This window comes from Hyla sarda, chromosome 6 (assembly GCF_029499605.1).
Source record: "Hyla sarda isolate aHylSar1 chromosome 6, aHylSar1.hap1, whole genome shotgun sequence".
NCBI classification, from domain to species: Eukaryota; Metazoa; Chordata; class Amphibia; order Anura; family Hylidae; genus Hyla; species Hyla sarda.
In genome coordinates this window covers 78,690,588-78,812,483 of record NC_079194.1, presented here as the reverse complement: position 1 = coordinate 78,812,483, position 121,896 = coordinate 78,690,588, and the positions used below count along the sequence as shown (strand labels likewise).

Sequence of the window (121,896 nt, the reverse complement as noted above, 5' to 3'; positions counted from 1 at the left end):
TATTAAAAGTGCTGGGGGGGGGGGGGGGGGCAAGATATATAGTGCTGCAGAGGGGGGGGGGGGGGTAGACATATAGCCTATATAGCTAGCCCCCCCCCCCCCCCCCCAGCACATTTATAATATACCCCCCACCGGCACATTTATACATATATACCCCCCGCCGGCCCATTTATAAATATATATCCCCCACCGGCTCATTAATAAATATATACTCCCCGCAGCGCATGTATAATGTGCCCCCTCGCAACGAATGTATAATGTGCACCCCGCAGCGCATGTATAATGTACCCTCCGCAGCACAGCGCTTCTATATACAGATGCCATCGCAGCGCTATATGTGAAATGCATTCTAGCAGCAGCATTGGCCGGCCCGATGCTGCTAATAGAAATACTTTTCATACATAGCGCTGCGGTGGCATATGTATATCGATGCGCCGGGGGGGGGGGGGGCACGATAACACTATATGTCTGTCCCCCCAGCGCCATGTATGAAAAGTATTTCTATTAGCAGCACACTATGCGGGGTATAAATATACGTCTGCCCCCAGCGCTATATATCTTGCCACCCACAGCGCTTTTAATATAGATATGGATAGATAGATACTCACAATGTTCATTTTTTAATCTCCCCCTGAGAGCCCTGATTGCCTCCTCAGTACCGTCCATTCAGGGCTCCCCGCGGAGGATTCAAAAGTGAAAGTTAAACCACACTATACATCGCAGGGTTGCGGACCATGCTGCCCGCTCCCCTGCTTAATAACTTCAGATCGCATCGGGTCTCAGAAGCGAAACCCAGTGTGATCAATCCCTCAGCCCCTGTACTACAACCCCCATCATGGAACAGACTGTTCCATGATTGGGGTAGTAGTACAAACACTAATGTAGCCTCCCCAGCTGTCTGCAGACTCCTGCAGCCGGGGAACTACTACTCCCATCATTGAAACAAGTCTGTTCCATGATAAGAGTAGTAGTAGTCCCGGCTGTGGGAGTCCGTAGGCAGAGGTGTTATGGTCATACATGAGGGATGTTATAACGGGTCTTAACGGATGAATATTTTATTCATCCGTTATTATACATCTGTTATTACACAGAAAACGGACGTGTGATAACGGATGAATGCTCATAGTGTGAAAGGGACCTTACATTTAGCTGAATGCGATAGGTAAAGAAGACTTTAGCAGATTCCAGTGTTTTTATTTTTTTATTTAATAGATGAAAACTTACAAATATAAATAAAATAAGAATAACCACAAATAAAATTATTCTTTGCGCAGACTCCGCACCATTTTGTAGAGCTTCTTTGCACTATAGGAAATGGTTTTCTTTACCCCTGAAAGTAGAAAGAAAAACTAAATTAACAGTACTTAATGTCACTGATGAAAAATGTAATATATTTATTAAGGCCCTGTTCACATCTGTGTCGGTCATTCTTTACATTGTTCTTCTCCATCAAAGAAGCAGAACAAATAATTGTACGGTGGGGAAGTAATCTTTGCCCATGTGGCGTTATGGCTGTCCACATCGGTGAGCAGCGAGACTGGAATGGCATCAAAGCTCGGAAGTAAAGGGAAATAATGGGAAAAAAAAATAAACAAATCAAAGTTTGCCCGGACTGCTGCTTTAAAGATAATCTGTAACGTTAACATACCTCCTTAAAGGGGGTCTCTATTCAGGCAGTACTTTTTGTCATAAGGGCCCGCAATAAAAAGCTGATCATTGGTTGTGCTGCTGCTTGGACCTCATCTGTAAATTTTTATAATTTTTTTAACTCAACCAAAAAGTTTGGCAAATTTTGTATCAGGTTAACATTAAAATACTAAAAAACAAAAACAACTTAACAGTAAGTGTTCAATTCTCCGGGAGAGCCACCATAAGAAAAATGAAGCATTAAATAGTTCCCATTGAAATCAACTGACTGTTGGTGTAATGCATAAACTTATTGGGTTCTTTAAAGGGTTGGGTCACATGGAACGTATCCGCAGCATATTTTACGCTGCAGATCTACTGCTGACGGACCCTACAGTGTACCAACCAACAAGAAACCCCTGCTTTGCATAGAGTCTTGGGATGCCATCATCCTTACTTTAGGCCCTAGAGAATGGGCACCAAATACAATGTCCTATAGAATGTCCTATAGCTGGCCACTGACACAGGGTTACAATTTGGATAGATGTGTTCACACGTTGCTTTTTGCGAGTCTAGAAAGGATTTCCATTGCTTTTTAATGCAGGCATTTATAACATATATTGTGACAAAGCATTTGTCTATGGCCATTATTCATCATTCAACCACTGGACATTGGGGGAGATTTATCAAAACCTGTGCAGAGTAAAACTTGCCCAGTTGCCCATAGCAACCAATCAGATCGCTTCTTTCATTTTTAGGAAGGCCTGTGAAAAATGAAAGAAGCGATCTGATTGGTTGCTATGGGCAACTGGACAACTTTACCTCTGCACAGGTTTTGATAAATCTCCCCCATAGAGTGGCTACATCACACAGATGGAGGACAAACAAGACTTGCACCACTATCTGTGCTTGTGCACAATAACGTATCTGGAGAGTGACCCGGCATTTGCCCAAAGTGCTCAGAACAACTATTATTTTATTTTATTTTTTTTGTTATGCTTTCATGGGGCATCATAGTCATTGTGTGTGTTCACCAATTACTGTTTGTACACAGACCAACAGTAAAAGGTAGTCAATAACCTTCAATAACAACACCTTATACACAAAAAATAAAAAAAGCTTACAATGTCCGAAAACAAATACTAAATCCCCTACAAGGTAAACCAAATACTGTAAACCCATAAGAAACCCTAGTCTCTATTCCCCCCCATGACTATATATATATATATATATATCTCATTGGCCTCAGTAGAAGCCCTACTGGTGTGCACACATCACCACTACAACCCTGGAGTTGGGTGAATAGGGACTGATGGGGGAGCCAGGAAGCATCAGCATGGGTGTAGGAGAGGATAAGTAACGCAAATATTACTTCTCATGGCATTTATACCACTGTAAACTGGACAATCCCTTTAAATAGATCCCATTGAGAGCATCTACCGCCCATGAGCCCCCACTCCCACAAGGTAAGCTCATTTATCTGAATAATTTAAATTAATGGTGGATGATGCGGAATAGATAAGTTGCCAATATGTTTATGTTTGGCTAAAGCAGTTCTACTAAGACATTTATCATTCTAGAAGACTAGGGGTGCTATTTTCTCTTCCTATTAGGTTTAGTTGTTAAGTCAATGTCAATCAGCTGATGGCCAGCAGGATATCATTCAAAATAAGTCAACACACAGCCATTATGTTAGGTTTCCACACAGGTTTTTTCTGGCTTTAGTTTTTTGAAAACTGCAGTTTTTGAGCCAAAGTCAGAAGTGGATCCAACAGGAGGGAGAAGTATGAGTCCTTCCTTTATATTTCCCATTCCTTTTGAATACAATTCTGGCTTTGGCTCAAAAACTGCAGTGGCAATTTTTCAAAAACATGACAGAAAAAAACTGTGTGGAAACCTAGGCTTAATGTCTAAACATTGGCACTAAAAAGTGGAAATGTCCAAAATGGGCCCAATAAACCATTTTCCCTCCACAATGTCATGTGACTAGCTAGTGTTACAAGGTATCAGGTGTGAATGGGGAGCAGGTGTCTTAAATTTGGTGTTATCGCTCCCGCATTCTCTAATACTGGTCACTGGAAGCTCAATATGGCACCTCATGGCAAAAAAACTGCTCTACATAAAGATTGTCTAGGCTATAAGAAGATTGCGAGAGACCCTAAAACTGAGTTGCAGCATGGTGGGCAAGACCATACAGCAGTTTCACATGACAGGTTCCACTCAGAACAGGCCTCAGCAGGGTCTACCATAGAAGTTGAGTGCACATGCTCAGCGTCACATCCAGAGGTTGTCTTTGGAAAATAGACGTACAAGTGCTGCCAGCATTGCTGCATAAGTTGAAGGGGTAGGGTGACAGCCTGTCAGTGTTTAGACCATAAGCCGCACACTGCATCAAATTGGTTCGTATGGCTGTTGTTCCAGGAGGATGTCTCTTCTAAAGATAAAGCACTGCAAACAGTTGGCTGAAGACAAGCAGACTAAGGGTATGGATTACTGGAACCATGTCTTGTGATCTGATGAGACTAAGATAAACTTATTTGGCTTAGATGGTGTCAAGTGTGTGTAGTGGAAACCAGGTGAGGAGTACAAAGACAAGGTGTCTTGCCTACAGTCATGCATGGTGGTTGGAGTATCATGGTCTGGGGCTTCACGAGTGCTGCCGGCACTAGGGGCTACAGATCATTGAGGGAACCATAAATGCCAACATGAACTATGACATACTAAAGCAGAGCATGATCCCCTCCTTTCGGAAACTGGGCCACACCAAACACCTCCAAGACCACCACTGTCTTGTTAAAGAAGCTGAGGGTGAAGGTATTGATTGGCCAAGCATGTCTCCAGACATAATCCATACTGAGAATCTATGGGGCATCCTCAGATAGTGGGGGAGTGCAAGGTCTCTAATACCCACCAGCATTGTGATGTCGTCATGGATGAGTGGAAGAGGACACCAGTAACAACCTGCAAAGGTCTGGTGAACTCTGGTGACACCTTGGGCCCAATTTGGACATTTCCACTAAGGTGTGTACTCCACTTTGTTGCCAAGGTTTAGACACTAATAGCTATGTGCCGAATTATATTGAGGGGACACATTAAACACAGTTATACAGGCAGTGCACTCACTACTTTCCTTTGTAGCAAAGTGTTATTTCTTATATATTTACAAATATGTGATTATATAATCTCCATCCATAGAAGAAGCAGTGGATAATGTCAAGCTTGATAATGGCAACGTAAAGGTTGCCGAAACGTAGCATCATTTGGGAGTGAATAAAGATGACTTTTGTTCACAATCTGGAGTGCCACTACTTCTTCTATGGATATATGAATTGGATCCCTGACCCGGATGAACAGCAGTAGGCACCGGCTCACAAGTGGAGTGCTGCTTCCTTGGATTATATATATGTGAGGTGGACTCACTTATGTGTGATGATGTACTACAAGAAATATCAGATGTTATATTTAACGACATTACAGCCAATGTAAATGAGGACTGGGGGGGGGGGGAGGGGGTCACAATAATACAACCCCATGTAAGAAATGACAATAAAACAAGAAGCACATTGTGTGTAATGAACAATTCCCGATAGAGGATGATTTTATGACTCATTACTTTTTACTAGACGGAGACCTCTGCCTGCAGTAAAACGCACAGAAGAACTCATGTAATTATTAAAACACATTACTTCTGACATTTCCAAGTTTTAGGGGAAATGTAAATCCTTCCTTAATGTAATAAACAATTTATAATACAATGTTTCTGTTCATGTTTTAAGACTAGAGCTAGAAGAAAGTTCCTGTCTGATCTATATTGCACACTACATGGTAATACACTGGGTTGCACAATCGACCAGACACAAATAAGCTGCAGTTGGTGGCGAAGATCAACACAAAGTGATATAGACATTCCCATTGACCTCTCCATGGAAAAGAAGAACATTGCACCAGTGCAAGCACAGAAAAGTTTTATAATGCAAATGTGTGATGCAAGTCAATGATAAGCATCTTTAGTGTTTTTATGGAACCGAAGATCTGATGTGAATGTTAGATAGATAATTATATATATCTATATCCACATATCTATATACATACACATATCCATCTATCTCTATCTATTTCTATCTCTCTCTCTATCTATTTCTAGTAGAGATGAGCGAATTTACAGTAAATTCGATTCGTCACGAACTTTATGATGACTTATCCTGCATAAATTAGTTCAGCTTTCAGGTGCTCCCGTGGGCTGGAAAAGGTGGATACAGTCCTAGGAGCCGAGAAGTTCGCGACGAATCGAATTTACTGTAAGTTCTCTCACCTCTACTGATGACAGGGAGACTGTCTGCTTCAATGGGTGGAGGGATCAATCTGCAACTAATGCAACAGCTGTAGGCACCCTGATTGAAAACCACAGGTCTTTTGTTTCAATGGGTGGGGTGGCTGATGTGTGAGAGGGAGGAAAATGGAATTGTGAGAGTTGTAGTCAAAAAAAGAAAAGTCAAACAGGAAATACTACTTCACAAAAAGCTAGCCACAGTGTTATGGTAATCTCACAACATAGACATTTATTCCCAAGACAAGTGCAGATCCTTCCTAAGCATGTCCATTACTGTCTGCCAGATACATACTAAAATCACATCATGGTGGAGAACCCCTTTAAGGTTGAAAAAAACAAAAAGAAAAAACAGAGTCCATCAAGTTCAACCTATTACCTTATTTTGTCTCTCCTTTGTTGATCCAGAAGGAGGCAAAAAACCCTTATGAGGCGGATGCCAATTGCCCCATTTCAGAGGGGAAGAAAAATATTTCCAGACTCCAAATAAAGCATGAGAATAAATCCCTGGATCAACGTTCTCAAAGCCTATAAATCTATTCTAAATAACCTGTAATGTTATTATTCTCCAGAAAAAGGTCAAGGCCTCTTTTGAACTCTTATTGTGTTCACCATGACCACCTCCTCTGGCAGAGAGTTTCACAGTCTCACTGCTCTTACAGTAAAGAACCCACGTCTGTGCTGGTGTAGAAACCTTCTTTCCTCTAGTAGAGGATGGCCCCTTGTTATAGATACAGTCCTGGGTATAAATAGGTCATGGGAGAGATCTCTGTACTGTCCCCTGATGTACTTAAACATAGTAATTAGGTCACCCCTGGGCAGTCTCTTTTCTAAACTAAATAAACCTAATTCTAATAATCTTTCTGGGTACTGTAGTCCTCCCATTCCCCATTTTACTCTGGTTGCCCATTTTTGAACCCTCTCCAGCTCCACTATATCTTTCTTGTACACTGGTGCCCAGTACTGTTCACAGTAGGGATGCACCGAAATTTCGTTCGCCAAAAACCATCAGCTGATAATGCCCTTTTCTGCATTTTCGGATGATGCATTTCCGTGGCAAAAATTTTGGGGGCGTGGCCTAAATGACAAGTCCCGCCTGCTCCTTCCCTCCACGAAGCCTCCGCCCACTCTACTGCGCTGCCAAAGTCCCGACAGCGCATCATCTACCCAAACATCTCCGCATACACCCCCATCTAAGCCCAAAAATATAGATTTTTATCAGAAAAAAATTATTAAAAGTATATAAAAAAAAACATCAGAACTAGAATGGTACCAATAAAAACTACAGATCACAGCGCAAAAAATAAGCCCTCATATATCCCTGTATACAGAAAAATTTAAAATTTTATAAAAACTATATTTAAAAAAGTGGGCAGGGCAAAGCATTTTCGGTTTTCGGCCAAGCACAACCTAAATTTTCGGTTTTGGACCAAAATTTCCCTTTCGGTGCTTTCCTAGTTCACAGTATTCTATGTGTGGTCTGACGAGTGATTTGTAGAATTATTTCCTTGCCGTGGGCATCTATGCCCCTATTGATGCCCCCCATGATTTTATTTGCCTTGGCAGCAGCTGCCCGACACTGGTCACTACTGCAAAATTTACGGTTAAATGGTCACTCTCATTAAAACAAATTTTTGCTACTGCACTCCTTATGGTAAATAAAAAAATCTTTCTAATATACTTGGTTTAACCCCTTAAGGACCCAGGGTATTTCCGTTTTTGCACTTTCATTTTTTCCTCCTTACCTTTAAAAAATCATAACCCTTTCAATTTTGCACCTAAAAATCCATATTATGGCTTATTTTTTGCGCCACCAATTGTACTTTGTAATGACATCAGTCATTTTACCCAAAAATCTACAAAAATAAAAATCAATGTGAGACAAAATAAAAAATACGCCATTTTGTAACTTTTGGGGGCTTCTGTTCCTACGCAGTACATTTTTCGGTAATAATGACACATTCTTTATTCTGTAAGTCCATACAATTAAAATGATACCCTACTTATATAGGTTTGATTTTGTCATACTTCTGAAAAAAATCATAACTACATGCAGGAAAATGTATACGTTTAAAATTGTCATCTTTTTATTTTACTGCATATGGGGCGGTATGAGGGCTAATTTTTTGCGCCGTGATCTGAAGTTTTTAGCGGTACCATTTTTGTATTGATCGGACTTGTTGATCGCTTTTTATTCATTTTTTCATGATATAAAAAGTGACCAAAAATACACTATTTTGGACTTTGGAATTTTTTTGCGCGTACGCCATTGACCGTGCGGTTTAATTAATGATATATTTTTATAATTCGCACATTTCCGCACGCGGCGATACCACGTTTATTTTTATTTACACCTTTTTTTTTTTTATGGGAAGGGGGGTGATTCAAACTTTTATTAGGGAAGGGGTTAAATGATATTTACTTTTTTTCTGCAGTGTTATAGCTCCCATAGGGACCTATAACACTGCACACACTGATCTTTTACATTGATCACTGGTTTCTCATAGGAAACCAGTGATCAATGAGTCTGCCGCTTGACTGCTCATACCTGGATCTCAGGCACTGAGCAGTCATTCGGCGACAGGAGGCAAGGTAGGAGACCCTCCTCGTATCCCACAGCCGTTCGGGATGCCGCGATTTCGCCGCGGACATCCCGAACAGCCCCCTGAGCTAACCGGCAATGTTTTACTTTCACTTTAGATGCGGCGTTCAACTTTGAATGCCGTGTCTAAAGGGTTAATAGCACGCAGCACCGCGATCATTGCCGGGCCTGACCCGCTATGACGCATGGCCACGTCGTGGCCCTGCGTTATAGAAAGGGAAAGGACTTAGGACGTACCGGTACGTCCTTGGTCCTTAACAGGTTAAAAAAAATGAACTTTTCAATGTTCTATTTGTGTTAAAAAAAATAAAAATAAAGCTGCCATTAGGTGTCTCCCTACTTGTCCAGAGCACATTTCCTGCCCATCTCATGCACAGACTTTGGACTCCTGCTGGCTCGGCAGAAGTCCAAACACAGGAAATGCAGTCTGGAGTGCTGAGGGTGTGTGTCCAACCTTATCCAATCATAGCTCTTCTCACACTTAACTTCCATATGCAGTTGGTTGCAGAGTAAGGGAGGAAGTTCTCCCCTGTATGGCTTCAGATGATGTCACACCCAATGGTTAACACCCCTTCCCAGTCTGTGAACCTGAGCAGAAAATACAGAGCAATATCAAGGTCGAAAACTAAAAAATAATAAAAATAAAGGCAGGGGGTGGTTTATCATGATTGGGGGGGGGGGGGGGGGAGTGAACTGGGAGGATTAGAACATTTATCAAGAAAATGAGAGGTGCTCTTTAACTAAGACTTCCAAGTCCTTTTCCATGTCAGTTGTCCCAAGTATTTTACCACTTAATACATAATCCCAGCCTGGATTTTTCCTCCCCATGTGCATTACCTTACATTTATCAGTGTTGAACCTCATCTGCCACTTCCCAGCCCAAACCTCCAACCTATCCAGATCAATGTGTAACAGTGCACTGTCCTCTATAGTGTTTACCGCTTTACCGAGTTTAGTATCATCTGCAAAGATTGCTACTTTACTATTCCACCCCTCTACAAGGTCATTAATGAATATATTAAATAGAATAGGACCCAAGACTGACCCCTGTAGTACCCCACTAGTAACAGTCACTCAATCAGAATAAGTACCATTAATAACCACCCTCTATTTCCTATCACTGGGCCAGTTACTTACCCACTTACACACATTCTCCCCCAGCCCCATCCTTCTCATTTTATGCACCAACCTTTTATGTGGAACCGTATCAAATGCTTCGGAAAAATATAGATAAACAATATCCAGCGATTGCCCCTGGTCCAGTCTGGAGCTCATCTCCTCATAAAAGCTGATCAGGTTTGAAAGGACCGATCCCTCCAAATCCATGCTGATATGGAGTCATACATTTATTTTTATCAAGATACTCCAAAATAGCATCTCTTGGAAAACCCTCAACAATTTACATACAACTGAGGTTAAACTAACAGGCCTATAATTCCTGGGGTCACTTTTTACCCCATTTTGAATATTCGTACCACATTTGCTGTTCGCCAATCCTGGGGAACAGTCCCTGTCCCTATAGAGTCCTTGACTATTAGATATAGGGGTCTGTCTATTACATTACTTAACTCCCTTAGAACACAGGGGTGAATACCATCTGGACCTGGTGATTTGTCTATTTAGATTTTTTGTAGGCGGCACTGTACTTCTTCCTGGGTTAGACAGGTGACCTGTACTGGGAAGTTTACCTTATCTCGCTGTATTTCACCTGGCATTTCATTTTCCTCGGTGAATACCGCTCTTTCCTTAATCCTGGCTACAATGTCTCCCTCATCACTTTTTAAAGGTCCTACACTTTCATTTTTAACCTTTTTACTATTTATATAGTAGAAAAAACATTTTGGGGTTAGTTTTAGTTTTTCGCAATGCGTCTTTCTGTCTCCACTTTTGCTGCTTTTATCAGATTTTTACATATTTTACTTTTTTCTCTACAGCTTTTTAGTGCTCCTGCACTGCCGTCCTGTTTTAGTAGCTTAAATGTTTTTTTTTTTTGTCATTTATTGCCCCCTTTACATTTTAGTTCATCCACATGAATTTTCTCTTGTTCCTGACTCTTTTATTCTCACACGATATGTACCTTTCACAGTGAGAATTTAGGATATTTTTAAAAGTCTCCCATTTAGTGTCTACACTCTTGTTTTTGAGGATTCCCCCCCCCCCAAATTTATAGCGTTAAGACCGGTAAGGGGCTTTCTGAGTTGATCAAAATTTATCCATACATTTCCAGGAACAACAACAGAGGAACAGCACAATACAAAGTTCCAAGGAAAGATGCTCCAGAATTGTTATTCAGGAAATATTATAAAAGATGGGGAGCCAATAGGTCCTCTTTTGACAGAAGTTTGAATTGGGAGTCCAGGTGCTGAGATCCACCCAACAATTGCAAAAACGAAAGAGGGGCAGCATATAGCCGAGCGCTGTTCCCATCCCAGTCAGTTCGGAGAGTGGCGCAAGCGATGTGTGGATTCACAAAGTCTATACATTTCCAATTAATCTGTACACCGCTTGCTCCACTCTCTGAGAAGACACGGATGGGTAGAGCTCTCTCACTGAATGCTGCTGCCCATTCATTTTAGTGATTGGTGGGGATCGGATTGCTGATCAAAACTTCTGACTTTTTTTTTTTTTTTTTTTACTTGGGGTTACCCTTTAAGCAAAGGCATCATTAAGATATTCTTAAACCCATAGCCCAAATAGAGATGAGAATGGGGTCAGGGGTCTGCACATCGATTTGCTGAACTAGAGTAGTATTTTCTAAAACGTGTGTCTCCAGCTGCTGCAACACTACAACTCCCAGCATGCCCGGACGGGCATGCTGGGAGTTGTAGTTTTGCAACAGCTGGGGAGACACTGTTTGGAAAACACTGAACTAGAGGCTCCAAATGAGCACAATTCCTGTCTGCAGGGTCTGTGAATTATGGCTGCGCTTGGCTCTCTTAGAAAAGTCAATAAGCCAAGAGGCCACAGACAAGCAAACATCCCCTGCAGTGCCCCCCAGCTTATATATCCAGCTAGTACACCAAAGCAACGTGCAGACCCTTACTCTTTTGTTATGTCCTTCTCGGTGATACGTTCACTGCCTTTTTCTTATACAGGTGTAGTCTTCTTCATTATAGTTGTTATATGGATACGCATTGCATTACAAAGAGTTTCTGTAAAGTGGGTGGGGATATTGCCCTGTATCGAGGCCTATCCTCATATTCACATACCCTGGTAGGGTTATACATTTTAAAGTGTTTTTAACTTTTCATTGCATGCACTTCATTGTATTTACTTGTACTGCTGAGGATTGTCTAGTCTTTTGGGATTGGTTCAGAAAGGTGCCATTGTTAAAGGGGTACTCCGCTGGAAAACATCTTTGGAGAGGGGATAAGATGTCTGATCGCGGGGGTCTTCAGCGGCAGAACCCCCGTGATCAGACATCTTATCCTCTATCCTTTGGATAGAGGATAAGAAGTTTTCCGGCAGAGTAACCCTTTAACAATGTCACCTTTCTGTACCAATCCCAAAAGACTAGACAATCCTCAGCAGTACAAGTAAATACATGACGTACATGCAATAAATGTTAAAAACACTTTAAATGGGTACTCCGGTGGAAAACTTTTTTTTTTTTTTTTTAAATAAACTGGTGCCAGAAAGTTAAACAGATTTGTAAATTACTTTTATAAAAAAAATCCTTCTAGTACTTATTAGCTGCTGAATACTACAGAGGAAATTATTTTCTTTTTGGAACACAGTGCTCTCTGCTGACATCACGAGCACAGTGCTCTCTGCTGACATCTCTGTCTATTCTAAGAACTGTCCAGAGTAGGAGAAAATCCTCATAGCAAACATATGCTCCTCTGGACAGTTCCTAAAATGCATAGAGGTGTCAGCAGAGAGCACTGTGTTCCAAAAAGAAAATAATTTCCTCTGTAGTTTTCAGCAGCTAATAAGTACTGGAAGGATTAAGATTTTTTTTTTTTTATAGAAGTAATTTACAAATCTGTTTAACTTTCTGGCCCCAGTTGATTTAAAAAAATAAATAAATAAATAAAATAAAAAAGTTTTCCACCGGAGTACCCCTTTAAAATGTGTAATGCAATATGAGGTTAGGCCTCAATACAGAGCCATATATATTTTTTTTCTTTTTTTGCACTTGCTACGTAATAGTGTCATTGTCTTTTTTAGGGACTTTTTGCCATATGCATTCCTTGCATTATAGCTTTTTTCTTGGTGTCAATTATTTAGCTGGTACAAAATAGCAATGTGCAGACCCCTCTCCTGCATACACAACTCTATGCTGAGTGCTGCAGATAGGACATATCCTAAAGACGCATCTTATGAGAGATGTGCTCCACGGCTTGGTGCACACATAGGGTGCGTTCATAATGAGTAATTCAAGAGGAATTTACTCGAGTAATTCCTCTTGAATTGTCCGCTCCAAATTGATTCACATCTCCTCTGCCCATTGACTTTAAAGGGGTACTCCGGTGAAAACCTTTTTTCTTTTAAATCAACTGGTGGCAGAAAGTTAAACATATTTGTAAATTACTTCTATTAAAAAATCTTAATCCTTCCTGTTACTTATTAGCTGCTGAATACTACAGAGGAAATTCTTTTCTTTTTGGAATGCTCTCTGATGACATCACGAACACAGTTCTCTCTGCTGACGTAATAATAATAATGCTTTATTTATTGTTGTCCTTAGTGGAATTTGAACCCAAATCCCCAGCTCTGCAAGGCAGCAGTGCTAACCACTGAGCCACCATGCTGCCCTTAGCATACGTCTGCTATGCACAGTTGCTGAAATGGACAGAGATGTCAGCAGAGAGCACTGTGCTCGTGATGTCATCAGTGTTCCAAAAAGTAAGGAATTTCCTCTGTAGCATTCAGCAGCTAATAAGTACAGGAAGGATTAAGATTTTTTAATAGAAGTAATTTACAAATATGTTTAACTTTCTGCCACCAGTTGATTTAAACGAAAAAAGGTTTTCACCGGAGTACCCCTTTAATGTTATTTCTGGTGTCCTGTTCACACTGCGGAAATTCTGCTAGCGTCTGAATTCCGTTCCGCTTGAAGAAAGAACATGTTCATTTTTCAAGCAGAATCTGCGTGCAGAATCCAATAGAAGTCAATGGTAAAAAAAAAATCTGCCCGACATAGTTTTCAAGCGGAATTCAGAAAAGTAGATTAAATAGCCTCCTCCTTCATTCCTCTTCATTTCCGCATTGGAAATTCCGCTTGATGGGGAAGGCAACAATTTCCTGACCGAAATTATTCCTCGTGAATTCCTCAGTGTGAACGCACCCATAGGGGGAGATTTCTCAAAACCTGTGCAGAGGTAAACTTGCCCATTTGCCCATAGCAACCAATCAGCTTGCTTCTTTCATTTTTAGGAAGGCCTGTATAAAACTGAAAGAAGCGATCCGATTGGTCGCTATGGGCAACTGGACAACTTTCCTCTGTCTGCACATATTTTGATAAATCTGCCCCATAGTATTTTGGTCAGTATTTGTAGCCAAAAACCAGGAATGGAATTGACGCAGAAAAAGGCGCAAATCTCTCCATTATAGTTTTTCTCTGTTGGTAAAAATACTGTGTGTGAACCTAGCATGGTGTTTCTCAACCAGGGTGCCTCCAGCTGTTGCAAAACTACAACTCCCAGCATGCCCGGACAGCCTTCGGCTGTCCGGGCATGCTGGGCGTTGTAGTTTAGCAACAGCTGGAAGCACCCTGGTTGGGGAAACAGTGGCCTAGCCTAATACACTACAAACGTGTGCTCCAGCATTTCTAACCATAAACAACCAGCTGAGACTTGTAGTTCTACAATGGTTCAGGCGCTACAGGTTCTGTACGTTTGCACTCGGCAAATCTCATGCAATGTTGCAATCTCTAATGCGGAGCAGATGATTTCTATGACAGTCCCAAGACAAACATCACAAGATCAGATCAATGTTTTTTTAAAGTAAAATTAGCCAGAAAAAAAAAAAAAGACTTGGTTAAATAAAAACAGACAGCGATAAAGAAATTAAATACGGTTTTGGTTCATTGGAATAGTCAAAATAAAAGACCAAGCTGTGAAAAGTAACCTTCAGGGGGGTTTTCTTATTATAACTCATTTATGAATTATTCACAGGATAGGCCAATGTTTCTTAAAGGGGTACTCCACTGGAAAACATTTTTTTTTTGTGCCAGAAAGTTATACAGATTTGTAAATTACTAATTACGTAATCCTTCCAGTACTTATCAGCTGCTGTATACTATAGGGGAAGATCTTTCTGTCTGACCACAGTGCTCTCTGCTGACACCTCTGTCCATTTTAGGAACTGTCCAGAGTAGGAGCAAATCCCCATCCTGTTCTGGAAAGTTCCAGGTGTCAGCAGAGGGCACTGTGGTCAGACAGAAAGGAAATTCAAAAAGAAAAGAAGTTCTGTTGTATGCAGCTACTGATAAGTACTGGAAGGATTAAGATTTTAAATAGAAGTTATTTACAAATCTGCAACAGTATATATAAGTTGTTCGGCACTGCTTACTTCTGTACCTATAGCGGGTGGACACTGAGTCGCTGTTAAGGCAGTGGACAAGGGGGTGCTCAGACAAAGAAGACGTAACCTTGGTATACTTGATAGGAGAATGAAAAGTCGGCACTCACCGGTATTTCCAGTTCAGCAAGATTTATTGCACATACTCACAGCCTGATACATTTCATAGGGAGGAAGGCAGATGGTAACCGGGGGAAGTATCACAGAGAGGCGACACCGATGTTTTGCACTGAATAGTGCTTCAACGGGCCCGTCGAAGCACTAATCAGTGCGAAACATCGGTATACCTTATTTACAAATTTACAAATCTGTTTAAGGGTGCGTTCACGCTGAAAAAAAAAAAATTTCACGCACAAATTTGCGCGCAATTTAGCTCGGAATTGAGCGCGGACATGGGGGAGAAAGAAGTGAAGGGTCTTTCAGCCATTTCCGTGCAAATTGCGCACAAATTGCCTGCGAATTGCGCGCGAAAACGATGTCGGGCGGAATTTTTTTTTACCATTGACTTCAATTGATTTCTGCTAGCGGATTCCGCTTGAAGAATGAACATGTTCTTTCTTCAAGCGGAACGGAATTCAGTGTCTGAATTCCGCTAGCAGAATTTCCACAGTGTGAACAGGACAGCGGAAAAAACATTAAAGGGTACCTCTCATCAAAAAAACTTTTGATATATTATAGAGTAATGTATGCAGAATAACTTTACAATTGCATGTTATTAAAAAATATGCTTCTTTCTATTAAATTTTCCACTTTGAAGAAATGACCACTAGGGGTCTCCCTACCAGTCCTGGCACCAAGCATTTCAGACTCATGCTGGAGTCCTAAACACTACGAGCTGCCAGTCTGCTTTGTTCACAAAGGAGAACACTCAGAGCTGCCAGCCTGCTTTGTTCACAGCTTGTTTGGCTGTGAACAAAGCAGGCTGGCAGCTCTGAGTGTTTAGGACTCCAGCATGAGTCAGAAATGCTTGCTGACAGGACTGATCGGGAAAAATACAATAGAAAGAAGCATATTTTTCATTAACATGCTATTGGAAAGTTATTCAACATTCATTAATCTAAAATATATCAAAAGTTTATTTGATGAGAGGTACCCCTTTAAAGTCAATGGGCAGAGGAGATGTGCATTAATATGGAGAGGAGAATTCAAGAGGAATTACTCGCGTAAATTCCTCTTGAATTACTCCATGTGAACGCACCCTAACTTTCTGGCACCAGTTGATTAAAAAAAAATAAAAAATGTTTTCCAGTGGAGTACCCCTTTAACCAGGGTGCCACCAGCTGTCCCAGCATGCCCTTGGCTGTTACGGTAACTAATGCTGGGGAGCTCAGACTAGGAGGGGCAAGATAAGGGAAGTAGTCAATTTACACTAGGTTTTGTGTTGAAAGCTCCATCGTAGATTCCATGAAAAATGACAAAGTATCGGAGCATGCTGGGATATTATGTCTGCTAAAATGCCAGACACCATGAAATGCCAGACACCATGATGGAAACCTGAGAGAACCCATTAGACTAGGTTCACACTATCACATTTTTGAATGTAATTCTAAAGCAGTGATCCACAAACTGTGGCCCTCCAGATGTTGCAAAACTACAATTCCCAGCATGCCTGGACAGCCGTTGGCTGTCTAGGCATGCTGGGAGTTGTAGTTTTGCAACATCTGGAGGGCCACAGTTTGAGGACCACTGTTCTAAAGCATCAAAATCCTATTGCTGGCTGATGAAAGAAATGGGGGTGTGGAGAGCGCACCGTGACAAAAAAGACCTTGTAGGTAAGTGGGTGCCAGTCCTCAGAAGCTTGACCAGGGCAAAGATCCAAGTACAATAGAAAGATGGAAGACGGCACTTCAGGTGTAGTGTCCAAATAACGTGAGGTTTATAGGTCCAAACACATACAGGTGATGCAACGTTTCCACCTGACAATTAGGTCTTCATCAAGCATAAAGATCCGATTGTCAGGTGGAAACGTTGCATCACCTGTATGTGTTTGGACCTATAAACCTCACGTTATTTGGACACTACACCTGAAGTGCCGTCTTCCATCTTTCTATTTCTATTGCTGGCTGATGATATAACTTACCAGCATTTACTCTCCCACTCCAAGCCAGGAGCCAAAAAGAGGAGCAATATTGCACCAGATGAGAGGTACGTTATGCTTTGTTTTATTTCCGTCAAAGGGGTAGTCCGGAGAAAAATGCCTCTTTAAAATCTGGTCAAAGAGGCGGTTAGTTTATAAAAAAAAAAAAAAAAAAAAACAGTATTACAGGTTCAAATATGTGATGTCACATGCCCACTCAACCAATCAGTGGCTGAGGCGGAATATTGCTGTGACCAGTGATCGGGTCAGTGGGCGTGTGACCTTACATTACCAAATCCGAAAGGGAAAGACAGCAGGGGTGGAGCTCTGTTATACCCCCCCTCACTGATCAACGTTTTTCACCAGACTATACTTTAAAGGGGTACTCCACTGGAAAACAATTTTTTTTATTTTTTTTTTAAATCAACGGGTGCCAGAAAGTTAAACAGATTTGTAAATTACTTCTATAAAAAAAATCTTAATCCTTCCAGTACTTATAGGCTGTTGTATGTTCAAGAGAAAGTTCTTTCCTATTTGAATTTCCTTTCTGTCTGACCACAGTGCTCTCTGCTGACACCTCTGTCCATTTTAGGAACTGTCCAAATCCCCATAGCAAACTTCTCCTGCTCCGGAAAATTCCTAAAATGGGCAGAGGTGTCAGCAGAGAGCACTGTGGTCAGACAGAAAGCAAATTCAAAAAGAAAAGAATTTCCTGTGGAGCATACAGCATCTGATAAGTACTGGAAGGATTAAGATTTTTAAATAGATGTAATTCACAAATCTGTTTAACTTTCTGGTACCAGGTGATTTAAAAAAAATAAATGTTTTCCAGGGGAGTATCCCTTTAAATATCCCACCAGTTATATACCCAATAGGGGGCCTTAAAAGACTGTCCAGTTATATTTATTGAAGTTGCACTGGATACATACAAAACTGCACCTGTTTTAGCACAATAAGAAAGAAGTACAAACCAAAAGAAGCCACATGGTAGACAAGCCGTAGGCTGCGTTCCACACTCCGCGGTGCTGAATGTCCAGACCGAGGACTGTCACATCCAAACGAGCAAATATAGTAGAAAGAGAAGGACATGGCACTCACCGATCCATATAGTGGATACATCTTAACCTTAAAAAGGGGTACTCCAGTGGAAAACTTTTTTTTTTTTTTAAATCAACTGGGGCCAGAAAGTTAAACATATTTGTAAATTACTTCTATTAAAAAATCTCAATCTTTCCAGTACTTATTAGCTGCTGAAAACTACAGAGGAAATTATTTTCTTTTTGGAACACAGAGCTCTCTGCTGACCTCATGACCACAGTGCTCTCTGCTGACATCTCGGTCCATTTTTAGAACTGTCCAGAGTAGGAGAAAATCCCCATAGCATACATATGCTGCTCTGGACAGTTCCTAAAATAGACAGAGGTGTCAGCAGAGAGCACTGTACTCGTGATGTCAGCAGAGAGCACTGTGTTCCAAAAAGAAAAGAAAATTTCCTCTGTAGTTTTCAGCAGCTAATAAGTACTGGAAGGATTAAGATTTTTTAATAGAAGTAATTTACAAATCTGTTTAACTTTCTGGCACCAGTTGATTTAAAAAAAAAAAAAAAAAAAGTTTTCCACTGGAGTGCCCCTTTAAATGCAATCCCGTAAAAACAGGACAGAAAAGAGCCAGCTGAACTTGCAGGTGCAGGGGATTGGACAAGGCTTATAGCATTTTGTACATATATAGAACATGTAGGATTTCTTATGAAGCTCTTACCAGCAGTGACTATTCCTTTAGCGCTTTGACTCAAACTTGAAGATTTTACTATGCCAAATATAGCTGTAGAAAGATGGAAAACAGATGTTACTCCTCTCATTCACGTAACAATGTGTAATAGTAAAAGGTTCACAAACTAGTTACGGTTATTCCCTAGAACAGTGTTTGATAACCCGGGTGCCTCCAGCTGTTGCAAAACTACAACTCCCGGCATGCCCGGACAGCCGTTGGCTGTCCGGGTATGCTGGGAGTTGTAGTTTTCCAACAGCTGGAGGCACCCAGGTTCCCAAACACACCGCCCGGGCAATGAAGGAGTGTCTTCGTAAGAAGCATTTCAAGGTCCTGGAGTGGCCTATCCAATCTCCAGATCTCAACTCCATAGAAAACCTTTGGAGGGAGTTGAAAGTCTGTGTTGCCCAGCGACAGCCCCAAAACATCACTGCTCTAGAGGAGATCTGCATGGAGGAATGTGCCAAAATGCCAGCAACAGTGTATTAAAACCTTGTGAAGATTTACAGAAAAAGTTTGACGTTTGCCATTGCCAACAAAGGGTATATAGCAAAGTATTGAGATTAACTTTTGTTATTGACCAAATACTTATTTTCCATCATAATTTGCAAATAAATTTGTTAAAAATCAGACAATGTGATTTTATGGATTTTTTTTCTCAGTATGCCTCTCATAGTTGAGGTATAGCTATGATGAAAATTACAGGCCTCTCATCTTTTTAAGTGGGTGAACTTGCACAATTGGTGGCTGACCAAATACTTTTTTGCTCCACTGTATAGGTGAACGACAGGTCCTGGTTGCAGCCTTTCTGCTCCAAACGATACACACAATGGGGGAGATTTATCAAACCTGTGCAGAGAAAGAGTGGTGCAGTTGCCCATAGCAACCAATCAGATGGCTTCTTTTATTTCTAAATAGGCCTCTGAAAAATGAAAGCAGCAATCTGGTTGCTATGGGTAACTGCACCACTCTTCCTCTACACAGGTTTTGATAAATCTCCCCCAATGGGAGGAAATATTTCAGAGAAAATTGCAGGAATAACACTGCGTCACGCAGGAACTCCACATGTAGCAATAACAGTAATCTGAATGGACCAACATGCAACAGGTTTCGCTGAGCATGGGCAGCTTCATCAGGTATCTGATGAATGCCTGATGAAGCTGGCCATGCTCAGTGAAACATGTTGCATGTTTGTCCATTCAGGTTACTGCTATTGCTACATGTGGAGTTCCTGCGTGACGCAGTGTTATTCTTGCAGTTTTCATTGTAATGATGGAAATACTGTAAGCTTTGATAGGCTCAGTGCTTACATTAGGAATTGTTCCGTGTGTGGCAGCTTTCTATGGCCCGTCGTGTTTGAGCGGTTAGGAGTTACACGTACTAAAGGTAAGCAATCCATAAATCCACCACTTGTGTAAAACTTATGATCTGTCATTGCATCTTGTTGTCTTATGAAACACAACTACAATTTCAAGAAAATGGCAATTAGTAAAAGATTTTTTTTGGCAGCTTTTAATTCACGCTGTGACCTCTGGGATCATTCAGCACCTTGGCCCCTCTTTATTCTGCCATATATCAGATCTGGACAGTATGGGGCCCCCAGGGAAAACAATAAGGAGCTGTAGAACACTTGTCAAGAGGAAGAGATGTAAGAGAGTGAACTGATGAAATGCATGCCTCTAGGAAGCAGACTGTCCTATTCTCCTGTCACAGACAAGATGGAAGAGGATATTACAGCCAGCAGCTGCTATGGACAATTGCTGACAAATATGTACGTTTCCAATGTTGGCAGCATCGGAGATATGTGCCCTTGGATGGGGGAGGGGACTAAAAATCTATTCAGCGTTATTTCATATACATACAGCAGAAAGTTTCCTTAGCTGCTTTACAAGTTTATTTCCAATAAGATATTGGCCCTTATTTACTAAGAGTGTTGTGTAGGTTTCTTTGTGGGTTTTAATTCCCTACAATTTTTTTTACATGGTATTTACTAAGGTTTCCCTACATTTTGCACTTTCCTACTTTTAGCTTTTTTTTTTTTTTTTTAAACACCTGCTCTGATCTGTCTGGTTGTCCTCAAATCCCCCACATTTTCTGTGGAAACCTTAGTAAATATGTTGGGTTTTTGTAAAAATGTCAGGGACACGCCCCCTGTTTGGCAGTCACACCCACTTTTCCCAACAGGCATGCCCTTTTTTAAGGGTTTTCTCAGTAAAATGGAGAGTAAGTCTTTTTTTAGCCCAATTCTGGCACAAATTTTGGCGCAGACAGAATTTCTGGCACACAACCTGACAAAACATTTCGGCTTTACAATAGTAAATCAGGGCCATTAACTTATTCTGAGAAGATTGAAGGATTCCTGCCTCCATAAAGTGTACCTATCATTTCAAAAACTTTTAACATGCCGAGACCTCCACCAGTCATTAGAACGATCATAGCATCATAAGCCCCTAGACATCTTACCCCCTATCCAAAGGATTGTGAGGGATCCGGCCACTGGTACCCCCCGCAATCTCTGGCCCGGCACCCCTGTAATCCACATGCACAAAGTGAACTCTGCTCCATGCCGGATTACGAGCGACCACAGCCATCACACCTTCTCCATATATAATCTCCTATACACTTTAATGGAGGGGTGTGACAACCACGGCCCCCCAAGCCTAGCACAGCTGGCGTTCTGAACATAAATGTTCAGAAAGTAGTGCTGCCAGGCTGGACATTCCGATCAGACATCTTATCCCCTATCCTTAGGATGGGGGATAAGGTGTCTATGGGCAGAGTACACCTTTAAATAGATATTCTTTGACAGCAAGACGTCTGCAGAAACCTTTGAAATTCGGAGCTACCCCATGATTGGGGAATCATTTTGTACAGTCTGGTGACTCTAGAAAACTGCAGATATTAAAAATCATTATGAACAGGCGTTTCAACTCAAAAGAAATCCCAGCACTGAGTCTCTCAATGTATTGAATTATTCATCACCCTTAGGCCAGAATTCCACTGAGGTTTTTTCCCACCAGCAAAAACGCCAGGAAAAATTGCCACAGCTTTTTCCTACATTTTGGCAGTTTTTCTGGCATTTTCCCTGGTGTGTGGAAACAGCCAAATTTGTCCCCTGTTGCAGTTTTCTCACTGTCTTTAGGTACCACTCTGTGGGTCGGATGCTGAGCACCGGGTCCACAGAGTGTAAGGAGATGAAGAGTGATGTATAACATCACTACTCACCTCCCCCGGCTATATAGTATACAGGGGGGCATAGTGTACCCGTGTATACTATACAGGAGCCGGGAATTCAGTCACCAGATTGACAGGACTTCCTGCTCCTAAGGCCCCTTTGGGCAGTATACAGTATATACAGCTATCTATAGATATGTGTATACTGTATACAGAAGACTAGTTCCGCTTACCTCCCTCGCTCCCTGTCCCCGCCGGGTCAGTGTAGCTCCACCTCCTAGTGATGATGTCATTAGGGGGCGGAGCTACAGACTGAAGCCATGCTGGTAAGGGTGTGAGGCTCTGTTCACATTGTACGTTTTGTATAATGTGAACAGACCCTTCTGCCAGTGTCTTCCCAGACAGGGAGACTCCAGCTGTTGCTAAACTACAACTCCCAGCATGCCCAGACAGCCAAAGGCTGTCTGGGCATGCTGAGAGTTGTAGTTTTACAACAATTGGAGGCTCTCTGTTTGGGAAGACATTGCAATATGGGTGCTCTCCCCAGCGTAGAGCTCCAAAAATGTCCTAACCAATTTTTTGTGTCTCTTTTTTTCTTCTCGTTTCAGATCCGTGTATGCAGAGGATTACGGCGGATTCGGAGGACTACTGCGGATGAACTGGATTTTTTTTCTTTTAATAAAATGTCTAACAAGGGCTGTGGGGGAGTGTCTTTTTCATATAAAATAATTTTTCCAATGTGTCGTGTTTTTTTTTTTTTAAACTGAATTTTATTTAGTCTTATTGACGGAATCCATTACTAAGCCGGGGCTTAGAGTTAGCCCAAAAACAGCTAGCGCTAACCCCCAATTATTACCCCGATACCTACTGCCACAGGGGTGCTGGGAAGAGCCAGTACCAACAGGCCCGGATCGTCAAAAAATGGTGCTCCTGGCGGTAACAGGCTGGCATTATTTAGGCTGGGGAGGGCCAGTAACAATGGTCCTCGCCCACTCTGGTAACGTCAGGCTGTTGCTGCTTGGTTGTTATCTGGCTGAGAATAAAAATACGGGGAACCCTATGCATTTTTTATTTATGAAAAAGAAAAAAAAAACACATAGGGTTCCCCGTATTATTATTCTCAGCCAGATACTAACCAAGCATCAACAGCCTGACGTTACCAGGGTGGGCGAGGACCATTTTTTACTGGCCCCCCCCCCCCAGCCTAAAAAACGCCAATCTGTTACCGCTTAGGCCCAGGAGCACCATTTTTGATGCTCCAGGCCTGTTTGTATCGGCTCTTCCCAGCACCGCTGTGGCGGTGGGTACCGGGGTAATAATTGGGGGCTAGCACTAGCTGTTTTTGGGGCTAATGCTAAAGCCCCGGCTTATTAATGGATTCAGTCAATAAGACGGCTTCCACTACTAAGCCAGCAAGGGGTTAAGTGAGCCAGCAATGTGTATACTGTATACACATTGCAGGCTCATAAGTTCTTGCTGGGCAGTAGATATACAACGTACAGTATATCTACTGCTTAGCATCAGCTGTTCTCCCGGCTCTGTAGCAGTGAGCACAGCTAAGTCCCAAAATTCACATCAGGACGATCGCAACAGATGTCAGGAGTGACACTTGCTGTGATCTATCCTGCAGATACTACTGCTCCCAACATGGGGCACACTCTGCTCCATGCTGGGAGCTGTAGTATGTGTACTAATAGACAGATGGCCCAAGTGTCACTTTGCCACCTGTTGCGATCTGTCTATTAATGCAGGTACTACAGTTCCCAGCATGGTGCAGAGTGTGCTCCATGTTGGGAGTAGTAATACCAGCAGTTAAGGTCAGATCACAGCGGGTGTCACTCCTGACACCACCTGCGATCCTCTGGTATAAGCCATAGAAGCAGGCGGCAGCCGCACTTTTCTGGTCCCCTGCCCGGCACTATACACCGCAGTGATTTGAGGTTATCTTCACATCACATATTCGTATATGCCTGAGAGCTGTGAGTGGCCAACACTATCTGACCAAACAAAGCTCTCAGTGGGAAATATGAATCTGTGATGTGACGAGAACTTCACATCACAGCAGAGTATAGTGCAGGCAAGGGACCAGATAGGTGCGGCCGTGCTGCTCGCTTCTATAGCTTATACTAGAGGATCACAGCGGGTGTAAGAAGTGCAGATCCCTGTTTAAAAATAAATTGACGTTTTCCCCAAAAAACGCCATACCCTGAATTTGAGGACATTTTTGAAAACCAGCTCCTGAGCCCAAAAGAGTTGAAAAACGCCCAAAGGATTAAAAAAACGCCAAAATGAAAAACGCCAAGTGGATCTGGCATTTTGCAGTTCACTATTGACTTGCAGCTAACATCTGGCCGTGGCTTTTTTTCCACAGAAAAAACACTGTATGGCAAAATGGGCGTTTTTATCTGTTTTTTTCATGGGAAAAACCTCATTGGAATTCTAGCCTAAGTCAGTGTTTCCCAACCAGGGTGGCTCCAGCTGTTGCACAACTACAACTCTCAGCATGTCCAGACAGCCGTTGGCTGAAAGTGCAACAGCTGAAGGCATCCTGGTTGGGAAATACTAACCTAAGTAAATATTTGCCTCTGGTGTTTGCTCAGCAATGTCTGGAACAGGTTTAATCTGTAGATGTGCACCCATCACCCACAGTTACCGCATGTGCTGGTGGCACAAGCTACACTCTCGCCAGCGGTGACTGCAGAACGTCATAACTTCAAGTCTTTAGAAGAGATTGAATATGCACTGTCAGATTCAAAAACTTTATATGTTGTACATCTAGGCAGAACATTAGCCTTTCTAATATACTTCATAAGAAAATGTTATTTCCTTTTTATAGAAATCACGGCTTATAAAAACTACCACTAGGGGTCCCTGTACCATCCAGAATATAATTCTGTCCGGCTGCAGCATCAACTTTGACCCAGCTAAAGCACAGGCATGGACAAAGTCCAGGAAGTGAGGGCAGGATTAGCACTCCTCTGTGCTCACTCCTGTCCTATCAGACTGCAGATGCAAAAAAAGGGAGGAGGGGGAAAACAGAGCAGCCTGCCGTGATTGGATGAAGATATTCAGCACTTGAGTGAGGACATACCCGCTCCAAAGCACAGAATGACAAAGCAAGTGACAACAGAGAGAAAGGTATTTGTGAGAAATATGGGCGCTAAACAAAAAAAATAAAAAAATAAATGATGGAGGGGAATTTATCAAGCTGTTTAGAAAGCTTTTTTGTCAAAATTTGTCGCAGGAAAAGTCACAGGCGGGTCCCGTGCAAGTCTTCCTGCAACATTTCATTTATACTGTTTCATTTTTATTCCCACAAAAGGGATTGATTTGGATCACTTCGTGCAGTGGTCACTAATTCATCATGTGCGACTTTTCTGCGAAAAGTTGCAAAAAAGTTGCACGGACCATATTAAGAAGAAAGCACAGGGCATTTGTTCCCTGCGATAATTGTATTAAAGGTCCGTGCGACTTTTAATACAATTGGCGCACGGCACACCACTGCTCTGCGACATTTAACCAGAGCAGTTCAGTGGGCGTTCAATCAACGTCCGTGCGCCAATTGATAAATTGGTCGCATGGCTGCCAATTTTCCCACAACTTTTTTCATCTAAACTGAACTAATGGCAAGTTCAGTTTAGGCTACATTTACGCTGCCGGTTGTGAAGCCCGTTATTTTAGAATCGAGAAAAGCCAGAGGAAAAATTGTGTTTGCACCGTCTTTTTCTACGGCTTTTTTTTACCAAAGTAATGGCGCCTGATGGACACCACTGACTATAATGGGGTCCATCGGGACCTGTTATGACCCGTCAACATTACAGCCATCAAACCAAAGAAAAAAATAAAGGGGAGTTTGATGGCCGAATTTGACAGAGCATACCGGCAGTGTGAAAGGGGTCTTAGATAATCAGGATTAGGCACAGTCATATATACCTTTTTATTTGTGGGATATAACAGGTACACTTTAAGAGCTCTGCACCAGAGGGGGAGAGAGAGGAAAAAAATACATAGCTCAAAACATTAAAATATGGTATATAAAGTACTCAAAATCAAACAGCAGCCTTGTGTCCCTATCACACTCTTACCTTGCTGTACCACACTCTCACAGTCAGGGTCCTGGGCTACTTGTAGTAAAACCTCTTCTACATCTCGATTCTTTCCTGGCTGGTCAACAAGAGCTGTTATTCTCTGTTGTAGATGCCTTGGTAAACTCATGAGCTGCAAAAACTGGCCCTCTGGACTTTTATCCACCTGAACATAAAAAGCAAATGATCAAATTTGAGCATTTAAAAGGAAATAGTCAGCAGTAAATGTCTATCCCACCCTCCAGCTGCCAGCAATCCTCACTGTCCTGTCTGCAGGCTCTCTACAAAATGCTATATACATACATGAGATGGGAAACCTTTAAAGGGGTACTCCGCTGCTCAGCATTTGGAACAAACTATTCCGAACTCGGGAGCCAGTGCCGGGAGCTTTTGATGTCATAGCCCCTGCCCCCTCACAACGTCACACCTTGCCCCCTCAATGCAAGTCTATGAGAGGGGGCGTGACAGCCGTCACGCCCCCTCCCATAGACTTGCATTGAGTGGGCGGATCGTAATACGAGGGGGCGGGGCTATGACATCAAAAGCTCCCGGCACCGGCTCAAGAATTCGGAACAGTTTTTTCCAAACGCTGAGCAGCTGAGTACCCCTTTAAAGGGGTACTCCACTGGCCAGCGTTCAGAAGTTAATGTTCCGAACGCTGTTTTGGTGCTGGCGGGGGTCATCCACGCCCCCCCCTTTAAACGCAAAAATACCATATTATTTAAAGAGACATGCCAAAGGGTCTGGATGATCAGACTCCCAACCAACTGCTAGAATGAGCCAGGAGAAGTGCACGGCTGAGTGCTTCACTATCCAGTTCACTGCAGGAGATATATTCCATAATAGGTCTATGGAGCCTGACTCCAGCAGCGGGACGGGGAGGGCAGATTGTTAGAATGACAGTAATGCTTTAAGCTGCGACCAGCATCAATTGGCTGATCCTCAGACAAGTGAGGTTAGCACTGTATATGGAACAGACTCTGTTAGCCCTTACACCACTCTGCTCAGCTCTCAAAAAAAATAGCCATGCAAAATGACTGGCAAAGAGTCCCGGCTCTGAAACCCTAACTTTAAGGCTGTGTTCACACTAGGGAAAGTCAGAGTGTATATCAGTCAGCACTAGGACCATGCAGACATAACCATCCCCATAAAACTGAATTCAAGTAACACTAAGAGACCTGGTAACCTTTAAATAACACTAGGAGAATTATTCTACACATCCAAATAATTTTGTGAAAAGAGTCAACAAACTGGGCTTTAGCAGTAAAGAAGATCAATTCAATGAATATTAGGGCATCACAGAAACACAGATTGATTATGTTTTCCTCTCGTAAATAAAATATCTTCATTTGACCACAAACAACAATAGTGACATTTTTTGTAGGTTTATGTTATGAAGCTTTATGTAACTATTCATTTCTTTTACCTCTATTTTGCCCTGTGATTGCTTATACACAGCCTGGGGGCAATCCTGTAATATGTTACTGTACAGCTTCCGAAAGTGTCCTATGTTGGGTCTGACAATATTCGTCACCTTGGCTTTATCTTCCCCAATTATCATCCTGAAGTCTCCTATAACCAGAAGGAATGAGAAGAGAGAATCTATCAGGGTTACATGTCATATCTGTTTGGTGTCAGATCTAATGCCCGCTCCATTCCATGATTTTCTTTTTTCCCACTTATATAGTGCAGTACAGGCCATTATTAGAGAATAATGTAAAGGTTCTTGTGAATGCTTTGTGCTTACTTGTTTAAGCAGATGTGGCAGGCATGGGTTTTAAGCCATACTGGTTCTAATTAAATCACTGAAATGAATGGATTTTCTAATGCTGCCTACATTTTCCATAAATCCTCTGACTTTGCAGGGAGAGGGTCTGGAGTCTAAAAGCTGCACCTGGGGATCTAATTACCTGGCAAGACTCCAGAAGCTGAGAATCATAGGTGTGTTAGGGTAAGTTCACACTATGTGCAGTTTTCTTATTTATGAGGAATGACAGCCTTTTGGCTGTCCGGGCATGCTGGAAGTTGTAGTTTTGCAACAACTGGAGGCACCCAGGTTGGGATACATTGGTGTGTAGGGAGATACATGTCACTAAGTACTGGTAGGGTGAAGAAACAGACCCCTTTAATATTCTAATGCAAAACCTGGAACTAATCAGAAAATCAACTGGTGGCAGAAAGTTACACATGACTAAGGCTCAGTGACTCGAGACGAAACGCGTCACAAGTTTTCGTGTACCTGTTAGTTCTCCATGGCATTCTAAATAAAGTATCTGTTCCCTGAGTCAAGCGCTGGACGATCCTTTCTTCAATTTCCATTGTCGGGGCGGAGTCCACGCCTGGTCCGCGCGCCTACTACGATTGTGAGCTGCTACAAACTTTGCTAGAAAGTTACACAGGTTTGTCATTTACTTCTATTTTGAAATCTTAATCCTTCCAGGACTTATCAGCTGCTGTATGCTCCACAGGAAGTTGTGTTGTTCTTATTTGTCTGACCACAGTGCTCTCTGCTGACACCTCTGTCCATGTCATGAACTGTCCAGAGCAGGAGGTTTGCTATGGGGATTTGCTCCTGCTCTGGACAGTTCCTGACGTGGACAGAGGTGTCAGCAGAGAGCACTGTGGTCAGACTGGAAAGAACTACACCACTTCCTCTGGAGCATACAGCATCTGATAAGTACTGGAAGGATTAAGATTTTTAAATAGAAGTAATTTACAAATCTGTATAACTTTCTGGCTGCAGTTGATTAGAAAACATTTCTTTTCCACCGGAGTACCCTTTACCCAGCTATAAAAGAGGTACTACCTGAGTAGGAGAGGCCGGCGATCTGCAGGTAGAGTTCGTCTTCAGAGAAGCTTTCAGGTAACATGAGGAATGACGCGAGGAGGGCGCTCTTCAGGTTGGTGGTCAGCGCTGTCTTGAGCCGGACGCTCTCTTTCTGCATCAGGATTTTCACCTGTAACATACATGTTTGCACAGGATGAAGAACTATTAACCCTTACGGCATATAAACACAGAAGGCCGCCAGCAACTGGAGAGAATGAGATTAAGATCATAACTGACATGTATAAATGCTTAGGTGACCTCCGCTTTAATATTCAGATTGTACACCAAAGTGAAGCTGACACAGACTTTGTATCTGAATCCCCTTCAGGGGCGGCTGGAGCTGATGTATTCATCTCTGAGGCCCCCTCCATAGATAGAATAGAATTAGAAAAAATGAAGACTTCATGGCAAACACTAATTGTAATAAATGTATAAAATTACAGTCCATGACCTAGAATTTAAAAGTAACATCCGCTGCCATCTAGAGGAGAATGTGAAAACTGCATGTGTATAAGGAAGCGATACTGATAGCGAAGCAGAAGAAAAAAAAAGTTATGTATCTGTGATATAAAGATAGAGATATAAAGTGGATTCGAGAAATAGCAAAGGGAAGTAGGGTCTGCGTAGTTGGGACTGGATCCTGTCCATTAATACCATCTTCATTTAACACTTAGCGTGCTGAGCAGAGTCATTTTTCCCAAAATTGACATTACTGATTGATTGCTAATACTATATAACTGTTTGGTGACATCCGCCATACATACACAACCGATGTGCGGAAATATGGACTTGGCTTAGGAGCCAACACAACTCTGCATGCTTTTAGTGGCCACTGTGTATTACAGATTACAAATACTGGCAGCATCCATAATAGCCAATAGCTTATTTAACCTCCTAGATGCCACAGTCAATAGCAACTGTGGCATCTAGGTTGTTAAACAGGGGGGGAACTGCAAATACAATGACTTAGGGCAGTGTTTCCCAACCAGGGTGCCTCCAGCTGTTGCAAAACTACAACTCCCAGCACGCCTGGACAGCCTTCGGCTGTCCAGGCATGCTGGGAGTTGTAGCTTTGCAACAGCTGGAGGCACCCTGGTTGGGAAACACTGACTTAGGGTCTGCCATGACTGTTCTCCTATTGCACCCCAGGTGCACTACCAAGTTTCTAGAAAAAAATATAAAAAAATTGAAAAAAAAATAAAAATACACAAACAAAATGGCAATTGCCGCATCTGGAGATGTCCAAAGGCTCAGGACCTGTGTCTGCTGCTACCTGCACTGGAGATCACTTTACTCCATTCACTTCAACTGAACTGTAATAACAGTAGGGCTGCAACGATTAATTGACGTTATGGATAAAATTCGATAACTGGATTCGTTGTCGACGAATCCCGTTATTGAATAATCGGCCGATTCGCTGTCCGGGTTCCGGCTCTGATGACACTGCTGCGGGTGCGCGGCCAGATGCTAGTCCGCACCGCCGCAGCCTATGTTCAGTTAGTTTAGTCCCTGTCCCACCCTCCGCTACCCACTGCTCACCAATCATAAGGATCATTAATAATAACCCTGTATAGCAACCGGCGTAAACTTAAATTAAAAAAAAATTTAAAACAAGTCAAAAATTGCTGTTTGGTCACATCACATGCTAGAATACTTTCAATATGACCATTGTACATAATTCTTAAAGTAGAATCAGCTGAACCACTTATTTTGGCATTTTGATGTTTTTTTTCCCGATTCATCGATAAAATAATCGACAACTAATAGATTATTAAAATAATCGTGAGCTGCAGACCTAAATAACAGGACATATCCAGAGGACAGTTGTGGTGCTGTTTTTTTTTATATAAGAAATTGTCTGTTTTCCTAATCCTGAATAACCTGTTTAACTCCCTAGATGCCACGGTAAATAGTGCCATTTAGGAGTTACCGAACAGGTGCTGGTGCAGAGTTCTAATCTAATCCCTGCATCACTATAATCATGGGGTACCAATTGGTTGTTATAGCAGCCAGGGCCTCCGTGGCTGCCATGTCAGATCTACCATTACATTAATAGTACACCTAGTGACAAAAACATAGTATTTCAGTGTGTAGTGTAAGCGATCAAAAGATCCTTTGCACAAGTCTCCTAGGTTGGTGAAATAAAAAGTGTAAAAATAAGGCTGGGTTCACACTGAGGAATCTCTGGCCAGAATTATCCGTCTGGAGATTCCAAGGGCAGTTAGTGTCGAATGAATCAGTCGGTGCTAGTACGGTGCGGACATTGCTGTCCCCATAGAGGGCAATGTATGTCGTCCACAAAAGAATGACAGATCATTCTTTCGGCACTTGAATTGCAGCAGCTGAAATTCTGCAGTGCTCACTGTACATCGGAATCCCATTGACTATCTGACACCCCCAGACGAAACTCCTTAGGAAAACAGCTTTGGGGTGGCAGGGATCACAGTCATAGCCATAAATGCTGGCACCCCTGAAATTTTTCAAGAAAAGCTTTCTTATGTCTTATGACAGGTGCCCTTTAATGAAAAAGTCTCCTTAGAATTACTGATGCCATCCTGACTTTGAACATTTTATGGATCAGTACAGCCTGTGGATTGGTTTATTCAAGTATAATGGGTGTATTTTTATTTGAATTGACGTGTGTGTGTGTAAATATATATATGGAGAGAGAGTTCTGGCTTGTCATAAATCCCGATTATACCAGGGAACATCGCCTGAATAGGTGATGTAATGAGCTGATTTGCATATTCCCTATATATATATATATATATATATATATATATAAAACATAATGTCACACCAAACTCCAAAAATGGTCTGGACAAAATTATTGGCACCATTAACTTATTTGGTTGCACACCCTTTGGAAAAAATAACTGAAATCAGTGGCTTCCTATAACCATCAATAAGCTTCTTACACCTCTCAGCCGGACCCCTCTTCCTTCGCAAACTGCTCCAGGTCTCTCTTATTGGAAAGGTGCATTTTCCCAACAGCAATTTTAAGATCTCTCCACAGGTGTTCAATGGGATTTAGATCTGGAATCATTCCGGGCCACATCAGAACTCTCCAGCACCAGATCTCGGACGCAAACCCAGCTTTCTGACACTGGGCTGCACAGTGCGACCCAAAATCCGTTGGTAATCCCGTACGGGATACATAATGTTATATTTTAACAGTTTGTACAATTATGCACGCAGCGATACCAAATGTTTATTTTTATTATGTTTACATGTTTTTTTTTATATAGGAAAAGGTGGTGATTTGAACTTTTAATATGGAAGGAGTCTTTTAAACTTTTTTATTTTTATGTTTTTTTTTTTACTTTTTATTAGTCACCTAGAGGAGTTTTAGGAGGGATTCATTAGATTCCTCATACAGATCAATAGAGTTCTATTGAACTCCATTGATCTGTGTGCTCTGCGATCCATTGATAGAGCCTAGTCCAGCCAGGCTCTATCAATGACAGACCCACGGACACCAGGGAAGAAGAGGTAAGCCCTCCTGCTACTCCTATAGTGGATCACCCCCCTGTAATCGCGCTTTTTGGGGGGGGGGGGGGGGGAATCCACCCCACTAGACCACCAGGGAGCATTCACATGTCCCTGGGGGCTGTACCATACACTCCAATGGGCGCCATCGTGCTTGTCGGGGGCTTTTAGGTCCAGCCCTGCTTGCCTGAAGCAGGGCTAAGGGCCTGAAAAATTCACCTGCCTGGCACCCGGAATGGCATGTTGCGGGCATCGGGCGACAGGAATTCCACATCCATGAGGAGTATCTAATTTTTATCGTACAGTGAACTCACTGAACAACTAACTGCTCAATACTTAATTAACAGTTTCCCAACATACAAAAAGTTTTACCTGTCCCACAAAAAATAAACCCTCATATGACTTAATGGAAAAATAAAAGTGTTAGGAACTTAAATGGCAGGAGGTAAAACATAAGCAAAAATAGTTCTATACTGATGAATTAAATAGATTTTAAATGTACAAGTATTTCTGAAAATGTCCTGTATGAGAGATATAAAGTTCCTTATCCCACATGTGCCTGCATTGTTTTGATAACTGTTGCCCCTGGTTACGACCCCCTGAGATGGTCACACATGCTCCGTACAACTGTAATCTCCTGAAGGTAATGGTAGTTGGTCTCCACTGTGCATGTAAGCAAGAGGGATTGTGGGAAAGTGTGTGCTCTGTTGCCTGGCAACAACAGGGTCACAGTTCAGAGAGAAATCCATTAAGTGATCAAATCAATGAGGAGAAGGATTTTACAAGGACATTTGATAATTTACGTAAAACAGAACATTTCTCCTCCTTTAGATATATGTATGTGCTACACACTGGGTTTGACCAACTTTGCTTTGTGGGACCAGCCTTTTCAGGACACAGCCAAATATGTTTCCAACCACAGGGACCCCTGCGATCTCCTTCCCGGAACCCAGATGCCCCCATACACACGGAGTGACGTCCGCTCTATGCACGGATTACTGTCGGCTATGGCATGAAGCAGTGGCCGACACGCCACCCTTTATGTATCTCTAGGGGAGAGCCAAAGACACAGCATTTTATTGGGGGAAGGGCTTATTCACATTTACGTCATGGACATGACCACAAGCACCGGACTGGTGCACACGTCATGCTTGGCAGGTCCCGGCTGCTATCAGTAGCCCGGGACCCGCTGGTAATGGTGGACATCAGCGATTGTGCCCGCAGGGATCCGATCATCTAGCATGGCGGCCGGAGGTCCCCTCACCTGCCTTCAGCCATCTCCAGGGGTCTTCTGCTCTAATCCGAGATCGAGCAGAGCAGTAGATAGCCGATAACACTGATCAGTGCTATGCCCTATGCATAGCACTGAACAGTATTAGCAATCACATGATTGCTATATATAGTCTCCTATGGGGACATAAAGTGTAAAAAGTTTTTAAAAAAATCAAATCCCCTCCCCCCCAATAAAAATGTAAATCGCCCCTTTCCCCCAAAAGGCGTAAAAAAAATAAATAAAATAAACATATTTGGTATTGCCGCGTGCATAAAAGTCCAAACTATCAAAATATATTGTTAGTTATCCAGTACGGTGAACGGTGTAAACAGTAAAAAAAATAAAAATGAAAGTCAAAAACTGCTGCTTTTTTGTCACATTTTATTCCCCCAAAAATGTATAAAAAATTTATAAATAAAATACAAGCAAAAGTGGTACCGATAAAAACTACCAATCACTGCGCTAAAAAGGAGCCCTCATACTGCCCCGTATACGGAAAAATGAGAAAGTTATAGGTGGGCAAATTAGGGCAATTTCAAACATACTAATTTTGTTAAAATAGTTTAAGATTTTTTTAAAGTCGCACAATAATAGAAAAGTATATAACATGGGTATCATTTTAATCGTATTGCCCCACAGAATAAAGAAAACATGTAATTTTTACCGTTAAGTGTATAGCATGAAAACGAAACCTTACAAAATTTGCTAAATTGTGGTTTTCTTTTGAATTTCCCACATAATTTTTTTTTGCACCGTACATTTTATGGTAAAATGAGTGATGTCATTACAATGTAAAATTGGAGACGCAAAAAAACAGGACCTCATATGGGTCTGTGGATGAAAATATAAGAATGTTATGATTTTTAGAAGGCGAGGAGGAAAAAACAAAAATGCAAAAATAAAATCCTTAAGGGGTTAAAGTTCCTACAGGGGACTCATATGTAAGTATTAGACTGCATTCACTGTATAATGATACGCGTATACGTTTTATCTATGTTTCCTTGTAGTAGGTTGTTTTGTTGATCAGTGTTATCGGCGCTCTGCTTCTTCAGCCTGGCTACGCGCCAGACCAGAGAAATGGAGCAGCGATCAGATGGCATGGAGGCAGGAGAGGGCTCTCTGGCATTCAAATCAGCTCATCAGGACCCTGCAATCTCGCCCAGAGACCATGATCAGACCCTCAAACCTACTGGCAACTAAATTTTAGATGCAGCAATCACTTTTGATTGTGGTATCCAAAGGATTAATGCCGGACATTAGCCCAATGTCTCCACACCTGTCCTCAGGTTGTATGAGGTATTACAACTTGGCTTCATTCACTTTAATGAAATTGAGCTTAAATACCACCCAACCTGAGGACAGGTGTGGCGCTGTTTTTTTTGAAGAAATCAGCTCTGTTTTTATGACCCAGAATAACTTCAGAGGAGTAAAGAAAAACATTTACAAATCATTCTAGGTATTTACTGTGAAAGGCTGAATAGTGTTGTGTGAGAGCAGAGGTTTCCTTTTAAAACAGACAATGCAATAAACCCATTGTATAAATATAAAAGCATTTTTCTTCTTTCACGCTTTGAATGACAATGGGCGACCTTCAGGACTTACCGGTTTATGTAAGCGGCCGGCAATGTACAAGGTTCTCCAATGCAGTAAATCTTCAATGAGGGCATCGGTGCTCACAATACCATACTTTATAACCTGGAAGAAAAATCACCTACGTTACACAAGTACAATCTAATACAGGGGTGCAGCACGGCTTATATGTCTCCTCACAAATGGAAATGAATTGAACAAATACATATTGTATACACTGTGCTGTACAATAGGAACACTCTGTAGAGGGATCCTTAAGTGACAGGACATTAGTGCTATGAATCCTGGTCACTATATACACTTTTAAAGAGGTATTCCAGTTTCAGATAAGACTATAACACAAGATACATAATCAAGGGACCTAAAAACATCACTTCACATAAAAGATAAGACAAACAATCAACTCCCGGTAAGAAGAGGGGAGTCTAGGATTGCATGGATATTCCACAAGTGTAGCGGCTCCAAATAATAGCAGGAAAGGGATCCAGCAATTAAAGGGTACCCTAACACTAACACTAGAAGATTTATTTCATCCATATAAAAGTCCAAATGACCATACAAACAGTGTCAAGACAGGAACACGAAGGACTTGACATGTTTTGTGGCAAACCACTTAAACATAGGTCTCAGTCTGAGACTTATGATTAAAGGGGTACTCCAGCCCTAGACTTCTTATCCCAGTGGTTTCCAACCAGGGTGCCTCCACCTGTTGCAAAACTACAACTCCCAGCATGCCCAGGCATGCTGGGAGTTTTAGTTTCGCAACAGCTGGAGGCACCCTGGTTGGAAACCACTGCCCTATCAGACGTCTTATCCCCTACCCTTTGGATAGGGGATAAGAAGTCTAGGGGTGAAGTACCCCTTTAAGTGGTTCACCAAAAAACGCATCAAGTCCTGTGTGTTCTTAAGGAGAGTCCAGAATTTGAATTTTCACTGTGGAATTCAGCAGTGTGCAAAGTGCAGCAGAATCCCACTGAAGATAATGGCCGGCTGCTATATCCATTGTGAGCCCAAAGACTACTATAGGGCCCAGCTGTTCCCTGCCATTTGTCTTACTTTATAACTGCTCTATCAGATGCCATTTTACAGAGACCTTTTCCACACGTTGCATTGCTTCTATTAGAAAATATCGCTGAAATACAGTGCAGTACAGCAGAGCGCCTCCAGTCCCACAGAGCATTAGAAACTTTATAGTATGTACACGAGACTTCAGGTTGTAAGAGGACAGATGGACCATTCCCCTCTGCTCTGCCCGCTATATGTGACTAGGTGAACCATAAACACTCCACCAAACAATGGACAGGATCTGGAGGACATTATGACCTGTGCAGACCTTATGGCCTGTTCCCCCTGTGCACAGAGGAGCCTTGGATTCCTCTTTACTTCTGCATATTTTGGGGGGGGGGGATTCTCCCACAGTTAAATGTATCCCCCATTACGAGGACCAATGTGAAATGTTGAGGAGTCCCATAGACAATGGACAGTGTAAGTTGCACTTGCTCTCCATACATTACAGGACACAGTTCCCCTTGGTTCTCGTGATTGTTGGAGGTCACAAATAGAGATGAGCGAACTTACAGTAAATTCGATTTGTCACAAACTTCTCGGCTCGACAGTTGATGACTTATCCTGCGTAAATTAGTTCAGCCTTCAGGTGCTCCCGTGGGCTGGAAAAGGTTGATACAGTCCTAGGAAAGAGTCTCCTAGGACTGTACCCACCTTTTCCAGCCCACCGGAGCACCTGAAAGCTGAACTAATTTATGCAGGATAAGTCATCAACTGTCGAGCCGAGAAGTTCGTGATGAATCGAATTTACTGTAAGTTTGCTCATCTCTAGTCACAGTGGTCACAAGGTGAATTTCAAATCCGTGCCATACTCCATTCATTAGAATGACCCTGATTGGTTTATTTTCCAACCATATCTGGCATAGTCTGCAGTGGTTTTCATTTACTCCAATTCCCTTCAGGGTATAGATACCCCTCCAGGACTAAGCCCTTTAACTAGGGTTTACCCTTAAAATTTAACTTATTATTTTCCATTAAAAGGTTTAATCTGGTGAAGTACAGATAATATAATATGTGTATATTAAAAACACAACCTCTATATTGGTTTATAGGCCCTGCTGGGCTTTTAATTTGTTGGATATATTCTCATAGTAATTTTCCCATTATGCCATGTAACTGGGTCAATTATTTTACAATGGGTCCCTTGCTGGGATCCTATGAGTTACTCCTCTATTCAATTCAAGGTTGCTATTTAAAATACATATAGTAGTGTCCCTCCCGACATTTCGCCGGAAGGAACCGGCTTTATCAAGGAAGGGACACTAATGCCGGATGCGGGCATCCATCGCTGTTTAAATCCCTTCTGTTTGTAGGCGTTCCCTGTTAATGATCGTGTTTTGGCCAAAGGTGTCATTCCACGTCACTCCCCCCATATGTGCGTTGTTTACGCTTGCTAAAAACTCCATTCAGAGAGACGGACGTCCTCTGACGTCATTACGTCAGCTCATTCTCATTGGTTTAGATCTCAACTACGTCATTACGTTGCGTTCCTGTTATGTGGATAGGAGTCCGAACACATGACTCCCGATCATGTGGCTTATCACGTGAGCGCACTGTGTATTCTCCGTGAAGTCTAATCTTTGTTTACCTCTGTATTTGTGGCGCATGCGTAGTTATTTCCTACCCCTTTATCCCAGTTATTGATCTCTTATCTTCTCCCCATATTTGAGATTGTATGCTTGATATTATTATATTAATTCCACTCCTCCTTTACATAATAATTTACTCCATTTAGGTAACGTACTTTTGTCCCTTCTTTTGTTTCTTTTTCCATAAAAATTATATTTTAGATTTCTCATCCACTTCATTAAACAGGGGATCTCCCTCTTGTCTCAAACAGCAGGTAAGTGAAGAGATTTTTTTCTTCTTTCTATTTAGTTAATCTAAAATATAATTATTATGGAAAAAGAAACAAAAGAAGGGATAAAAGTACCTAAAATGGAGTAAATTATTATGTAAAGGAGGAGTGGAATTAATATAATAACATCAAGCATACAATCTCAAATATGGGGAGAAGATAAGAGATCAATAACTGGGATAAAGGGGTAGGAAATAACTACACATGCGCCACAAATACAGAGGTAAACAAAGATGAGAGACGTCACGGAGAACACACAGTGCGCTCGCATGATAAGCCACATGATCGGGAATCGTGATCGGACTCCTATCCACATAACAGGAACGCGACGTAATGACGTAGTTGAGATCTGGATCAGAGATCTAAACCAATGAGAATGAGCTGACGTAATGACGTCATAGGACGCCCGTCTCTCTGAATGGAGAATTTAGCAAGCGTAAACAACGCACATCTGGGGGGAGTGACGTGGAATGACACCATTGGCCAGAACACGATCATCAACAGGGAACGCCTACAAACAGAGGGGATTTAAAGAGCGATGGATGCCCGGGTCAGGCATTAGTGTCCCATTCCTTGATAAAGCCGGTTCCTTCCAGCGAAACGTCGGGTGGGGACACTACTATATGTATTTTAAATAGCAACCTTGAATTGGATAGAGGAGTAACTCATAGGATCCCAGCAAGGGACCCATTGTAAAATAATTGACCCTGTTACATGGCATAATGGGAAAATTACTATGAGAATATCTCCAACAAATTAAAAGCCCAGCAGGGCCTATAAACCAATATAGAGGTTGTGTTTTTAATATACACATATTATATTATTTGTACTTCACCAGATTAAACCTTTTAATGGAAAATAATAAAAGTTACATTTTAAGGGTAAACCCTAGTTAAAGGGCTTAGTCCTGGAGGGGTATCTATACCCTGAAGGGAATTGGAGTAAATAAAATTACGTACCCTGGGCACCCTAAAGGGAGGTTTGAAAAAGGATTATACAGAAGTTTTCAGTCCGGGTCAAAAGCCAGATACAGCCGGAAAGTGGGCCAACAGGAGTCACTAGCTGACTCCATTCTTCTCATTGTAATGAATGGGTTTTGGCAGGAATCCAGCAGGGATACAGAAGCAGGAGGTTTTCACATTCTCGTGCTGGAAGCTGCCATCATTTATGCTGTGCTGTGTTCTCATCTGTATTCGATCCATTGATGTCATTTCCATCACATTTGATGGATATAGTAGTGCAAAATGCAGCACTATTCTTCCTGTCAAATCAAGGGATGGCATTATAAATCAATAAAGTCTATTCGCTGCCCTAGGTATTCATTATGCAATGGATCCAACATTATGGAATCTTCTTATTTCTGCTCTTGTGATGAAACTGAAGACGGAATTGATGACTCAAGTGTGAAGTCAACCTGAGATATACCCGAAGAGACATTGTTATCCCGAAGTAAGGTACAGACATGGAAATTGTTTACAAAATGACAGTCTATGACCAGAACAAGCTCTATTATACAGAGCTTTTTACTAACCTTCCCATCACACTGAACCAGGGTGTTATAATAGACACCAGCACCATACTTGTCCTGAATGTTACTGATTTTCTTTGGTCCCAGATATTTCAGCACTGAGTAGTGACTCCGGTTCTGCATCAGGTTCATAGTATGCCACGTGACAGGGTCATCCACTGCAAACACAAAGTCCACCATGTTCTAGGGGAAGGAAAACATCAAGAATATTTTTATTACTCTAGAGGTGCAAAATAAAAAATGTATATCTCTGTTCAACATATCATGTGTAACCAGCTACAGGCGGCTTTATCTGCATATGCTATACAGATGAAGACAAGCTATTGTTCCCTGCTATCAGCCACTGCGGGCTGGTAAGAATGGCAGTCTGGAGAAACATCCACTCCCATATAAACTATCTTAAAGGGGTATTCCACCCCTAGACATCTTATGCCCTATCCAAAGGATACGGCACAAGATGTCTGATCGCGGGGGTCCCGCCGCTGGGGACCCCCGCAATATAGCATGCGGCACCCACCTGTTTCTTGTCCAGAAGCGCTGGAGGGTCTGGCTCCCGACAACGGGAACGGAAGATTGTGACGGAAGATCGTAACGCCCCCTCAATGCAAGTCTATGGGAGGGGGCGTGACGTCACACGGGGGCGGAGTCGTGACATCACGAACTTCCGTTCCCGTGAACGGGACCCAGACCCTCCAGCGTTTCCAGACCGGAAACAGGTGGGTGCTATATGCTATATTGCGGTGGTCCCCAGCAGCGGGAACCCCCGCGATCAGACATCTTATCCCCTATCCTTTGGATAGGGGATAAGATGTCAAGGGGTGCAGTACCTCTTTAAAGGGGTTATCCAGGAATAGAAAAACCGCTCCCTGTCTGTCTCCAGGTTGGGGGTGGTTCTGCAGCTTAGTTCCATTAAAATGAATGGAGCCAAGTTGTAATACCACACCCAACCTGGGGACAAAAGTGGAGCTGTTTTTGAAAGAAATAAACTGTGTTTTCCTATTCCTGGGTAACCCCTTCCTTTAAAAGAATGACCCCCTCTACAGCTAGGCTCGACAAATCCCAGGCACCAGGTCATCCTGGCAACTTCGTCCTGTCAGCCCTCTTCTGACCTATGACATCATGGGTCGGGTAAGGGAGTATGATGCACGCACAGGAGTCAATCTTGCATCATACCTGGTGGACATCAGAGATCTCTGGCATAGACTGAGATTGCAGCATACCTGCATTACACTGATCTATATAAGCATACACAAAGTAAAAAAAAAGTTTTATAAAAATATATAAATCCCCCAATAAAAATTTTAATCACCACCCTTTTCTAATGGAAAAAACAACAACCTACAAATGTTTGGTATAGCTGCATGCAGAATATTCCAAACTATTAAAGTGTCACTCATTTAAAAAAAAAAAAACTTTTGACACATCCTAGTGACAGGTCAGCAGTTTTCATGGGTTAGGGTCTCAGTACTGAGCCCCCCACCGATCAGGAGAACGAATTGAGATAAGCACAAGCCTGTCCTCTCAGCAATCTTTGTCTTGCTGCCCTGTAGACTTATAATGGAGTAGAGAGACAAAAAATTGCAAGAGCCAGGGAGTAAAGCTTTCTAGCACATGCTTATCTCAACTCGTTCTCCTGATTGAAAGGGGTGTTAGCATTGAGACCCTAACAGATCAAAACTGCTGACACTGAAGGTTTTTTTTTTTTTAAAGTGACATTGCCCATTTAAAGGGGTACTCCGCTGTTAGACATCTTTTCCCCTATCCAAAGGATAGGGGATAAGATGTCTGATTGCAGGGGGCCGACGCGATCCCCCTGCAGCAGCCCAATACCAAGTTTTCACGGAGGCTGATGATGGGCGGTGCAGTGGATGGGGCATCGTGACGTCATAAGGGGGTGGGGCCATGACGTCACGATGCCCCGTCCACTGCACCGCCCGTCATCAGCCTCCGAGAAAACTTGGTACCGGGCTGCTGCAGGGGGACCGCAGGAGTCCCCAGCGGTGGGCCCCCCGCGATCAGACATCTTCTCCCCTATCCTTTGGACAGCGGAATACCCCTTTAAATTATTACAATCCTGATCCTGCACAGCCAATGGTGTAAACGCTAAAAAAAAAAAAAAAAAGTTAAATGGTGGAGCTTTGTAAAGGTAATTGAGAAGTAAAATACTTTTATGTCTTATTTTTCATTAAATGTCTGGTGGCTAGAATTATAATTGAATTGCCTTTAATTCACTCTTTGTATTTTACATACTGATTTGAGGTACATTGAGTAACATGAAAAAAATATATATTTTCAGTATCTTTTTCTCAGAAAAATATTGGTTCCTTTACAAAAAAGAACTACCTCAGGGGCATGCAGGGGTTAAATATAAAACTTTGTTCCTATTAAAAACAAAAGTTGGGGGAAACATCTTTATTCATTGTAGATGAGGAAGTTCTAGTCCAGTGTCTGAGACGTGACGACCCCTGCGCTCCCATCTTACCTTGGCATTGTTCTGGGCAGCACCAATCTGCTTGAAGACTGCAGATCCATAGGCAAAGGCCAAGCTGATATCCTGGGGGAAGTAACCAAGTATCCTACGGAACTGGAACCCTGTGCCCTGCAGAGCTGGCAGTGCCATCACCTGTGCCCACCAGACTGCACACTGTGTACAGATGACTAGTGACAACACATGGCAAGGCTGGGACATCCACACTGCACACAGAGCACAGGAGATGTCAGCGCACACAGAGCACAGGAGATGTCAGCGCACACAGAGCACAGGAGATGTCAGCGCACACAGAGCACAGGAGATGTCAGCGCACACAGAGCACAGGAGATGTCAGCGCACACAGAGCACAGGAGATGTCAGCGCACACAGAGCACAGGAGATGTCAGCGCACACAGAGCACAGGAGATGTCAGCGCACACAGAGCACAGGAGATGTCAGCGCACACAGAGCACAGGAGATGTCAGCGCACACAGAGCACAGGAGATGTCAGCGCACACAGAGCACAGGAGATGTCAGCGCACACAGAGCACAGGAGATGTCAGCGCACACAGAGCACAGGAGATGTCAGCGCACACAGAGCACAGGAGATGTCAGCGCACACAGAGCACAGGAGATGTCAGCGCACACAGAGCACAGGAGATGTCAGCGCACACAGAGTACAGGAGATGTCAGTGAGCACAGGAGATGTCAGTGCACACAGAGCACAGGAGATGTCAGTGCACACAGAGCACAGGAGATGTCAGTGCACACAGGGCACAGAAGAGGTCCGTGCTGTCAGATCTCTGCACACAGAGCACAGGAGATGTCAGCGCACACAGGGCACAGGGGAGGGCCGCGCTGTCAGATCTCTGCACACAGAGCACAGGGGAGGTCCGTGCTGTCAGATCTCTGCACATAACCAGCTACCACTTCCCACTCTGCACAGCGGGTGTGAGGTGAGATTTCCGAACTCACACCCCGGACATACACACGTGCACGCACTTCCGGGTATGTGGTACGCGCGGGTTGATTGGTTACGTCTTACGTCTCCTGCTATTGGCTCCTTCGGGCTCTTGTGTGATTCGCCAGTGCTCAGTGCAGTGATCCCAACCAGGTTACCTCCAGCTCCCAGCGTACCCAGACGGCCGAAGGCTGGGATTCTGGGAGTTGTAGTTTTGCATCAGCTGGAGGTACCCTGGTTTGGAAACACTGGCTCAGTGATGCAGGCGGGTGGGAGTGTGTGCTGGAGAACTATGGGGAGTATAGGCAGCGGACCAAGCCTTATACAGTACTATACACTGATGATACTACTATACACTGATGATACTACTATACACTGATGATACTTCTATACACTGATGATACTACTATACACTGATGATACTTCTATACACTGATGATACTACTATACACTGATGATACTACTATACACTGATGATACTTCTATACACTGATGATACTACTATACACTGATGATACTACTATACACTGATGATACTTCTATACACTGATGATACTACTATATACTGATGATACTACTATACACTGATGATACTACTATACACTGATGATACTACTATACACTGATGATACTTCTATACACTGATGATACTTCTATACACTGATGATACTACTATACACTGATGATACTACTATACACTGATGATACTACTATACACTGATGATACTTCTATACACTGATGATACTACTATACACTGATGATACTTCTATACACTGATGATACTACTATACACTGATGATACTACTATACACTGATGATACTACTATACACTGATGATACTACTATACACTGATGATACTTCTATACACTGATGATACTACTATACACTGATGATACTACTATACACTGATGATACTTCTATACACTGATGATACTACTATACACTGATGATACTACTATACACTGATGATACTACTATACACTGATGATACTACTATACACTGATGATACTACTATACACTGATGATACTACTATACACTGATGATACTACTATACACTGATGATACTTCTATACACTGATGATACTACTATACACTGATGATACTTCTATACACTGATGATACTACTATACACTGATGATACTACTATACACTGATGATACTTCTATACACTGATGATACTTCTATACACTGATGATACTACTATACACTGATGATACTTCTATACACTGATGATACTACTATACACTGATGATACTACTATACACTGATGATACTTCTATACACTGATGATACTACTATACACTGATGATACTTCTATACACTGATGATACTACTATACACTGATGATACTTCTATACACTGATGATACTACTATACACTGATGATACTACTATACACTGATGATACTTCTATACACTGATGATACTACTATACACTGATGATACTTCTATACACTGATGATACTACTATACACTGATGATACTACTATACACTGATGATACTTCTATACACTGATGATACTTCTATACACTGATGATACTTCTATATACTGATGATACTTCTATACACTGATGATACTTCTATACACTGATGATACTACTATACACTGATGATACTACTATACACTGATGATACTACTATACACTGATGATACTTCTATACACTGATGATACTACTATACACTGATGATACTACTATACACTGATGATACTACTATACACTGATGATACTTCTATACACTGATGATACTTCTATACACTGATGATACTACTATACACTGATGATACTTCTATACACTGATGATACTACTATACACTGATGATACTACTATGATACTACTATACACTGATGATGATACTACTATACACTGATGATGATACTACTGTACACTAATACCGTACACTAATACCGTACACTTATACCGTACACTGATACCGTACACTAATACCGTACACTGATACCGTACACTGATACCGTACACTAATACCGTACACTAATACCGTACACTGATACCGTACACTGATACCGTACACTAATACCGTACACTGATACCGTACACTGATACCGTACACTAATACCGTACACTGATACCGCACACTAATACCGCACACTGATACCGTACACTGATACCGCACAGTAATACCGCACACTGATACCGTACACTGATACCGCACACTGATACCGCACACTGATACCGTACACTGATACCGCACACTGATACCGTACACTGATACCGCACACTGATACAGTACACTGATACCGTACACTGATACCGCACACTGATACCGTACACTGATACCGTACACTGATACCGCACACTGATACCGCACACTGATACCGCACAGTAATACCGCACACTGATACCGTACACTGATAGCGCACACTGATACCGTACACTGATACCGCACACTGATACCGTACACTGATACCGCACACTGATACCGTACACTGATACCGCACACTGATACCGCACACTGATACCGCACACTGATACCGCACACTGATACCGCACACTGATACCGTACAATGATACCGCACACTGATACAGTACACTGATACCGCACACTGATACCGTACACTGATACCGTACACTGATACCGCACACTGATACCGTACACTGATACCGCACACTGATACCGTACACTGATACCGCACACTGATACCGTACACTGATACCGTACACTGATACCGCACACCGATACCGTACACTGATACCGTACACCGATACAGTACACTGATACCGTACACTGATACCGTACACTGATACTGTACACTGATACCGTACACTGATACTGTACACTAATACTGTACACTGATACTGTACACTAATCCTATACACTGATACTGTACACTAATACTGTACACTAATACTATACACTAATACTGTACACTAATACTATACACTAATACTATACACTAATACTATACACTGATACTGTACACTAATACTGTACACCGATACTGTTCACCGATACTGTTCACCGATACTGCACACCGATACTGTACACTAATACTGTACACTAATACTATACACTGATACTGTACACTAATACTATACACTAATACTGTACACTAATACTATACACTGATACTGTTCACTAATACTGTACACTAATACTATACACTAATACTATACATTGATACTGTACACTAATACTATACACTAATACTATACATTGATACTGTACACTAATACTGTACACTAATACTATACACTAATACTAAACACTGATACTGTACACTAATACTATACACTAATACTAAACACTAATACTGTACACTAATACTATACACTGATACTGTACACTGATACTGTACACTGATACTGTACACTAATACTATACACTAATACTATACACTAACACTATACACTAATACTATACACTAATACTGTACACTAATACTATACACTGATACTATACACTAACACTATACACTAATACTATACACTAATACTGTACACTAATACTATACACTGATACTGTACACTAATACTATACACTAACACTATACACTAATACTATACACTAATACTATACACTAATACTGTACACTAATACTATGCACGAATACTGTACACTAATACTATACACTAATACTGTACACTAACACTATACACTAATACAATACACTTATACTATACACTAATACTGTACACTAATACTATACACTGATAGTATATACTAATACTGTACACTAATACTATACACTGATAGTATACACTGATACTATACACTAATACTGTACACTAATACTATACACTGATAGTATACACTGATACTGTACACTAATACTATACACTAATACTATACACTAATACTGTACACTGTGGGTCATATAAGGTGTAGGATTCTATTGTGGCACTTGTAGTCCGCTGCAGGCATCCTCCATTGTATGCATTTTTATGCTGGGGATCGCCCCTAGCAATGGACTACAAGGGCAGGATCTGCTCCCCCAGTATAAATGCACAACCGCATTTGGGGTTGAGCACCTCCAGCCATTTGAGACCACGTTTTTTTGTTGTTTGTTTAAATTTTATATTTGGAGGTGTGTAAACTCCAAAATTAATGCGCCTTGAATATCTACAAGGCAGCATTAAGGTAGCACCTGTGAGGCCAGGCACCCATATTAGCCAACTCAGGTGGGGCTTGCACCTTGCCTCCCTCCTCCCATTGTATGTGTGCTCAGTCACGCTGGAGGGTATCTGGGAGGAAGTTGTGAGTCGACCGAATGCTGCGGTAATTGCCCACTGGCCCCTGTTTTGCTTATCAAGCACAGGTAGGATTAGTGTTAGGTCCCGCGCCAGTTTGAGAAACCTTGGCGTTGGTGTGCGGGCTCTGGTGTGTCCTTCATATAAGGATACACTGGCGAATGTCTCAATTTTAACATCAGTGTTGAGGGATAGCCAATGTATTGTTTACATCCACTACAGTAGTGCACCCATATTCCTGTATTGTACACTAATACTATACACTAATATTATACACTAATACTGTACACTGATACTGTACACTACACTAATACTGTACACTGATACTATACACTGATACTATACACTACACTAATACTGTACACTGATAATATACACTGATACTATACACTACACTAATACTGTACACTGATAATATACACTGATACTATACACTACACTAATACTGTACACTGATACTATACACTGATACTGTACACTAATACAATACACTAATATTATACACTAATACTATACACTGATACTATACACTGATACTATACACTGATACTGTACACTAATACAATACACTAATATTATACACTAATATTATACACTAATACTATACACTGATACTATACACTGATACTATACACTGATACTGTACACTAATACTATACACTAATACTATACACTAATACTGTACACTGATACTATACACTAATACAATACACTAATACTGTACACTGATACTATACACTGATACAATACACTAATATTATACACTAATATTATACACTAATACTATACACTGATACTGTACACTAATACTGTACACTAATACTGTACACTAAAACTATACACTAACACTATACACTAATACTATACATTGATACTGTACACTAATACTGTACACTAATACTGTACACTAATACTATACACTAATACTAAACACAAATACTATACACTGATACTGTACACTAATACTATACACTAATACTATACACTAATACTATACACTAATACTATACACTAATACTGTACACTAATACTAAACACAAATACTAAACACTAATACTATACACTGTGGGTCATATAAGGTGCCGTAAACCAATGTAAGTTTTTTTGGCTGATTATTTTGGTCAAAGTTTCAGTCAACAACACTTTTTCTGTGACTAAAAGTAAATAAAATTAAGTTATGATGACTAAAACTATAACTAAAATCTATCGACATTTTAGTCAACTGACTAAAACTAAACTAAAATGTTTGGTAGTGAAGAATTGGGAAGATATCACATCAGAATAATTCTTTTGGTCTATAATCAATGTCCAAACCTTAATAGTTAATACTATAAGTAATAACTGATTATAAGCTATTTACTTTTTGCATAACACTTGCACATCTGTTAGATTTAATTGGACAGTCTACTAAAATCTTATGACAATTTGTCGACTAAAACTGAAACAATTCAGATTACTAAAATATAACTAAAACTATGTTCCTTGTAGTAGGTAATTTCACTTTCGTCCATGTATGCAGGCTTTATGATAGCGGTCTTCAAACTGTGGCCCTCCAGATGTGGCAAAACTACAACTCCCAGCATGCCCGGACAGCCGTTGGCTGTCCGGGCATGCTGGGAGTTGTAGTTTTGCCACATCTGGAGGGCCACAGTTTGAAGACCACTGCTTTATGAGGTGCATGGACTTGTGTGGTCATGTCATACACAGAAGTCACCAGCAGATGGTGCTGTTATCACTGCATGGAGACCAATTCTATTTTCCATTGCAGCTACCTATTAACATGCAGCTCACTACTTACAAACATATATTTTAAGCGTAGGTGGATTTAGTTAAACAAACCCCTTGGAGAATCTGTCTCTAAAAAATTAAGCGATCAATGAATTGTCCTTCGGCTTCATGCTTTATAAAGGTGGCCATACTTTACACAGCTGTCCCTTCTCATTCCCCCTATACACATGTGAGCGTGCATATCCATGCGAAGAGGGGAATAAGTGTACTGCCGATATAGAGCAAATATGGGAGTGATCAACTGACTTAAAGAGTACCTATCATTAAAGATTTTTTTTTTTATATGTTCTAGTTTAATATATATCTATATATAAATTTTGTAATCCGGTTCTATTAACCCCTTAAGGACTCAGGGTTTTTCCGTTTTTGCACTTTTGTTTTTTCCTCCTTACCTTTTAAAAATCCTAACCCTTTCAATTTTCCACCTAAAAATCCATATTATGGCTTATGTTTTGCGTCGCCAATTCTACTTTGCAGTGACATTAGTCATTTTACCCAAAAATGCTCGGCGAAACGGAAAAAAAAATCATTGTGCGACAAAATCGAAAAAAAAAACGCCATTTTGTAACTTTTGGAGGCTTCCGTTTCTACGCAGTGCATATTTCGGTAAAAATTACACCTTATCATTATTCTGTAGGTCCATACGGTTAAAATGATACCCTACTTATATAGGTTTGATTTTGTAGTACTTCTGGAAAAAATCATAACTACATGCAGGAAAATGTATACGTTTAAAAATGTCATCTTCTGACCCCTATAACTTTTTTATTTTTCCACGTATGGGGCGGTATGAGGACTCATTTTTTGCGCCGTGATCTGAAGTTTTTATGGGTATGATTTTTGTTTTGATCGGACTTTTTGATCACTTTTTATTCATTTTTTAATGTTATAAAAAGTGACCAAAATACACTTTTTTGGACTTTGGAATTTTTTTGCGCGTACGCCATTGACCGTACGGCTTAATTAATGATATATTTTTATAGTTCGGACATTTACGCACGCGGCGATACCACATATGTTTATTTATTTATTTTTTTACACTGTTTTATTTTTTTTTATGGGAAAAGGGGGGTGATTCAAACTTTTATTAGGGAAGGGGTTAAATGACCTTTATTAACACTTTTTTTTAACTTTTTTTTTGCAGTGTTATAGGTCCCATAGGGACCTAAAACACTGCACACACTGATCGCTCATCCTGATCACAGGCGTGTATTAACACGCCTGTGATCAGCATTATCGGCGCTTGACTGCTCCTGCCTGGATCTCAGGCACGGAGCAGTCATTCGTCGATCGGACACCGAGGAGGCAGGTAAGAGCCCTCCCGGTGTCCGATCAGCTGTTCACCGCGGCGGTCCCGAACAGCCCGACTGAGCAGCTGGGATACTTTCAGTTTCACTTTAGAAGGGTTAATACCGCACATCGCCGCGATCGGCGATGTGTGGTATTAACCGCGGGTCCCGGCCGTTGATTAGCGCCGGGACCGACGCGATATGATGCGGGATCGCGGCGCGATCCCGCTTCATATCGCGGGAGCCGGCGCAGGACGTAAATATACGTCCTGCGTCGTTAAGGGGTTAAAAGAAATGTATACTTTATTGTGTTTTATGTGTTTGAGATTCTTGCCACTAGGGTTCTTCCTAGGAGTCCCTTTTTTAGTGATTTCGGACTCATGCCGGCCTGGCGGATGAGTCCGAAATCTCATACTCAGCGCAGCTCCCCGCCTGTCAATCAAACAGGCGGGAGCGAGCGCTGTGCGCGCATCCACGTAGGGCGCGCTCCTGACTCTGCTGGCCAGCGGCGTCTTCATGCTCCTCGTGCTGACAAGGAGAGCCGGCACGTGCTGGCCGAGAGTCAGTGGAGTGCAGCTCATGAAGATAAAAGGATCGTTTAGATAGAAGGAAGAAGGGCGGAAGCTGCCGGCCCGGCAAGGCTTCACATGACGTCATGCCTGCCGGGAACGCCCACTTCCTCCCCTCTCACAAGCTCCTAACTGAGCTACCGACGATGAAGATAAAAAGGTATTTATAGGGGGTTCACAATTGAAATAAACACTAGGCTAGATATGGTTAGAGACAGGGAAAGATGGGGAGGGGGATTAGGGAAAGTTTACTTGATAATAGCTACTCTTTAATGGTCATAAAAATGGAATGGAAGGGCAAACGGGGGCATATGAAAAGTCATATGGCGCATTAGGAAAGTCTTCAGACCCTTTCCCTTTTTACACATTCGGTTATGTTGAGGCCTTGTACTAGAATAACTAAAAATCTTGATTTGTTTCCATCATACTGCACTCAATACCCCATAATGAGAATATAAGAGCAAAACGTTAGAAATCTTTGCTAATTTGTTGAAAAGGAAAAACTAAAATATTGCAGTGACATAAGTATTCATACCCTTTACTCAGGACTTAGTTGAAGCCCCTCTGAATACAACCTCCAGTCTTCCTGCAGATGAGGCCATAAAGTTTACACACCTGGATTTGAGGGATTTTCTCCCATTCTTCTCAGCAGAACCTCTCAAGCTCTGTCAGGTTGGATGGGGACCATCGGTGGAAGCCATTTTCAGCCACACTTCAGTGATGTATAAGGGTACATTCACGCGCGGATTTACAGCGTATTTTACACTGCGGATTCGCAGGTGAAGGCCCCGCTCTATGCTGGCTTTACATGTGCCTGCTCGTAGCGGCAATACCCGCTACGAGCAGACACACTGCGATGTGCGAGTCGCAGTATACTCGCACATCGCAGGAGCTCTCTGCCTAGCTCAGAGCAGGGAGCGTGGCCGCGATGTGCGAGTATGCCGTGCACATCGCTGCACTGTGTCTGCTGGTAGCGGTGTATTGCCGCTACCAGCAGGCACATTTAAAGCCAGCATAGAGCGGGGTCTTCACCAGCAGATCCGCAGCTTAATACGCTGCTAAAATCCGCGTGTGTAAACGTACCCTAACTGGCTTCAGGTCAGGGCTCCTAAGATACAACAACAAAATGTCCACTGGCACATAGAAAAGTGCTACAAATATATACAACAAATCCCCTCAAAGACCGTCACAGAGTTGTTCCTTAGCCACTCCTGTGTTATTTTGGCTTTGTGCTTAGCAGGGGTGTGGAAACACAAGGGACCTCGCAGCTTGCTGGGACTTGCAGTGACTTTGACAGACTTTAGGACAGACACGCTGACTATAATAGACTTGACTTGATTGAAGATAGTGACAGCAGACAGAGATGACTTGACTTACTGACTTGTGGCTGTAATTTAGGCTTGAGGCCTCCAGATGTGCTGGACACTGGCTCTGAGACGGCTGGACTGGACCTGACCTCAGGATCTAAGAGCAATGAATGATCAAAGAGAGTGATTATAGTACCTCCCCCTCTTATAAAGGGGAGCTGAGCAAGGAGCCCATAGGCTAGCTGCGGGTCATCTGGTCACCTGGTGCTCTCTGGGTAACAAAACATGTGACTTTAATATGTGACAACCATTATCATGTGACTAACAACCATGTGACCATTTCAAAGGTGTTTTACATTCAATGTACAACTAATTATATCCCTGAGGACGTGCAGGGACTCAAGCTGATAGGACTATGGGATGCATATCCCGTACCAGGACATCACACTTTTATTTGTCACCTTCTGAGTCTCCTTTAGGTGTTTTTCCTTTTTTTTTTTTTTGCCTTTCGTGTGTCTTATACTGAGGAGAGGCTTCTTTCTGGTCACTAATAAAGCCCAGATTTAGTGGAGGCTGTAGTGATGGATGAACTTCCGTAAATTTCTCTCATCTGCACACTCCGATGTACATTAATCAAATATATATATTTTTCATATATATTGAGTTGTTGCATATGTTATTCTCTTTCCTCTTTGTTCTCTTCTCTCTTTAGCATCCCACATGTGAAACATTTCCTTAACCGCAAAGCTGTAAGATAGTAAATGTGTATGTTTCTCAACAGATACATGCTCCCGGGGTACACGAATGCTCAGCTGAACCAAAACTACATATACTGTATATGTGTTACGCCTAGCGCTCCGGGTCCCCGCTCCTCCCCGGAGCGCGTACGGCGTCTCTCTCTCCGCAGCGCCCCGGTCGGTCCCGCTGACCGGGAGCGCTGCACTGTCATGGCCGTCGGGGATGCGATTCGCACAGCGGGACGCGCCCGCTCGCGAATCGCATCCCAGGTCACTTACCCGTTCCCGTCCCCTGCTGTCATGTGCTGGCGCGCGCGGCTCCGCTCTCTAGGGCGCGCGCGCGCCAGCTCCCTGAGACTTAAAGGGCCAGTGCACCAATGATTGGTGCCTGGCCCAATTAGCTTAATTGGCTTCCATCTGCTCCCTGCCTTTATCTGACCTCCTCCCATGCACTCCCTTGCCGGATCTTGTTGCCTTGTGCCAGTGAAAGCGTTTTGTGTGTCCAAAGCCTGTGTACCAGTACTTCTGCTATCCACCCTGACTACGAACCTTGCCGCCTGCCCCCGACCTTCTGCTACGTCCGACCTTGCTTCTGTCTACTCCCTTGTACCGCGCCTATCTTCAGCAGCCAGAGAGGTTGAGCCGTTGCTAGTGGATACGACCTGGTCACTACCGCCGCAGCAAGTCCATCCCGCTTTGCGGCGGGCTCTGGTGAAAACCAGTAGTGACTTAGAACCGGTCCACTAGCACGGTCCACGCCAATCCCTCTCTGGCACAGAGGATCCACTACCTGCCAGCCGGCCTCGTGACAGTAGATCCGGCCATGGATCCCGCTGAAGTTCCTCTGCCTGTTGTCGCCGACCTCCCCACACTGGTCGCCCAGCAAGCCCGACAGATTGCCCAACAAGATCACCAGCTGTCGTACTTGACCACCATGACTCAGCAACTCCAGTCGCAGCTACAGCAGATTCAGTCTCAGCTACAGCAGCAGCAACCATCTCCTCCGCCAGCTCCTGCACCTCTTCCGCAGCGAGTGGCCACTCCTAGCCTCCGCCTGTCCTTGCCGGACAAATTTAATGGGGACTCTAAGTTTTGCCGTGGCTTTCTTTCGCAATGTTCCCTGCATTTGGAGATGATGTCGGATCAGTTTCCTACTGAAAGGTCTAAGGTGGCTTTCGTAGTCAGCCTTCTGTCTGGAAAAGCCCTGTCATGGGCCACACCGCTCTGGGACCGCAATGACCCCGTCACTGCCTCTGTACACTCCTTCTTCTCGGAAATTCGAAGTGTCTTTGAGGAACCTGCCCGAGCCTCTTCTGCTGAGACTGCCCTGTTGAACCTGTTCCAGGGTAATTCTTCCGTTGGCGAGTACGCCATACAATTCCGTACTCTTGCTTCTGAACTTTCCTGGAATAATGAGGCCCTCTGCGCGACCTTTAAAAAAGGCCTATCCAGCAACATTAAAGATGTTCTGGCCGCACGAGATACTCCTACCAACCTGCATGAACTCATTCATCTAGCCACTCGCATTGACATGCGTTTTTCTGAGAGGCATCAAGAGCTCCGCCAGGAAAAAGACTTAGATCTCTGGACACCTCTCCCACAGTCTCCATTGCAATCTGCGCCTAGGCCTCCCGCCGAGGAGGCCATGCAAGTGGATCGGTCTCGCCTGACCCTGGAGGAGAGGAATCGCCGTAAGGAAGAGAATCTTTGTCTGTACTGTGCCAGTACCGAACATTTTTTGGTGGATTGCCCCATCCGTCCTCCACGTCTGGGAAACGCACGCTCGCACCCAGCTCTCGTGGGTGTGGCGTCTCTTGATGCTAAGTCGGCTTCTCCACGTCTCACGGTGCCTGTACGGATTTCTTCTTCAGCCAGCTCTTCCCTCTCAGCCGTGGCCTGCCTGGACTCTGGTGCCTCTGGGAATTTTATTCGGGAGTCCTTGGTGAATAAATTCCGCATCCCGGTGACCCGTCTTGTCAAGCCACTCCACATTTCCGCGGTCAACGGAGCCAGGTTGGATTGCACCGTGCGTTTCCGCACGAAGCCCCTCCTAATGTGCATCGGACCTCATCATGAGAAAATTGAGTTCTTGGTCCTCCCCAATTGCACTTCTGAAATTCTCCTTGGACTACCCTGGCTTCTACACCATTCCCCAACCCTGGATTGGTCCACAGGGGAGATCAAGAGCTGGGGTACCTCTTGCTTCAAGGACTGCCTTAAACCGGTTACCAGTACTCCCTGCCGTGACCCTGTGGTTCCTCCTGTATCCGGTCTCCCTAAGGTCGTTATGGACTCTGCCCGCCTTAAGAAGTGCCTCTCCCCCCCCTCCCAGTCCAGTCAGGCAAGCCTCGGTGCCTCCTCATGGCCCTCGTCCTGGTGTCACACTGCCCCGTGCCAGGCCTCGCCCTCTGCCCTCCCTCCCCATTCCCACTCCTGCTGTACTGCCTGCCGTTGAGGAATCCCTCCATCCTTTCCCGGTGTCCTCATCCCAGGGGAGGCAGTTACCGGACAAAGAGAAGGGGAGACCTAAGGGGGGGGTACTGTTACGCCTAGCGCTCCGGGTCCCCGCTCCTCCCCGGAGCGCGTACGGCGTCTCTCTCTCCGCAGCGCCCCGGTCGGTCCCGCTGACCGGGAGCGCTGCACTGTCATGGCCGTCGGGGATGCGATTCGCACAGCGGGACGCGCCCGCTCGCGAATCGCATCCCAGGTCACTTACCCGTTCCCGTCCCCTGCTGTCATGTGCTGGCGCGTGCGGCTCCGCTCTCTAGGGCGCGCGCGCGCCAGCTCCCTGAGACTTAAAGGGCCAGTGCACCAATGATTGGTGCCTGGCCCAATTAGCTTAATTGGCTTCCATCTGCTCCCTGCCTTTATCTGACCTCCTCCCATGCACTCCCTTGCCGGATCTTGTTGCCTTGTGCCAGTGAAAGCGTTTTGTGTGTCCAAAGCCTGTGTACCAGTACTTCTGCTATCCACCCTGACTACGAACCTTGCCGCCTGCCCCCGACCTTCTGCTACGTCCGACCTTGCTTCTGTCTACTCCCTTGTACCGCGCCTATCTTCAGCAGCCAGAGAGGTTGAGCCGTTGCTAGTGGATACGACCTGGTCACTACCGCCGCAGCAAGACCATCCCGCTTTGCGGCGGGCTCTGGTGAAAACCAGTAGTGACTTAGAACCGGTCCACTAGCACGGTCCACGCCAATCCCTCTCTGGCACAGAGGATCCACTACCTGCCAGCCGGCCTCGTGACAATATGTATATGATGAAATCTTGAGAGATACCCGTTGGTCATATGAGCATCCATAAGGTGAATAGCCAGCTCCAGATATGAGACTTAAAGGGGTACTCCGCCCCTAGACATCCTTTGGATAGGGGATAAGATGTCTGATCCCAGGGGTTCGGTCGCTGGGACCACCTGCAATCTTAGGTCCAGCACCTTGGTAATCCGCCTGCACGGAGCAAATGTTGCTCCGTGCTGGATTATGAGCGACCACAACTATCATACCGCCTTCATATATCTCCCATAGACATTAATGGAGGAGGCACGACGACCCAAAGTCCTAAACATCAATGTTCAGAACGCCGGGGTGTTGGACCGAAGATCGCAGGGGGTCCCACCGGCCAGACCCCTCGCGATCAGACATCTTATCCCCTATCCTTTTGGATAGGGGGTAAGATGTCTTGGGGCAGAGTACCCCTTTAATCTATGGGTTTTGCGTTAATGGGGAATTCTCCCTCACATATAGACCTTCTGCAGTCATTTTTCATTTTTGCATTCCACTCATGATCAGAGAATGAGAACGTCTTGTTGGTCTTTCAGATATCTCAGGTTACTGTAGCCCTGCGAATCTAAATATAGCAAGAATAGTTGGAGAATTCTAGAGCAGACTTAGGCTAAGAGACTTGCTATTCTTTAGCGAATAAGATGAAGATAAATCAGGACATTTGTTAAATGTAGAAAGGGAAAGGTCTGAAGTTTTCTAAAGAAAACTTTCTCTTTGAAGCTGCAAACTCTGCACCGGGGACAGAACTCTTGATGCTGACACATTTTATGAAGTCACTAAAAGCTTTAAGGTGCCCATAAAAGTCTTCCAGCAAATGTGTCGGAGATAATAATGTGCGATTTCATGATAAGAAAGTCTTCCCAGAGGGGCAGCAATAATGCTCTTTGATTATAAAGACCATGAATAAATGGAGGAACATAAAAATAATATTTCAGGCCAACTACATCACAAGCTGTTTACCTGGTTATAAGATCTACTCTGAATACAAATCACTTCATTGACTAACACAAATTTACATAACCATTAGGAAATGACTATTGTGCATTAGTTTATGTCAGTGGCGTCACCTTTGGTTAGCAGGGCTATAGCCCCGGATGTGGCCCCCATAGCCTCAGGTCTGTCTCCGGCTCACTCGCTTATGGAAATTACTATTGTATATTAGTTTATGTCAGTGGCGTTGCCTTTGGTTAGCAGGGCTATAGCCCCGGATGTGGCCCCCATAGCCTCAGGTCTGTCTCCGGCTCACTCGCTTATGGAAATTACTATTGTATATTAGTTTATGTCAGTAGCGTCGCCTTTGGTTAGCAGGGCTATAGCCCCGGGTGTAGCCCCCATAGCCTCAGGTCTGTCTCCGGCTCACTCGCTTATGGAAATTACTATTGTATATAAGTTTATGTCAGTGGCGTCGCCTTTGGTTAGCAGGGCTATAGCCCCGGATGTGGCCCCCATAGCCTCAGGTCTGTCTCCGGCTCACTCGCTTATGGAAATTACTATTGTATATTAGTTTATGTCAGTGGCGTTGCCTTTGGTTAGCAGGGCTATAGCCCCGGATGTGGCCCCCATAGCCTCAGGTCTGTCTCCGGCTCACTCGCTTATGGAAATTACTATTGTATATTAGTTTATGTCAGTAGCGTCGCCTTTGGTTAGCAGGGCTATAGCCCCGGGTGTAGCCCCCATAGCCTCAGGTCTGTCTCCGGCTCACTCGCTTATGGAAATTACTATTGTATATTAGTTTATGTCAGTGGCGTCGCCTTTGGTTAGCAGGGCTATAGCCCCGGATGTGGCCCCCATAGCCTCAGGTCTGTCTCCGGCTCACTCGCTTATCGGGATCCAGGACACTTGCTCCAGATTCCAAGGCGAGCGAGCAGCGTTTTAAGCTGTATGCACATACACGGGCATACAGTGGAAAGCTCCCTTTCGCAAGCCGCAGGAGCGATGACGTCACACATCAGAGCCTGCACAGTTAAGGAAAAAGGACATGGCTGATGTCTTCTACTGAACATTGCGATGGACTAGGGCAGTATCTGTGTTTGATTGTAAAAAAAGCTTTATTTCCAACCTGTCACAATGGAAGGCAGGGAGAAAGGAAGGGAGGAAGCGGGGAAGAGGAGTGGGGCAGTAGGGACTACCTGGCTACCAAATTACCAGGCTAACTACATGCCTAGCTACCAAACTACCTGGCTACTTACATACTGGCTACCTTCAATCTTAGCTACCTAATACCTGGCTAACAAACCACTTACCTACATACCTGGCTACTTACATACTGTCTACCTACATGCCTGGCTAACGAACTAGGTATGTAGTGTTTCCCAACCAGGCTGACTCCAAAAGTGACTCCAAAACTAGAACTCCCAACATGCCCAGACAGCCAGAAGCTGTCCAGGTATATTGGGAGTTTTAGTTTTGCAACAGCTGGAGGCACACTTGTTGGGGAACACTACCTGTCTACCTAATTACCTACATCCCTGGCCACCTAAATACATACATACCTGGCTACCTAGCCACATACCTGGCTACCTAATTCCTTACCGAAAAAACTGGCGACCTACATACCTAGGGGAGCATTACTATAGTTTGGGGGACTATAGATGGGGAGATTGTGTAAATGAGGGCACTGGAAAAAGGCAGAGTCTAACATATTTGTTCTGCAGATGCTGAAAAGATGAAGTTTTGGCTGGAAGTAGTTCACTTGTCGGATGGAGAAGAAAATGAAAGAGGATGCCCCCAATGATAAAAGACACCTGTGAGTTCTCTAGATGTGACTTTATGGGTACAATAACAGGTGTGTATTTTCTGCTGCAGATTTGCTTCCTGCCCTTAGACTTCAATGGGTGGCAAAATCTGCTACAGGAAATCTTCAGCGGATCGGCAGCAGAAAATACATGAACTTACCCTTAATCACTTATATAGAATACAGATTCAGTGTACAGCTGGTATCTACCTCTATATGGTCCTGTATATAATCACTTATACAGTAGTGTTGCTCGCGAATATTCGCAATGCGAATTTTATTCGCGAATATCGCATATTCGCGAATTCGCGAATATTCGCGAATATAGCGCTTTATATTCGTAATTACGAATATTCATTTTTTTTTTTTCACAGTACACATCACAGTGATCATCCCTCTCTGCTTCCAGCTTGTGTGGTGTAAAGAAGGCTCTAATACTACTATGTGAGACTGGTGCGCGAATTTTCGCATATGCGAAAATTTGCATATGCTAATTTCCGTGTATGCAAATTTTCGCTCATGTAAATTTTTGTATATGCTTATTTTCGCATATGGTAATTTTCGCATATGGTAATTTTCGCATACACAAATTTTCGCATATGCGAAAATAAAACGAGAATGTTACAAATATGCGAATATTCGCGAATATATGACGAATATTCGTCCATATATTCGCGAATATTCGCGAATTCGAATATGGCCTATGCCGCTCAACACTATTATACAGTCATGGCCATAAATGTTGGCACCCCTGAAATTTTTCAAGAAAATGAAGTATTTCTCACAGAAAAGGATTGCAGTAACACATGTTTTGCTATACACACGTTTATTCCCTTTGTGTGTATTGGAACTAAACCAAAAAAGGAAGGAAAAAAAGCAAATTGGACATAATTTCACACTCCAAAAATGGGCTGGACAAAATTATTGGCACCCTTAACTTAATATTTGGTTGCACACCCTTTGGAAAAAATAACTGAAATCAGTCTCTTCCTATAACAATCAATAAGCTTCTTACACCTATCAGCCGGAATGTTGGACCACTCTTCCTTTGCAGACTGCTCCAGGTCTCTCTTATCCTTTTCCCAACAGCAATTTTAAGATCTCTTCACGGGTGTTCAATGGGATTTAGATCTGGACTCATTGCTGTCACTTCAGAACTCTCCAGCGCTTTGTTGCCATCCATTTCTGGGTGCTTTTTGACGTATGTTTGGGGTCATTGTCCTGCTGGAAGACACAAGATCTCGGACGCAAACCCAGCTTCCTGACACTGGGATGTACAGTGCGACCCAAAATCCATTGGTAATTCTCAGATTTCATGATGTCTTGTACACATTCAAGGCACCTGTTACGCCGAGCACTCCGGGTTCCCGCTCCTCCCCGGAGCGCTCGCAGCGTTCTCCTGTTCGCAGCGCCCTGGTCAGACCCGCTGACCGGGAGCGCTGCGATAATGTCCCTAGCCGTGATGCAATCCGCGATGCGGGGCGCGCCCGCTCGCGATTTGCATCCCGGTCCGCTTACCAGACTCGCTCCCCGTCTGTTCTGTCCCGGCGTGCGCGGCCCCGCTCCCTAGGGTGCGCGCGCGCCGGCTCTCTGAGATTTAAAGGGCCAGTGCACCAATGATTGGTGCCTGGCCCAATCTGTCTAATTAGCTTCCACCTGCTCCACTTCCATATAACCTCACTTCCCCTGCACTTCCTTGCCGGATCTTGTTGCCATTGTGCCTTGAGAAAGCGTTCCTTGTGTATCCCAAGCCAGTGTTCCTGACCTCTTGCCATTGCCCCTGACTACGATCCTTGCTGCCTGCCCTGACCCTCTGCTACGTCCGACCTTGCTCTTGCCTAATCCCTTGTACCACGCCTATCTCAGCAGTCAGAGAGGTTGAGCCGTTGCCGGTGGACACGACCTGGTTGCTACCGCCGCTGCAAGACCATCCCGCTTTGCGGCGGGCTCTGGTGAATACCAGTAGCAACTTAGAACCGGTCCACTAGCACGGTCCACGCCAATCCCTCTCTGACACAGAGGATCCACCTCCAGCCAGCCGAATCCTGACAGTAGATCCGGCCATGGATCCCGCTGAGGTGCCGCTGCCAAGTCTCGCTGACATATCCACGGTGGTCGCCCAGCAATCCCGACTGATCGCCCAACAAGGTCACCAGCTGTCGCACTTGACCGCCATGCTAAAGCATCTTCAGTCACAGCTACAGCAACAACCATCTCCTCCGCCGGCTCCTGCACCTCCTCCGCAGCGAGCGGCCGCTCCTAACCTCCGCTTGTCCCTGCCGGACAAATTTGATGGGGACTCTAGACTCTGCCGTGGTCTCCTGTCTGGGAAGGCCCTGTCATGGGCCACACCGCTCTGGGCACCTCTCTCACAGTATCCTTTGCAATCTACCCCTGTGCCTCCCGCCGAGGAGGCTATGCAAGTGGATCGGTCTCTCCTGACCCATGAGGAGAGGACTCGCCGCAGAGATCAAAATTTATGTCTGTACTGCGCTAGTACCGAACATTTCTTGGTGGATTGCCCTATTCGTCCTCCACGTCTGGGAAACGCACGCACGCACCCAGCTCACGTGGGAGTGGCGTCTCTTGGTCTGAAGTCTGCTTCTCCACGTCTCACTATGCCCGTACGGATTTCTCCTTCTGCCAACTTCTCCTTCTCAGCTGTGGCCTTCTTGGTGAATACCAGTAGCAACTTAGAACCGGTCCGCCGGCACGGTCCACGCCAATCCCTCTCTGACACAGAGGATCCACCTCCAGCCGGCCGAATCCTGACAGCACCCAGTGCCAGAGGCAGCAAAACAACCCCAAAACATAATTGAACCTCCACCATATTTCACTGTAGGTACTGTGTTCTTTTCTTTGTAGGCCTCATTCCGTTTTCGGTAAACAGTAGAATGATGTGCTTTACCAAAAAGCTCTATCTTGGTCTCATCTGTCCACAAGACGTTTTCCCAGAAGGATTTTGGCTTACTCAAGTTCATTTTGGCAAAATGTAGTCTTGCTTTTTATGTCTCTGTGTCAGCAGTGGGGTCCTTCTGGGTCTCCTGCCATAGCGTTTCATTTCATTTAAATGTGGACTGATAGTTCGCGCTGATACTGTACCATGGGTTGCAAACTGATATTGTTATGCACTGTGGACAAAGGCAAATCTAGATCTCTGGAGATGGACTTGTAACCTTGGGATTGTTGATATTTTTCCTCAATTTTGGTTCTCAAATCCTCAGACAGTTCTTTTCTCCACTTTCTGTTGTCCATGCTTAGTGTGGCACACACAATACAAAGACTAAGTGAACTTCTCTCCTTTTTATCTGCTTTCAGGTGTGATTTTTATATTGCCCACACCTGTTACTTGCTCCAGGTGAGTTTAAAGGAGCATCACATGCTTGAAACAATCTTATTTTTCCACAATTTTGAAAGGGTGCCAATAATTTTGTCCAGACCATTTTTGGAGTTTGGTGACATTATGTCCAATTTGTGTTTTTTTCCTCCCTTTTTTTGTTTAGTTCCAATACACACAAAGGGAATAAACACGTGTATAGCAAAACATGTGTTACTGCAATCCTTTTCTGTAAGAAATACTTCATTTTCTTGAAAAATTTAAGGGGTGCCAACATTTACGGCCATGACTGTATGATATACAGATTCTGTGCATGCTGTATGGTGAATGTATGAGGGAATATTGGTCATTTGTATACCTGTAGTGGATTTTTTTCAGTGACAATATAGCAGAATAAGTCAGTAGTGATGGTCATGGTGTGGCTGTATTATTTGTCCCTACTGGTAACACACAAAACTAGCAGCGTGCACCTGTGCATGCATTTCATTTTGTTTGGAGATGCTTGCGGCTATAGTTTAAGTCTGGCTTTGCAAGCATATGGCAGTTTTTGTGATACCGCTCTCTTAACATTAGCGCAGCAGAATGTACTGTATTCCTCTGTGGGCACCAAACCTCACGCCTTTGGCTTATAAAAGGAGAGATTGCAAAAGAGCTGCTTCTATCATTATCCATATGTATGTAAATGGAGATATGCAAGATGCAATATTGATTATGTAGTTAGACAAATACACATAAGATTTCTGTCTATTGACTGCTTATTCTGCTCACCTCCCCCTATACACATGCAGAGCCAAATAGGGAAGCCACAATAGGCATGGCATGGCTGACTGGTCCTACTGACATTTGGAAGAAGATTTTTTTTCACTAATATTGGGCTAACTTTGCACTTCGTAAAATGTGCTGCTATATATTTTTTTTATATTCATTCCGCGCACGCATTTTTAGCCGTAATCTGCAAAAAAAAAACTGCAGCAATTTAATTTTATGGAAAAAAATGTGCGCATAAAATGAAATAGCAGTATATTTTATGAGATAGAAACTTAGTCTTAAGGTGGCGAAAAAAAATCCAACAGAATTGTGTAAGCAGGGAAAATGACTGTAGGTTTTTGGTATTAATATCTTTCTGTGAATGGTTTCTTTAACCCCCTAGGCAACATGCAATGTACATGTATGGCCAGCAGGGGCAGACTGACAACACTCGGGGCCCCTGGACCAAAAGGCAAGGGCCCCTGCTAGTCTCTGCAGCTCGTCAATCTTCTGCCACACCCATTCCACCAAAATCCCACACACAATAAACTAAAATTTATATATGTAAGAAACACTTTAATGTAGGTAAATTTCCATGACCGCCATACTGTACTGAATAAAACCACTATACACAGACCAATATACTATACAGGATCTGTATACAATATAAGTGATTATATACAGGACCATATGGCGGTAGATATCAGCTGTACACAGGATGTGTATACCATATAAGTGATTACAGTTAAATTTTTGAACTCACAATTACGTCTTTTCTGATCAGCGGCGTCCTCTTTCCTTTTCTTCTCCGTCCGGATAAGACCGCCATGTGGATCTCTTAACATCTGCAGGACAAACATGTCAGACTCTGCATTTTTCCAGTGCCCTCCCCTCCTTTACACAATATTTCCATCTATAGACCCACAAACCGTAATAATGCCCTCCTTGGTGTCCTGCACAGTAAAAGGGCAGGTAGGTAGGTAGCCAGGTAAATAGGTAACTAGGTAGGTAGATCAGGAAGCCAGATACGTAGGTAGGTGACAAGCCAGGTAGGTAGAGTGCTAGATAGCTAGTTAGGCAGCCATGTATGAAGGCCAGGTATGTGCATAGTTAGGTAGCTGGGTATGTAGGTAGTTAGATAGCCTGGTATATAGTTAAGTAGTTAGGCATCCAGGTATAAAGTTAGGTAGCCCCCCCCCTTCCCTGTAGGTATAGGCAGCAGAGTTAACCCTCCCCCCCTTCCCTGTAGGTATAGACAGCAGAGTTATCCCCCTTCCCTAAAGGTATAGGCAGCAGAGTTAGCCCCCCCCCCCACTTCCCCATAGGTATAGGCAGCAGACTTAACCCCCCTTCCCCATAGGTATAGGCAGCAGAGTTAAACCCCCTTCCTAATAGGTATAGGAACAGAGTTAACCCCCCTTTCTCCTTAGGTATAGGCAGCAGAGCCCCACCCCACCCCCTTTCCCTATAGGTATAAGCAGAGTTAACCCCCCCCCCCTCATTCCCCATAGGTATAGGCAGAGTTACCCCCCCCTCTTCCCCATTGGTATAGGCAGAGTTACCCCCCTCTTTCCCATAGATATAGACAGAGTTACACCCCCCCTCTTTCCCATAGGTATATGCAGAGTTACACCCCCCTTTTTCCCATAGGTATATGCAGAGTTACACCCCCCCTCTTTCCCATAGGTATATGCAGAGTTACACCCCCCCTCTTTCCCATAGGTATATGCAGAGTTACACCCCCCCTCTTTCCCATAGGTATATGCAGAGTTACACCCCCCTCTTTCCCATAAGTATATGCAGAGTTACCCCCCCCTCTTTCCCATAGGTATATGCAGTTACACCCCCCCTCTTTCCCATAGGTATATGCAGAGTTACACCCCCCCTCTTTCCCATAGGTATATGCAGAGTTACACCCCCCCTCTTTCCCATAGGTATATGCAGAGTTACACCCCCCCTCTTTCCCATAAGTATATGCAGAGTTACACCCCCCCCTCTTTCCCATAGGTATATGCAGAGTTAAAAAAAATTATGCTCACCTGATGTCCCACGCAGCGATCTCCTCAGCAGCAGGGGCCTGTGTCATCTCCCCACCACAGTACAGGTGCCAATGAGTGATGTCATCGGTGCCTGTGCTGCGTGGGGGCGGAGGTCACGTCTCTTCTGTGTAAGCTGCAGATGCAGCTCAGACAAAGGGAACGCCTTCTCCTGTATGTGCGTGTATCGCACATACCGGAGAAGGCAGCTCTGTCTGCTGGGGATCTGGGCCGAGTGTCCCGGATCGTCAGTAGCGGCGACGGGCCCTTAACCTGGCCGGGCCCTCGGACAATGTCCGATCGGACCGGCCGTTCAGTCCTCCCCTCCAGTGATTCAACTGCAAAAGAGGCATGTTCCAAAATATTGGTTTAAAACTAAGCCAGCTATGAGTTGTTTTAAACCTAGACTAGACAGCTTAAAGGTTTACTCTGCCCATAGACATCTTATCCCCTATCAAAAGGATAGGGGATAAGATGTCTGAACGCAGGGGGTCCAGCCACTGGGACCCCCACGATCTCCTGCGTGGCACTCCAGTTATCCAGTGCACTGAGTGAACCCCGCTACGTGCCGGATGATGGGCTACCACAGCCCTTACGCCCACTCCATTCATGTCTATGGGAGGAGACGTGACGGCTATGTGCTAACTCCCATAGACACGAATGGTGTGGCGTGACATCACGAACATGGAAGCGCCAAGCTTCCGTGTTCAGAACGCTGCAGTGTCGGAGGGTCCCAGCAACCGGAACACCAATGATCAAACATCTTATCCCCTATTGTTTGGATAGAGAATAAGATGTCAGGGGGCGGAGTACCCCTTTAACCTGTTGGGGACGAAGGGCGTATGCATACGCCCTTGCGTCCTGGTACTTAAGGACGAAGGGCGTATCCATATCAATCAGCAGGCACCCCGCGCAAATGCCTAGGGGGGTCATCAGACCCCCCCCCCCCCCCCATGTCGGCGATCGGCGCAAATCGCAAGTGAATTCACACTTGCGATTTGCACCAATTCCGGGTCATTACAGGTCTATGGTGACCCGGTGACCGGGAATATAAGGGGGATCGCGGTTGTCTAAGACACCCACAATCCCCCTGAAGAGATAGGAGTGAGGTTGCAGAGGTGCCACCCCTCCTATCCCTGCTATTGGTGGTCTAGACGCGACCACCAATAGCAGATCGGGGGCGGGGGGGTTTACTTTAGTTTTCCCCGTCCTGCCCACCCACAATAGGCGGTGCAGAACGGGGAAAACGAAGAGGACCGGGCGCCGAAGATCACTTACCCGTCCGGAGGCAGCGGAGCGACGGTGATCGGCGGGCAGCGGGCGGCAGAAGAGGACGGCTCCCTGGATCCGACGGAAGCCGGTAAGTTGCCTAGCAACATCTGGGGGGCTACAGTCTGAGACCATTATACGGTGGTCTCTTACCTGTAGCCCTCCAGATGTTGCAAAACTACAACTCCCAGCATGCCCAGACAGCTGTTTGCTGTTTGGGCATGCTGGAATATGTAGTTTGGCAACAGCTGGAGGACTGCAGTTTGAGACCACTTTACAGTGGTCTCTAAACTGTATCCCTCTAGATCTTGCAAAACTACAACTCCTAGCATGCTGGGATTTGTAGTTTTGCAACATCTGGAGGGTCACAGTTGGGAGATCAATGGGCAGTGGTCTATAAACTGTAGCCCTCCAGATATTGCAAAACTGCAAATCCTAGCATGCCCAAACAGCAAACAGCTGTCTCGGCATGCTGGGAGTTGTAGTTATGCAATAGCTGGTGGTACGCAACTACAACTCCCAGCATGCCCTTCGGCGATCAGTACATGCTGGGAGTTGTAGTTTTGCAACAGCTGGAGGCACACTGTTTGGAAAATATTGAGTTAGGTAACAGAACCTAACTGAAGGTTTTCCAACCAGTGTGCCTCCAGCTGTTGCAAAAGTACAACTCCTCAGTCAGGACATGCTGGGAGTTGTAGTTTTGAAACAGCTGGAGGTTTGCCCCCGCATGTGAACGTACAGGGTACATTCACACGGGCAGGTTTACAGTAGGTTTCCTGCTTCAAGTTTGGTAAATTTGGTAAATTTTTTGCTGCAGCGCAAACTCCTAGCGGGAAACTCAACGTAACACGCCAGTGCGAATGTACCCTAAAAACACTACACTACACTAACACATATACACTACATATACACCCCCTTACACTGTCCCCCCCCCCTCCCCCAAAAAAAGAAAAACGTATCGTGCGGCAGTGTTTCCAAAATGGAGCCTCCAGCTGTTGCAAGACAGACAACTCCCAGCATTTCTGGACAGCCACTGACTGTCCAGGTATGCTGGTAATTTAGCAACAGCTGGAGGCACCCTGTTTGGGAATCACTGGCGTAGAATACCCCTATGTCTACCCCTATGCAATCCCTAATTTAGTCCTCAAATGCGCATGGCGCTCTCTCACTTCGGAGCCCTGTCGTATCTCAAGGAAACAGTTTAGGGCCACATTGGGGTATCTCTGTACTCGGGAGAAATTGCACTACAAATTTTGGGGGGCTTTTTCTCCTTTTCCCCGTTATGAAAAGGAAAAGTTGGGGGCTACACCAGCCTGTTAGTGTAAAAAAATTATTTTACACTAACATGCTGGTGGTGCCCCATACTTTTTATTTTCACAAGCAGTAAAAGGAAAAAAAGACCCCCAAAATTTGTAACGCACTTTCTCCTGAGTACAGAAATACCCCATATGTGGGCGTAAAATGCTCTGCGGGTGCACAACAAGGCTCAGGAGTGAGAGAGCACCAGGTACATTTGAGGCCTAAATTGGTGATTTGCACAGGGGTGGCTGATTTTACAGCGGTTCTGACATAAACGCAAAAACATAAATACCCACATGTGACCCCATTTTGGAAACTACACCCCTCATGTAACGTATTAAGGGGTGCAGTGAGCATTTACACCCCACAGGTGTCTGACAGATTTTTGGAACAGTGGTCCGTGAAAATGAAAAATAAAAGTTTTCATTTGCACAGCCCACTGTTCCAAAGATCTGTCAAACGCCAGTGGGGTGTAAATACTCACTGCACCCCTTATTAAATTCTGTGAGGGGTGTAGTTTCCAAAATGGGGTCACATGTGGGGGCGGGGTCCACTGTTCTGGCACCACGGAGGGCTTTGTAAACGCTCATGGCCCCTGACTACCATTCCAAATTAATTTGCTTTCCAAAAGCTCAATGCGCTCCTTCTCTTCTGAGCATTGTAGTGCGCCAGCAGAGCATTTTACGTCCTAACATGGGGTATTTCCATACTGAGAAGAGATGGGGTTACAAATTTTGGGGGGCACTTTCTACCATTACCTTTTGTGAAAATGGTAAATTTGGGGAAAAAACTGCACTTTAGTGAATTTTTTTTTTCATTTACACATCTGATTTTAATGAAAAGTCGTCAAACACCTGTGAGGTGTTAAGGCTTACTGGACCCCTTGTTGCGTGCCTTGAGGGGTGTAATTTCCAAAATGGTATGCCATGTGGGGGGTTTTCTGCTGTTCTGGCACCATAGGGGCTTCCTAAATGTGACATGCCCCCCAAAAACCATTTCTGCAAAATTCACTCTCCAAAATCCCATTGTCGCTCCTTCCCTTCTGAAACCTCTACTGCGCCCGCCGAACACTTTACATACACATATGAGATATTTCCTTAATCGAGAGAAATTGGGTTACAAATTTTGGGGGGCTTTTTCTCCTATTACCACTTGCAAACATAAAGTAGACATATTTTATTTGTTAATCAATATCTAATTTATTTGGAATGTCTATTTTCCTTACAATCAGAGAGCTTTAAAGTTAGAAAAATGCAAAATTTTCAAATTTTTCATCAAATTTTTTAATTTTTCACCAAGAAATGATGCAAGCATCGATGAAAATTTACCACTACCATAAAGTAGAATATGTCACGAAAAAACATTATCGGAATCAAATTTATAAGTAAAAGCATCCCAGAGTTATTAATGCTTAAAGTGACAGTGGTCAGATTTGCAAAAAATGCTCCCGTCTGTAGGGTCATAATGGGCTCCGTCCCCAAGGGGTTAAAGATGTGAGAAATTTATCAAACAGCCTGAGCCACAGACAAACCATTCAAATCCCAAAGTGAGAAATGTCATACAATGAACAATTTTAGGTTCTACTAGAAATGTCAATGAATAAGTCTAGAGAAGAAAAATATAGTTACTCTCTGTCCTGCTGTGCTGTAGAACAGGAGCTGAAGCTAACCTATATTTGGTTACAAAGAGATAAAAGGATTTCATACAAACACCTGGGGAGCAGAATGTCCCAAAGATCCCTGCTGACTGTGAGACCCATGTTCTGCAAGTTCTAATTGAGCTTATCCTGAATGGATTCACAGGCAATTTGTGTGATGCCCATTCATGTGGAAATTCATGCCCATGCCGCAGGAACAACCCATTCAGATTAGTATAACTGAATTTTTGTTGCAGAAATTTCTGTAAAAAAGTCCGCTGAATGTGAATTCACCCTAATATTCCTATTAGCCCATTTTTATTTAATTGGAAAAAAAAAAAGTTATAGTGTTTCCCCTTAAAGGAGTATTGCAGTCTTAGAAATCCCCTATTCGCAGGCAGGATAGGGGATAAGTGTCTAATCACGGGGGGGGGGGGTCCGACCGCTGGGACCCCATGTGATCTCCCATACGGGACCCCGAATTGCTGCTGCTCTGCATGACTAATACGCGTGTTGTCGACCTCACTTAAGTCGATGACATGCCCCCTCCACACAGCTCTATGGAAGAGGCTGGGATGCACGAACGCTGCATCTCCGCCTCTTCCATAGAGATACATGGAGGGGGCGTGTTGGCCGCGGTGTCATGCTGCAACTGACATGCCTCCTGCACGGGAGAGCCGCAGCTTAGCCTGGGCCCTGTACAGGAGATCGCGGGGGGGTCCTAACCCTTGGACCCCCCGTGATCTCCTGCGGATAGGGGATACGTGTCAATGGCTGCAGTACTCCTCTAAGTAAAGAATTCCAGCAAAGTTCTCTTTGAATTCAGAAGAGAGTGATTCTACTGTACTGTACAAAAGGAAGGAGTAAGGGGGGCTCAATCCAATAGATACAAATAGATGCTACTCAGTGAGGAAAAACTAAATTCCAAAACAAAAAACAGACAACACTGAAGCATAGTAACACACCCAAATATTATTTTAACAAATTTTATTGAAAGAAAATGTTTACACAAAAAAGACCAATTACACACATAATGATTGACAAAAAGCCACATTAAAAACATTAAAATGCTGGCTCACAAGAGCGTATTGTACAACCCAGGTGAGGGGCCATGAACCCCCTGAAACTGACACCCGTCCTCAGACACTATAAATATAGTCAATAGTAAACACACAATAATAAATACTCCAATCTGAATATAAGTATGCAATACAGCACTTGAATATATAATATAAAATATAAGGTGCTAGATGGTTAGTATAAAGTGCTGCATGAATGACAAATGCCTTAAGGGTACAATCCAAATAAACCTGGTAGGATAGGAAAATAAGTCACAATACTGGCCACATACAATTATTATTCATGTCATTATACTTGCATATCAAAGTTCCTATGATCAAAAGCAAGCGTCACAGACTGGAGACGAAGATAGTGCACCAAATGAAAGAGGAAGGGTTCACCGAGAACCCCACGAGTTCCGTTGCCTTACTGGCAACTAGTGTTGGGCACGAATATTCGCATTTCAAGTTTTTATCGTGAATATCGCAAATTTGCGAATTCACGAATATTGCGCATATATATTCGCTATATATTCTAAATTACGAATATTCACTTTTTTCCACATATGTGCATATTCGCATATTACTTCTTTTCACTTGTGGGCCAATTAGAATGATGCAAATACACTTATCAGAGATTATCAACAACATCCCTAGCAACCAATAGTAAAGTTTCCCACCACTCACTGTTTTCTCCCTCGAATACGTGAATATGCGAATAGTTGTATATGCGAATATAACGAATATGCGAAATTTGCGCATATAAGACAAATATTCGTCTATATATTCGCGAAATATCGCAAATTCGAATATGGGCAATGCCGCTCATCACTACTGCCAACTTCCTCAGGGGTGTTGTGCTATTGTTACATTGAACACACACACATATATATATATTATTTATTTATATTTGTGGTCATTGCTCGAAGAGCTGTTTCACCTGTAACCTAACAATATACAAACATCACAATTATTCATACTTACATCTCTGGATACCTGGGGCTGTCAATAAGCACCTAAAATAAATAACGATGATAACAAACAAAATACGGTTGATGTGTGCCCAAAACCGCGTACGGAGGGAAAGCCTATAGAGGGCAAAAAAGACAATACATATGATATAAAGTGCAACTCAATTTTATTTAATTTAAGGCCAACACCTTGAACACACTGGCCATTTCACAAGAGGGATCAGGTATGTACCTATCAAAACAACTCGAATTCCACCGGCCCAACTTTTTAATGATGCGGGCAGGAACTTCGTGTTTGAAGGCTGCCGACGCAGCTCCAATTCGAAATGAGTGGCCCGTGATGCGAAGCGGATCCTGGCCTAGAGTTTTGACTAACGTACGGACATGACTTAGGAATTGCACGGTGGAGAGTGTGGATGAACCGAGAGGCAGAAGCGGACTGTCTGCAGGTTTGCCTTCCAACATAGAAATGAGTTGGGAAAACACTGCCACAGGACACCACTGATGGGCCGTCTGGAAGTACTTGACGACCGCACCGTGCCTGTTGGTTTTAGTGGATAACAACGTGAGTGTGAAGCCATAACTACAAGGTAAGAGCTGACCCAGAGGCAGACCCGGTGACCTTTTGTGAAAGAGGGTGAACTCCCCTGGCCTAAGAAACCCATAGAATGCCAGATAGATGGCTGCTTTAATCACGGTGCTGACCTGATAACCGTGCGTGCGATGAGTGTAGAGAGAGTGCTTCAGGGTGAGAAAGAGAATGGTAGTGTTGCAATCCGTAGAGTGTTATATGATAAGTGTAGTGAGGAAAGGCAAAAACCAACAAAAGCCAGGAGCATTGTGAACAGAGATGACTGGGGGCAACCCTACGTTGTGCATGAAAGAAGTGAACAAGGTGATGGCTGAATCGTAAGCTTGAATGGTGCTAGGGGCTAATGATAGCCTGATCAAAGAGTTGGCGACTTCTGTATAGCTGCTTAGTCCATGACTAGGTCTTTGAAGGAGGAGGCCGGGACGCCCGCTGCGTCTGCGTCTGGACACACCTGAAAGAACACGTTAAATTTAGCTCTGGAAAGCGCATCTGCTGCCAAGCTCTTTGACCCCTCTATGTGTTGGAATGAAAAGTGAAATTTGTGATGTAGCGAGAGCCACGTGAAACGTCTGACAAACCTCATGATGTGTGCCGAGCTAGAACGGCCCTTATTTAGGATGTCAATTGTAGAGGCATTGTCACACAGGAACCTGACAGTGGTGTGAGCCCAGGCGTCACCCCAGACGAAGGCTGCAGCCACTACTGGGTAGATCTCGAACAGGGCTGAGGTCCTGCTGAACCATGGGATACCCAATACGTCCGACGGCCACGTGCTGGCCAACCAATGGTGACCATGCAACGCTGCAAAGCCCACAGCTGAGGAGTCAGTTACTACAAATGGAGACTGATCTGACACCGATGGCACGAAAAACAAGATTCCGTTCCATTCAGACAGAAACAAGTCCCACATTGCTAGGTCTGCCATGGCCTCCTCATCCATGTGAATTGAGTTTCGTTGCCCTGATACCGCCGGTAGCAAGACTAAGAGCCTGGAGATAAAGGAACATCCCTGGGGAATAATTCGCATCGCGAAGGCCAACATGCCTAACAGGCTCTGTAGTTCGACTCTTATGACAGTACGGCATTTAGCAAATTTGTGAATCGTTTGTCGTATCCTAGCCAATTTCTCTGAAGGTAAGCCCAGTGAGTCCAGTGTGATGCCCAAAAACGGGAGCCGCTTGATGGGGTCCTCTGTTTTATGAGGGGAAACCGGGACCCCTATCTCCTGGAATAGATTCCGTAACAACTCGAGGTTGGTTGGGCTGGAAGCCGGATGTTCCAACAGGAGAAAGTCATCTAAGTAGTGAATCGTGAATTCGCAATTTTCCACATTTTGTAAGGCCCAGTGTAGTGCTGTGGCGAGCTGGTTAAATAACCACGGGCTACATTTGGCAGCAAACGTTAACCTTACCGCAAAGTAATACTGCTCTAGCCATTTTACCCCGTACCACTTCCAGAGGTCTTCCCGGATCGGTAATAATTTAAAGGCGCCTGTGATGTCTGCCTTAGAGAGCCAGGTGCCCCTTCCCAACTGCAGGATTACTTGAATGGCCTGGTCTATAGAGGCATACCTCATGGAGAACTCATCTGACGGGGTTAGTGAGTTGATACTGGGAACTGCTGTGGAATAAGGCGCAGAGAGGTCGTAAATCAATCTTCTTTTATTACTGAACTTGCCCGTGGCTAAGCCCAGTGGGCTCACTCTCCAAATCTCAAAGGGAGAGCTGGCGAAAGGGCCTATAACAAAGCTCTTCCCCACTTCCACCTGTAACAGGGAAGACACAATCTCTGGCTCCCTGAGTGTGGACATAAGGTTCCTGCACTCAAAAGTGAACTGGGGTACTGCTACCATGCCAGTGTGGAAACCGCTACAGAAACCCGTCACCAGCCAATTGACCCATGTGGGGTCAGGATGACCAGCCAGAACCCGAGCCAGAGCCTGTACCTGCACCCCGGCTAGTCATGCCTGATTGCCCAACAGAGTACAAATCGTGCTGGGATGAGCCCTATAACACTTAAGGCACACGTGGAGCAAGATGCTAGGTTGAAATGATCACAAATCTGTGTCTTACCCAGGTATCTCACTGGACAGCCCAATCTGTCTACCGCAGAAGAGAATTTCTCCGTTGGTGCACTGGCAATGGTAGGGGCTTTACTTGTGCTAGCCTCGCTCTGCTCGTTTATCTGAGAGCACCACGCAGCCGTGTTTGTATTCGCATTGCAAAGGCTGCAGGACTGGCTTTTTAGCCCTGCAAAATGGTCACAAAACAACCCCGTGTCCACTGCCCCCAATTCATGACATAATTGAACTGGGCGTACGCTGCTGCTGCCTTAGCAGCGAAAGACTTGTGATACTCATAAAAAGCTGTACCCCCATATTTATACGCCAATTGTGAAATCTTGTGCAGGTATAAATCGAGCTCCTCCCTGCGCTCAGGTTTTGCCGAACACACCACATCCCTGCCCAATCCGAAAGCTATGACAAACTCTACGATGCTCAACTTCCTGTTGAGTCGTGCATCTTTACTTTTAAATACCACCAAGAGCTCCCCACAAGCCACGGTCTTAGTCTCATTGAGATTGTTAGTCGCGATCAACAATGAGGCCAAGTTCACATCTTTCCCCTCCAAGATGTCCTTTTTGATGGCAGCAGGGAGGAAGTGTGCCGGTGTGACTCTGGGGGGAAGTAGCGGCGTACCTGAGTTGACAGCCTGTACAGTAGGCGGCATGGGAGGAGCGGGGGTGGCAGGGGGCATTGTGACCCTGTCACGTTCCCCCTCCTCCAATCTGGAGCTGAATGCTGTCATAGAGGTCATCATAGTGTTCATCATAGAATGAAGTTGGGTCAGGGAAGTGTTCATGGTCTGCAAGGAAGGCGCCTCCTGACTGCCACCTGGGAAAGCATCGGAATTCAGGAGAGTATACAGCTCCCCTTTTCTGGCGGACGCCGGAAAGGGAATTCCTTTCCTCCTCAGCTCCTCCATTAACTTGGGGATGGTCCAAGACCGATATGATGGTAGGCTTCCCCCGGTCGGAAGCCCTTGCTGCGGTATCCGGGACCGAAAGCGCCTCCTCGATATCAGAAGGATTGGACATGTTAGTTGGACCTGTCCGGGCCAAAAAGGGTGCCGGTGGGAAGATGAAATAAACATAAATACAAGGAAAGCCTACGGGTCCTAGCCTAGGATGAAGCTACTGACCTGTGACAGACATAAACCTAGACTCGGAGTGGAACAACTTAACGTCTGCTGTAACAAACTAAGCCTGTAACCTGTAAAACAATGGGGGAAACTGAAGGCACCTGAATACACCAAACAGCCACACTCCTTTAACAGTGAACTACTAGAATTGATTAACCCGTGTCTAGACACAAATTATGGGTTATTAACACAAGCTGAGACAAGGGTCAGCCAAAGTGTGTTGTTGCACTGAAGACGAGAACAACACACGCAAACAGGCACCATTTGAAGATGAGTCAGACACGGTGGTGGCCTTATGCAACTCACGAATCGTAGTATTGTTCTGAAGATGAGTCAGTAACAATAAGTGCAGTAGGCCCTATATGAAGAAGAGTCAGATAACTGGTTAACCTCACTGGAACATGTTCGTGTCTACCAGCACTGTGACGGAAGGACGCCTGCGGACGCACGTGAGAGCCACTGCCCGACCATGGTGCGCACACGCAAGCCTGCAGACGGCCGCACTTACCCGTTCATGAATTCTCCACATCTATTGTTTTAAGGCCTGCATATTTGTGAGATGTAACCTGTGTCTTCTGCTTGTGAGCTTAGATTTGCTTTAGACTTGATAAAGGGAGGAATCCCGAAAGCTTGTACAAAATTCTTTTAGTCCAATAAAAAAGGTATTACAAGATACTGCAACATTTTTTGATTTGCATCTATATATATTGTGGCAGTGTGGCAAGGAAAGGGTGTATTTCCCTTGCTAACTCTGGAGAATCCACCTGTGGCCTGATTAATGAGGTATCAGGAAGGGAAAGTGTGTTCAAAAGGAAAGGAAACAGAATAGTTGGGGCTCTCCCTTGGAAACAGTATGCTGGCTGTTAGAGGGGGAGACACACGGACCCTGTTTAGGTAACACTAGGCGCTGCGAGTGGTCCAAGAAGTGGTGTGAACTGTGAGTAACAGGTTGCAGGAGTCATATGTTTAACTGGCTGAGGGTAGCTCACCAGATAGTAGTCAGGGCATGCTGATATGTGTAGTCAGTGACCAGACGGTCTAGGACTTTATTTTGTTCCTGTTTATGTTTTGTTTTACCGGCAACCTGTGGAAATAAAGCTGGCGAGGAGCCAGACTTGTATGCGGAACTGTGGTCTGTGGTGTTATTGTGAGGAACGTGTCCCGTGGCAAGTCACCAGGACGATCCCAGAGCTAATCCCAAAGGAGGAATCCTTACATTTTGGTGGAGGATGCGGGCACGCCGTTGCTAAGGGCAATCCATTGCCAAGGGCAACCAACAGGCGCGTTGGAGAGGAGCCGTTGCTAGGAGCAACCCCCTGCAAGATTGAAGTCGGAGGAGCCCAGCAGAGGAGTTCAAGCACAGGATGGTGTCTGTGGAGGAGCGTTGCTAGGGGCAACGGATCGAGATTTTTTTTTCGGGAAAAAGGACATCGGCAAGCCGTTGCTGGGAGCAACCGCCGACGTGGGCCACAACCGGTGGTCGCCAGGATGAAGCAAAGGTCCCGTGAGTTGTTGGTGGGTGGAATCCCACTGTGGGTGGACTTGGATTGTTGCCAGACTGTATCTCGGATTATGCCAGAAATAATTCCATTTGTGAAGTCCTGCCCGGAGCCCGGTAAGACTGTTCAAATTACCTTTGATACATGTTTTGGGACAGTAAGCCATATGATGGAGGTATGTGCGGAACTTACAGTGGAAATTGTACTGGGCAGGGACTTTCCGTATTTCTGGCAGCTGTGGGATAACGAGAGTGCACCTGAGAGTTTGCAACCAAAGGTTCTGGAAGTAGTGAGGACTGGGGTGTCTCTACTGGACTGTGTGAATGGTGCTGTATATTGTGAACCCATGCAGGCTGATAATGTTTTTCTTGAAACACTTATGTTAATGTGTTCTGATGTAAAGAGTACTGTTGCCACCTCTCGCAGGACAAAAGAAAACCTCAGGGTGGGTTCACACTACATTTTCTCCCATACGGGAGCGCATACGGCAGGGGGGAGCTAAAACCTCGCGCTCCCGTATGCGCTCCCGTATGTCATTCATTTCAATGAGCCGGCCGGAGTGAAACGTTCGGTCCGGTCGGCTCATTTTTGCGCCGTATGCGCTTTTACAACCGGACCTAAAACCGTGGTTGACCACAGTTTTAGGTCCGGTTGTAAAAGCGCATACGGCGCAAAAATGAGCTGACCGGACCGAACGTTTCACTCCGGCCGGCTCATTGAAATGAATGACATACGGGAGCGCGAGGTTTTAGCTCCCCCCTGCCGTATGCGTTCCCGTATGGGAGAAAACGTAGTGTGAACCCAGCCTGAGCTGGAAATAGAAGGTAAAAAGATGGTGGTTTTGTTAGATCCAAAATGTGTAATCAGTCTGGTAAAGACCAGCTGCAGAAAGCCAGACCCTGCTGTAATGTCTATACAAGCTGGTATTTGGGGTTATAAAACAGTTAATGTGTGTATTTCTACTCCCTATGGTACCATAAGTCATAAGGTTGCAATTGAACCTACCTTAGAGTATGAAGTAGTGCTGGGGAAGGATTTTCAGTTCTTTCAGCAGTTGTGGGAAGATAGTCAGGTGACTAGAGCAGGAACACCTGATAGGCTCACAACACTTGATTTACACCACATAGCAGGGGACAGTAACTCAGCAGAGGATGAGGACGGGGAGTGTCAGCAAACCCTAGGTATAGCTCTGGTTGGAGTGTGCCAGACCACTAGAGGAGCTGAAGAACAGTCCGCGAGTCAAGTTAAAGAGGTGACTGGAAAATAAGCTACAGAGATGGCTGTGGAAAAACCAAAACTCAGGAAAAGAGTACCAGTGGAGCTGGGGGCTGCACTTACGGTCACAGACAGAGTCCTAAGTGAAGAAGATGTGGTGTCTGAACTAGAAAGAGGTCGTAACCAGGAAGCTCCAACTGCTGGACCACATATTATTGCAGACCCAGGAGCCCTAGTAGTTTTTTCCAGGCCATGGAGAGACTGTGACAAGACAAAAGAAAAGTCTGCCAAGGAGCCAAGGGACAGTTCAGAGGAACTGTTTGGGAATCACCCGGATTCGCTGGTGCCCAGAGCCATTGAAGTTATCGCTAGGGGCAACAAACTTACCGCCAAGGGATTGCCGGTCCGACGGGAGTGTTTAGCAAGAATCTCCAGAGTTGCCAACGTGGTGGGAGAGGAAGAGTGCCAGGTGTCAGTGGCACCCGTTGTTGATGATAATAATGAGGCACAAGTGGCCACAACCCTGAAAAAGGGGGAGACTTCATCTAGAGATGGAGAAGAGCTGGGTCGAGTGTCTGACAGAGGACCAGAGGATGTCTCAAGGTCTAACAGCGAGAGTGAGGAGACCGCTGTCAGTAAAAGGTCTCGGAAAAGACGAGCAGGCCTTGGAAAAAAACAGAGCAGATCCAGAATCTGGAAGAATCCCTGCAGATGGTTTCTGTGAAGTTGACGGAGAAAGAAAAAGAGGTACATCGCTTGACAGAGGAGAGGGACAAATCGCTTGCTGACTTTAAGAAAGAGCAAGAAGCGAGGCTTCAGCTGGAAAAAGTCATGGAGCATAACAAAAGGGAGTTTGTGGCTCTGCAGGATGAACTGTCCCGTTCCCAGGGTCTTGTGACCAGCAAGGAGAGTGAAGTGGAGAGTCTGCCCTAGCGGATGTCATTCCAAGAAGAAGAAGTGAGTCTTCTACATGGTGCATATCAGGCTTTGCTGAGTGATCACATGGCTAGGCTGGTAGCCATTGAAAAAATAGAAAAAGAGAAGAATGAAATGAAGATGGAAGTTGAGGCTCTTGCCAGCAATCTGGAGAGTGTCTCTAAAGCTAAGAGACAACTTGAGGAGGAAGTCAAGGCAAAGAGTGTCCTTGCACATGCTCTTCAATCTGCTCGTCATGACAATGACTTGCTCCGTGAGCAGTATGAGGAGGCCCTGGAACAAGTTGAGACTCTAAAACATGAAAACAAGAACTTGCAACAGGAGATCTCAGATGTATCTGAACAGATTGGTGAGAGTGGAAAATCTATCAATGAATTAAAGAAGACCAAGAAACAGTTGCTGGATAGTGAGAAGATGATCTCTGCAAAGCTCAAGAGTGAGCAGCTGAAATATATAAAGCTGGAAGATGACATGAAGATCTTAAAAGAGAGCCTGGAAGCGCAGAATGAAACGCGCAGAAGGTCCCACGTAGCTGCCTTGGTTTTGCTGGGAGCACAACTCTACGAGCAGGTGGCTGTGCTGGCGGACAATGAACAGTTGAGGAAACAATTGCTGTCTTCGGAAGATACTGACAGGGACTTGACACAGTTACTTGACAGTGAGAGGATGAAGTCCGCTAAGCTCCAGTGTAAGCAGCGAAAATGTGAGAAAAAGGAAGAGGACCAGGAAATCCTAAAAGAGAGCAGAGACCAAGCTATGGTGGAATTGGCTCAAGAAAGGCTTCTGGGGCGGAAGTTACTGGATACAGGAATGCTTTCTCTGAAGCCCGGTAAAAAGTCCTCTAATGCTAAGATTGAGGTGAAGTCCTCTGAAGCTAGGACTGATCTGAAACCTGGTTGGAAATCCTCTGAAGTGGAGACTAAGGAGGAGCAGGCGGGGAATCCTCTGAACCTGAGCAGACCAAAAATTCTGAAGGTAATGCTGAGGCAGAGAAATCCTCTGAAGCAGAAGCTAAACCAGAGTCAACCTCAAAAGCTATGAGTAAAGAGAATGGCAATACTGAAGCTACAGGTGAAGAGAAGAGTAAGCCTGAAGAAGCTGCAGAGAAGAGCCAAACAGTAGTAGAAGCTGATTCTACACAAGAATCTGAAGTAGCCAAAGACACTGAAGCCAAACCTGAGGAAGCTGGTGCCCCTGAAGAGAAAGCTGGAAGGGATGAGGTGAAACCATGTGAGAAATCCACTGAAGTCAAAACTGTGGTGAAACCAGGAAGTCCTCTAAAGTTGAAACTGAGATGGACCCGTGTCAGAGGTCCTCTGAAGCTACAGAGAACAAGACAGTGGTTGGTGAAGCCACTGAGGCCGAAAGATTCTCTGAAGCAGAGGCAGAGGTCCGGCAAGCCAGAAGAAGACAAAGGTTAGAAGCATCGGTCCTCTCTGTCCTTAATTTCAAGAACCCTGCCCACACCAGGGTGAAGAACCTGGTACTGGAGAGGTGTGACCGAGAGACTTGCAATTGGTGGCTGGTAAAAGTCCGGAAGAAAAAAGTCAAGGACTTCAGAGACTGTGGGACAAAAGCTGTCCAAGGAAAAGGAAAGGCAGCTGGGCTCTGCCTTTTGAATAAAAGTGCTCCTTCCTGGTGGTCTGAGCAGAGGGGGGGGGGGGGGGGGGGGGGGGGGGGCGGGGACATGTGGCAGTATGGCAAGGAAAGGGTGTATTTCCCTTGCTAACTCTGGAGAATCCACCTGTGGCCTGATTAATGAGGTATCAGGAAGGGGAAGTGTGTTTAAAAGGAAAGGAAACAGAATAGTTGGGGCTCTCCCTTGGAAACAGTATGCTGGCTGTTAGAGGGGGAGACACACGGACCCTGTTTAGGTAACACTAGGCGCTGCGAGTGGTCCAAGAAGTGGTGTGAACTGTGAGTAACAGGTTGCAGGAGTCATATGTTTAACTGGCTGAGGGTAGCTCACCAGTTCATAGTCAGGGCATGCTGATATGTGTAGTCAGTGACCAGACAGTCTAGGACTTTATTTTGTTTTTGTTTTACCGTCAACCTGTGGAAATAAAGCTGGCGAGGAGCCAGACTTGTATGCGGAACTGTGGTCTGTGGTGTTATTGTGAGGAACGTGTCCCGTGGCAAGTGACCAGGACGATCCCAGAGCTAATCCCCAAGGAGGAATCCTGTCAATATATATATTGTAACACATATGCAGAATATCCATAAAGAATTTAGAAAAAGTCTTCACACTGTGGCAAACAATCTGCAAACTAAACCCTAAGGCAGTGTCCCAACCAGGGTGCCTCCAGCTGTTGCCAAACTACAACTTCCAGCAAACCCGGAAAGCCACATTAGGGCAATGTCCCAACCGGGGTGCCTCCAGCTGTTGCAAAACTACAACTTCCAGCAAGCCCGACAGCCTTTGGCTGTCTGGGCTTGCTGGAACTTGTAGTTCTGCAATAGCTGGAGGCACCCCGGTTGGGACATTGCCCTAATGTGGCTTTCCGGGTTTGCTGGAAGTTGTAGTTTGGCAACAGCTGTAAGCAGCCTGGTGGGGACACTGCACTAAGGTGTAGTTACTTATTATAAGGGACATGAAAGAATCAACACTATTAATATTTTGCCAAAATTGTGGTAATATCTTTTTTCCACAATGCATCACCTAGATGAGTGACTGAGTGACTGAACAACTAACACAAGAGCAAGACAACCAATGCCCATTAGTTATCCGCAACAATTTTTGGGTCTAAATGCCCATGTGAACGTACCGAAACATTGTAGTATGTAACTTTTATGTTCTTTTCTGAGTAGCCTTCTACTATGGTTGGGGACCATTGAGGTCCATTGAGATTAAAGTTGTGCCAGCTTTACCACAGTGCTATTGTGGATCTTTGGGAGGTTACCCCTGCCATAGCATAGCCATTTCTCATTAGGTCGTACAAGACGCTGCATATAGATCTGACCTGCCCCTCCACAGGTCTTCATGAACATTAGGCCACTATCTTGTTGCAAGCATGGAACAGGCTCCGGCCTACCACTCTCCCAGTCCAATGACAGGTTTAGGTAAAACAATCTACACTAGCGCTTTAATGTGGATGTGCAGGGATGTGCCTCCTGCTGCCGCCTTACTATACGTACGGGCCCCTGATTCCCGTACTCTGTAAGCTCTCTAGTATTATAAACAATATAGTTGGCACTATAGGACTTCTAATGTACTCTTATTATACAGCATATCTTACTATAATGTTGTTTCTGTACCTGTACAATCTGATCTGTTTCTGAATGTAGCTTTCTAATTGATGTACAGTCAGTTATTGCTGAAGAGGTGCTCTGAGAAGTTCCGGGGGTAACGGGACACTGTCCTGGCTGGTGGCATCCTGCATCGGAAGGAATTTCGGGGCTTACCGGCATGATGTCACTGCAGGCCGCCATATACCATCAGGCAGCACCACAAGCGGGAATGCATACGGTTGAGACACCACTGGCCGGGGCAGTCTCCCGGGGACTTCTCAGAGCACCTCTTCAGAAAGAACTGACTGCACATCAATAAGAAAGCTACATTCAGAAACAGATCAGATTGTACAGGTACAGAAACAACATTATAGTAAGATATGCTGTATGATAAGAGTACATTAAAAGTCCTATAGCGCCAACTATATTGTTTATAATACCAATGTCAGGTTTCTTTGGAGCCTCATTTGGTCCCATCTCACACTCTCCTGTTTAGTGTCAAACATTGCCTCTGTATACAGTGCACACAACTCTACTCACCGTATAGTACTTCCTCCTTCCTGCATTGTGCTACTGAAGTATTCCGACAAAATGCTGGTAGTTGGAGCACTTTAGTGCCACACTGCACGCGCCTAGGTCAGTGTTAGACTTTTCCTGTACTGTGCTAACATTGGCACCTTCTCGTGCATACTGTTCCTGGCGCCCAAGTGATCTTACATGGCATGGCAGCACAGAAGAATATCAGAACAGCTCACGATACCATGAATATGCATAAACAGTGTAAGGCTCATTTACAGTACAATACAATACATACATCACACATACAGTATACAGTGTAAACAAAGTAACAACAAAATAAAACCAACAAACAACATTTTCTTAAAGTTGTACACCTGCAACGTTTCGTAAGATGATATGAGGTATACCTACTCCCCCCTTAAATGCATCTGACAGTAGAAACTATTTTTACAAGGTAAGGTAAAAAACACTGTTCTAAAAGAAACTCGACTTTTAGATGCACTATTGTCTAATAAACCAATATTCTGCAAAAAAAAAAAAAAAAAAAATGTAATTAAAGATGGTGGGGAAACCTTGGTTTAGTTACTTTATTTTGCCACTGTACCACTCCTTTTTATGTTAGCTGGTTACTGATCACTCAGTTGCTGTTTCCTTCGGCACTCTATCCACCCGACACATCTTGGCATGAGTAGTCAAAGTTAAGTTGCCAAGGTCAGTGACCAAAGAGTGAACTACTTGCTGGACTATAGGTGGACTCCAGTAGACGGACCTATTCTTTGACTAGCCAAGTGGCTGGGGGTATTGCTCTTGCACCAACTGGCACCCTGTTTGGCCCTGAAAATGAGGAAAAAAAAGTGGAGACAGCCAAGATAGACGGACCTGCCAGCATAAGTTTATTACACCTGTACACAGTTTTGCTCTGCTGTAGGCCTTTATTAAGCCAAGAGCCAAGAATATTTGAAGTATTTTGAAGTAAGTTATGGATTCTAGTTGGACAAATAGATTGACTCTACAAATAGATTGACTCTACAGTATTGAGGGTTAGGGTATCCATTGTTACTTTTAATATGGCCTTCTGGTGCGCAGTTTCTCTGTAATACCCGTTATATTTGTATGCAAATTAGGCCATTCGATGCACTAGGAGGTATTCCTTTACTTTTGGTGTACCTATACAGCTATGCAGCCAGCCAGACACTCTTCTAACAATGCCTCCTAATGTATACTGACCCCCCTCTGCAGTGATGTAACTCTTAATATGTGGCTTAATATCCATAAGGAAGATTTCTAGAGGTACATGCCGTGGATTAGTGTACCTAGTGGTAAAGCAACGCCCCTAGTGTACCGGTTTAAGAGATTTTTATGTGCCCCGGACAATTTTGCATCCGCTCCTTCCCTCAGCTCTCTGGAACATTTCTTGGCTCCACCTACTCCCAAAATAGTCCGGGGCACATTGCCTACGCCTCCCCGCTCTGTACTGTATCTTGGACTATAGATTTTGCAAAACGTACAGCTCCCAGCATGCCCAGATAGACAAAGCCAAAAAGAGTCGGAATCATGTTAGTAAATGAGGGCCATAATTTTCATACAGAAAATCCACAAATTTGCATTATGAAATGGGCAATGTGTGTGGATCTGCTCTGCTACCAAACTAGTTTGCCTTAGAGCCATGCCAAGAAGTGGTATCTAAGTATCCTTGAGGTCTTCACCATTTGTCTTGTTCCTGGATGTAGAAGCCGGACATCTGCTGCCAAAGGGTACCTCCACAAGCATGGTCCCAGTGTGGGTAGCAACTGGACCAGTAGACTAGAAGGTACAGGTACGTAGCACCAGTGGGTCAAGTAAGAAGTGTAATCAGCAGTCCAAGTTGTACACAGGAGAGTAAGAGCCAGGTACCCGGGGATGTGGAAAAAACGTAATCAAATACAGGGAGGAGGTTGAGGAAGGCAGAACAGGAGTTAAGAAACAGTTGGTCAGATCAGTGACATAGAACTTCCCAAACAAAACTGTAGAGTCTTAGTGTACTCCTATTTCATGTAGCTTTTGTCAGGCTACATCTCATAGGACACACTAGAGAATTTGCACACATCAGATAGAAACAGGCAGAATGAGTCAGGGGAGTTTTATACCTTTGCAGCTAATCATTATATGGACACCTATTTACCATATCACCAATGTATACAAGTTAGACATAGAGATAAATCCAAGGAGGAGAGAAATCAAGTTGGCACTACCACTTTAAGTCCTACTGTAGATGCACATACAACCTCCTTACGTGCACTGCTACCGCAGCTGAAGAATAGTCCGTGTGAGTGGTGCTCAGTTCCGGAAATGGAGTAGCCATGTAAATCCAAACGGGGAAGAAGGAACGAACGGCTACTCACTCAGTTCCACGGTAGCTTTATTCAATAAAACAGGTGCAATAGACAAACAGGCACGGTCACAATAGGAGCAACATTTTGCCGGAAGAAGCATGTAACGCGAAACGTCGCTCCTATTGTGACTGTGCCTGTTTGTCTATTGCACCTGTTTTATTGAATAAAGCTACCGTGGAACTGAGTGAGTAGCCGTTCGTTCCTTTTTCACCGTTTGGATAGACATCGAGATAAAGCAGGAGGGAGCTGAGTGGGGAGTGGAGGTGTCTATACAATGCCCTAAGGTTTTAATAGGGAATGATATAATCCTGTACATGTAAGTCTTCCACATAGTCCTTAAGTTTTGTATTAAGAAACTGGCTCACTTGCCTTGCACCATGTATATAGGACAATAACTTAGACACTTCTGAACCTCATTCCACAAAGGTACATGGCTTGTAGGAGGCTTTTTTTGATTGGGACATTGGGCCACATTTACAAAGGGTATAAGGTTTTGTGCGACAGTGCACTGAATGCCATCTAAATGCAATGAATGCAAAATTTATCACCTTCTAGTAAAAAAGTTAGTCCAGCACGTCGTAAGGATAAAACTTAAAATTTTATGAGAAAAAAATCACAGTAAAACATCCATCAGTAAAATGAAAAGAAGGATAATGGAAAAACTTCTGCCATGTTTCAAGCTACATTAGCCCTTAATTATGATCTATATACAAAGGTGTACAGTGCGTTTATGACTCTACCCCTAATCATGTGTAGCACAACAACATTGGATTTATTCGCTATCCTAGTAATATAAAAATAATGATGCAGAAATAGTACAAAGAACTCAAGAAACATAACATACATACAGTATAAACAAATAGATCAAGAGATCGGCTATACATAATGCAAGGCACCTATTACTTTTTAGTAGTGCAGATATAAATCTGATCTAAGATTTAAGCCATATGGCTATAGGGAGTCTAATTATATCCAATAGCATTCAGGGTCGGGGAGGGCTTTACACTATACTCCTCCCCTCACTGTTTTTTATTTTTAAAATTTTCTAACCCCAAAAAATCTAAAACTTGGTTAATCTCCACAGTGTGCATTTTGGCAATGCAGTGAAGCAGCAGAAACATTAACCGCTGCTAAATTCTTGACATCTCTAATGTGTTCCTGAATGCATTTCTTACATTTCCTTGGTGTGCAGCCTAGGTGCAAGAACTGACATTCTATACATCTAAAGGGGTACTCCGCTGCTCAGTGTTTGGAAAAAACTGTTCCGAACGCTGGAGCCGGTGTCGGGAGCTTGTGACATCATAGCCCCATCCCCTCATGACGTCACGCCCCACCCCCTCAATGCAAGTCTATGGCAGGGGGCATGACGTCACAACCCCTTTAATGGCATAGGGAGAGTTATCAAAATCTGTCCAGAGGAAAAGCTGAGTTACCCATAGCAACCAATCAGATCGCTTCTTTCATTTTTGAAAAGGCCTCTAAAAAATTTAAGAAGCAATATGATTGGTTGCTATGTGCAACTCAGCAACTTTTCCTCTGGACAGGTTTTGATTAATCTCTCCCATAGACCGCATATCTACTATCACAGTTTCTAAATGAAAAACTTGGCAATGGGATTTCACTGCACAGTGCACACTGCAGAGTTTCCGAGGCTTTCCGGCCTGGAAAATCCACTCAAAAAATTCTGCCAGAACAGTGAACCAGAACTTGTTCACTGTTCTGGAGGATTTTCACTCCGCGGACATTGCTATCTATGGGGACGGCAATGTCTTGGGGTCCTGACCACACTCTGAAGTTCTGGACTGAGCTTTCCAAGTGTGAACCTGGCCTAAAAACCTCTTGTTTAATGCTTAGACTTTCTACATGCCATTTATATAATCAGTTGCTCCTTAGTTTGTACCTTCCCACTAGGGAGCAACTGATACAATATAAATAGAGCAAGCAGCAAACCCTGGTGCGCCTAAGTTGATGTTGTAAATCTGGTGTGCTAGAAAGATGTTTTCTCCTTATCCTTATCTCCTATCCGCAGGATAGTTCAAGAAAGCACAAGGAGGTCTTGTTCAACTGTCCATAGATAAGTACGAGTTAGATAGAGAGGGTGAAGAAAGGAGAACCAGAAAAAGAAAAACCAAGTTCAATACCACAGTGACAGGGTGTCCATTGCTCTATACATTCAAAAGGGAGCTTTCAGGAGAAGTTTCAAAGGACCTGAGGAAACAAGTCAGGCTGTACTCCCATCAGGGACAAATTCATGTCCCGACTGAATGGGCGACCGGAGTCCAGAACTCCAGATGCAACAAACATTAGGGTGAAAGCTAGTACAGCTCACTCTCCCCGCCAATTACTGGATCTCCTGCGCAGGGACGCGCCGGTCCCGCCCTCGGCTTGTCATGCAAGCTTGTGAAGAAGAAAGTTCGTCCAGCGCAGAGAATAGTGTCTGACGCGTTTTGCACCTAGGTGCTTAATCGTAGACTGACACAGATTACAGACCACACAAGTTAAAATACATGAGACAGGGTCACATGACCCGTTACATCATTAATTGTAAAATACATAAGGAAGATGTAAAAAAAAAAAAAAAAAAAACGTAATGGAAGTGTTCATTACGTCCATCAGGAAACTATTGCAATTTACCGTATTCTATAGAAAAAATACTTTATTAAATTTTATTTTGTTCTTTATAGTTTGTTCTAGACATTTAGGGCTACAGACCAGAAAACCCCCGATGCTCCTGTCGAAAACTTCATTGGAATTTAACTGGTCACCAAAACACTTCAGACAAATTCACATTTCTTATTTTCATTGCTGTAGTTTACCACCTGTTTACATCTTGACAATCTTTTTGCCTACACTTTTCCGGATCTAAGATCATGTCACGCCCCCTCCCATAGACATGAATGGAGGGGGCAGGGCGTGACGTCACGTCCCCAGTCCCGGAAACCCGGAGGTTTCCCAAACTGGAGATTCACATCTTCACAATCTTTTTGGATACACTTTTCCGGATCTAAGGGAACAAGAACAACAATTTTGTAAATAATAAGTCAGGGTGAAGAAAACTATACATGAATAATATCAAGCCCCAACTATTTATTATAACAGAAAACAAAATATACCAAAATTCATAATTAAATCCAATCTTTTATCTAAGCCTCGCGGGTATCTTGTTTCAAAAAGAAATATCCAAAATGTTTCTCGGTTATGTAATTTCTTCTTGTGATCGCCTCCTCTGGGCCCAGTTAAACCATTTCTACGCTGGACACCCTGAGTGATTTGGTATCTCCAGCATGAGTGTCTCTAAAGTGTCTGGATAACATTGAGATATTTACCCCATTGACATCAGCTACATGTTTTCTTAAGCGTGTCTTCAGCGAATTGCTCGTGCACCCTACGTATTGCAATTTACAACGTACGCAGGTGGCCACATAGACTATATGTTTAGAATTGTAATTAATATAATCACGTATGGTGTGTTCACCACCCGTGTGGCATGAAGTCACACTTTTAGAAACATCCATGTAGCTGCATGTCAAGCATCGTGTCCACATCTCCAATTACCTGTGCTGTTTAGCCACGTTTGTTGTTGGTTCTTGTTCACACTTGGATTACGTGTAAAGAGACTAGGGGATAAGGTGGAGCCTAAGGAAAGGCCCCGTTTGGATACTATAGCTATTCCTTCTGCTACTATTTCTTTTAAGATGGGGTCCATTTCTAATACTGGAGTGTACTTTTTTTTATGATTTGTTTGATCTGATTAAATTGTACACTATAAGGGGTTACAGAAAAAGGTCTCTTTCTTTTACTTGTGTTAGTTATTGTTGCATTCTCTGCCTGAGAATGAGTGTTAACCCTATGTCTTCTAGAGGATGACACCAACTCCGTTCTATCAATCCTCTCTACTCTATTACATGCCTTCTCCAAGGTTGCTTCTGAGTAGCCCCAATTTATAAATCTATTAAAGGGGTATTCCGGGCAAAAACATTTTATCCCCTGTCCAAAGGATAGGGGATAAAATGACTGATTGCAGGGGGCCCGCTGCGGAGACCCCCCCCCCCCCCCCCGCTATCTCCCTGAAGCACCCACATTCTATGAGGGTGCTGAATCTCCAGTTTCGGAAACCTCTGGGGAGGTGACGTTACGCCACGCCCCCTCCATTCATGTGTATGGGAGGGGGCGTGACGGGGGGGGGCATGGCGTGATGTCCCCTCCCCAGTCCTCAGCTTGTTATGCAAGCTTGTAAAGAAGAAAGTTTGTCCAGCGCAAGGTGTGCAGGTAAAATCTTGCTTTATTGAAATAATCCAACAGAAATCAGGTGTGTCTGACGCGTTTTGCACCTAGGTGCTTAATCGTAGATTGACACAGATTACAGACCACACAAGTTAAAATACATGACAGAGGGTCACATGACCCGTTATGTAATTAATTGTAAAATACACAAGGCAGATGTAAAAAAAAAAAAAAAAAATCGGAATGGAAGTGTTCATTACGTCCATCAGGATAATATTGCAATCTACTGAATTCTATAGAAAAAATCCTTTATTAAATTTTATTTTGTTCTTTATAGTTTGTTCTAGACACTTAGGGCTACAGACCAGAAAACCCCGATGCTCCTGTCGAAAACTTCATTGGAATTTAACTGGTCACCAAAACACTTTAGACAAACTCACATTTCTTATTTTCATTGCTGTAGTTTTCCACCTGTTGGACGCAATGTTTACATCTTCACAATCTTTTTGCATACACTTTTCCCGATCTAAGATCATGCCACACCCCCTCCATTCATGTCTATGGGAGGAGGCGTGACGTAGTCACGCCCCCTCCCATAGACATGAATGTAGGGGGCATGGCGTGACGTCACGTCCCCAGTCCCGGAAACCCGAAGGTTTCCGAAAATGGAGATGCAGGTGCTGCAGAGAGATCGCGGGGGGTCCTTTGGATAGGGGATAAAATGTTTTTGCCCGGAATACCCCTTTAACAAGATCTTTAGTAACTATTTTGAATTTATCGTCATTGCAACAAACATTGGTTAACTGCACACACCACAACACCAAGGGCATCCCGACCAACACCAGCAGTACACAGGGACGTGCACCAAGATTCCGGCCATAGTACCACCACATACAGCCTCTCCATTGACAACAGATTGTCCGCAACACGGGCTGGATTACATGAGACTGCCACACAACTCGGCGCACCATTGACATACTAAGTAAACCATACTTGCACCAACACATTTTCTTTAAAGCCAGTGTATGAAACACTATTCTAAGTAAATTGTACCCTCCCTGCTTCAATTCCTCACCCTTTTCATTATATCTGTTTACTGTCAGGGGAGAAGCGAATGCGATTGTATCCTGTAAGCGTCGCTCTGTGAATTAAACTGCAGAATGATAAATTGTAGCAAATTACCAGTGAGATTTGTGCAGCTGCTGCTTATGTATTTAGCTCACAGAGCAGGGCCTAAAATGAATGCAATTGTATCCACTTCTGAGCTGAGAGCAGGTCTAGCTAAATATAGGATGGCAATCTGGATCTGTGAATGCAAGGCTGGGTTTTTACGCTGCAGATGAATTGTGGTTTTTGTTGTGTTTCTTGATTGCTAAAATAACATTCAGGCTGTAACATTTAATCAATGATTAGAATAGAATTTATTTACGACATCATCTTGGTGTAAATTTAACCAAAACATTTGTGAATTACATTTTAGACTAATTTGTCAAAATGTTATACCTGGAAGAATAACTTCCTGTGACACTGCAGACAGTTTTTAATTTAAAGGGGTTCTCCACCATAAGGGGATTTTAGTACGTACCTGGTAGACAGTAATGGACATGCTTAGGAAGGATCTACACTTGTCTTTGGGCTAAATGGTTATGTTGTGAGATTACCATAATACTGGGGCTAGCTTTTTGTGAACTTGTGTTCCCTGTTTGACTTATGTTTTTTTGACTACAAATCCCATAATGCCATTTTCCTCCCTCCCACGCATCAGCCACCCCACCCATTAAAACAAAAGACCTGTGGTTTTCAATCAGGGTGCCTACAGCTGTTGCATTACTTGCAGATTGATCCCTCCACCCATTGAAGCAGACAGGGTCCCTGTCATCAGCTGACTAGTGAGTCAGGTCTCAGCCGCATTGCAAGTTGGGAAAAATCTGAGACAACAGTAATTTTGTATGCTGGTAAAAATAAATATTGGGGTGAAAATCACAGAAGAATTGTGAGGAAACCGTCACACACAGGTACAGACACTATATTATGAATATGAAAAGAAGGTGAGAAGTTCAGCTCGCTGACCAGAAAAATAAAACGTAACCTTTACTGTGGACGGTTAAAATCCATGAGGACAAAAATAACTAAATGATGAATAAGAACATCGTGCCGATGCGTTTTGGGCTGCAGATGAGCCCTTAATCATGGCCATGGCCATGTAGGGGGGGGGGTGAGGGTTAATACTTATGCAAGCCATTGTATAAGCAAAAACAGGGTGACCCACAGTTGTACCCAGGAAGAAACATTGATATTATCCTATTAGGAAACTTGGACAATTATGCAGAAGCCCATGATAACCAATGACAGTCCCAGCAGTAACAGGACTGTCAAGTTTTATGCAGGTTGGCACCTTGTTAGAATAGTAAATATTTAGTGTGATGTAATTTAATGTAGTTTATGACTGCAGCTATTATAATTCATCTACATTATTGCTGAACGTTTCCCGAGGCATCGGAATCTTGTCTCTACCGTTAAATTTATGTGCTCAAACCTCCTCAGTCACTTTCTGCAATGTCAGAATAATGTCCTGAATGGGAGACGTCTGTAGCTGTTTATGTAGTGAAGAAAGATTAGAGTTATTCATTGGTTAATAAGGTTGTTTTCTGCAATTTACTATACATTGTTTATTGTATCTTCCAAACATATTAATAGTTGCAGAAAAAAAAAATCCCAGAAACATAAGATGCAGAAGGAACATTGTGGGTTGTAGAATTCCCTAAACAAAACCATTGGATTATTATGTTGGCTTTTTTGTCATTGTTTTTAATGATCCGTTTTGGACATGCCACAGGGAGGAAGAATTCTTTAGAATTAAGCTATAATAAGAATAATTGTAATATTGCCGACCCCAATATGGAATAAACAGAAATGCTGTGCCCGTGGAGTATTAATTAAGAAAACAACATCATAGAAGAAAAAGCAGAATCAACATAAGCCATTTGGATAGAAGAACTTTGTTTCTCCCTGGTAGCAGGTTTGGGTATTGCAGGGTAATACATTAAATGTTAATTATGTATTTGACTGATTTTGCGACCTATTTCTATTGCCCTTGTGAATCTGAAATGAGCAATAAAGCAATTTTGTACATAGTCTTGATTAAGAAATCCTTATTATGCAAATGTGTAGACTATACCTCCATGTTACAGACTACAGACAAACCTTATGATGTCTTATCCTACCTGACCTAGAAGAATGGTAAGAAAAGAAGGGACAGAAGAAGTGGAGAAACACATTCAGCATCAGACTACACAGGGTTTATTTGTAGTCTGTAACCATGGAAACATAGAGGTTTACATGGGAGCTGTAAAGACAAAAAGGGTACAAATTAAAGGGGTTATCCAGGATTAGAAAAATATAGCGGCTTTCTTGCAAAAACAGCACCATACTTGTCCTCAGGTTTTGTGTGGCATGAAATCTCAGCTCCATTCTCTTCATTTGGACTAAGGTGTAATACAACACACAACCTGAGGACAGGTGTGGCACTGTTTTTGGAATAAAGCACATTGTTAATGTCGTGAGAGTGAAGAATTATAAATATTCACAAGATAGGCGGGCATAGCTGAGCAGAGAGGATGGAGGCAGGGAAGTAATCTCTTTATGGACCTACAGTTGAAGTTAATGCTGTGTGGCTTAACATATCACAAACGTTTCTTCAGCATATGCCTTGCCCATAGAGTATCATGCCACAGAACTGTGAGTAGAGTTCAAGTATTCACACCACAGTAAACTCACATGTGCAGACCCTTAAAGAGTACCTGTCATCAACAAAAACTTTTAATATGTTGTTCATAATCATTAATGAAGAGATATTGTAATATATCTTCATTAAAAAATATTAATATTTATACCAGTTTTTTCATTTTATAATTTTGGCCACTAGGGGTCACTCTTCTATGCCTGGTCTGCAGGCACCTTCCTATGCTTTTCATAGTAAGTATACAGCTTTTAGGACTAATGCTGAAAGAGTTCTGGTCCTTCCACCGGAAGTTCAGTACTCTCAGCTCAGGACTCGCTCCCAGCCTGTGAGCTGAGAGCATTGAACTTCCGGTGGAAGGACTAGAACTCTTTCAGCATTAGTCCTAAAAGCTGTATACTTACTATGAAAAGCATAGGAAGCTGCCTGCAGACCAGGCATAGAAGAGTGACCCCTAGTGGCCAAAAGTATAAAATGAAAAAACTGGTGTAAATATTAATATTTTTTAATGAAGATATATTACAATATCTCTTCATTAATGATTATGAACAACATATTAAAAGTTTTTGTTGATGACAGGTACTCTTTAACAGTTGAGTATCTAATTGAATTGTAATTTTTACAAGTAGTAAAAGGAAAAAAAGACCCCCAAAATTTGTAACGCAATTTCTCCTGAGTACTGAAATACCCCATATGTGGACGTAAAATGCTCTATGGCGCACAACATGGCTCAGATGTGAGAGCGCCATGAACATTTGAGGTTTAATTTGGTGATTTGCACAGGGGTGGCTAATTTTACAACGGTTCTGACATAAATGCAAAACAATAAATACCCACATGTGACCCCATTTTGGAAACTACACCCCTCACGGAATGTAACAAGGGGTACTGTGAGACTTAACACCCCACAGGTGTTTGACGAATTTTCATTGAAGTTGGATGTGAAAATAATAATTAAAAAAATGTTTTCACTAAAATGCTGGTGTTACCCTACATTTTTCATTTTCACAAGGGAAAATAGGAAAAAATCCCCCCAAAATTTGTAGCCCCATTTCTTCTCAGTATGTAAGTTCCCCATATGTGAATGTAAATTGCTCAGAAGGGAAGGAGCACCAGTGGGCTTTTGGAGAGAGCATGTGTGCGAAATTGAAGGCCATGCGTGTTTACAAAGCCCCCATAGTGCCAGAACAGTGGACCCCCCCACATGTGACCCCATTTTGGAAACTACACCCCTTACAGAATGTAATAAGGGGTGCAGTGAGCATTTACACCAAACAGGTGTCTGATAGATTTTTGGAACAGTGGTCCGTGAAAATGAAAAATTAAATTTTTCATTTGCACAGCCCACTGTTTCAAAGATCTGCCAAAGCCAGTGGGGTGTAAATGCTCACTGCACCTCTTATTAAATTCTGTGAGGGGTGTAGTTTCTAAAATGGGGTCACATGTGGGGGATCCACTGTTCTGTTCTGGCACCACGGGGGGCTTTGTAAACGCACATGGCCCCTGACTTCTATTCCAACCAAATTCTCTCTCCAAAAGCTCAATGGCACTCCTTCTCCTCTGAGCATTGTAGTCGCCCGCAGAGCACTTTACATCCACATATGGGGTATTTCCATACTCGGAAGAAATGGGGTTACAAATTTTGGGAGGTTTTTTCTCCTATTACCCATTGTGAAAATGAAAAATTTGGAGTAACACCAGCATTTTTGTGAAAAAAATCTAATTTTTCATTTTCATGTCCAAATTTTGCGGAAATTTGTCAAACACCTGTGGGGTGTAAAGGCTCATTGTACCCCTTGTTACATTCCTTGAGGGGTGTAGTTTCCAAAATAGTATGCCATGTGTTTTTTTGTTGTTGTTTTTGTTGTTGTTTCTTTTGCATTTCTGGCACCATAGGGACTTCCTAAATGTGTCATGCCCCCCAAAAAACATTTCAGCAAAATTTGCTTTCCAAAAGCCAAATGTTACTCCTTCTCTTCTGAGCATTGTAGTCCACACATGGGGTATTTCCATACTCAGAAGAAATGGGGTTACAAATTTTGGGGGCATTTTCTCCTATTACCCCTTGTAAAAATGTCAAATATGGGGGAAAACCAGCATTTTAGTGAAAAAAAATTATAATTCATTTACACATCCGATTGTAAAGAAAAGTCATCAAACACCTGTGGCGTGTTTAAGCTCACTGTACCCCTTGTTACGTTCCTTGAGGGGTGTAGTTTCTAAAATAGTATGCTATGTGTTTGTTTTTTTTGCTGTTCTGGCACCATATGGGCTTCCTAAATGTGACATGTCCCCCAAAAACCATTTCTGAAAAACTCATTCTCCAAAATCCCATTGTCGCTCCTTCCCTTCTGAGCCCTCTAGTGCACCCACAGAACACTTTATATACACATATGAGGTATTTCCTTACTCGAGAGAAATTGGGTCACACATTTTGGGGGGCTTTTTCTCCTTTTACCCCTTGTAAAAATTCAAAAACTGGATCTAAAAGAACATGTTAGTGTAAAAAATTTAGATTTAGAATTTTCTCTGCTATTCCTGTGAAACACCTAAAGGGTTAAACTTTCTGAATGTCATTTTGAATACTTTGAGGGGTGTAGTTTTTATAATGGGGTCATTTATGGGGTATTTCTAATATAAAGGCCCCTCAAATCCCCTTCAAAGCTTAACTGGTCCCTGAAAAATTAAGATTTTGAAAATTTTGTGAAAAATTTGGAAAATTGCTTCTGAACTTTGAAGCCCTCTGATGTCGTCCAAAAGTAAAAATATGTCAACTTTATGATGCCGACATAAAGTAGACATATTGTATATGTGAATGAATTTATTTGGTATGTCTATTTTCCTTACAAGCAGAGAGCTTCAAAGTTGGGAAAAATGCAAGATTTTCAAATGTTTCATGAAATTTTGGAATTTTTTTAACCAAGAAATGATGCAAGTATCAACGAAAATGTACCATTATGTTAAAGTAGAATATGTCATGAAAAAACTTTCTCGGAATCAAATTGATAAGTAAAAGTATCTAAGAGTTATAAATGCTTAAAGTTACAGTGGTCAGATGTGCAAAAAATGCTCTGGTCCTTAATTTGAAAATGGGCTCGGTCCTTAAGGGGTTAAAGGGACAGTGACCAACTCTTAACTTACCTGCTTAAAACCTGTTCCCTACAACTCTGTGCACAAGATACTGTATTTTGCTTGGATTTACGCAGAGCTTCAAATAAAGTTCTACATTGCTTACAAGTTACACAAGTGTCCAGATTTCTTATTTAAGCAGCTGACACTATTGATACAACTCATTTGACAAAAGGATTTCTGGGCTCACAGGGGACCCTCAGGTTAACTATACCCCCCTGCCACATGACATCACTATATACTACATCTCCAACTTGCAGCTAGCAGGACTATTACTCCTTTTCTTCCCTTAAGTACTACAAACACATGCATGATATAAATAATTCATTTTTAGGGTAAGGTCCCATGTGCTGTATTTTGCTGTGTATTTGTTGCTGTGTATTCTCCTATCCACTGAAGTCAATGGGTAGCAAAATACGTATCTGCAAATACTCAGCAAAATATGACACATGTCATCCTACCATTAACCCCTTAAGGACTCAGGGTTTTTCCGTTTTTGCACTTTCGTTTTTTCCTCCTTACCTTTTAAAAATCATAACCCTTTCAATTTTCCACCTAAAAATCCATATTATGGCTTATTTTTTGCGTCGCCAATTCTACTTTGCAGTGACATTAGTCATTTTACCCAAAAATGCACGGCGAAACGGAAAAAAAAATCATTGTGCGTCAAAATCGAAAAAAACGCCATTTTGTAACTTTTGGGGGCTTCCGTTTCTACGCAGTGCATATTTCGGTAAAAATTACACCTTATCATTATTCTATAGGTCCATATGGTTAAAATGATACCCTACTTATATAGGTTTGATTTTGTCGCACTTCTGGAAAAAATCATAACTACATGCAGGAAAATTTATACGTTTAAAAATGTCATCTTCTGACCCCTATAACTTTTTTATTTTTCCACGTACGGGGCGGTATGAGGACTCATTTTTTGCGCCGTGATCTGAAGTTTTTATTGGTATGATTTTTGTTTTGATCTGACTTTTTGATCACTTTTTATTCATTTTTTAATGTTATAAAAAGTTACCAAAATACGCTTTTTTGGACTTTGGAATTTTTTTGCGCGTACGCCATTGACCGTACGGCTTAATTAATGATATATTTTTATAGTTCGGACATTTACGCACGCGGCAATACCACATATGTTTATTTTTTTTTTTTTTTACACTGTTTTATTTTTTTTTATGGGAAAAGGGGGGTGATTCAAACTTTTATTAGGGAAGGGGTTAAATGACCTTTATTAACACTTTTTTTTTACTTTTTTTTTGCAGTGTTATAGGTCCCATAGGGACCTATAACACTGCCCACACTGATCTCTCATCCTGATCACAGGCGTGTATTAACACGCCTGTGATCAGCATTATCGGCGCTTCACTGCTCCTGCCTGGATCTCAGGCACGGAGCAGTCATTCGTCGATCGGACACCGAGGAGGCAGGTAAGAGCCCTCCCGGTGTCCGATCAGCTGTTCGGGACGCCGCGATTTCACCGCGGCGGTCCCGAACAGCCCGACTGAGCAGCCGGGATACTTTCAGTTTCACTTTAGAAGCGGCGGTCAGCTTTGACAGCCGCTTCTAAAGGGTTAATACTGCACATCGCCGCGATCGGCGATGTGTGGTATTAGCCGCGGGTCCCGGCCGTTGATTAGCGCCGGGACCAACGCGATATGATGCGGGATCGCGGCGCGATCCCGCTTCATATCGCGGGAGCCGGCGCAGGACGTAAATATACGTCCTGCGTCGTTAAGGGGTTAAAGGGGTAATCCGCCAAAGGATAGGGGAAAAGATATCTGATCACAGGAGTCCCGCTGCTGGGGACCCCCGTGATCTCGGCTGCAGCACCCCAGACATCTGGTGCACGGAACGAACTTCGCTCCATGCCAGATGACTGGTGATGCGGGGCGGAGGCTTGGGGCGTCACGCCATGCCTCGCTCTTGATGTCACGCCCATGCCCCCGAAATGCAAGTCTATGGGAGGGAGCATGAGGGAGCATGCCCCCTCCCATAGACTTTCATTGAGGAGGTGTGGCCGTGACATCACAAGCGGCGGGACAACCACGATCGACATCTTATTCCCTATCCTTTGGATAGGGGATAAGATGTCTAGGGGTGGAGTATCCCTTTAAATTGTCTAACTTGTTTCCACCAGAAATATCTTCTCTGTGACAAAGAAGTAAAATAATCTAAAAGCTGCGGGTAAATGTAACTATTGTCCTACATTAAGGAGCAATAAAGAAAGGCTGTGGTGATGAATTCATACACTGAGGATAACCAGAGACTCTTATATAAGCACTTCAATCAGACGCCCCAATCAATAACACGATAGAAGCCAGTACCTTATTATCTCAAGCAAATCAATAGTATAAGTAATTCTGCAATGACACTTATGTATGAAATATTACAAAGTGCGTGTGGATTCTAGTCACTGTGGCATGATCACAAATCCTGGTGTTACCAGGGTCTTAGACCATAAAAGATAGACATGTCTCTTCCATAAACAAATAGTGACAAGTTAAGCATACAAATACATGACAGCAAAACAACTGTATTCAGACCATGCATTTTGTGGTCGATCTATGTACATATATGTGTATGTATATATATATATATATATATATATATATATATTACACACCGTATTTATCGGGGTATACCGCCCACCCTCATTTTACCAAGGATATTTGAGTAAAAAAAGTTTTTTACCCACATATCCTTGGTAAAATGAGGGTGCGTGTGTGTGCGTGTGTATACCCCGATACACTGTTTCTTACCCCGCAGAAGCCCCCAGGAAAGGCAGGGGGAGAGAGGCCGTCGCTGCCCGCTTCTCTACCCCTGCCTTTCCTGGGGTCTAGAGCCCTGCGGCCGCCGCTTCTCTCCCCCTGGCTATCGGCGCCGCTGCCCCTTCTCTCCCCCTGTCTATCGTTGTCTCTGCCCCGTTGCCTCCCCCATCCCCGGTTGTATAATTACCTGTTGCCGGGGTCGGGTCCGCGCTGCTTCAGGCCTCCAGTGTGGCGTCCCCTGAATCGTTGCTATGCGCTGCGAGACGCAATGACGAGTGACACCAATCGTCATTGCGCCGCGCCGTGCAGCGCATAGCAACGATTCAGGGGACGCCACACCGGAGGCCTGAAGCAGCGCGGACCCGACCCCGGCAACAGGTAATAATACAACCGTGGATGGGAGAGGCAACAGGGCAGCGGCGCCGGCAATGGGTGCCGCTGCCCCTTCTCTCCCCTTGTCTGTCGGCGCCACTGCCCCATTGCCGGCGCTGCTTCTCTCCCCGTGGCTGACGGCGCCGGCAATGAGGCAGTGGCACCGATAGCCAGGGGGAGAGAAGGGGCAGCAGCACCGATAGACAGGGCGAGAGAAGGGGCAGTAGCACCGATAGACAGGGGGAGAGAAGGGGCAGCGGCGCCGATAGCAGGGGGAGAGAAGCGGCGGCAGCAGGGACCCCAGGACAGGCAGGGGCAGAGAAGCCAGCAGCGGCAGCGGTCTCTGCACCTGAAAAAGCTGCTGCAGTTAATTGATTTAAAGCGCCCGCTTTAAATAATTGAACTGCAGCGGCTTATCGGCGTATAACACGCAGGTAGACTTTAGGCTAAACATTTTAGCCTAAAAAATACGTGTTATACGCCGATAAATACGGTATATATACATATATAGTGATCAACCCTTGAAAAACCCCTGAAACATATGTCAGAGATGGTGGTGGCATTGTGTAATGGGTAAGCTACCATGTGGGCAGACCCAAGACTGTTATTGAGCATTGGGAATGTTTCTCTTGGGCATCTTAGAACCAGCGTTTATTTTAGTAGGCACTACGTAGTGATCATATACACATTTCATATGCAATTCCCCACAACTTTTTTGGATTCTTGTGCACGTAATCGCATGTAGTTGTTCTTATACTTTTTTCTTAAGGTTTTATGCAATAGTTAGTCTCTTGTGTCTCTTTGGTATAATATATATAGGGGGAGCTTCATTTCTTTACACTTACTCTGGGTAAACTGAACTTTTGGTTATAATTAGTATTTTGACCATGCCTTTTATGGTTAATCTCTGTCTATATAAGTATCTAAATATATTTTGAACATTAACCTCTTAAGGACCCATGACGTATGCGTACATCATGAGTCCCGATCCTGCGATATAACGCGGGGTCACACGGTGACCCCGCATCATATCGCGGCGGGCCCGGTGTCATAGTGAAGCCGGGACCCGCCTCTAATAGCGCGCGGCACTGACTGCGCGCTATGAACCCTTTAGCCGCGCGCTCAAAGCTGAGCCGCGCGGCTAAAAACAAAAGTAAAAGTGCCCGGCTAGCTCAGGGAGCTGTTCGGGATCGCCGCGGTATAATCGCGGCATCCCGAACAGCTGTAGCACAGGAGGAGGTCTTCTTACCTTCTCCTGTGCTGTCCGATCGCCGAATGAATGCTTCAAGCCTGAGATCCAGGCTTGAGTATTCAATCGCCGAAAACACTGATTGATCCATTCCTATGGAGATGGATCAATCAGTGTAAAAGATCAGTACATGCAATGTTATAGCCCCCTATAGGAGCTATAATATTGCATAAGAAAAGTGTAAAAAAATCATTAACCCTTTCAATTATCCCTTTCCCTAATAAAAGTTTGAATCACCCGGAATTTCCAAAAATAAAAAAAACATTATGTAAATAATAAAAATAAACATATGTGGTATCGCCGCGTGCGCAAATGTCCGAATTATAAAAATATACCGCTTTTTAAAGCGCTCATTCAATGACGTACGTGCAAAAAAATTCCAAAGTCCAAAATAGCGCATTTTTGATCACTTTTTATACCACAAAAAAGTGAATAAAAAGTGATCAAAAAGTCTAATCAGAACAAAAATGGTACCGCTAAAAACTTCAGATGACGGCGCAAAAAATGAGTCCCCAAAGCGCCCTGAACACAGAAAAATAAAAAAGTTATAGGGGTCAAAAGATTACCATTTTAAACGTATAAATTTTCCTGCATGTATTCATGATTTTTTTCGGAAGTGATACAAATTCAAACCTATACAAGTAGGGTATGATTTTAACCGTATGGACCTACAGAATAATGATAAGGTATCATTTTTGACAAAAAATGTACTGCGTAAAAACAGAAGCCCCCAAAACTTACAAAATAGTGTTTTTTCATCAATTTTGTCGCACATTGATTTTTTTCCCCGTTTCACCGTAGATTTTTGGGAAAAATGACTAATGTCACTACAAAGTAGAATTAGTGACGCAAAAATTAAGCCAATATGTATAATTTTAGGTGAAAATTTTTAAGAGTTATGATTTTTTAAAGTTAAGGAGGAAAAATTGAAAATGAAAAAACGGAAAAAGCCCGGGTCCTTAAGGGGTTAAAATGCCCAATAGACATCTTACTAGGGATTAGGTAACACGCATTACTAACAAAGATGTTTTACTTTAAAGGGGTTCTCCACCATAAGGTGATTTTAGTACTTATCTGCCAGACAGTAATGGACATGCTTAGGCTGGGTTCACACCACGTTTTTAAAATACGGTAACCGTATACGGTTTTCCGCAAAAAAACGTATACGACCGTATACGAAACCGTATGCATAGAGAATGCATTGTAAACTGTATTCCAAATGTTGTGTACGGTTGTATCCGTTTTGCCTCAGATACGGTTTTGCCGATTTTTCAACCGTAGGCAAAAACGCTGTCAACCACGTTTTTGCCTCCGGTTGGAAAACCGGATGTGAACCGTATGCGGTTCTGTTAACATTATTGTCTATGAGAACCGTACACAGAATTTCAGAATACGGTTGCACACGGTTTTTCTAATCCGTTTTTGGAGTTGACACATGCGCAGATTGGAATTTCAATAGAACAATAGTAACTTTATTAAATTGCTGGAAAACTAATTCCAACAAAATAGCAAAACCGTTGGCAGAAACTGATGCAAACGAATAGAACCGTACGGGGAAAAAACGTATACGTTTTAATTTGGAGGCATATGGTTTTTGCCATACGTTTTTTAGTGGAAAACCGTATACGGTAACCGTATTTGAAAAACATGGTGTGAACCCAGCCTTAGGAAGGATCTGCACTTGTCTTGGAGCTAAATGGCTATGTTGTGAGATTACCATTACTCTGCAGCTTTTTTTGTGAAATGGCTATTTCCTTATTAGGCTAGGTCTCCACTAAGCGTTTTTTTTTTTTTTGCAAAAACGCCAATAAAAACGCCTATTCTGCCGCATGGCGTTTTTTTTTTTTGTGAAAAAACGCTGCGGCCAGATGTTAGCTGCGAATCAATAGGGAACTGCAAAGTGCCATACCCACTTGGCGTTTTTCAGTTTGGCGTTTTTTAAATCTTCTAAATCTTTTTGGTGTTTTTCAGCTATTTTTGGCTCCTTGGCAGTTTTTCAAAAACAACCTCTTCTTGAGACTTTGGCAGCGATGTTCCTGCCTCGGCCGGTGATAGGCTGATGGCTTTCCGACGTTCCTGTCCCCAAGAAGCAAGTGAGCCGGTACCGAACCAACGGGAGGTGAGATAAAGTTTATTTTGTTTATTTTTTGCAGCCCGGGCATAGGGATACCACACAGTATAGAGCAGTGTCTTCAACCTGCGGACCTCCAGATGTTGCAAAACTACAACTCCCAGTATGCCCGGACAGCCAACGGCTGTGCTCGCGGGTCATATATGATTAGAACAGTGCTCGCGGGTCATATATGATTAGTTCCCCGATGTGGGGACAGCGCAGCGCTGGACTGATTCATTAATTCCCAAGGGGGAGGGGCCAAACCGGTATTGTGGTATGAGTTAAAATTCATATTGTGCAGCACAAAAATTTTGGTATGAACCAGTATACCGCCCAGCACTAAAGGAAGATAATAAAAAAAAAATGTAAAGATGTAAACATGTTTATAAATATTTATATATGTATCAAGAATAGCTATTCCAACAAATGTTTTAGATCTATAGCAATATTAAGAGCTTTATTAAATATGTTACCGATAAATAATGAGAAAAAAAAGAAATAAAGAAAACCAACAAAGCAAATATAGCCCAGAACAATGAATACAATAAGCATACAACCACTGCATGAGAGATTATTAAACCGAAGTGTCTAAAGTAGGTAACATTAAATAAAATTATTTGAATATGATGTTAGAAAAAACTAGAAGTCCAAAGGACAGGGGATAAGATGTCAGATCGCCACGGTGCCGCTGCTGGGGATCCCCGTTGATCCCCGCTGCGGCACTGCGCTATCATTACAGCACAGAGCGAGTTAGCTCTGTGCGTAATGACGGGCGATACAGGGGACGGAGCAGCGTGATGTCATGGCTCCGCCCCTCGTGACATCACGGCCCGTCCCCTTAATGCAAGTCTATGGCAGGGGGCATGACGACTGCTGCGCCCCGTTCCATAGACTTGTATTGAAAGGGGCAGGCGTGACATCACGAGGGGGCGGAGCATGACGTAACGATGCTCCGGCCCCTGTATTGCGCGTCATTACATGCAGAGCGAACTCGCTCTGTGCTGTAATGATAGCGGGGTGCGAGTGGGGATCCCGGGGCTCCCCAGCAGCGGGACCCCGGCGATCTGACATCTTATCCCCTATCTTTGGATAGGGGATAAGATGTCTAGGGGCGGAGTACCCCTTTAATGTGCCTAGGGAACCAGACAGTTCCGGTAAAGTATACTCATAAAAGGGCGTATTATTGAAGCTATCTCAGTGGGATCATAAAAAGGGTGAGGAATATTTGCCACTTTTGAAGAAAATAAATATCCCCCCCCCATCTCGATTCTTTGTTAGAATCTCTTTACCATCAAGGACAAAGAGATTTTTCAATGCTTCAATGAAATGTACTTTAGAAGGAGGAGAGGGGGACAACCATTCACATAATATACATTGTTTAGCTAAAGCAATTACTGAATAAGCAAATGCTGGGAGATGGTTATATGATAGTAATATCTAGATAGTTACATGAAGTAATATCTCATATTGAGATATGAAACCAGTATCTGAACTAATAGAATTGAGAAGGGACAACACCATATTCCAATAAACCTGAACATGATGGCATTGCCATAGGCAATGATACAAATCAGCTTTTATCAAGTTGAATTTAGGACAAGAATCGGATCTAGATATATTGTATTAGACTGAGAAGGAGGTAAGGTAAAAGCATATATATCTGAATGAATAAGTTTGAGTTGGGATTACCTCCATTTCTCATTATGATTCTCATTATAATTTTTGCATTTTTGCATTCGGTTTTTATTCTTTTTTTGGACTTTAGCGATCCAAAAAAGCGATGGAGATACCTTTAAAAAAAAAAGGGTATCATAAAAAAAAAAATACAGTAGTGATGAAAAAATAGTATTTAACCAAATTTATATTTTTTATAATGAAATGTTTATACATTTTTAAACAGGGATCAATTTATGTGGGCGGGCAGGGAACTTAAAATGTAGCCGACAATAATAAAAATGTAGAAAGCGGCCATTTAAATGTGAAAATAATATATCTTTTTAAAATAAATTTTGTTAAACTTTTTATAAGTAATGTCTTTTAATAAAGTGTTTAATAGAGTGTGTGTGTGTGTGTGTTTTTTTTTGCTTTTTTCATTATTTTTTTTTAGATAGTACTACTACTCCCAGCATGAAGAAGACTGTTCCATGATGTATTAGTAGTACCTCTACTAATTGACAGATCACCCCGGGTGTCACTTCTGACACCAGTAGCAATCCTCTTATATAATGCATAGAAGCCGGCGGCACGGCCAATTCTCCGCTATCCTGCACTGTGTTCTGCGATGTGAAGTTCTTCACATCACAGATTCGTATTTCTCGCAGAGAGCTGTGTTTGACCAGATGGTTCCATTCAATCACAACTCTCTGTGGGAAATATGATAATAGGTGTATATACGGCATATACTGCAGACCATACTACAGTGGGAGCAGAGAAGAGCGGCTGGCCGCACATATCTATACATTATACAGGACAATTGCAGCGGGTGTAACTCCTGACACCCACTGGGATCTTTATTTAACTGCAGGTACTACTGCTCCCAAAATGGAGCACACTCTGCTCCATGCTGGGAGCTGTAGTACCTGCATTAATAGACAGATCACAACAGGTGTCAGAAGGGACACCCGCTGTAATCTGTCTATTAATGCAGGTACTACAGCTCTCAGCATGGAGCAGAGTGTGCTCCATGTTGGGAGCAGTAGTAGATTCAGTTAAGGACAGATCACATCGCGTATCACTTCTGACACCTGTTGCGATCGTCCTATCTATTGCATAGATGTGGAGAGGCTTTCTCCTGCGCTCGCATCTCTGCACTATACTCTGGCGGACCAGTGATGTAACTAGAATTCACATCTCTCATTCATATTTCCCGCTGAGATCGGTGATGGCTGCCACCTGGGCAAAAATATGAATGAGTAATGTGAATTCTATTCACATCACTGGCCGGCCGACGTATAGAGCAGAGATGCGAGCGCTGTATAGAGCCGCTCCATATCTCTGCAATAGATAGGCTGATCGCATCGAGTTCCAACCCACCAACTTCAAGTCCCAGAATCCCTTGTTTGTAAATGTGAGGTCACTTTTCTTCCTTCCACACATCAGCCACCCACTCATTGCAGCTTCCTTGCATGCTGTGCTGTGCTGTAATTTACAATTCCCTGCAGGTCTGTGGAGAATGATTCCCTCCCCCCCCCCCCCCCCCCCCCCCACCCAGCAGTCGCTTCACCCATTGAAGCACAGACACGCTCCCTTTAAACACCTGACTAGTGATGTAATGTCTCGGCCGCACTGCAACCTGGGAAAAGCTGAGACCACACTCATTTTGTATGCTGTTAAAAATGAACATTGGGGGCAAAGATCACATAAGAATTGTGCAAGACCAGCCATCAAACACAGGTACAGACACTATATTATGAACTACACTAACTCTACAGCCCCAGTAGCTCAGTCAAATAAAAAAAATTCCAGACTACCCTTTAATGTTGATTTAAGGAATTTCCAGGAATAGGAAAACATGGCTGCCTTTTGGAATGGCTGTTTGTGAAGTACTGCAGCTCAGCTCCATTCATTTTAAGGAGGTGAGCTTTAGATTTAAAGGGGTTCTCCGGTGCTTAGACATCTTATCCCCTATCCAAAGGATAGGGGATAAGATGCCTGATCGCGGGAGTCCCGCCGCTGGGGACCCCCGTGATCTTGCATGCGGCACCCAGTCTGTAATCAGTCCCCGGAGCGTGTTCGCTCCGGGTCTGATTACCGGCGATCACAGGGCCGACTGCGTGTGATGTCACGCCTCCGCCCCGTGTGACGTCACGCTCCGCCCCTCATTGCAAGCCTATGGGAGGGGGCATGATAGCTGTCACGCCCCCTCCCATAGGCTTGCATTGAGGGGTGGAGCGTGATGTCACACGGGGCGGAGGCGTGTCGTCACACGCCGTCGGCCCTGTGATCGCGGTAATCAGACCTGGAGCGAACACGCTCCGGGGACTGATGACAAACGGGGTGCTGCGTGCAAGATCATGGGGGTCCCCAGCGGCGGGACTCCCGCGATCAGGCATCTTATTCCCTATCCTTTGGATAGGGGATAAGACGTCTAAGCACCGGAGTACCCCTTTAATACCAAACACAAGCCATGGACAACCCATGTGGTGCTGTTCCTGGAAGACAGCAACCATGTTCCTCTAAGAATGAACATCTCTTAAACCAACAATTCCGAACCAGTGTGCCTCCAGCTGTTGCAAGACTACAACTCCCAGCATGCCCAGACCGCCTTTGGCTGTCCGGGCACGCTGGGAGTTTACGTCTTGCAACAGCTGGAAGCACCCTTGTTAAGAAACACTGTTGTAAACTATAACATTATTAGGGCATGTTCACACTGAGAAAATAGTGGAATTTACGACGTGTGAACTGAGCAGAATCCTCTCTTTGAGATCAATGGGAGGCGGAATACATTCCAAATTTCCTTTTTAAAGACAACGTATTAGGATAGATTTACATAAGGTGTAATTTTCACAGCCAAAAAAATCTGCTGTATTCCGATGTGTGGACAAAAAAACTTCAACATGTACAAGGCTTTAATTCTGCATTCAGTTTTTCCACCATGGAAATACTTTACGCAGCATTTTCTATATGTATTACAGATTTGGGGTGTGGGATTTCAGCAAAGAAATCAATTCACACCGAATACACAAATCTGCAGGAAATACACCACAACATCTGCAATGGTAATTCTGGGGGTGCATTGTTTCCATTTTTGTTGATTTTTACTCCACATTTAAATAACGCCTTATGGGGGTAGTTTATTAATCATTTTATCCCGTTTTTATTTGCTGTTCTTTTCTTTGGCGCAGTGGGTTTTTTTTTTGCTCCAAAGTTTTGCAACTTTTCATTTAGAAGGTTCTCTTATAGAACATACTAAGGCTGGGTTTACACCACGTTTTTGCAATACAGTCCCTCTATCAGGTTTTTGATAAAAAAAACAAAAAATGGATTTCTCAAAACCTCACTAAACTGTATCAAAACGTGTGTTCAAATTTCTATCTGTATACGGTTTGAAAAATGATGTCTGGTTGCATCCGTTTTTTTTCTTAAGTTTTTTATAAGTTTTTAACTTTTCACTCCATTATGAATAAAGTTTGACTTGTTTGATTGAAATTCCAAGAAAAAAAAACTGCAAAGTCAAAAACTGTATGGTGCAAACCGGATGGAACCGTATGCACATATGGTTCTTTTTTTCATAATAAAATGTTTTATTGAATTTTCCAACATACAATAAAAGAAGAACCAAGAAGCACAGTAACAATTGCATAAGCCATCAATAATCAGGTAAGACTGACAAGTACACTCTAAGAAAATACAGTTCTGTCCATAAACGGGCTCAGCGTGTTACAGCAACTAAATGAAGTTGTGAACAACTAATGTGTAGTAAAGGACAACAGATCAAGTGATATGGAGTGTGGTGCGAAGTAGCCAAGAGTACTAATATGAGCTGTAGAGGTATGATGACTCCTCAGGCTATATATAACTGAGTATATAAGTAGAGGGAAGGTGGGGATGAGAAGGAGCCGGGGAAGAGTGAGAGAGAAGAGTAAGAGAAGGAACCAGGAGAAGAAAAATGTACCAACCTTTTAGTACAAGACAACCAGGGTCCCCAATGCCTCCGGGTCACAAGAGTCAGGTAGTCTGTGAATCGGACTGTCAGGACATCAGTAATGTCACTTGAGGGGGTCACGAAGAGGGGGCAGAGTCGGAGAGAAGGGAACTAGTTATCTAAGTGTAGCGTCCCATAGTCAGAGGAGGACGTAGATGTTACCCAGGGGGACCAGATCAGTTGGTATTTATACAATTGTCTGTGCGAGTCCGCCAATAATTCCTCCATCCTGTGCAGCCTAGCGGTCTCTTGGAGCCAGGCTGAAATAGACGGAGGATTCGGTGATTTCCAGATCCTCGGTATCACAGTCCTGGCCGCCAAGAGCAGGAATAGGATCAAGCGTGTCGTATTTTTAGGGATCGATGTTGGTATACTAGAAAGTAAGAGTATTTCTGGAGAACGCTGGAGACACATAGAGGTAATACGTTTAATTATATCTAGGACCTTAGACCAATAGGTCATCCGAGAGGGACACGTGAGCCAAATGTGCGCCATCATTCCCCTATCAGAATGGCACCTCCAGCAAGCATCGGAGACATTTGGGTACATTGTCGCCAGCAGAGCTGGCACCCTGTACCACCTCGTGAGCAGCTTGTAGTTAACCTCCTGTGCTTTGCCGGAGATAGAGGTGCCATGGCATCTGGTAAGGGCGGTCGACCAATCCGCATCCAAAATCGGGTGACCTATGTCTCTCTCCCAACCCACTTTGAAGGGCAGGGGTTCAGACCGATGTATCTCTAAAAGCAGGGGGTAGAGCACATTTACAGCGTGGGGTATCGGCGACGTTGACACACAGAGCTTTTCGAAAGTAGAGAGTGGCCTATATAGGCGCAAAGATTGGCTGGAGGTATTGTGAAAGTGTGTCAGCTGAGAATATTGGAACTGTAGGGACGGGGAGAGAGGAAGTCCACCCATGATTTCAGATAACGGTCTCAAGCCTGAGTGTGTGAGGGGCAGGAATGTAGTATATGTGTGTTTACTAAAAGCGAGGAAGGGGCTTTGGTGCATCGCAGGAGGGAAGGCTCGATTATGGAATAAAGGGGTAAGTGGGCCATCTTGATCAAACAATGCCATTCGGGACATATAAGAGATTTTATTGCGGTGGATGGAGGAGAGGATCGGGGCCAGGTCCTGAATTCTTGAAATTTTAGAAGAGGCCGAGGAGCTACAAAGGAAGGTCCGTATATCGCAGCCTAACCAATGGCTCTCAAGATTAACCCATTGTTTGTCTTGTGAATGATGGAAACCGTCCAGGATGCGAGTCAGGACCGATGCCAGATAATAGGATTGGTAGTCAGGCAATGTCAGACCTCCATCTCTTTTCCGTCATATCAGGACATGTCTCGCCAACCTGGAGTGTTTGTGAGCCCATATGAAGTCCGATTGCAGGGACGTAAGTTCCTTAAAGAAGGTGCGGGGGAGTAGGATGGGGAGACAGGAGAAAAGGTAGAGAAGACGCGGAAGGATATTCATTTTAAGAATATTTATTCTACCTAGCCAAGAAAAATCTTTCCTATCCCATCTTGACAGGTCATGTCTTATTAGTTGTAGGATCGGGGGAAAGTTAAGTCGATATAAATCTAGCGGGTTGGAGGGAACCATAATCCATAGGTATTTGATAGAGGTGGGTTGCCACTTGAATGGGTAGGAGGATTGAAGTGTGCGTGTTATATGTGGGGGAAGGGTAATATTCAGGGCTTCACATTTTGACGCGTTAAGTTTATAGTTACTGAGGGCAGGGAAACGTTTGACGGTCAAGAGCAAGGAAGGAAGTGTGGTGAGGGGGGAGGAGAGGTATAGCAGGAGGTCGTCTGTGAACGCCGCGCATTTACAGTGGCCTGAGGCAGTAATCAGCCCCCTAATGTCAGGGTTGTTTTGGATGTCTACCAACAAGTGTTCCATGCAGAGTACATATATCAAGGGAGATAGGGGGCAACCCTGCCTCGTGCCATTGCGAACACTAAATGACTCTGACAGAGCACATATGGTTCTGTACAGTTCCTATTGACTCCCATGTTAAAAAAAAAAACATATAAGGTTGAATACGGTTTTTCAACTGGACCAAAAACCGTGGTAGGCCATGGTTTTCTGTCCGAAAAAAAAAAAGGAAAAAAACGTATGGTTTGAGAAATGGAGACAACCGTATACAATATGGTGCATACAGTTTTGAATGGGAAGTCTATGGGCATGGTTTTCTGTACAGTTGCATACTATTGTATGAAACCGTATGCCGAAGCCGTATAGCAAAATCGTGGCGTGAACCCACCCTAAGATGTAATTTAACTTTATGTCATGCAACGTTCAGGAACTTATGATGTGTGACTTTTCAGTTTGTCGCATCTTTTGGCGCAAATGTGCTATCTGAGGTGCAAATCTACACCCGCCCAGACTTGGCTTACAAAACTGGCTTTGGACGGCATTAAAAAGTCGTACATTTTGTTGCACGGGTTAAAAAGTCACACAAAAAGTCACGGGGGAACCAGTATACAAAGTGGAGTACTGAAGTATGTGGTCAGCACCATACCATCTCACATCCCCCGCAACATGTAAAAAATTTGGTGCAGGTACACAGTTTTAACCACACAAATTAATGAGGTAAATAGACGTTCACCTACACCACTCTTGATGAATTCCCCCTATGTCTTTTTAAGCTGGAATGGAAAGATTCTCTATAAAAGTGGTTTGGCAGACCTTTCTGTCCTTACGATGCATGGTCAAAACTATCAGTATGCACACTCTCTTACCACTCTCTTACATTCTGCTCACGCTTTAACATACTGTTAAATTGTGGGGGTGGGGTGGGCACAGCAATGGATTATACTGCTGACATCCAACTGCAGTGACTGGAATCAGAGACAACTCAGATCCCAGCCATTTACCCCTTTGATGCCGTAGTCAATAGTGATTCTCCTGAAACAAAGAATTTATACTGTACCTATGTATTCCATAGAATTATCCATGTGCTTTTTGCTCCCACATTGTCCTTTTATTTTTAAGGGGATTCTGCATACGGAAAAAAAAAAGAATCTATGATGTTTACATGTCTTAAAGGGAACCTGACTCGAGTTTTATGCTGCCCAAACCACAGGCAGCATAAAACTGGTGATGGCAGCATGATGCTGGGACATTATGAATTAATCTGATAGATTTAGGTATTTCCGAGTAATTATAGTTTAAAAATGCCACTGGGACCGGGTTAGTAGTCACAGAGGACGGTCCTAGCAGATGCTATCCGCCCTGCAAGAACTGAGTGACGCCTCTCTCCCTCTCTGTGTATAGTACATCTGTGTACAGGGAGAGATGTGTCACTCATTGCTTGCAGGGCGACAAGCAGCGCCAGGACCCAACCCCATGACTAGGAACCGGCAGCATATTTAAACTAGCAGTGATATAAGAACAAAGTAGGAGACCTGGCACTGGCGCCACTACTGGGACGTGTATACTGAAGACAACAATACTATTTTCAACTCAGGATTCATGTGAACCGACTGAGCGGTGCTCATGTGCAGAAACACAGTGGCCCTCATGTACTAAGAGTGGAGTGTAGGTTTCTTTGTGGGTTTTAATTCCGGTATTTACTAAGGTTTCCCTACATTTTCCAATTTCCCTACACTTAGCTTTTTTTACACATGCTCTGATCGGTCTGGTTTTCCTCAACTCAAATCCACCACATTTTATGTGGAAACCTTAGTAAATATGTCGGGTTTTTGTGAAAATGTCGGGAACACACCGCTTTTTGGAGACCACGCCCCCTATTACCGGCAGCCACGCCCCCCTTTTTCGTTTTTTTTTTTACTCTGGCGCAAAATCTGGTGCAGACAGAATTTCTGGCGCATTGCGACAGAATCTGGCGCACAACCCGACAAAACATGTCAGGTTTGCAATAGTAAATGAGGGCCAATGTGTAATCACTACTAGCAACAAGAAAAGTACAAACAGACTCACATGGATGAAGTAACTTAGTTGCTTGCTTAGTTTATTGGGTTTGTGGCAGCATACAGACGAACAAGACAGATGGCACAGCGGGGGGAACAGAGGAGAAGGTGACGGACCGTTTAGCGCGTCTGCGCTTCAGCGCAGACGCGCTAAACGGTCCGTCGCCTTCTCCTCTGTTCTGCCCGCTGTGCCAACTGTCTTGCTCGCCAGTATGCCATATAAGATTACATATAAAATAAAGGTTATATGCCAACCTATTAGAACTAATTCCCAGCAATTAGAAAGAAGGAAAAAGGGGGAGGTGCCTAAAATTTGTATTTATTGATATGCATTAAAATTTATTGATATGCATTCAAAAATAATGCATATCAATCAATATGCAATATGCATATCAATACAAATTTTAGGCACTTCCCCCTTTTTCCTTCTTTCGCCTGTATGCCACCACAAACCCAATAAACTAAGAAAGAAGTGATTTCATCCGGGTGAATGTGTTATGGTAATATTCCCGGCGTCCTCATATTTGTCATACACTCACCAAAGGCATTCATATAAAAACAAAAAGACACAGCTACATTATGGTAGGGAGGCTCATTCTCTCTCTCTCAGAGCCAAAACCTTTATTTTCATAGTCACCTAGCATCAGGACAACGCCTCATACATTCCAAAGTTTGATCTTAAAGGGGTACTCCGGTGAAAACTTTTTTTTTCTTTTAAATCAACTGGTGCCAGAAAGTTAAACATATTTGTAAATTACTTCTATAAAAAAAATCTTAATCCTTCCAGTACTTATTAGCTGCTGAATGCTACAGAGGAAATTCCTTTTTTGGAACACTGATGACATCACGAGCACAGTGCTCTCTGCTGACATCTCTGTCCATTTTAGCAACCGTGCATAGCAGATGTATGCTAAGGGCAGCATGGTGGCTAAGGGTTAGCACTGCTGCCTTGCAGTCCTGGGGCCTTGGGTTCAAATCCCACTAAGGACAACAATAAATAAAGAGTTATTATTATAATGACGTCAGCAAAAAGCACTGTGCTCGTGATGTCATCAAAGAGCATTCCAAAAAGAAAAGAATTTTCTCTGTAGTATTCAGCAGCTAATAAGCACAGGAAGGATTAAGATTTTTTAATAGAAGTAATTAACAAATGTGTTTAACTTTCTGGCACCAGTTGATTTAAAAGAAAAAAAGTTTTTAGCGGAGTACCCCTTTAACCAATGGGAGGATATCTTTAAGTGTACATTAAACGTCACTTGACACCAAAAGCTGCCATAGTATGCCACACGTTCTAAAGACCTCCGGACTTCATTAGTATTAAGGCGCGTAATCCAAAGAGTAGAATGCATTTGAAAGAAACCCTACAAATAGGGAATTGGGGAAGGAGAGAAGACACAATATGGAATACACAAAAGTGAATTATGATTACACGCTATATAAACATACTGTATATAAAAATTACAATATCAAGTGCTCCGTTTGTACTTTTCTTGTTGCTACTAATATTTAAAATAGTATTTCTCTGAAACATTTGGGCATTTCCGAGTAATTCATAGGATACCAATCACGCTGCCCGCAGTTTGGGCGGCATTAAACAGTTCCCTTTAAATCTCTGAAACATGCAAATACATAATAGGGACTGTACTGGTGATAGATTTTCCTAAGATGATGGATCCTTGTGCAGCTGGACATTCTGCATAAGCAATGTGTTTGCTCCTTATAGAAATATTAAAGGGGTACTCCGATGGAAACCTTTTTTTTTTTTTTTTTTTTTTTAAATCAACTGTTGCCAGAAAGTTAAACAGATTTGTAAATTACTTCTATTAAAAAATCTTAATCCTTCCAGTACTTATTAGCTGCTGAATACTACAGAGGAAATTCTTTTCTTTTTGGAACACAGAGCTCTCTGCCGACATCACGAGCACAGTGCTCTCTGCTGGCAGCTCTGTCAATTTTAAGAACTGTCCAGAGTAGGAGAAAATCCCCATAGCAAACATATGCTGCTCTGGACAGTTCCTAAAATGGACAGAGGTGTCAGCAGAGAGCACTTTGCTCGTGATGTCAGCAGAGAGCACTGTGTTTCGAAAAGAAAATAATTTCCTCTGTAGTATTCAGCAGCTAATAAGTACTGGAAGGATTGAGATTTTTCAATAAAAGTAATTTACAAATCTGTTTAACTTTCTGGCAACAGTTGATAAAAAAAAAAAAATAATAATAATAAGTTTTCCATTGGAATACCAAACAAAGACTATGAGAAAGAATTCTAGACTATAAGAAAGAGCATCTGGTCTTGAATGTTAGACAGTTTCTCCTTAGACTTTGCATTGTTTGTTATTATTGGATTTTGCTTTAAAGGGGTATTCCTGGCAAAACCTTTTTTTCTATTTATTAATAGTGTTGCTCGCGAATATTCGCAATGCGAATTTTATTCGCGAATATCGCATATTCGCGAATATAGCGCTATATATTCGTAATTACGAATATTCATTTAATTTTTTTCTTCACAGTACACATCACAGTGATCACCCTTCTCTGCTTCCAGCTTGTGTGGTGTAAAGAAGGCTCTAATACTACTGTGTGAGACTGGGGCGCGAATTTTCGCATATGCGAACATTTGCATATGCTAATTTTCGCACATGCGAATTTTCGCTTGTGTTAATTTTTATATATGTTTATTTTCACATATGGTAATTTTCGCATACGCGAAAATAAAACGGGAATATTACAAATATGCGAATATTCGCGAATATATGACGAATATTCGTCCATATATTCGCGAATTCGAATATGGCCTATGCCGCTCAACACTATATATTAACTGGCTCCGGAAAGTTAAACAGATTTGTAAATTACTTCTATTAAAAATAATCCTTCCAATAGTTATTAGCTTCTGAAGTTGAGTTGCTGTTTTCTGTCTAACTGCTCTCTGATGACTCACGTCCCGGGAGCTGTCCAGCTCCTATGGGGATATTTTCCCATCGTGCACAGCTCCCGGGACGTGACATCATCATTGAGCAGTTAGACAGAAAACATCAGAAGCTAATAACTATTGGAAGGATTAAGATTTTTTAATAGAAGTAATTTACAAATCTGTTTAACTTTCCGGAGCCAGTTGATATATATATAAAAAAGTTTTTGCCTGGAATACCCCTTTTACCTAAAGACTTTCTAGCAAGGTAATAAAGATGTTGTGTGCTGTGGATCTTAACAGATATTACAGGGGGATACCTTCCCTACCATAAAGCTCCACTGCATGGAGACGATCGGAGCGACAATTTTATTGTAGGCTTCAGAAACAATGTCTGACCGCGCAGTTGAGTCGTAGTTAAGAAACAGATTTTAGCTCTGGAGGAAAAAGTCTCTTAATGATGCAGATTTGGCCAGTTATATAATCGGCGCTCGCTGCGCCAGGCTCTGTAAGTGCAGATAAGAGTGTGGTTGACTGAGTTGCTATGGAAATGTCCAAATCTCTGACGGATAACTTCCCTGGTGGATAAATAATTGATGCAGATAGTAAAATCTCAGAACCACTTACTTAAACACTTTCATCTGTAAACTGGGAGAAGCTGCTCTTTTGTGGTTCCATGTACACACGTCAGTACTGAAGAGGGGGGTAAAGGAACAGGTATTGGGGATGGAACAGATGCCCAAAAGGCTCTTGCTGGAATGGAGACATATGTCGATTTTGTTTACATAATTGAGGAACCATTGTACAGATCTAAATACAAAACAACCATTTAACAAAAACATAAATAAGTCTGTGCAGCTCACCTAGTGAAAAAATATGGGGGGGGGGGACTAGGAAAACCGAATTGACACAAGAAAATTTAGAGTAAAAATGCTTTTCATGCACTTTATCATATTTCTCACCTCAATAATAAAAATCACCCAATCATTTTTCAGCTCAGTTATATCTGAAAGAAAAGCTGATTGATAATCAATATGGCCAGTTCTTCAATAAGTAAGAGCGTGATAGGCAGCTGTCTAGAGTGCAGCATCATCCCTTTTTAACCCCTTAAGGACCAAGCGTTTTTCTGTTTTTCCACTTTCGTTTTTTTCTCCTTACCTTTTAAAATCATAACCCTTTCAATTTTGCACCTAAAAATCCATATGATAGCTTATTTTTTTGCACCACCAATTCTACTTTGTAATGAAATCAGTCATTTTACCCAAAAAACTACGGCGAAATGGAAAAAATAATTATTGTGCGAAAAAATTGAAGAAAAAACACAGCCCAGCCCTGCCAGGATCTATCATTCTGAGCACCGGAGCCGCCGCAGCAGGAGAGGTAAGCCCTCAGGCTACCTCAGCAGTGGATCATGGCCCCAAAGCGCGCACGCGCAATCGTGCTGCTTAGGCGCATGTGCGACTTTTTGTGTGAGTTTTGTAGTCAAAAGGCTTTATATTCCTTGATAAATGTCCCCCTATGTGTTTTGAGGCACTTTAGTTTTATCCTTTTTGTGTTCCACTTGACAAGGGGCATGGCTTACTAAGAAAGAGGTGAATCTGTCAGCTCTATAGCATGCTCAGGGCTGCAGACATAGCTGATAGGGAGATAAAACAAAAAATATCTGTCTCTTAACTGATATAAATTACCCCTAAAATACCATCAAACTGCTTAAAGGAGTTTAAAAAACAAGCAAAAAAAAAAAACAATTGATTGCTACCCACAGGGATATACTTCAGTCCGATGCTTGTGGACAAAAAGGGCCAGTACGTGATCATAGGCTGTACCGTCAACAATGTTTGTTACATCATTGTTACACTATATGCACCGACAGATCAGCTTCCCCAAACAACTGTTTTAACAAATCTCCTTTCTAAAAAATGGAAATTGAGGCTCAGGGTCAATGAATATTGGATGATGATATGTTTATTAGAATAAAATATATATGATAGTTAAAGTGTGTGCCGAACCTGACAGGGCCCTTGTGGGAAGGCTAATACACAATAAAAATTCACAATAGATATACAAATATAATACGGCAATTGTAACTAATATCAACAGGTAATTAGTAAAATTCATAAAATTGTAAAAAATTTATAAAGAATATAAGAGTGTCCACAGTCAGGCTCGATGCTTCCATAAGGCAGACCAAGCGGTTGCTTAAGGGCGCACGGACCACAGGGCTGTGTTGCGCCCCGCCGCCCGCTGGGCTGTGTTGTTCGTGCCATGTGTGTCGCTCGCTCATAGAGTGGCGCCCACAGCAGCAGAACAGCTCAGGGCCGTCTTTAACATGAGGCAAAAGGGGCAGCTTCACTGGGCCCTGTCATTCCTGGGGGCAAAAAGCAGCTGCACCTTTTGCCTTGCGTTAAACATGGCCACCGCGGCTGGTCCTGCAGGAGGTGCGGGGTCCGGCTGACATGCAGGGAGAAGTGCGGGCTTTGAGGGGTCCAATTGGAGGAGGCCGTGATGGGGAGAGCCGTGTGCATGCTAAGCTGCGAGCACCTGCAGCTGGGGGAGCCCTCCCTGTACCGCCGCCCCTGTATGCGACCAGCCCCTGCAGCCTCTTTAGCATTTTCAGTTGCTGCTCGGGCTGGTCATGTGCCGCGCACGGCACGTCTGTAATGTCCCTGCCCGGCCCCCGGCTGCTCACCACCACCAGAGAGGAGCGCCGGGGCCTCCAAGTGCAAGAAGAGGAGATTCGCCGGGGCCGCCTCAGAGCGTTACTTCTTGTGACCCTCAGCAGCTGGAGTCCGTGTTCCCCGTGGCTCAAGCCAGGGGCGGACACAGACAGCATAGGGCCCCTGTGCAAAGAACGTGCCTGCCCCCCCCCCCCCCCCCCCCCCCCATACATCAATTGTTCAGGTAAGAGAGAAATATGAGATAGATAGATAGATATGAGATAGATAGATATGAGATAGATAGATATGAGATATATAGATATGAGATAGATAGATATGAGATAGATATGGGATAGATGGATAGATATGAGATAGATGGATAGATATGAGATAGATAGATAGATATGAGATAGATAGATATGAGATAGAGAGATAGATATGAGATAGATAGATAGATATGAGATAGATAGATAGATATGCGATAGATAGATATGCGATAGATAGATAGATAGATATGAGATAGATAGATAGATAGATATTAGATTGTAATATCTAGTTGTAGTTTTGCAACAGCTGGAGGCTCCCTGGTTGGGGAACACTGCCTTAATGGATTAATGATAAATAAACAAGCAGTGTGTCCACATGTTGAGGCCCCAGTGGGGTCACTTTCCCTCCTCTGGGGTCCACAGGTCACCTACAGGTCACATTACAAGAACAATTTTTTGAAAAATCGCTGTAAAAATGGCGCAGTTTTACCGCAATTTTTCGAAATCGCGGTAAAAACCGTGCCATTTTTGCCGCAATTTTCCCCAGAAATTGTTCTTGTAATGTGACCTGTAGGTGACCTGTCATCACCGGAGCAGGGAAAGTGACCCCACTGGGCTGTTACCCCCCAGCCCCAGGTATACTGCTAGTGAGAAGAGAGGCAGGACAGGGGACATAACTTCCCCTCACAGCCGCTGTGCTCCTGGGAGGCCTGTCAGCTCTCGGCCTCCGTCCTCTTCCTGTGCTGGGGGCGGAGCCATGAATCAGATACCTTCATCCCTGCTGCCTGTCTCCCTAATGATACCGGAGCAGGAGCAGCGCAGGGATTGTAAAAAAAAAAAATAGCGCTTGTCTGAGTGGGGATCGGGACAACTGTCCTGGATCCTCACCAGCTGCACCTCTCTCTCAAGGGGCCCTTGGCCAGTGCCTGAGGGCCCGTGTGTAGTGGCGGGCCCCTGTGCAGCTGAACATGCTACACATGTGATTTGTCCGCCCCTGGCTCAAGCCCCTTACTTCAGGTCGGATGCAGTCATGCAGTCCATGACCATGTTCAGCACAGCATGTGGCCCAGTGCCTGGCTGCCTGTGCCTCCTCCATTACTCTGCTGGCAACACCTGCTCTGCACCCCCTACCCCTTATATAAAAATGTACAGACACCAGGGTGCAATGCTCTGCACCCTTATTTATAAGTGTGCAGGGCATTGCACCCTATTGTCTGTACATGCTTATGTTAGAGGTAAGGGGTGTATTACATTACACCCTAGTGTCTGAACATTCATATATGAGGGGTAGTGCACTCCCTTACCCCCAAATATAGGAACTGTTTATGAGGTTGCAGAGCATTGCACCCTAGTGTCTAGACATTATGGGTAAGGGAGAGCAATGCTCAGTACATTCCTATATTAGGGGTAAGGGGGTGCAGACACCAGGGTGCAATGCTCTGCACCCTTATGTGATGGTGCGGAGCATTGCACCCTAGTGTCTGTATATTTTTATGTGAGGGGTAGGGGGTAGAGCAATGCACCTCCTTACCTCTAATATAGGAATGTGTCACGATTCGGCTTACAGGTAGTGGATCTTCTGTGTCAGCGAGGGATTGGCGTGGACCGTGCTGGTGGACCGGTTCTAAGAGGCTACTGGTGTTCACCAGAGCCCGCCGCAAAGCGGGATGGTCTTGCTGCGGCAGTAGCAACCAGGTCGTATCCACTAGCAACGGCTCAACCTCGCTGACTGCTGAGAAGGCGTGGGACAGAAGGACTAGGCAGAGGCAAGGTCAGACGTAGCAGAAGGTCGGGGCAGGCGGCAAGGTTCGTAGTCAAGATGGATAGCAGGAGTTCAGGTAACACAGGCTTTGGACAACACTAAACGCTTTCACTGGCACAAGGCAACAAGATCCGGCAAGGGAGTGCAGGGGAAGAGATGTGATATAGCCAGGGAGCAGGTGGAAGCCAATTAAGCTAATTGGACCAGGCACCAATCATTGGTGCACTGGCCCTTTAAGTCTCAGAGAGCTGGCGCGCGCGCGCCTTAGAGAGCGGAGCCGCGCGCGCCAGCACATGACAGCAGGGGACCGGGACGGGTAAGTGACTTAGAATGCGATTCGCGAGCGGGCGCGTCCCGCTGTGCGAATCGCATCCCCGACGGCCATATCAGTGCAGCGCTCCCGGTCAGCGGGACCGACCGGGGCGCTGCAGGGAGAGAGACGCCGTGAGCGCTCCGGGGAGGAGCAGGGACCCGGAGCGCTCGGCGTAACAGTACCCCCCCCCCCCTTAGGTCTCCCCCTTTTTTTGTCCGACAACTGCTTTACCTGGGACGAGGACACCGGGAAAGAATGGAGGGTTTCCTCAACGGCAGGCAGTACAGCAGGAGTGGGAATGGGGAGGGAGGGCAGAGGGTGAAGCTTGGCACGGGGCAGGGTGACACCAGGACGGGGGCCATGAGGAGGCACTGAGGCTTGCCTGACGGGACTGGGAGGGGGGGAGAGGCATTTCTTGTGGCAAGCAGAGTCCCAGTTCTTGATCTCCCCGGTGGTCCAGTCAAGGGTGGGAGAATGAAGCTGGAGCCATGGCAGACCGAGGAGGACCTCAGAGGTGCAGTTGGGGAGGACGAAAAATTCAATCTTTTCGTGGTGGGGTCCAATGCACATTAAGAGGGGTTTTGTGCGGTAACGCACAGTGCAATCCAATCTAACTCCGTTGACCGCGGAAATGTAGAGCGGCTTGACGAGACGAGTCACCGGGATGCAGAACTTATTCACCAAAGACTCCAAAATGAAATTCCCAGAGGCACCAGAGTCCAAGCAGGCCACGGCTGAGAGGGAGGAATTGGCTGAAGGAGAAATCCGCACGGGCACCGTGAGACGTGGAGAAGCAGACTTTGAACCAAGAGACGCCACACCCACGTGAGCTGGGTGCGTGCGTGCGTTTCCCAGACGTGGAGGACGAATAGGGCAATCCACCAAGAAATGCTCGGTACTGGCACAGTACAGACAAAGATTTTCTTCCCTACGGCGAATCCTCTCTTCCTGGGTCAGGCGAGACCGATCCACTTGCATGGCCTCCTCGGCGGGAGGCCCAGGCGTAGATTGCAAAGGATGCTGTGGGAGAGGTGCCCAGAGATCTAAGTCTTTTTCCTGGCGGAGCTCCTGATGTCTCTCAGAAAAACGCATGTCAATGCGGGTGGCCAAATGGATAAGTTCTTGCAGGTTGGCAGGAATCTCTCGTGCGGCCAGCACATCCTTGATGCTACTGGATAGGCCTTTTTTAAAGGTCGCGCAGAGAGCCTCGTTATTCCATGATAATTCGGAAGCAAGAGTACGAAATTGGATGGCGTACTCGCCAACGGAAGAATTACCCTGGACCAGGTTCAACAGGGCAGTCTCGGCAGAAGAAGCTCGGGCTGGTTCCTCGAAGACACTACGGACTTCAGCGAAGAAGGACTGGACTGTGGCTGTGGCAGGATCATTGCGGTCCCAGAGCGATGTGGCCCAAGACAAGGCCTTTCCTGAAAGAAGGCTCACTACGAACGCCACCTTAGACCGTTCTGTAGGAAACAAGTCCGACAACATCTCCATATGCAGGGAACATTGAGACAGAAATCCACGGCAGAGTCTAGAGTCCCCATCAAATTTGTCCGGCAGGGACAAGCGGAGGCTAGGAGCGGCCACTCGCTGCGGAGGAGGTGCAGGAGCTGGCGGAAGAGATGGTTGCTGCTGTAGCAGAGGCAGAAGTTGCTGTAACGTGGCGGTCAACTGCGACAGCTGCTGTCCTTGTTGGGCAATTTGCTGCGTGGTAAGGTCAGCGAGACT

The 121,896-nt window shown here is 43.8% G+C and overlaps 1 protein-coding gene across 1 annotated transcript; it reads right to left on the bottom strand.

The window, feature by feature from the left end:
* Nucleotides 1-1,189: 1,189 nt before the first annotated feature.
* TAMM41 (TAM41 mitochondrial translocator assembly and maintenance homolog) lies at nucleotides 1,190-43,306 on the bottom strand. The gene is made up of 8 exons (XM_056524266.1): nucleotides 42,296-43,306; nucleotides 39,817-39,996; nucleotides 35,375-35,467; nucleotides 28,990-29,140; nucleotides 27,610-27,755; nucleotides 26,184-26,349; nucleotides 18,916-18,978; nucleotides 1,190-1,330 (listed from the first exon to the last, which is right to left on the bottom strand). Exons 1-8 carry the CDS (start codon nucleotides 42,500-42,502, stop codon nucleotides 1,260-1,262), a joined length of 1,077 nt encoding a protein of 358 aa, XP_056380241.1. The 5' UTR covers nucleotides 42,503-43,306; the 3' UTR covers nucleotides 1,190-1,259.
* Between the last annotated feature and the right edge of the window lie 78,590 nt (nucleotides 43,307-121,896).

What these genes read in the sequence shown, in the direction of transcription:
- TAMM41 (XM_056524266.1), bottom strand. Translation starts at nt 42,502, where the DNA reads ATGTCCCAGCCTTGCCATGTGTTGTCACTAGTCATCTGTACACAGTGT. An exon ending in CGCCGGCCTCTCCTACTCAG is followed by an intron (nt 27,756 to 28,989) that starts GTAGTACCTCTT and finishes TTCTGGTTATAG; the next exon opens with GAGACTTCAGGATGATAATT. An exon ending in TGAGAGTGTGGTACAGCAAG is followed by an intron (nt 18,979 to 26,183) that starts GTAAGAGTGTGA and finishes ATCTTTCTACAG; the next exon opens with CTATATTTGGCATAGTAAAA.